General features: G+C 40.3%; 1 protein-coding gene across 5 annotated transcripts; it reads left to right on the top strand.

Moving 5' to 3' along the window:
• Positions 1 to 16,826: 16,826 nt before the first annotated feature.
• On the top strand, positions 16,827 to 109,800 carry slc12a7b (solute carrier family 12 member 7b). Of its 5 annotated transcripts, none has more exons than XM_072378816.1 (26): positions 16,827 to 17,105; positions 69,873 to 69,967; positions 70,532 to 70,663; positions 72,197 to 72,343; positions 75,303 to 75,357; positions 75,458 to 75,588; positions 75,873 to 76,114; positions 76,289 to 76,500; positions 85,072 to 85,239; positions 85,388 to 85,486; positions 85,795 to 85,852; positions 86,965 to 87,139; positions 87,233 to 87,351; positions 87,477 to 87,575; positions 87,880 to 87,999; positions 88,406 to 88,510; positions 89,958 to 90,126; positions 95,357 to 95,552; positions 96,112 to 96,281; positions 98,615 to 98,746; positions 99,090 to 99,197; positions 99,541 to 99,657; positions 103,983 to 104,158; positions 104,889 to 104,903; positions 105,700 to 105,833; positions 107,205 to 109,800. In XM_072378816.1, exons 1-26 carry the CDS (start codon positions 16,892 to 16,894, stop codon positions 107,294 to 107,296), a joined length of 3,480 nt encoding a protein of 1,159 aa, XP_072234917.1. In that variant the 5' UTR covers positions 16,827 to 16,891; the 3' UTR covers positions 107,297 to 109,800. The 5 variants fall into 5 exon arrangements, with proteins under 5 accessions (XP_072234917.1, XP_072234918.1, XP_072234921.1 ...); XM_072378818.1 differs by lacking the exon at positions 16,827 to 17,105 and adding an exon at positions 40,506 to 40,915; XM_072378817.1 differs by lacking the exon at positions 104,889 to 104,903.
• Positions 109,801 to 114,692: the final 4,892 nt, after the last annotated feature.

Genomic DNA, 114,692 nt, shown 5'->3' with positions numbered 1-114,692 from the left:
TGGATGAGTCAGGGGGGGTCATCGTGATAGAGTCTCTCACCTAACCCTAACCCTATCCCTAACCCATCTCTCCCCTCTCCCCTCTCCCCCCCCTCTCTCTCCATCTCCTCAAAAATAAGAATATTGGCTTTCAACATGGACCTCCCCAAACACAGAGGAGACCCAAAAACGCCAAACTTAAAGGAATACCTAACCTCGGGGCCAAAACACATCAGTGACGGTACCACACAAACGGCAGCAAGAAACAACCACGCCCACCACGAAACCCCACCCACTAGACTCCAATTCTGCTCACACCCAGGCAAATAGATGAAGGTAAGCTACAGGATTTGTAAGAACTCTACAAGAAAAACACCACTGGCGGCCTCACAACAACTCAGAAATACCGGGACAGAGACTGGGACACAAGAAAAAGGTACAACCAACAAGTGAACTTGACTAGGAACAGAAGATTTCGAACCCCAAAAGTAAATGAATACTAGTCCTCAGGAATGATTAACAGACACACCCACCATAAAGATGGAAGGACCAGCAGACACCCAAGAAAAGGAAAACTCAGAAACTAATAGGAAATACAGGGAAACAATAACACCCAAACAAACGGAACAGACCGGACAAACTCAAACGGACCAATCAGCAACATGACCACACCCACCCGAACAACCGCAAGGGATTGTGGGTAACATGCAAAAAAACGGCACCGTCCAGCAAACCAACAGTGAGAAACAGCACCACCCCCCGAAAAAAACGGAACACCGCAAGGGATTGTGGGTAACATGCAAAAAAAAAACGGCACCGTCCAGCAAACCAACAGTGAGAAACAGCACCACCCCCCCGAAAAAACGGAACACCCACATCATTCTGGACTCACCTCCTGAATGACCAGACGCTTGGAACAGCACGCCGCCTCCAATCAAGACCAGAACCCCTGAAAGACGGAACCAACTCTGCAAGACTACACAAGAACGTCAGAAGTAACCAACCACCAGGAAACCCTGGATCTGCAGGCTTCGCAAAGCAAAAAAGGCTCTTTTCAGAGCTACCCCCCTTGGGGTTTGGGACAGCCAAGGAGGAGCACACCTGCAAGACCAACCAACTCGGACAAGCTCCAGAAACATCAGGACGCTACTCAATAAAGATTGTACTATATGCTCTCTAAAATATAAATGCTGACAAAACCAACTAACCCTCACTGTATAAAACTCTTGCAGCCCCGGATAACCCCGGACTCCTAACACACGGCGGACTAACCTCCAGGAAAGGGCTACTGGACATACTGGGGTAACCTTACGGTGACAACAAACAGTATTGTTCATTCCAGTAACCCTGGTAAGTAAGCAGCCGCCCATGTTCCGACTATAGGACAGCACTGTGGGGCTGGTGACTCAGGGCATCAGTCTTAAATGTTGCCCAGTCTTCTATGAGCACTAGCCTCAAACCACAACAGAACACTTTGCACCACACACGTGGTTACTCCAGTAACCAGAGGCCAAATCAAACTTCCAATTGGATTACTTCAAATTGCCACCTTCACAGGTTTACATCCGTTGACTTACTTACAACGGGACCTAGACACCAGACCTCAAACCGACTTGTAATAAGCCTCGATCAGCTTTAGAACCTCACTCACCCAATTTTAAACAACAAGCAACCCTCGACCCGAGAAGGAAAGCTCAGGAGAACCCCGGGACTATCCCGCCGGCTTTGAACCAACCAACGGAGACCAATCCACCTCTTCAAACTACAAGCAACGCACCAAGGAGGACGGGACAAAGACAACCCTTTATCCTTGGATAACGGTCATTTTGCAACAAGGCCGCCATTTTGGATCCCATAGACGCACCAGTTCGGACACAAACTTTAACGAAGGCAACCCTTTGTTCACCATAAAACGGAAACCCCAACAGAGCAAAAACAGACTTCAGGGCGAGCTAGAAGATAAAACTTTTTTTTTATCACCTAATCACCAAAACATTGGACACTGGACTAAACCCTGGAATTGATCAACCAAGGGGCGCCCACAAGTGAGAACGTATGGTGATAAACAGCTGAAACGTTCGCTGATCTTGTGGTACACCACTGATGAATTAGTCCTGAAATTGTGTAAAGAAACTAGCTTAGCTACCTGATAGTGTGGAAATACATCTGGCATCTCCAGACTAATAGCGTTAGTAACCTTAAACCTAGGACTGCAATATAGATTACAAAGGTATGAAAAGGGAGATATCGCTTACTGAGCTATCGGTTTGGTATAAGTTCATAATGCTTTTAATGTTGTTTCTGCTCTATTCTACATTGGTTTATGGTACAGGAGGTTTCCAGGAGGACAGGGGGAACTTCAAAGCATGGCTTGCCTACAGTACAATGTGAATGAATACCTATTTGACTGAATAAAGAATGAATAAGTTGGAAATGCATGAATCAAGTTTAATAAAACCACTCTGCGACTGGGAACACTAGTGGCTCAACTGTGTCATTACAACATACACCGCCAACAATAGGAACAGTAACTCACACAGCTGGCTTATCATCTGACTCACCCTAAGTGGGTACCCTGTAGTTTTACACATCACTTCTGTCCTCCACTACTGTGGAGGTTTTGAAATCTTGTAGTGACAATAAGGAAACTGGAATCCTACAGCTAATTACACACTAACAGTCTTTCACAAGTTAGATAAAATCCTTAACCACCACCTTCACGAGTAACAGCTAAAAACAAACACATTTACAACATATTGACCTAATAGAACCACTATTCTTCCTTTTAGCAGCATTCTGTGGAACATCTCCAAACTTCACAGAGGTTAGCTTTTATCAGAATGGAAGGTTATCGTACGAAGTCACGGGTCGAGCACTAAGCTCTCACAACAATCTGCACAACTCTGCTAACATGTTGAAGGCGATCCACAACTACACTCCAGAGTAGTCTCAGTTCAGATATGTTATCACGAAGTCACGTAGTCTGGTGACCGTTCATGAGATAGTGTAGCCGTATTATCCTCTATTTGGCATGATTCTCTAATCTTCCTAGACGGAATGACCCTCCACTGTTGTCAGGATTCAAGCAGATTCATTTTGGGCCACTGGGCTAACTGTTGCTTAACAACCTGATTATCTCAGAGAATCCCAAGAGTACAATCCTGGATGTGTTTGGAGTACAGGACTCCTATCTGACATTGGATTAAGCCCGGTTTTGTTGATGAAGGCTATTTCTGAATATTGTCTGCAAAGTGTCTGTGAGTGCAGTTCTTCGTCCCCAACAGGAACACCATCCCCTCTTCCCTTATCCTTCACTTCCCTTAGTACCCACACTCCAGGTCACAGGACCATGGCCCTAACCATAAGTCCTTCCCCTGGCTCCACCACGGGAAAATTAATTTTCATAATTCTAACAATTTTGGATAAAACTAACTGTTTTCAGCCTTACCTGACCACCTGTTTCCTTTTTCTTAGGCCTTTCCCTGTCATTTATCCTTGCCCTAAGGTCACAGGATCATAGCCCTAACCATAAGTTCTTCCCCTGGCACCACCACGGGAAAATTAATTTTCATAATTTTCATAAATTTCCCCAAAAATAAACCTTTGGCCCTAAATTTGACCATTTGGCCACTTCTTATGCCCTCCCCTTCCATTTACCCTTACCCTAAGGTCACAGGACCACAGCCCTAACACCTAAGTCTCCCAGAATAATTTCTTTTACACTTCCTACCTCATTTCTGTCCATCCTCTCTCTCCTCCTCTAACCCCCCCACACTTCCTCCACATACACAAACCAGGGGTCTCGAGCCCACTGCATACAGCCCACACTCAAACACCTGCACCACTCACCTCAAGGGAAATTCAATTTCCTATCGCACCCGCAGCACACCACAACTCAAGAACATAACCCATCCCTTCTTCCCCCTCCTTCTCTTTCTTTTCCTCTCTCTCTCTCTCTCAACCACTCAAACGCCAGGGGAGGGCATAATCAGTGGCAGCCACGCGTACAACCACGTGGACAGCCACGCCGACAGCCACACCAACAGTTACACCAACAACCCACCAGGGACGGCCCCCTACCTCAGAGGGTTCTGTCTGAGGAATCCGGATTTCAGCCACAAGGTCCGCATCATCCACCGGCTGATTAAGGCTGCGCACCATCTAAAGAACGTCTCTGGTCCAGACGCACCCCCAATGATCGGTAAGACCACTCTGAACCTGGCTACCTTGATCAAACCTGCCTCTCCCTACAGCACCACCCAGCTGTTACTGGAGGGTAATGCAAAGAACTGGGTACACACTGCCCTTATCATTCTGCAACAGCACTATGAAAACTCCATGACTGCCAGTGCTCATGAACTGAACCAGTTCCCAAGCCGTGACTGGCACGGCCCTTTTGAGGTGGCCTCCACTTGGGCCAGCAAAAACCTGGGCCGCAGGCTGAGACCAGAGACCCTCCAGGGCGCGGAGGCATTTCTGACAGCCAACCTCAACGAGCAGCAGCAGCAGCCCTCACAGCCCAGAGCCACAACAGGGGCACAAAACAGCACTCTTCCCACTGAGGCCTGTCCCTCTCCTACTGAGACCCGCCCCACTGCCACCATCCAGGCACAGGTCCACACAGCCCCACCCATTCAGGCTGTGCCCGCACCACCTGAAACCAATGCCATGTCGGTCACCACCATGACTAACCAGAGAGGAGGGGACTGGTCCCCCCTCCTCTCGGAGCCAGATGAAGCAGGGGCCCCTCCCGCTCTCCCTTTTCCACCCCCCCTTTCACCCGCTCCTCCTCCACGCCCTCCTTTCTCTCCCTCTTCCCCACTTACCTCCTCTCCTCCTTCTCATGCTCCTCCATCCAGCTCTCCTTCTCTGCAGGCAGCAGCACCAGATCCCAGGCCTCAGAGGGACAGCAGCAGTGTGAGGCAGCCCTCCGCAGTGACCGTGGGGGAGCAGAGCACCATCTCCACTCTGGCCACATCGGAACAGGGCGTCTCACCAGCTCCTCTTCTTCCTTCACCTCCTCCCCCTCTTTATTTTTCCTCTCCTCCTCCTCCTCCAGGCAATCCGTGTGTGTGCCTCGAGGAATTAAACCTCATCGACCTGTCTGGGGATGAGAGCAGACCCAGCACACCGAGCGTGACCCCCAACCCACGGCGTAACACCTTCCGACTCGACCCATGGGGGTCAGGGCCTTACCTGATCGTATTCTCCATCCCACTGAGCCACGGGTCGAGGACCAGGCCACAACAACGCCACAGGCATCTGCCACACCGCTCCCTGCGGACCCTCCACGGCCTGCTACTCGGAGCCAGAGCAGCTTCCAACGGCTCTTCTCACGGTCTCCATCTGACACACTCACACGCAGACCTTTCAGACATCTTAACACTAGTAAAAAACTACAGGACTGGGGTCTGACTGTGAAAAGGACAAATCTGATGATAGGTGATTCCAACCTGTCCAGATTTCCTCCATTCCAGCATGATAACCTGCAGATTGACAGTTATCCAGAGGCGACCTTTCACCACGCTGAGGCCATCCTCCACAAGGCCCTCAGCAACGCTGCAGTGGAGACTGTGATCCTTGCTTTTGGGATCAACAGCAGGAGCCAGAAGGTCCGCAGCACAATCATCCGTCAGCTTCAGGGCGCTTTGAGGGTGGCGAAAAATAAATTTCAACAGGCCACCTTCTTGGTCCCTGTCCTGAACTTTTCCAGCTCTCTTCCCCTGAAAGAGAAATCAAACCTGAGGATCCTGAACGAGCACATCACCACAAACTGTGATCACATCGCTCCACTCCCTACTCAGGACTTTAAGACTGAGAGGGATGGAGTTCACTGGACCTGCAGCATGCTTATCCACTGGATGAAACAGGTAAACTGAGTGTCCCCGATAGCCTGTTTTATCAGGAGGGGTTTAAAAATGTAATGACTTTAGCCCAAAACAGTAAATTGACAATCCCCCAGCTGACTCTGCTTAACAGAGGCTCAAATGTTATTCCCACCAGGGGCAGTAATAAGAATATTGTACCACAAACTAGGCTAGACCTACAAAATTATCACAGGAGACTAAAAATCATTGATTATTATAAAGACAAAACAGACTCAGTAAAACAACCTTTCACTCCCGCATCCAATTGGACTCCTCCTGATGTTAATCTGCCCCAAAATCTCAAACAACTGATTCAATTAGACCTCGCCTACTTCCAAAATTCTTTCAAACCCCCTCAAATTAAGCCAGATTTATCCCCGAAGAAAACGCAGCCACATTTCATAGAACTGAAAAATAACAAAAATATCATTATTAAGCCGGCCGATAAGGGCAGCGTAGTGGTGGTGATGGACACGGAACAGTATTTGTGGGAAGGTTACAAACAACTAAGAAATGAGAAATACTATTCCAAATTAAAGAAACCCATATATTTAGATACATTAACCCAAATTGTCCCCATTTTCCAAACATTATACGAGAAAAAATTCATCAATGCTAAACAAAGAAACTATCTGATTTGAGATTCTGAGCCCAGACCCAGACAATTCTATTTACTTCCCAAAATTCACAAGGAGCCAGCCAATTGGAGCAAACCATTCCAAATTCCCCCCGGGCGGCCTATTGTGTCTGACTGCAGCAGTGAGACCTATAGGTCAGCCGAATTCATTGATTACTATTTGAACCCATTGGCCACCAAACATTCGAGCTATATTAAGGACACTTATGATTTTATTGATAAAGTTAAAAAGATAAAAGCCCCCACTAATTCGATCCTATTCACAATTGACGTTGACAGCCTATACACAAATATTGATATAAAAGAAGGAATCCAATAAATTAGAAACATATTTTTTAAATTTCATGATAAAAAAAGACCAGACAAAGAATTACTACAACTATTAGAGATTAATTTGACCAAAAATTACTTTGAATTAGATGGAAATTACTTCCTACAAATAAAAGGCACAGCCATGGGCAAAAAGTTTGCCCCTGCATATGCAGATATTTTTATGGCTGAATGGGAGACTGCTGCACTGGAGAAATGTCACAAAAAGCCCCTTTACTATTATAGATACTTGGACGACATTTGGGGCATTTGGACCTACTCACAGGAGGAATTTGACACATTTCTGAACATTTTAAACAACCACAACCCCTCTATTAAACTTAAATCCACAACAGACAATAATTCGATCAATTTTTTAGACACAACTACATTCAAAGGACCAAATTTTAATCACAACAACCAATTGGATATTAAAGTGTACTTTAAAGACACAGACACACATGCACTACTACACAAAACTAGCTTTCATCCAAAACACACATTTGCAGGACTCATCAAATCACAATTATTAAGATTTCATAGAATTTGTACACAAAAAGAGGATTTCAAACATGCCACTAGGGTGCTGTTTGGCGCTTTGTCCACAAGAGGGTAATCTAGGACCTTTCTTAGATCTTGCTTCAGGACATTTCTACAGTCTAATCCCATCCAGGTCTCAACTGCTCTCCCTTTCATCACCACCTACTCACCGTCCACTGTAACCCTGGTGGGAAAAATTAAACACAATTTCAAAACACTTATGATGGATAATCAACTTGAAAATGATTATAGGATAATTGCTGCTTTTAGAAAAAATAAAAACATTAAGGATTACCTGGTAAGAGCAAAGGTCAAGCCTCGGGAGGAATTCAAGCTGGCTTCCCGAGACAGCTACTTCAGCCAGCAAACCTGGTTTCAGAATCCCCAGACCAAGAGGATTTTTAAGGTTTCCCCACGGGGCAGTGTGAGTTCCAAGAACTGTGTTTATGTGATGGTTTGCAAAATGTGTGGTTTGAAATATATTGGTGAAACGGGAAGGACCATTCATTTGAGATTTCAGGGCCACAGACAGAACATATTAAAGAAACTCAACACTCACCGTCATGCGGTCCAGCACTTTGTCTCCCACGGTTGGGAGTCGGTCCGAGCCTCCGTCCTGGAGTGCAATCCGCACTAGTCTGAGGCCCAAAGGAGAAGAGCTGAGAGGGACTGGATCAACAAACCTGGCACAACCCATCCACAAGGTCTCAATGAGAGGATGTTCTTCCGCCCATCATCCGGTCCCTCCACTCTCCTACCTGTCAGGTAAATTAATAGAACAACTCTATTAATTCCTTTATTGTTATATTGAACTCCCTCTTTAACATAATAACTTTTAATCATTATAATTTGGAACTAGTGACAATTATTATTCATATGCCTAACCCTAATTTGATTATTAACCAGATGCCTAACCCTATTTAGGATATTTCCTCCTTTTATAACCTCTCCCATGTCCTTTCCTCTAACCCTAACCCAGTGACAACCCGGCCCTAACCTTAAAAAAACCCTAAATTCTTCTTCATTACCCCTCCCATGTCCTTTCCTCTAACCCTAACAAGACCCTAACCCTAAAAAAATTCTTATTAATAATATAACTCTAATTAAACTATAAACCCTGACTAAAGAGTGGTGATTCATCTAATTATAAATGAGAGTGTGTGTGTATATATAGATGTGTGTGTGGGTGTGTGTGTGGGGGGGGGGCGGTGCGGGCCTGGGTTTTGGTGGGGGCTGGATGGAGTGTGCATTGACCCCACCTCCGTCATGGATGGCGGGGTCCAAACATTTTATGTTCTAACCTCAGCTATTACCCGGCCCTAACCCTAAACCCTGTGTATAGATGTATAATTATGTGTATACATGTGTGTTATTGTATGGGGTGGGCACTTGGGGACAGGGGGTGGTAAGGGATGTATGGGGGAGGGTACTAATAAACACAAAAATCAAAATAGAATATCTAAATTTGGGCTGGGATACGTGTGATTGTGTAAGTGGATATGTAGGTTGAATATGTATATGTGTGTGTGTGTGTGTGTGGTGTGTGTGTGTGTGTGTGTGGGGGGGGGGGGGGGGCATGTGTTTTGGCCGGGGCTGGATGGAGTGTGCATGTCCAGGCATTTCAATGTTCTAACCATTTGGCCCCCTAAAAAGGTCCCTTTTGGGGGCGGCACAGGTCTTTTATGGAATTGGGGGAGGGAGAGGCCCAAAAATAGGAACAGTGATGGCCAGTGCATCAAACTCTGTCGCCTATGGTGGCAGGGTTTTACTTTCAATTTCCCCTAACTGCCCCCCACCCATGCCCTGATCCTAATTATAGTGGAAGTGAATGCAAAGTAAAGGGGGTGCCTAAACTAAATTAAGTTGGAAATGAAGAACAAGCCAAAGGAATAACAAACAGAAACTAGAAAAATGAGTAATAAAAGGGGAACACACTAAGCCTGATGAAGACAAAGTAAAGTCAAAACATTGCATGCAAAAGAAAGTGTGAAATATAAAGCAAAAAAACGAAACTAAGCTAAACAGATGCTAATTCGAAACCAATTATAGGAAAGTAAGGGAAAGTGAAGAGTATAATTATATCACCTATTTTAACCTAAATTATGTTTTTTTTTGTTTGTTTGTTTGTTTTTAAATTTATTCATATATTTATTTCATGTTAATGCTACTGTCTTTTATTTTTTATTTGCACTGTCTTCATTACCTTTTAAATTAACAGTTTATTTTGTTGACAGATGTTACTATTGATATTTGCATTACATATGCATTTACATAACATTTTAAAATATAAAAATAATTAATCTAATTATACAATTATCTACATTTTGTTATTTATGCTTCTTTATTTCTATATGTAGTGTGTAATGACACACCTTTCTAATATTTAACAGCAGGGAGCAAGAAACTGTTGAACTCTTGACAACTGAGGAGCTTTCCAAATCATGTGTGGGCATGGCAGGTGGGCCTCTACTTCTAATTGCACCTCGGCACACACATCCCTATAGGATACCCTAAGGGATCTGTTTTGATGTACTACTAATGACTCACCACCACTTTCTGTTATGCCACTGGGATAACAATCGCACAACAGTAGGAGACCCATGATAGGTTAAAGGCTTCTTTTCATGCAACACTGACCCACATACATTCCAGGTATGCATTGTTGGTTCCAGAAGAGCTCCGGTAAACAGCTGAGATTGGTGCCATGGAGGAAACTGTAAAGACTTGTTATGACACCTGCTTTAGATATGGCAATCCAAAGTAAAAAAATTAATTGGTCAAGGACATTTACAGAACTTTCAGCAACATTCGAAGTTTGTACAAGGCATTCATTTAGAAAAAAAAAAAAAATTAGTGATACTGCGTCAGTCACGGACTACACGAGAGCACAGACTAACAAAACGAGAGAAATACACACTAGTAGATGAGATATTTTTTCACATTCTGCATCACAAGGCAGGAGCATTCATTAGAACACATAACCATGTCAATATCTTTATATTTTACATCTTTCTGACAACAAACACATAAAAAGACCAATAATTATGCTGAGGCATCCTGACAACAAATTCATCTTGGCAGCAAGTTTGTTCAGTTACTTCGCATTTGACAATCTTTGTGACAACAGAGAGGGATGAGAGCATAATGTAAATTCTTGATCCATATTGATAGACTATTCAAGTCATCAGCTGCACTGACCTGCTCTCGACTGGCACTCTTGTCAGTCAGTCACAAATAAAATTAAAGCCTAAAATTATCCTAATTTTATCTACTAAAATTAAATATGTGCACTACAAAGACGATTTTCTTCCTGAAAAGACAGCACGGAGTCAAAAAACACATTGTTGGATCAGACCGTTGTTTACTTTGTCACTATTGCTTCACCTTGCTTCACCATCTTCATCACACATTGGAGTAAGTCATGGAGTTCCTCAGGGTTCTGTGCTTGGACCAATTCTTTTTACTTTGTACATGCTTCCATTAGGTAACATTATTAGAAAGCATGGCATAAATTTCTATTGTTATGCTGATGATACTCAGCTGTACTTATCTATGAAACCAGATGAAACCAATAGGTTGGTCAGACTACAAGCCTGTCTTAAAGACATAAAGACCTGGATGACTCAGAACTGTCTGTTTCTAAATTCAGACAAAACTGAAGTTGTTCTCTTTGGATCTGAGCGCTTCAGGGAGAGATTGTCTAGTTATATAGTTACTCTAGATGGTATTTCCTTGGCTTCTAGTTCTACAGTGAGGAACCTTGGAGTTATTTTTGACCAGAATTTATCGTTTGACGCACATATAAAACTGGTTTCTAGGACTGCCTTCTTTCACCTTCGTAATATTGCTAAAATCAGGAACATCTTGTCTCAGGGTGATGCAGAGAAACTAGTTCATGCATTTGTTACTTCAAGATTGGACTTATTATTGGGCTGTCCCACATATTCTCTGAAAAGCCTCCAGCTGATCCAAAATGCTGCAGCCAGAGTTCTGATGAGAACTAACAGGAGAGATCATGTTTCTCCAGTTTTAGCTTCTCTTCACTGGCTCCCTGTTAAATTCAGAATAGAATTGAAGATTCTTCTCCTCACATATAAAGCTCTTAATGACCGAGCTCCATCATGTCTTAAAGATCTCATTGTAAGATATTTTCCTAACAGAGCACTTTGCTCCCAAACTGCAGGTTTACTCGTTGTTCCCAGAGATTCTAAAAGTAGAATGGGAGGCAGAGCCTTCAGTTATCAGGCCCCTCTCTTGTGGAATAAGCTGCCGGTAAATGTCCGGGAAGCAGACACCCTTTCCACTTTCAAGATTAGGCTTAAAACTTTCCTTTTTGATAAAGCTTATAGTTAGGGATGGCTCAGGTGATCCTGAAACATCCCATAGTTAAGCTGCTATAGGCTTAGACTGCTGGGGGACTTCATCTGTCACACCTTTGCTCACTTTGCTCTCTTTTTCCTCCTGTTTAATTTCACAAATGATATTATGTACATGTGACATTATTGTGGTTATTAACTTGTGTTTCCCTGTTCCAACAGGTATCCATTGAATGGTGTTATGGTGTTTTTCTCCCCTCTTTTCTGTCTTCTCAAACCCCAGCTGGTCGAGGCGGATGGCCACCCTTCCTGAGTCTGGTTCTGCCAGAGGTTTCTTCCTGTTAAAAGGGAGTCGTTCCTTTCCACAGTCACCACAGGCACGCTCAGGATGGGAGATTGGACTGAAGACAAGTTTCGGTGCAATCTGTTGGTTTCCTTAGCTAGGATATTATTTTTTTTAATTGGCTCTATATGAATGAATTGGATTATGATTACAATGAATTGAATTCCAATTGGCTTGAACTGGACTATATTATTTAAGTGCCTTGAGATGACAATTGTTGTAATCTGGTAAATTCTGGTCAAAAATAACTCCAAGGTTCCTCACTGTAGAACTAGAAGCCAAGGAAATACCATCTAGAGTAACTATATAACTAGACAATTTCTCCCTAAAGCGCTCAGGTCCAAAGAGGACAACTTCAGTTTTGTCTGAATTTAAAAGCAGACAATTCTGAGTCATCCAGGTCTTTATGTCATTAAGACAGGCTTGTAGTCTGATCAACCTATTGGTTTCATCTGGTTTCATAGATAAGTACAGCTGAGTATCATCAGCATAACAATGGAAATGTATGCCATGCTGTCTAACAATGTTACCTAATGGAAGCATGTACAAAGTAAAAAGAATCGGTCCAAGCACAGAACCCTGAGGAACTCCATGACTTACTCCAATGTGTGAGGAAGATTCTTCATTTACAAGAACAAACTGGAATCTATCAGATAAATATGACTTAAACCAGCCTAATGCAGTTCCTTTAATCCCAATAACATGTTCAAGTCTCTGTCACAGAATGCCGTGATCGATTGTATCAAATGCAGCACTGAGATCCAACAGGACAAGTACAGAAACAAGTCCGCTATCAGAGGTTAAGAGGAGATCATTGGTAACTTTCACCAGTGCTGTTTCTGTGCTATGATGCACTCTGAATCCTGACTGAAACTCCTCAAACAGATTACTTCTACGTAAATGATCACAAAGTTTAACTGCAACTATTTTTTCAAGAACTTTAGACAAAAAAGGTTGATTGGATATAGGTCAACAATTAGCCAACACTTCTGAATCAAGAGTAGGTTTTTTAAGTAAAGGTTTAATTACAGCAACCTTAAAAGTCTGAGGTACATATCCTATCAACAAAGACCGATTGATCAAATCCAATATGGAAGTGTCAATTAAGGGGAAAACCTCCTTGAACAGTCTGGTTGGGATTGGGTCTAACATACAAGTTGATGGTTTAGAAGAGACTATTGCCGTTGTTAGCTCAGAAAGATCAACTGGGCAGAAGCCGTCTAAATACAAATCAGGTTCTAAAGATACTTCTAAAGCTGCTCTACTTGATGATACATCAGTGATAATAGTGGGAAGGATTCTATTAATCTTCTCTCTGATAGAAACAATTTTATTGATAAAGAATCTCATGAAATCATCACTGCTGAGAGTTAAATGAATACATGGCTCAACAGAGCTCGGACTCTTTGTCAGCCTGGCTACAGTGCTGAAAAGAAACCTGGGATTATTCTTATTCTCTTCAATCAATAATGACTAATAAGCAGTTCTAGCTTTACGAAGTGCTTTCTTATACGTTCATAAACTATCTTTCCAGACTAATTGAGACTCTTCTAAATTATAGGAACGCCACTGTCTCTCCAGATTTCTTGCAGTCTGCTTTAACGCACGCAGCTGTGAATTATACCAAGGAGACAACCTCTTCTGACTGATTACCTTCCTTTTCAGAGGGGCAACATTGTCCAGTGTTGTACGCATTGAAGCTGTAGTGCTGTCAACAAGAGAGTCAAGTTCTACTGGAGTAAAATTTAGGTAGCCGTCCTCTGTCATATTTGCACATGGCAGTGAAGAAAAGGATGATGAAATCAACTCTTTAAATCTGGTTACAGCATTCTCTGATAGACACCTTCTATATGTAAAATTATTCTCAGAAACCATATATTCAAGTAATGTAAATTCAAAAGTTATTAAAAAATGGTCAGACAAGACAGGGTTATGAGGGAACACTGTTAACTGTTCACTCTCAATGCCATAAGTCAGCACAAGGTCAAGGGTATGATTAAGGCAGTGAGTAGGTCTGTGAACACTTTGAGAAAACCCAATAGAGTCTAATATAGAATTAAAGAGTTGACATTGTTTTGGCCAAATTACACACCGATGCAACTTTAATTTTAGTGACCTCCGATTGGCGTAACCGGGTCTCATTACCGCCGACATGAATAACTATTTTACCGTATTTACGCTTATCCTTAGCCAGCAGTTTTAAATAGGATTCTATGTCGCCCGCTCTGGCCCCTGGAATGCATTTGACTGTGGTCGCTGGTGTCGCTAATGCCACATTTCTGACTATAGAGCTGCCAATTACCAGGGTTTTGTCCTCAGCGGGTGTGTCGCTGAGTGGGGAAAATCTATTTGAAGCGTGGACAGGTTGATGGTGAACCACAGGCTTGACTTTAGGACTATGACTCCTCTTCCTGACAGTCACCCAGCCGCTCTTAAGTCCCGGCTGCTCGGGATCTGCTAGATCCGATCACCTGTGACTTACAAGTCCATCCATTATCTTCCATTTATCCGATGTCAAGTAAGCAGGGGGAAACCAGGTCCAGGAGGGATACCTAGAATTACAGGTCTGCTGGTCTAATCTCTAACATCTAGTAGACAGCAGAAAAGAGTGATTTTTTTACATGCATTATTTTCATGTAATTATTTTAATAGGAAAAATAGGCTGTCAAACTTATCAATATACTATCATCTTTAAAACTACTTTAGCCCTTGGCATATTCATGCTATGTAAGAGCATGTGAACCTTAATCACTGCAGATCAAGTCTTGAATTCTCTATAAATATGACTTAATGTCACAGAATCTATCAGCATGTTTATGACAGAAGCATAGTTTCTGCAAAAGAGGGTGTCCAGTGTTTATTCTGCTAGTGGCAAAGTGGAAGGTGGCTTAAAAATGACATTTGACATTTTTTCACTTTGAATCCTTACTGCTGTGATTGTGCTGTGGAGGCTGCATCTGTTCTCGTTCCAGCTTATAAATGTAATCTGCACTTCATTCAGTCGGCCTACAAATCATTCTGTTCTGAGGTGATGGGTTTAGCTGCGGATGAGTGAAATAACACAGACTTGGAAGATTACAAATAAATATATCAGCCCCTTTCTATTGTCTCTCGCTCTGTGAGTGCTGCATCCATCTTGCCCTATCGACTTTACAAAATCACTTTCTGGTCATACATTCAAACATTTTATTTGCAAACTAAACTGACTAAAAACAACTTCTATAAAGTCAACACAACCACTTCCCATCTTACCACTCCACCCAAACTCAAATGACCACCTATTGCACATCCAACTGTTCTGCCAGCTGTCTATTTTAGTCCACATTTACAGCCTTTGAGCAATTACTGTATGAGTGATCTCTGGAGTTCATCCAGAATATTCTCTTCTGAAGAGTTTTGAATAACCAAGTAAATGACAGACTATCAGGTATGGTTTATGACTTCCTTTCATAAATAAAACCGTTTGGTTGTTTTAGGTCAAGTTCATATTACACATATGAATGGAATATTGAATGCATCTGTTGACCAATGGGTTGATTTTCCTATAGGAGATATTACCAGTCACTTTATATGGCAGTCGAGTGTCTCATGCCATTTCTGACATAATTGCAGAGCGTAACCTATCTTAAAGCTTAATAGGAAGCTTCTGCAACCTGCCAGCCTTTCATTGTGTCACCACATACTTTATTGAATAATCTACTTATTTATCTCACTCTTCAAAACATCTTGAGTTTTTCTCTCAAAAGAATTAAACCATTTAATTTTCCATTGTACCATATCTTAGGCTGTATTACAGTAATGACCAGAAATGTACGTGTTTCATAAACTGGTGAAGATATTATCTCTATGAAAAGTATATACAGCCATGTATAAAAACCTCCAAAGAATTTGGTGAACAGATGGATCCCCCCCCCAAAGTAAATTTGTGATGTGATGTAATTTAGGATAGTTTCTTTGCTTTTTTAAATCAGAGAGCTCTTTCAGCAGAGATAGGCCTCCAGACTTAGGTGGACATTGTAGTCTAAATAAAAGTATATTGTCATATGTGTTATTGTTTCTCATTTTGAATGTTTGCAAAAAAGCCCCCTACATTCAAGTGTGTAAGACATTTTGTCCCAGAGAATTTTTAGATATGTGCCTGGAGACTATGTGTTAAAACTGCCTGGAAATATGAGAGGTCATTCTATCCTGAGGCATTGGCAACTCATTTATTCTATGCAGGAACATACCAGAGTTATTAAGGTGGGGTGGGAGCAAATGACTAAAGCATAATAACTTTTAAAATTAGAATGATCTATTGAGTTTCTGTGACAGGCCTTTTGATTGCAGAGGATATACAGAGTCAGTGTTAATTAGCCTACACAACCATTTGAGAACATTAAGAAAAGTTGTAATGAGTTCAGTGTGACATGCCAGTACATGTGTTGCACCCAAAGATCTGTTCTATTTTAAGGAGTGATTTGTTCAGCTGCATAGTACTGCAACCTATGCTTTCCACAGTATTATAGAAAAACTTTGGATATTTAAATGTAAATATTGCTAGAACTATGATAGTGTTTAACATTTTTTTGTTTTGTGTTTTGAATATTACAGATTAATGTTTGCTTGTAATTAAACGAGATAAGTCAAATAGAAGTAAAATATAAAGTTCTAGCGAATATTTGAACTTGCTCATTTTTAATGAACAAATTTAAACAAGTCCGATTTGCTCGTGATGGCGATTGACAGCGCTCCTCAGCCCTTTCAACCAAGGAGCTAAAACGGTGGGCGGGCACGACTCTACTGTAATCAATCCTCTGATAAGCGCGTGAGCGTGTGTCTGCTACGCTGTCCTGTGCTTGTCCTTGGTCGTTCGGTTTGTTGGCCCTCGACTGTAAGTGCGAAAAGCAGGATAAGTGACATGGGTGAAAGATTTGTGGTTGTCCCGGTTGACGGAGGAGGAGGGGAGCGCTTGGACGCGGTCGAAGCTGACCCGGCACAGGACACCGGCGGCAGCAGCAGTAGCGCTGGTACAGGGGAGGAAAAAGAGGCGTTGGAGGACTCGGTATTCGAAGCACAGGACTCCGAAGCTGTGGTGCCTATCCTGGAGTACGACAGAGAGCCAAATAAGTACGGTAAGACAGCTGCCCCAGACAGACATCGTGTCCCACTTCTTATCTCTCCTGGGTCTCACCTCTCTATCACCTTCGAGCGGATTAGACGTCTCCTTTCTCTTGAGCTCTGGTCGTTGCTGTATTCAGGAGGGCTATAGTCGGGGCGACGGTACCCCAAAGTTGGAGCGGCGACAACTAGACAAGCTACAAGTGCCAAAACGCTCGGTTTTAAAACCTTTTTGTTTTGTTTTATTTTACAACTTTTAAAATAAGTTAGGACTTCGTTGGTGTGAAAGTAACTCGAGTTGTTACCAAACTGTTCCCTTGAGAACATTAGTACTTCCTTTTAACGACGTACAAAGCGTTTTGAGATGTTGCGAGTTCAAACCATTGATTTCGAAATATGAATGAGTATTGAATAAAAGGGTATCTCACCTGGTTGCGTAAAAATTACTGTGATCTTTGCTCAACATCCTGTACATTTCTTCTCCTCGGACAAAGTTGTCTTGTGTCTACATGAAAGTAGTGGTGTCCGCGTTTGTTTTGTACCAAAAATAATTAAACGGTACGATCAGATGTATGCATCTTTGATTCATGGAAAAATCCACAATTTCGACTGTCTGTCTTAAACAATAGAGAGGTCTAAATAATAAAAAGAAACGTCACTTAGGATAACCAATCTTACTTGACTATCCTGTATTAAAAGTTGTTTTTAAACGATAGTTCTGCAGTGAGGTGCTCCAGTGGTTTCTAATGGTTTCAGTCTTTCATATATAAGCCACAGTTTAATTTAAACATGACATTTAGACATGACATTTCTGTGGCTAGTTTTTCTGGTTTATCTTACACAGGGTCTTCAACTCTGAACTAAAATTTGCCTGTAGTGTTTATGTTCAGGCCTAGTTTGATGGCTTGCTGGCAAAGGAGGTGCTTCCATAGTAACCGGTTGGTAGATAGAAGGTGCACAAATAATTGCCAGGCACTCTGGCCATTCACGCATGCATGATGAATGCATGCAGATGACTTAATGTCTGTGTGGACAATCTGTCATGTGTGTTTATTGACTGGCGGTCAGTTTAGCACATAAAGGTTGGTCAACCCAACAACTTTGAAGTTGGATGCTCCTGAGCTATTTCGTAAGTAACAATATAGAAACAAGATTGTTAGGAAAACACCTTGCATGGATCCCATTGACTTTTGGATTTGCAAAAAGGGAAGTGGGGCTAATAAAAAGCATTGTAGTTATTGTAGGTGGTCATGAATCTTGGTGACAGAGCAGTGTTGCTACTCACATAGCATGTCAGTGTGTTATGTTTGCTCCCTCAAAAATTGTCCCTCTATCCAGGCCAGTTAGTTTGTGACCCCACTAAAGCCTCTGATGATTATATAAACTTCATAAAAATATTAGCATTTATGAAGATCACTGTGTCATATTTATTTGTTTTGTAGTCTCTGAGCAATGGTTACACAACATAGAGAGAAAGTTGAACAGCTTTCAATAGCTTGATGTTTTGAGTTCTTCTGACTGTGTTCAGGGGTGTGTTGATTTCTGACCTATGTGGTCGATGATTATAGATTTCAGGAAAAGGAGGATAACTCCCAAAAATGCATAGTCTTTACACATAAATGATATAATCTGGGTAAATTCTCGAGCATAGCTTGTTTCGGATTATAGAAATATATATTTTTAATCAGCATTGCTGTATTTTACACAGAATTACACTTAACTTTAATGGAGAAGTAGATCAATCAAGCAATATTTATTTCTAAAGCACGTGCTTTACATAGCCAATAAAATATGAATAAAAACAAACAAACAATGCCACTTTACCCATCTAGTTCTCCAAACCACAAGTCCCACAGACACACACACATGCACACAATACACAGAATGATGTTCTCTAAAGCGCCATCTTAACCCTCATTGACAGTACTGAGGAAACAAGAACACTGGCAGTTTGAATAAAAAAGAGTAAAAACGGATGAGATAAAAAAATAAAAAACACTATAAGAATGGAATGGAATAGGCTGTATAAAAGACATGGGTTAGATATTCAAACAAATTTATTATTTGTACAAAAATATAAATGTGCTAAATAAGTTATTAATAGATGAATTGGTAAAACACAAACAGAAAATGCTAAAACTAGTTTTAACATAAGAGACTAAGAAGGAATTGAATGGAAGTAAATACTAATGAAAGATATGTAGATAAAAGCTCTACTAAAAAGGTAGGTCTTAAGCTTTGATGTAGCTAACAAAGCCTCATGAACAGAGCAGCAGAACCATGCAAATGTTTTCCACATGATTTCCTCTTCTATAACTATTACAACAAGTCTGGACCTGTCCATTCCGTTTCAATGCTTAGGTTAAATTTCTTTCTAAATCATACTGAGCCGCTAGGAAGACGGCTGTACACACACATCTGCACTTGGAATGGCATGTGTGCTCAGTTCTCGGGTTTGTCGCACCATAAATTTCTCTCAGTTAGGCAGTGATAGGATATATTGGGTGTGGGCTTTCATCAGCAGACATTTGAATCTGAGTGTTTGTAATGATGCCTTCTCCTCTCGGGAAGTCGGCAGTTGAGCGATCAGAGAATGTGGTTGAAGGTCAGGTGATTACAGTTATGGCTCTTCTAACACATGTGTTTGTTTAGAGTTGAAATAGATATCCTTCCTATGAGGTCCCTCCAAGCTTTATGTCCTTCTCAGGGGACTTTACTACATTTATATATTTGTTAGCATAGTGCAGTTATCCTTTAATTTGATGGCATTTGAATTATTTTAACATGTTAAAGTGTTTGCTGAAAAGAGCAATATTCCCTGATATGGCAAATGTGGTGTTTAAATACTAGGGAGTTTGTTGTCACTTGCGAATGAAAATCGAACACCAGGAGTCATCCACAACTGCAGTATTGTATTATTGAATATTGCTTCTTGTTCTTCTAACTTGTCTAGATTTTACTTTCCTCATCAAACCCTCCTTTATCTATGAAATTCACTGCATGCAATAAGTATGCGATTCGTCGGAGAGGAAACCAGCTTGTTTTGCTGTATTCCATCAACATATCTGCAGATGCTTCAGTTAAATTAAATTCTTGGATGATGAACTTGATAACCGGACAAGATAATGAGTTTAGATAATGTTAGTGGGATGGATAAGCAGGTATTTTCCATTACAGAGAGACATTTTTAAAAAAAATTTTGTTAGAGAAAGTGTCTTGTACATACCATTGAACTCTTTGAAAAGGTTCCTCTTAAAGATTTTTACTGTTGCAGAGAATGTATAGACTTATTCGCAGATGGTTGTTCCAAGTTATCTAAAAACAATGGAAAACAAATTTGTTACTAAATTTCTCAGTGCATGGAGGACGAAATTATCTAAATGTTTTGGTCTTGGTGTTTTGATTGATGATTCGGTGAAAAAGCTGTTCTAATTGCTAACCTCCCCAAACTGTGTGAATTTCCTGTCATTTAATAAAGGGTGCTTTATTGGGCCTTTAGAACACTGTGTTACATGGTCAGAGACAACATTAGAATGTAATGAAGTAAATGCACTATGAAGGCCATGAGTGGCGGTCTTCATAATGCGGAGCTCAGTGCTGAACCAGGGGGTAGGGTGCGTGAAAAAGAAAGACCGGGATTTGACCAGGAGGTTCCCAACTCATTTTTTTCCCATCACTCTGTGATAACCTCCAACCAGTAAACTAATATTGGTAACGAGCGCAGTGTATGTTGCGTTCAGAAGATCAAAGTATGTAGACCTATTGTTGGACATCCTCTCAAATAACATTTTGAACTTCTAATGAATGAATGAACATGTATGTGCGATATAAAGTTTTAACACCAGTACCAGTAAAAGTACTTACAGTAGTTGAAGTTTAGTTCATCTTTAATTCATTGAATTAAATCAAAAGAACAGGAAACAAAAGGGAAAGTATGTTTGCCCCTGAAGTTAGTGCCTGTTCTTTGTAGGGAATCTGAAAATGTGATAAATCCTTCGTATCCTACATTTTTCTTGACCTGCAGTCAACAATTGTGTTTTTGGAGACTTTTAACTTACATTATCAGTCTCAGGGTTATTTGGTGTAAAGCTAAATTAGTCTATACCTGAGATGTCAAACTCATTTTAGGTAAAGGGCCACATACAACCCTTTTTGATCTCGAGGCCTGGACCGCTGTAATCATGGCATAATTACTCATGAGTAAAAACACCTGACAAATTATAACATGTTTATATTTATTGAACATTTATAGTATTGTGGAACTGAAAATCTCTGGTATTTTTACATCTAAATTAAAATTGAGTTATTGTGCCCAACAGTTACATTCCTGTGTATTAATGCTGGCATCACCACAAACCCTACACAACAGAAATTCAAATCCAATGTTTGACTTAGCAACAAGATTATAGTGTCATTTTAAAACAGAAGCTTCGTACATGTTCTTTAATGCTGAATATCTTCATTGGTAATCTTAAAATGGTTAACTTAAACAACAAATATTTTTGGATGATCAGAAGTGAGTGAGGACATTCTCCAAAGCAAAGTTTTTTAAACTAGGCCACTGACTGTTTGGCAAATCCAGCACTTCTTCTTAACAAGTGCATCAACATCAACATCAACACACAAAATCCTGGGCTGTTGCCAATTGCTCGTGAGTGAGCCTGGAGTGCAATTTTGTTTTGTTGATATTCATTTAACTCAACTCAGCTCACAAAAGTAAGTAGTTGCAAGCATGCACAAAACCTTTGCTGTCAGGGCTGCCAGTTTGGGATATCATCGTAAGAGAGACTGATGTGTACAGTCTCACAGAGGCAATTGGTTTGTTCAGATATTTCAAGTGGTCTGTAATATCCACCATAATGCAAGGTCCTGCAGCCATTCTGCATTGTTAAATTCTTTGTTAATTGTTTTTCCCATTTGTCTAATAGCGTGTTCAATTTCCTCCCACAAATGAAAGAAACACATCAGCACAGCTATCATTAATGAGGCTGTCAAACTGATGGTGATTCACTCCTCTGGCTCGGATCAAATTACCAGTCTTTAACTGAGTAGGTAACTATTCTCATGACGTCATCCGTCCATGATGACTTTCTTCACAATACTTCCTGATGCAATATACAATGACAAATCCGAAAACTATGCCCTCCATTTGCAGCTTGAACTTTTTCTTTATATTGGCTGCAACACCTGCCTTTTTCCCGATCAATGATGGTGCATCATCTGTAACCAAGCTGACAGCACAGGCCAAGTCGACCTCAACCCTGTCTTTGGTTGCGGTGGTGTTTGTCATAGGCACTTCAGAAACTCCTCGGTGACAGTGACATTTTTATCAACACCACAAATTAATTCAATTCAATTTTATTTATATAGCGCCAAATTACAACAACTATCATCTCAAGGCACTTAAATAATATAGTCCAATTCAAGCTAATTGGAATTCAATTCATTGTAATCATGATCCAATTAATTCATATAGAGTCAATTAAAAAATAATATCCTAGCTAAGGAAACCAACAGATTGCACCGAAGCTTGTCTTCAGTCCAATCTCCCGTCCTGAGCCTGAGGGACTGTGGAAAGGAACGACTCCCTTTAACAGGAAGAAACCTCTGGCAGAACCAGACTCAGGAAGAAACCTCTGGCAGAACCAGAACCAGGAGGAAACCTCTGGCAGAACCAGACTCAGGAAGAAACCTCTGGCAGAACCAGAACCAGGAAGAAACCTCTGGCAGAACCAGAACCAGGAAGAAACCTCTGGCAGAACCAGACTCAGGAAGAAACCTCTGGCAGAACCAGACTCAGGAAGGGTGGCCATCCGCCTCAACCAGCTGGGGTTTGAGAAGACAGAAAAGAGGGAAAAGAGGGGGGAAAAACACCATAACACCATTCAAATGATACCAGTTGGAACAGGGAAACACAAGTTAATAACCACAATAATGTCACATGTACATAAAATCATTTGAGAAATTAAACAGGGGGAAAAAGAGAGCAAAGTAAGGAAAGGTGTGACAGATGAGGTCCCCCAGCAGTCTAAGCCTATAGCAGCTTAACTATGGGATGTTTCAGGGTCACCTGAGCCATCCCTAACTATAAGCTTTATCAAAAAGGAAAGTTTTAAGCCTAATCTTGAAAGTGGAAAGGGTGTCTGCTTCCCGGACATTTACCGGCAGCTTATTCCACAAGAGAGGGGCCTGATAACTGATGGCTCTGCCTCCCATTCTACTTTTAGAAACTCTGGGAACAACAAGTAAACCTGCAGTTTGGGAACAAAGTGCTCTGTTAGGAAAATATCTTACAATGAGATCTTTAAGATATGATGGAGCTCGGTCATTAAGAGCTTTATATGTGAGGAGAAGAATCTTAAATTCTATTCTGAATTTAACAGGGAGCCAATGAAGAGAAGCTAAAACTGGAGAAACATGATCTCTCCTGTTAGATCTCATCAGAACGCTGCAGCATTTTGGATCAGCTGGAGGCTTTTCAGAGAATATGTGGGACAGCCCAATAATAAGGAATTACAGTAGTCCAATCCTGAAGTAACAGATGCATGAACTAGTTTCTCTGCATCACCCTGAGACAGGATGTTCCTGATTTTAGCAATATTACGAAGGTGAAAGAAGGCAGTCCTAGAAACCAGTTTTATATGTGCGTCAAATGATAATTTCTGGTCAAAAATAACTCCAAGATTCCTCACTGTAGAACTAGAAGCCAAGGAAATACCATCTAGAGTAACTATATAACTAAACAATTTCTCCCTGAAGCGCTCAGGTCCAAAGAGAACAACTTCAATTTTGTCTGAATTTAAAAGCAGACAGTTCTGAGTCATCCAGGTCTTTATGTCTTTAAGACAGGCTTGTAGTCTGATCAACCTATTGGGTTCATCTGGTTTCATAGATGACTACAGCTGAGTATCATCAGCATAGCAATGGAAATTTATGCCATGCTGTCTGATAATGTTACCTAATGGAAGCATGTACAAAGTAAAAAGAATTGGTCCAAGCACAGAACCCTGAGGAACTCCATGACTTACTCTGGTGTGTGAGGAAGATTCTTCATTTACAAGAACAAACTGGAATCTATCAGATAAATATGACTTAAACCAGCCTAATGCAGTTCTTTTAATCCCAATAACATGTTCAAGTCTCTGTAACAGAATGCTGTGATCGATTATATCAAATGAAGCACTGAGATCCAACAGGACAAGCACAGAAACAAGTCCGCTATCAGAGGTTAAGAGGAGATCATTGGTAACTTTCACCAGTGCTGTTTCTGTGCTATGATGCACTCTGAATCCTGACTGAAACTCTTCAAACAGATTATTTCTATGTAAATGATCACAAAGTTGAACTGCAACTATTTTTTCAAGAACTTTAGACAAAAAAGGGAGATTGGATATAGGTCGATAATTAGCCAACACTTCTGAATCAAGAGTAGGTTTTTTAAGTAAAGGTTTAATTACAGCAACCTTAAAAGTCTGAGGTACATATCCTGTCAACAAAGACCGATTGATCAAATCCAATATGGTAGTGTCAATTAAGGGGAAAATAATATGGCCTTAACATTGACACCCTTGGTCTATACAGATTCAGAAAACTTTATTTCTCCCAGAAGGGTAATTCATTTGGAGCTTACCCACAGACACAAATAAATGTTTTCTCGTTCATACAAGCTATGCAGTTTTTTTTTTTTCGTCTCACACATTTACACACCATTGGATGTATAGGAAGCAAAATTGAGTTCACTGTCACTTTCAGGACACTTTGAAATGCTTTCCACATAAGGCAAGGCAAGTTTATTTTATAGAACAATTCAACAACAAGGTGATTCAAAGTGCTTTACAGAGACATTAAAACAGAAGAAATAAAAAGCATGATTTAAAATTTAAACAAAAGAAGGAAATAAGAACAATAGATAAAATCAGAAAAATGATATATATGAAAGATAAAATCAATAGTTAAAACATGATTCCGTTTTGAAACTCAAGCTTATTCAAATGCAGCTGAAAATAGATGTCTTCAACCTGGACTTAAATACACTGAGTGTTTCAGCTGATCTGAGGCTTTCTGGGAGTTTGTTCCAGACATGTGGGGCATAGAAGCTGAATGCAGCTTCTCCATGTCTGGTTTTGACTCTGGGAACTGATAAAAAACCGGATCCAGATGACCTGAGGGGTCTGGAAGGTTCATAGTGGGTCAGGAGGTCACTGATGTATTTTGGTCCTTGACCATTCAGAGCTTTATAGACCAGCATCAGAACTTTAAAGTCTATCCTCTGATGGACAGGCAGCCAGTGTAAAGACTTCAGAGCTGGACTGATGTGCTCCACATTTTTGATCTTAGTGAGGACTCGAGCAGCTGAGTTCTGGATGAGCTGCAGTTGTCTAACTGACTTTTTAGGCAGACCTGTAAAGATGCTGTTACAATAATCAAGCCTACTAAAGATGAATGCATGGACTAGTTTTTCCAGGTCCTGCTGAGACATCAGATCTTTTAGCCTTGATATATTCTTAAGGTGATAGTAGGCTGACTTTGTTATTGCCTTCATGTGTTTGTCCAAATTTAGGTCTGAGTCCATCACTACACCCAGATTTCTGGCCTGGTTGGTAGTTTTTAGATTTATAGATTGAAGCTCTGTGGTGACTTTCAATCGTTTATCTTTGGCTCCAAAGACAATTACCTCAGTTTTGTTTTTGTTTAGCTGGAGGAAGTTGTGGCACATCCAGTCATTAATCTCCTCAATGCATTTTCCAAGGGCCTGTACAGGGCCTCAGTCTCCTGGTGACATTGTTATATACATCTGTGTGTCATCTGCATAGCTATGGTAGTTTATTTGGTTGTTTTTTATAATCTGTGCCAGTGGGAGCATGTAGATGTTAAACAGAAGAGGTCCCAGGATGGAACCTTGGGGAACTCCACATGTGATTCTTGTCTGCTCAGATGTAAAGTTACCTATTGACACAAAGTACTTCCTGTTCTCTAAGTATGTTTTAAACCAGATTAGTACAGTTCCGGAAAGACCAGCCCAGTTCTCCAGTTGTTTGAGTAAAATATTGTGGTCAACTGTATCAAAGGCAGCACTGAGATCCAGTAAAACTAAGACTGACACTTTTCCACTGTCTGTATTCAGACATATGTCATTAAACACATATTAAATATGTCAGAGCAGTCTCAGTGCTGTGGTGCTGTCTAAAGCCTGACTGGAAGGTATCATAGCAGTTATTTTGTGTTAAAAAGTAATTAAGCTGTTGAAAAACCGCTTTTTCAATGATCTTACTTAAAAATGGGAGATTTGAGATGGGCCTGTAGTTGTTCATTTGAGTCTTTGAGACCCCTTTGAAAAAACCTGTTGGTAGGATGTCTAAACAGCAAGAGGAGGACTTCAGGTGACGTAAGATGTCCTCCAGGTCTTTACTGTTAATGGGTTGAAATAGTGTCATGGTGTTTAAACCGGTTTTCGGTGGACACAGTACACAATTTATGATGCCATAAAGGTTATTTTACCCATAGAATTTACATTTGTTTTGAATGAAAAGGTGCCTTGTGTTGATAACTATTGGTTTATTGGCCATGTGCTTAACATTGCTCTTTGGTAGGGGCAACAGCCACTCTTGCCCATTGGTTATTTGAATCTGTTTGTTTTTCTTCTTTTGAAATGCCTTTTCTTTTTTTAATATTTACTGTTAAAAGGACACGCTTCCCTTCAGTCTGACCGCACTTTTCAAACTATGTTTCTTGAAAGTTGCCTAATTTTAGCTAAGTAAACCATTAAAGCATATACAAGTGCTACAGAATACCAGCTTTGTTTTGCTGTTCTCTTACTGTGTGTCAGTTTCATGTGTTGTTACACACTTTGATAACAGTCTGCTCGGCAAACAAAAGCTCTTTTACAGATAGAGTTACACAGCGAGCTGGTGGTTACGGCTGAATTTTTCTCTGCTCCAATGAGGGTGGATATTGATAGGTGCCCCAGTATCATGAGGATCACCATCCCCACAGGAAAATAACTACAGCCGAGAATATACTCACTTTTTAGTCACACATTCACATAAGCAAGTTGCTTCGTCGTGGGCATAATCGTTCACCTACTTGCCTGTGTACATAACCCTAACACCACTGTAACGTCTCCACACAATTTCTCTTAACATTTTCCTCTATGCTGGGATGTTTCCAAAATGGTACTGATATCTCACTAGCAACTTTCTCAAGCATATTTATCAATGTGCAGTTGAAATAAATGTGGGTAATTACTGACTTTCTATACAAGCTTGTGGTTAAATTTTCCATTTTTACCACTACCTTTCCTTTTACCACCATATGACTCTACTTGACCCTGCACTGCCCTTACTGTCCACTGTGTGCTGCACAGAAAACAATGCGGTCCTTAACCTGGTCCTCTTGATTGACTACAGGAGGGAAAAGAAAGACATTTGGGGAATGAGTTGGGACAGAGCAGCCATGGAGTTTTGTTTGTATCTGTGAAAGCTTCTCTCAAATTTATCCAGTTTTTAAACATTTATTTTAAGTGATGGGTTAAAATCCTTATTATTTAAACTTTTAATAATAGAGAGAAAGATTAGACTTTGTCAGACACTTGGACTGACAGTTTAAGTCTCTCCAGTGCGGAGAACCAGTATTAGCCACCAATCTACTGACCAGAGGATGACTGTCTGTTTTACCTCATCATTTTAACTGAAATATATGTATATCTTTAAACTTTATGAATTTCCATTACATTTATTAACAATACCAATCAGGCTTCCGGACCAATACAGTATTTATTGACCACATGGAAGGGGTCTCAAACCTGGACCACCAACACCAATGCACAGCAGAGACTGTGAATGGCCTCAGGCAGAATAAGGACAAAATAAACAAATCTTCCTTTCTGGCATTACTTGACTCAAGTGCTGCCCTTGACCTCTCTATTCTTCTTGAGAGACTTCACTTGTTGATTGGCATCTCAAATTGAGTTAAGTCTTTCCGTGGCTCTTAATGACCCAGGACCAATTGATGTCCTTTTAAACTGTGTTACCAGGTCTGTCTGGCAGCGCCACCAGGCAGGTACCTGGTCACCATCTTATGCTCGAACATCGTGTTTGTAATGGACAATCCATCGCAAGCAGAGAAGTCCAAAAGCAAGACACCACTCGGATTCCCGACTTGGTGCTGCTCAATTGAGATCTTTGAAGGCACATGAGACGTGAAAAGAAGTCTGCTAGAGTCCGACTGTTTTTCCACGAGCCAATGCAGATATTCTATTGGACGTGTTTATTAACTGCAGGATTGATAACTGTAAAGCTCTGCTTTCTGGTCTCCCAAAGAATATTTCACAACCACAAATATTTAAAACTCAGCAGTATGAATGTTGTCTTTGACCAGTAAGAGAGCTCACATTACACTGATCTTTAAGACTCTGACTTGGCACATCTCTGCGTCAGAATTGATTTTAAGGTTCTGGTTCAACTTTTAGTGTGATTTGAATTTACTTCTACTTGCTTAATCTAATTTGATTGTTTCACAAATCAGCATCTTTATTTTCATGCTGTTTACCTTTATGACTCACTTTTTCCTCTTTTTTTTTATCTGCCTCTAGCCTTTTCTCACTTAAATTTCTTGTGTTTTTTTTTAATTTTTTTTATTAAGTATCAAATTGTTTCATCAGGTCTCCAATCCTTATATTGAGTGTTGGTCAAAATACAATCCTTTAGTGCATTATAGCTAGGCTTGTATGTGTTGTTCTTAACACTTGGTTTTAAAGTTTTTACTGGATTTTCTCTCTGTGAAGCACTTTGTGCCACATGTATTTTTATATGAAAGTACTATAGAAATAAAGTCTGACTGAATTGATTTATTGACTGTATGGAGACAGTCTCAGACCTGGGGCACCAGCACCGACCCTGCTCTCATTAAGAAGGAACAGCAGAGACTGTATTTCCTAAGAGTACTCAGGAAGAACCATCTCACCCAAAAAAACTGCTTGTATCCTTTTAGCATTGCTTCATGCATGTATGAAATACAGTATGTTGACATACTGGTTCTATGTATGCTTTGCCAGCTGTACAGTTGCAGAGAGGAAGGCTCTCCAGAGGGTTGTCAGCACTGCACAGATGATACTTGGTTGCCCTCTCCCTCTCTAGTAGATCTATATGATGCCTGCTGCCCCAAAAGAGCCCATGAAATATTAAAAGATTCATCTCATTCTGGACTTTTCCTGTTTCAGCTGCTGCTCTCAGGCAAAAAAGAAAAAAAAAATTAAAAAAGACTTACAGATGTAAAAACTGCTTTTAACTCAAAAGAGTGCTTCAAATTGTGCAGTATTCTTCTAATAAATTATTTTAAAATCTTGGTGCTATTTACTTGAGAAGTTCTTGTGTTTTCATAATGTGCACTAAGAAGTTTGCATTTAACTTTGTTGTACAATGACAGTAAAGTTATTCAGTTCTATGTGTGCATTTGCATTCATGGTTAAAAAAAGACATGCGCCTTGGGTGTCATGTGCTGCCCTCAGCTTTTTTTGGAGCAAATTAGTCAGCACATGGACACCAACTGGGCCCTGCTCTCCACTATATCTTACTCCAGTGTCAGTCCTGTGGTACATTTTTGTTGCAGTTGTTCCTAGTTTACATGTAGTACTAGTTTACAGAGAACAGTTTTCACTGCAGTGTAACCCTGATATGGGTTGAAACAGGAAAAAGCAGCCACATAACATGAAAACAATTTCATCACGCCTGCTCACTCATTTTTTTTCACTGATTTTGTTTCACATCAGTTTTCACAATGTTCTCTTATTTACAGTAAATGTAGGTTTTATAATTAACCACCACTGTCTTTCATGTGTAATGGTTGTAGAAAGATCTTTCTAATGAGACTTTAGAAAGAGAGAGGAAAAAAAAGAATATTTAGAGATGGTTCTGATCAGCAGGTAGTTTAATGGACTTCTACAGGTCTATTTAAGAACACAATAAACCTCCCATGACACATTTTTCTTTTTCAAAGAAAATTGATCGGTCAAGATGTGATGCTTTTACGTTTTGATCTGTTATCTTGGACACTAACCTGCCCCGGTGCAGGTTAAGTTTCCAGCACCAGCTGCCATGGCGATACACCTTGTTAGAGATAGAATCAGTTTTGTGATACTGAAAATTCAGAGCTGAGTCTGAAGTGACCTTGCAAAGTCACTAATCCTACTTCATAGAACAGGTCCCAGTTTGGTAACAGATGTGATACGAGAGAAATAAATAAGGATATAAAGTGATTTGTCATGTTTCAGAACCCAGTGTCAAAGCATTAGTGCTGATAAAGACACAAAAAAAGAGTTGAACCTCCTAAATTCTAACACTTTTTTTTTTGGTTAATTTGTGCAGGTCTCATTTTGTTCAGGCTACTACACAAATGTAGATAAAAGTGTCCTGGACCATCTCTGAATATAGCATGAGTGATCAAATCTAAATGTTTCCTCAATCCATTTTGAGTATGTTCACACCTGAATTTGGCATGTGAACACATCACTAAAAAAGCGTGTCGATAATAAATGTGAATATTGCCAGTGTTTTAGAAAGGAATTAGCAAGTGTGCAACTTGCTAGTTTTTCAAATGCAACATAGTAACACAATAAGGCTGAGTTATAGGAAACAACAAAGTTACAATTAAACATGAGAAACTCAGCATATGCATACACCGATCAGCCATAGTATTATGATCACCCACCTAATACAGAGTGTGCTCTCCTCTTCCCGCCAAAAGAGCTCTGACCAATCAAGCTGTGGTCAAAGAACATCAGAAGATGTCCTGGAGCGTCTTGTACCAGGACCTTAGCAAAGGATCCTTTGGGCCCTGTGGGTCATGGGGAGGATCTTCGTGTATTGGTCTCGCTTCCCATGGATGCTATCAGATCCCATCAGATTGGTATCTGCCAAGTTTAGAGGTCAGGGGAACACCTCAGGCTCTCTGACATGCTTTTTAGCCCTTCCTGAGCTGTTTTTGCAAGGCTCATTGCTTTCCCTCTGCGGAAAGCTGCCTGTTAAGGTCGTGGTGCTGCTATCCTGTGTGGCTGTGGGGGGTGATTGGTCTGCAGAAATGTTTAGGTAGGTGTCAAAGTGAAATCCATGTGAGTCCCAGGATGTAGGTTTTCCAAGCAGAACATTTTACTGGATCAAGATGAGAAGTGTTGCTCACTTTACCTGGCAGTGATGGTTAATGCTATGGTTGATCGGTATATGTGTCATGGGTTCTGGATTATTGTGGACTTTGGTTTGGGTTTTCTTTTCTTAGTGTTTTCATGTTTTTTAAAAAGAATCTAGTTCTTGTCAGTTATTTAGTCATTTGTTTTTATTGGGATTGTTGCTGTTTTTCTCTAGTCGTGATTTGTTCATGGTTTCTCCTTGGTGGTTCTCTGGTATTCTTATTTATTGATTTGTTGTCAGGTTTCTTCAGTTTATAGTATCCTTTGGTTGCTGGTTTATAGTTACACTCTTATTTTGTCTTTTTAGTTTTTACTTTAATCACTTACCTCTTACCTCAGTTCCATTTTGTTCTTATTTCACACTCTCACCCATAGCTTCCTCAGTGTCCCTCCTATCTGGTTGTCAGCTCCACTGTGGTCACCAGTGTTCATCATCCTCATAATGTAGTAATTTAATAAGCACTCTTCCCACAGTATATAGTCCCCTCGAAGTTCATCAGTCATTGTCAGATCCTTGTCTTTGGTTTTCATTGCGCACCAGTCTGTTTCCAGTTTGTCTGTTCTTAGTGTTCTCTGTTTAGTTTTACATAACCTTCCACTTTTGCCGCAGTCTCTGTTTTACTTTTCATATAAATCAATACCTGTCTCTTTCAACCTCCGGTGTTTGGATTTTGGTCCTCCACATCATAACCACAACTGTGACAATATGTATTTATATGGAGGGAGTGGAGCCTGATGTTTGTCTTTATGCGTTGTTCATAAAGTGAATAAACATTTCCCATTTTGAGTTATGTTTGTTCTGTCTTGCACCTGATGCTGGAGGAGAACTGCTTGTGTCCTACCACTCAATATCAGAAATGATACCAGTCAGTGACTGAGCTAACTCTTCCTGAATAAATGGTGTATAAATGTCCTTGCTCTTGTATGGTGCTGGGCAGTCCAGTTGAAATAAGTAAACTCATCTTAAAGACGAATACTGTGCAAACTCAGTCAGTGTCCCGGAACAATGTTGAGTGGGTGGGTTCGATGTGACACAGATCATCGGTGATTGTCATAAGTTGTCCGCAAATTAAAGTGTAACCATCCAATCTCTTAATCAATAACTGGAATTGTCCATACTCAAATGAACCAATTATTCTTTTAATAGAGTTGTGGCAGGCTTCCCTTTACCTTGGGTCAGTACCATAGGGCAGGAGTTGGTGGTTTTAATATTGTCTTTGTTTCCCACTGATGATCTTCAATGTTTGTGTTGATAGTCGTGAGGTTTTTCCAGCTTTTATGTTTTAATAATCTACAAAGATGTTTAATGTGTGTCATGTCAATCTTGTTGTGTTAGATTGCAGTAATTGTTGTTGGAAAAAGTACAACCGAATGAGGCGTGAGAGCAAAATCTACTTTTGATTTTATATTAGGAACTGGCAAAAGAAAATTCTGTACACTCAGTCAAGCTTATATAGTAAAGGAAAGGACAGACAAATGATGGTACAAAAGATTTTGGCTTTTAGTATTGTACTTCAGCTGTAAATAATACTTGGTAGAAATTATTGAAATGGCATGCTCATTACTATAAAAGAAAAATGTCCATAAATCAACAAAGAGTTCCTCCACTGTCTCAACAAAAAGTTATGTTGATGTATTACACGTGGTGAAGTGTTCACACTGTTTTGTCGACCTCAGGGATGTGCAACCAGACAATAAAACTACATATACTTGGTGTGTTGGTGGTGGGTATTGGATATCAGAAATGCGTAGAGGCGTATTGGGTAGGTATCATATTCTGCCCTTCTCAGTATAAAGAGCCTGAAGAGAACATCCTTAACCCCGCCCATGTCACATGCAGCCTTAGTGACTACAGTCCTGTAGAGAAGCAAAGATGTAACTGACACAGTGGGGGCCTCAGTCATTTGCAGTCTGAGCTGTTTGGCCAAAAAGGAAGTGACTTACAAAACACTTGAGTCAACTTCTGTTTTCTAAACTTACTCATGTCTGATATTAATGTCCAGCTGCATAGAACATAGACTGAGAGAAAATCTTTAATAAGACAACAGATTATGCTTTTATTCTAGTTATATGATGTAAAGACCTACTAACTTTCATAATGTCACTTACTGTATGAAGGTAGTAATAATAGTTTGACAATCATATGTTTACATACAGGGAAAAGGCTCAAGAAGGCAGTGCAACACACTGACACCTCTAAAGCCAAGTTCACACCACATCAATTTCAGTGTCATCAGATTGTTATGTTGTTCACATTACACAACAAGTTTCTCTCATTCTTGAAACTTTTGAAGTCCCAGTGTGTTCACACTACAAAACTGAGCAGCAGCCGGGAGTCACACCCTACAATATATTTCTCCAGCCTGGACCCCTGACTGATCTGCATCCAGCAGTTCCAGCTGTCATTTAGACATGTCTATCCCTGGTAGGCCCTGGTCATGAATGTGACACTGTGATACAAGTAGCTGCTGATGGATCATTCTACTGAGCAGGTTGTTGAACAGAAACTGGCAGCCTTTTTGAGCAGCTTCTTGTTCATATCTCTGAAGTTCACAAAGTTTTTTTTTTTTTTCATTTTTATCCTGTTCTTTATCATGTTTTGTTATTTTCCTTTCCCCACGGGTGTCACTCTGTCATGTCCCATGATTTCATCAGCTTTTGTTGCTCACTCACCAACCCTTCCTTACGCAGTGCTTCAGAATATCAGACATGCTAAATAATGTATTTTTTGGTTGCTTGTAGACTGGAGTGTGTCCGCAAGCGTCACAAGTCTTTGAAACTCTTGCATAGTGATTGATGACCAGCAGAAGGAACTGCAGATTTTACTGATATTTAAGTCATGTGTTGGTGACGTCCAACATGTGTCTGTAAGGTTAAAACTGAGTTGAAATTTTTTCTATTTTGAGCCAGTGTTGTTGGCTGCACGGTGGTGTGGTGGTTAGCACCGACTGGATAGTGTAGTGGTATGATTGCCACCTTCCATGTGTTCAAATCCCCTGCATGAAAGGTACTACCTCCAGTAGGGGTCCTTAGGCAAGACCCCCTTACCCTACCTGCCTACCTGTAAGTCGCTTTGGATAAAAGCGTCTGCTAAATGCAGAAACAGAAACAGTAAACAGACACAGCACCGTCACCTCACAGCAAGAGGGTTCCAGTTTCAGTTTCCTGCCTGGGGCCTTTCTGTGGGGAGTCTGCATGTTCTCCCTGTGTCTGCGTGGGTTCTCTCTGGATACTCTGGCTTCCTCCCACCATCCAAAAACATGCATGTTAGGTTAATTGGCTACTCTAAATTTTCTCTAGGAGTGAGTGTGAGCGTTTGTCTCTGTGTGGCCCTGTGATGGACTGGTGACCTGTCCAGGGTGTACCCTGCCTCTCACCCAATGACAGCTGGGATAAGTTCCAGCGCCCACAGCGCCTACAGTTGGATTAAGCGTGTATAGAAAATGGATGGATGGGTCTTTGAATAACTGACTGTCACTAGCTTTTTCCATCATCACTTGAATTGAGTTCTGCCTCTCCCCCCTCTACAGTAAGCAAATAGGTCATGGAAATGTTCTATAACGGAAACTAAGTTGTCTGGTCACCATTTTAGAGTCAGACTTTAGGAAAGTGTGACTGAATATGGTGTCTGGCATTCATGACACTTGCTTGTGTAAAAATACTGATCAAGGACAATCAACTGTTCATACTGCCTGATGTGTACTTCCATATTTGATCAGTGGGGGGAAGCATTGTGTCATTATTCCGCTATATACTGAGAGTAAACCAGACAAAATGCAAAAATGCACCAGAAGGCAACAGGAATTACAACAATGCAGGATGATGTTTATTTCAAATGAACGAAAAAAGTGGAGTTTTTGTTTTACAGACACTTCATGGCTGTAACAGTGCATTTGCTGAAGAGCCAGACCAATAAATGCCAGTACCCATTGAAGGGGAGAGAGGGAAGAACAGCTTTTCAGTGAGGATCAGTGTCCTAAATGACACTCTGAAAGCCAGTAAAACACTATAGATATTGAAAGGAAATTGTTGGCTAACAGGCGAGGACATCAGCTTTTCATCTTCCTGATCCTGTCTTCTTTTGGCCCCTCTGCTCCTGTTTTGAAAACAGGGTCAGGAAGAAGAAATGGAGTGAGAGAAAATGACGTGACATGATCTGAACTCGTATGACATGATTAAAGCTTTTGTCTTTTTTGTCACTTTTTTGTCGACTCCCAGTTTGAATCCCGGAGTTTCCATGTTCTCCCCGTGTATTAGCGGGTTCTCTCTTGATACTTTGGCTTCCTGCCACCGCACAACAACATGCATGTTACGTTAACTTGACTGATGATTCTGAATCGTCCCTAGGAGTGAGTGTGAGCGTGCATCATTGTGTGTCTCGTTGTCTCTCTGTGTTACCCTGCGATGGACTGGATACCTGTCCAGGGTGTACCCTGCCTCTCACCAATTTCAATCAAAATCCTCATCAGCAATTGACATTTTTAACTTGGGGCCTCGTTATTTTGGACCTCTTTTGCTTCTGTGTTTGCTAGTGTTTAATGTTAATGTAGAACAACAACAAACCATAATGATTTTAGAGATTAAATAGATTTGAACATATTGTACTATGAGTTATTTCAATTAGTCAAACCTTTGTGTTTTCTTTTTTAATCTTTTGTTCTGCTTTTAGATGAACAAAGAATTTAATCAGGTGCTCTTTTTCCTGAAAAAGACACTTGTTTTTAGGGTTTCTTCACAAGGTATATCACAGGGCCACAAAAGATTACATTTAGCTTTTTTTGCTTATTGTGCCTTTTAGAGTGATTCAGGAGATAAATAAAGTTAAAAACCAGGGAGTTGCAAGGCTGAACCTCGAGGTGTTAGCTGCTTTTGATTGAAAGACAGATGTGTCTGTGATGAGAAAGTGTTAAGCTGATCTGTGTCCTTCACTGTACTTGGTGCAAGTGTTTCAAGGCCAATCTTATCTGATATTCGCCTCTACAAATAATCAATGCATCTGTTTTGAGAATAGAAATCTGAGCCTTCATGGAAAAAGTTCAGAGGACTTTACCTCTTGGCTAGAATTGTCCAGAACAATGAATGCACTAATGCATGTTATGATTATAACACTTCTAGTAAGCCTTTTATACTGAAATGACTAGCTGTTTTACCCCAGCTGAAATGGGTATGGCTTCAGTAGTGGCTAAACATGCATCTTCATATGAATAATAAGAAGAAGCTATGAATAATTAAATAAGAAAGTTATCACAAACTTTCTGCCCTTCTACTCTTAAAACAATCACATGTCTGAGTGATAAAGGCTAATATTTCTCATGTATTTCAGCCAGTTGCTACTGAATCAGTGAATTGAATGCAACATGTCCTGACTTGAAATGCTATGTTTTCAATAAACAAAAAAAGGGACAAAAACAACTATAATAATGATGATAACAGTAACCCTATTCTAAATATACAGTTTGTCAGTGAAACTGCTGGTGTAGATCTACTGCAGCAGATTGAGACTGTCCATTGCTAATCATTTTAAACGAATGCATTGAATAAATGTTGAAGGTCAGCAGTTTTGTGTAATGTAAGTTGTTACTCAATTTTCTGTATGTGGTTTCCATTTGTTGTAATGTGTGGGTGATATTAAATCTTAAATAAAATAAAAGTTATGATGTTCTTCAACACAAAAATGAAAACCCCTGAATCGTTTGTCTATTACCACTCTTCATGGTTTGGAGACTGAGTCTGTGTTTCAGTAGAGATACCCTTACAGCTGACCCTTTCTTTTACACCTACTTGTGAATAAAATAAAATAAATAAATAAAAAATAAATAAATAAAAATGGCATAGTAGCAACAAGGAAGAAGGAATATTTAATTTTTTCTCCCTAACAAAATAAAAAATGAATCCTTTATACATCAATTCAGTCCTTTAAAATAAAACAGCAGCTTGTTAAACTGCTTGCTCACTAGCAAAACATTTATCAGTGATTTATCAGCTTAAATGTAAGCTGCGTTTTTTGAATAATCATAGTTAAATATTTTGAATAGCAGCTCTTCCTTGTTGTTTCTACATCATGCTGTTGTTGCCTTCACAATTGTCTCAAATTTCAAAGTTGGGCTTAAGTCAGTAAACTAGTTATCCTCACATATGTTGGCCCACAGTAATAGAAGAACATGAAACGCACAATGCTCCTTCTTTCAGATCTTGGAAAGGAGATCTCTGCCTGGTTCCACTTCTTGTTGCTATAATTAACTCTGGACTGTGGTATCACAGGAGGCTCTGAATGCTTGTTTCTTTGAAAATTGAACCAAATCGAAGGATGCTGAGGAGCTGCTCAGTTTGAATGGTTTCTACTGTGTTGTTATTACTGTGCGACAGGCTGCTGTTAACTCTCCAGTCTCAGTCACTTAAGAGAACTGCACACACACAGATTCTTACTCCCTCCATATGTTTCATAGAATGAAACACAAGTATGGAAATAAATAATTCAAAATAGTCTTGGTGTGTTGCTGTAGAATACTGTCGCTCTGTCTTCAAAACTTCAATGTTTTCAAGCCACTAGCAGAATTAAAAACAAAGTTAAGTTAACTTTCTGCCGTGGACAGCAGCAGCTCTGGGCTGTGCTGATAGTGGGGGGAGGGTCTGTGTGTCTGTCTGCAGTTGCTGTAGAGGAAGTTGCCTGTTAGTGGAGTTGGTGAAGAAGTCAAAACTAATGCTGAAATTCTTGCAAATTAATCTTTAGATACTACATTTTAATATCAATTGATATCAATCCTTTTTCTTTTCTTTTTTTTTTTTTACAAGAATACAGGATTGTACTTTGTCTCCTCAATACCTGATGAAACACATAACAAACAAACCTCTTGAATTTTCAGTTGGGACAAACAATAACATGACCCTAACCCTATGCTGAGATGCTAAGAAAAACACAATGATAAAATAAATGTCAGCCATAGCCAAAGACTTTCTTAAAGAGTAAACTTTTAAGGAGGGATTTGAAGATAGCTACAGACTCTGTCTTTGTCTAAATTCAGAGAACAAAGAGTTCCATAAGAAAGGGGCACTAATGGAAAAGGCCTGATCTCCCTTTGTAGAAGCTGTGATCTGGCAACAGTTAGCAGGACAGTATCTGTGGATGCCAGTGGTCAGGATGGAACATATCAGACCATCAAGATGCATTATGGGCCATTTGAGGCTTTGAAAGTGAGCAGGAAGTAAGTAAATTTAAATCAATACTAAATCTAAAAAGGCAATCTACAGAGGCAAGCAAAGGGGTGATATAGTCATGCCTTTTGGACCCAGTAATGAGTCTAACTGCTACAGTTTGAGTCAGCTGGTGACAGCAGAGGAGCCCTGTATGATACCTTAGTAAAATGAATTATAGCAGTCATGGTAAGGAGAGACAAAAGCTGCAAATCGCTAGAGCAATAAGAGAGTGATGAGCTAAGAGCTGAATCCTTAATTTCATCCCAGGACTCTAAATGATCAAGGATGATGTTGGGATTGACAATATCACAGGAATGACTTCAATCTAAAATAAATAAAATCAAGCAGTCCTTAACAAAAGCTGTCTCTGTATGAGAGAATGCTCTGAAACCCAGACTGGATGCTGTTAAAAACACTGTTATCATTCATGAATTTTATCAACGGTGCAGAGAGGACTGTTTTTTTTTTTTTAGAACCTTAGATAAAAAAAGTGCAGCTTGGAAACTGGTCTGCAGTTACTTCAAGTTTAGTCGTCCAAATTAAGCTTCTTTAGCAAAGGCAGAATAACAGCTTGTTTAGAACTGTTTGCCACTCTCTGGCATGTATGAATTACCAAAGAAGAACAGAACAGCAGCAGGTTAACAAGAATATTTTTTTTTTTGCTAAAAAAGCCACTGCTAATATGCAAGAAGGGCAATTGACTGGGGTTATAAATGTGAATGTTTCCAAAATGGAAAAATCATATAAGTCATAAGTATTTGTAGGTGAAGAGTGATATATATACATATATATATATATATATATATATATATGTATGTGTGTATATATATGTATATGTATGTATATATATATATATATATATGTATATATATACACACATGTATATATATAAATGTACAGATATTTCACAGTTTCATGAAGATAACTGGGAGTTTAGGCTCAGATTTTGTGGGGGGGGGACATTCAAGAGTACTCTTGAATACTGCCAGAGGAGAATTTTCGCCCACTAATTTAGTCAAGGTTTGAGATTTGCATGAAGAGAAATGCTAAAAGTGGCTATGCTTCCTGTGGAGTGGCCATACTGCCTGGAAATCTGTTTCTTTGACTCTCTTACCTTCTATTCCACCTCCTCCCTTCCTGTTTCCTTGCAGTACCCACCCTTACTTTGACTGTATTGATCTGGCACATTGGCACGTTGGAGTAATAAATGTAGGGGTAGCTAACCTTTTCAGGGTGGGTCTCCCTGTGTTTGTAACTGTCAAGCTAAACTCTGGTTCTCCAAAAATTTTCCATGTGTTCATTTATTGAGCTTTTTTATTAAGCTGGATCTCTGAGTGGGTGGAGAAGTGTAGGTTGCTTGGTGTGAGAAGTAATCATGCTCATTGCTTTTAGTGCACTCTATACCATTAAGAAGTGCCTTGTTTGTTTTAAGTGAATGGGTCAGCTGATGGTGATGTAATGTTATCTTTATTGTTTCCTCTCTTTTGATGATTATGGCATTTAAAGAAATGAAGGGATGAGGTAGATCTATTTTTTTCTCTTCACCTGTCACATGCTCTCAATTTTCTAAAACTTAGAAAAGTGTTGAGCTATAGGAATGTAAATGGAATACATGTAAAGACTTTGAACATGTTTGTTACCATGTACAAGCAAGTGTGCTAACACTCTCTGTAGGAGTGTGTGTTCAGATTACAATCATGCAGGTCTTTAAAATCAGCACTCCCTTCCTCCGAACATACACACAGGATCAAATAATAGTGCAAAATGAAGTAGGGAGATCAGTTTTTTTTTACTTTGTGAAAATGTTCCTCAGTGGAGCAGCCCAGGACTTCCTCCTCTCTTTAAACAGAAACTGACATTTATACTTTTGTTATTTGTGAGACAGAGCAGCATTCCAGTACGGAGGATTCTCCCTGAAACAAAGATAACCATTTACATGCTCTCACACACTGATGAGCGCAAATACATGTCATGTTTTTCTGTGAGTGTGTTTGTGTGTACTTCCCCCCATTGGGCGGGGCAGTCCTTCTCTCCTTTATTTGGTTAGTTGGTCCGGGGGGGTTGGGGTCACATGGGTGGACAACAGAACTCTAGCGATTGGAACAAAAACTCAGAAATAAGACTCCTCGTCTGCTCAGCAGAGTTAAGTACACTGGGGCAGCAGGTCGGAAGTAAAAAGCATATAACTGAGAGCAAGAGCAAGAAAGAAGAGGGACGGTTATTGGACACAGAAGGAGAAAGAGAAGAAGCAGAACAGAGGGAGGGAGGAGAAACGAGTAACAGACAAGAGCGTGATAAACAAGAGACATTGAGAGGAAGCACATGGTGTAAAAATGCCAACTAACTTCACTGTGGTCCCAGTAAAGGACAATGCCAGAAAGGCAAAACAGGCGAATGGGGAGGAGAATGTGGACGACAATAATCTCCCGAAAGAGGAAGAAGACACCACAGGTGAGATCTAATGTTATTCCCTCTTGTTCCTGATAACGAAAAAATAAGTTTAGGAATGTCTATGCTTAAGTGAGGTTCAAACCCCTTTGCCATTTCAAAAGCTGGAAACCATCTTTACTTTTCTGTTGAAACCGTAGATAAGGAATTGCTTCTGGAAAGTTCCAGTCTTTGCTCACAGAATCCAGTGCAAGTTGATCCATTTGACTGTAATGCAAAGGTTACTGATGTTTTTATACTTCAAAAAAAGCCTGCATGGGTGTGGGTGAATAACGTAGTAGGAAAACTGGACTTGAGGGAAGGATTGTTCATTCTCTATCTGCTTTGCGAGATGAGTTTCCTTCACACGAATCTGACGCTCAGCAACGTTTGACATGTGCCTTTTTTATTGTTTCTTCTTTGGCCTCAGTCTCCTAGCCATTTCATCTTATCTCTACAAATGGCAGTTTGAAGGGGGGTGTATTGTTTGTTGACATGGTTTTGCCAGGCCTCTCTTGACAACCAATTTGTTTTTCTGTTATGCTTGCGTTTGCTAGCTGATGCCATGTTTCCTTATATTTGAAGTAATCATTTCAAAACCAGCACAGATACTCTAATAGAACGCCCATTACTTGGACATCTACCGACATCTACCTGTCTCTCTGTATTGATTACCGTTGACATGTAGACTTTACCATATTTCACTCTCTGAGGTGCTTGCAGTGAACTTGCAGATATTGTAAAAAAGCACTTTAATACAATGCCTTGGCACAAGCATGAAACACATTTTATTGTTTACCCTGCTAGACCAAGACAGAGTATCAACAAATAACAGATATGATCATCAGACATGATAGTCAGCAAATGTGTGTTTTTTACAAACTGTAACTGTAAAATGTAATGCCTCCAGTTATTTAGCTGATAGATGGAGAGAGACAAATATTGTTGACTTTAAAGCAGTTGGCTTAACTTTGACCTGCTAATCAGAAGACATGTTTTCTGATACCCAGACTCCACCTTGGAACTAGACAGATCAATGTAGCTGCAACAAAATGCTCCTCCTTCTCCCCGATTTAAATTTATCTCAAGACCAATTGAATAGCTAGTACAATTCCTCTCTTTTTTAGAACATTCTGTCTGTAGAGGTCATGGGGTGCATATTTAACAAACTCCTCTGTTAAAACACTCCATGTTTTTCCTAAGTTTTTAGTTAAGTTGCCACTTTTATAGCACTTTGCTCAACGCTGAGTGAATCAGTTTTCAGCTCATAATTTCTGCTGTGGAGCTGTAGCTATGGCTGCATGCTGGGTAGTATTTTACAGACTGTGGGAGAGAAATGGCATTTTATTATGATAGTTATACAGGATCTCATACTGCTTTGATTTCCTTCCTGCTAGTTGTGCACATGTAAACAATTAGTCACTTACAAAGGGTGTACTGACAGCAACAGTGGGCAAGGGATGTTATGTCACACAAGCTACACACTTAATCTGAAGTCGTAAATTTATCTGTTATAACTAATGTTGTAGAGCCAAAAGGATCACACAATTGTCCCGTCTGAGCTGATGCTGTTTTAAGGAAGACTTTTCAATTGTTAATTCAAATCAGGTCCTCCACTGGAGATGTAAGTTGTGTTAGTTGTAATATATGCAAACTGGATATTGGTGCATTTTTATCCAAGCCGTTTGATTTAGTGAGAGCTTTGGGACTACAGTGTGATCATGATAAAACAACAAACTGGAGGGTGAATCAGTTTAAAGGTGGTATTTTTTGTAGAATGTTAGAAAGGGCCATTGATAAGTTCAATGCTGTTGCCTTATGTGCATTTGTCGAGAGGACTGAGTCAACCAGGAGTCACTGTTATTGATTATACTGCTGGCTTGCTTCCTGTTTGCTGAGTGGGGGGAGAGACCCCACCCCTATCCTGTAATGTAATAGACTCCATTTTTTCCTCATTGACTCATGAATTTTCTCTTTGTCCTCTCCCTCGCTAATCATGTAGAAAAAAAAGAAGGTTTCTACATATTAGAACATGATTTAAAAAAAAACAAACTCTGGTCCTTACCGGGTCTTATCGTGAGGTAAATCTAACTTCATATTGACAAGAACACACGTGACACTATCATTAATTATTTCACAAAAACTGAGCCAAAACGTAAAATCAGTGGGTGAAAAATGAATCATGACCCTTTTTTTTTTTCCCTTGCCAAACAGATTTGCTTTGCCAAGGGAAGTTTTATAAATGTAAAGCTCCCCTTGATGCCCATTTATTTATTTTTGTTTACAATATATAACATGTAATAGAGCTGAACCGGCTCTATTACATGAAAGCTCTGAAGAGTAAAGAAGAGGAAACAGAACAAAAATAGAAACAAAAACCAGACAACCAGCTGCTACACCTGTAAAAAACAAAACAGACAACAATCCATGGCCTCTGAGGGGAATCCAGCCTTAGCGCCACCAGGAGCACCTGAAAGCAGACAAGCAGAGAAAAAACAAACACACAAACAAACAAAAACAAGCACAAGAAGCGGTAATCGCATACAACACAGCTGTGGATATAAAACCCTTCATGTGTGAGTGTGTGTACAGGAGCCAGAAGGGAGAGGGGTATGGGGATATACACTCTCCCCCGGAGAGGGCAGCCAGGGACTGGCTGCAATAGGCACCCCCGCTACCTGGGACCCAACACAGGGCAGGAGGGCCTGTTGTCCACCAGGCTCGGGGCCTGCAGCGACCATATTCCGGGAGCTACTGTACCCCCAGAAGGTACCCATCCCGCCCCGTGGGACCTCTACAAAAAACAAACAAACAACAACAAAAAACAAACAAACAAACCAACTGGTCACACCAGTCGCAGCAGCCCGGGCCTGAGACCCACCATCACCCAGGCCTCCTTGGAGGTCCCAGAGCAACGAGCCTGGCACCAGGACCTGCACCAACCCACCCATACTGTGGCATGTCCAGGGCAACCCAGACCCCCCCAGGCACAGGCACAGGCAGACACCCCCCCCCCCGCGGGCGCAAGGCAGCGCCCAGCCACCAGGGCTCAGGCCCAGCACCACTACCCACGCCAGAGCGGTCCGGCAACCCGGTACAGAGCCAGCAGCCACCACCCCAAGGCCCCTATGGGACCCCACCCCACACCGCAAGACAGCCCCACCAGCAAGCCCCCAAACTGCCCGACACACAGTCCCCCCCAGCAATGACCAACCCGGTCTCCACGACCCGAGAGACCACCAGACGCCCGAAGTCACACAGCCCCCCCAGCACATATAATCTAAAAGAACATTTCTAAACTGGTTAATACACAGATTGTTCTTCGCTTTCCAGTTCATGAGAATAGTTTTCTTTGCGATACATAACACTGTGAGAACCATGTGTGCTGAGTTAATTTCCATGTTGATGAATCATGACCCTTAATGCTTTCATAATAATTAAGTGTGTAGGTAGCAGTTGTTAACCAAATTAATTTGATTAATTGATCATCAGTGAGTATGAGCACCTCTACAAAAAGGAGACAGTTTGCTGGTCTGCACAGGAACCTCTTGAGCCTATCCCAGCTGTCATTGGGTGAGAAGCAGGGTACACCCTGAACAGGTCATCAGTCCATCACAGGACCACACAACCACATACTCACACTCACTCCTCGGGACAATTTAGAGTCACCACCTATCATGCATGCTTTTGGACAGTGGGAGGAAGCTGGAGTACCCAGAGAGAACCCACGCAGATACAGGGAGAACATGCAAACTCCACACAGAAAAGGCCCCAACTGGGAATTGAACCTGGAACCTCTCGTTGTGAGACGATAGTGCTAACCACCGTGCTGCCCTAAATCAGCAACAATATTATTAAAGAACACTTACAAGAGCGAATTTGCAACAACTTTTTTAAATCCAAATCACTTGGTGAACACAAGGCAATGTCAAGCAGCCACATTTTATTTTCCAATAAGTATGAGCAATAGTAATATGTGTGCCCTGCCTTTGGCATGGGGCACCCATAATAAGGCATACCACTCCTTCTATAATTACCTTCTGCCAGTTTTCGTACAGGGCGACGCAGAAAAACATTGCATGACATGCTTTTGTTTCTGGGGCTGGATGAAGTTGGTGCTGATACCTTTAGTTTCAACAGATTCTTAAAAAACTTGCAGCAAACTTCCACAGCAGACTAAACAAAACCACTTTCAGGTGACTTGATTACTTTTCTTTGTTTAGTTTTTTCCCTATATTTTTTTGTGTGTGCTTTGTCTGCAGTTGACCAGTGTTATCACATGCATAGACTTCATTCAGGCAAAGGCAACAAATTATGTTATGGTCAAGTCAATAGTGCTGGTGGAAGACTCAACACTAATCTTAATTTTTACAGTTTACTAAATTTTGTATTGTTCATAGACAAACACCTGAGTAAATAGAATATATTTGATATCACATGACCCTACATCAGACTCAGCTCAGGGAGAATGATATATTGTGATACGTCTAAGTGTCCTTTCAATCAATCTATTTGTTTATATTCATTTCTTCAAGCAGCCAGTTTACTTTTTCATGCACCCTTGTAAAAGGAGGTTGGGACAGAAGCTGCCTAGTTTGTTGCATTTTGGAACTTCACTGGTAGATATCTCCAAATCCTGCTCCTTTTAAGACAAATGTACAAACCTGGTTCCCTCACTCCTCCTAACTCCCAGCAGTGTATTTGTGTTGGTTACATTTATAACTTTGATGCCTCCATCAGAAGTTGTATCCTGTATTATGTCATCATATATTCAGAGCATAAAAAAATTATTACACTAGAGTCTAGACCCTCCTAAAATGATTAATGGTCGCTTATTGCAATTAATTAAAGTTGAAGGTCATCTCTCCAGATAAGATTATAGGGTTCTGCAGATAGTTCACCTCGAGAATCTATAAACATTTACCCACATTTCCCCCTCCAATTTATTTGTAGTGAATAGATGTTTAATCTGAGAGGACTTGGTGTTGTTGTCTCTTTTCTCTGTACTGTGATATACTGATGGATGTATATTGTCAAGGAGAAATGGATGCAGAAAGAGCAAATATTGTAAGTAAAGCAATGAGACGTAACAGGATATTGTTTGAAGTCCCGTAGATCATTTTGTTGATCAATACTAGCTCTGAAAAACTGACATTTGTAACTGATGCTTTTCTTCTTGTTGAGCCTCATTCAGTTGCTGGTAAATGAATAAGCTAAGATGCAAACTTCGCTATATGTTGAGGTCTGTACAACCAAATCTTGTAGTTCTGCTTTGTCCTCTTTGAGCACTCCTTTATATTTCCAGTTCAGTGATCTCATCCTCACCAGTTGCCTGCTCTAAATATGGGGCCTCTGATAAGCTGTTAAGCCATAAGCATGCATACATCTCAATGGCTATCTGTTTTACCATTATCTATTCTTTCACTGTCAGCAGCAGTTGTGAGGATCTGGGGATAAACATGCCTTTCGACTATGAGTTCAGAGACTATACAAACAATCTTCAGTTGTTTATCTTTTGACCATGGACACAAGATAACAGTTGACAGGTCTTTCATAGTCCAGCAAAGAAGAATCCTCTTTTGATATCCTTACACTGTGCTGAAGACCAATGTTAACAGCCTTTTTAGCCTCTTTTACTCACTGAGCACTTGAGCTTCAGGGATTGTTTACTGGGAATTTATCTTCATTCAGTTTGATTTAGGTCAGCAGACATGCTGTGACTTTTCTATTCCAGTCATAAACAGACCAGCAGTCATTAAATAGCTGGTTAGAACCAAGCTGGACTTTAATACCTTAAAAAATGTTTACACTCATGGATGTGGTCACTGACAATGACTATTAAGTATATAGATAATGGTCCAGTATTATTGATTGACTTATTGTCATATGTCTGGCACCCCATTTTAAGCATTTCACGTTGCCATTTCAAAATAATTTAGGTTTTGGACAATAAACACCTAGGAATGTCCAAATCTAATCTCAAATACTGGATGGGAGTCACGATTGTGGTATTCTTTGATTGATTGGTATTTTGTCACTAAGTAATCCTCATCTCCTGATTTTTTTTTGTTGTTATTTTAAGTCAGTCAACACCTTCATTCAGCGTAAGGTAGTAAACACGTGTATAACTAGCAAATCAAAACAGAAATGTATTACCAAAAATGATATACACACTTTTTTTTCCTCTCCCATTAATAAAACAGTTGCAACTCATCCATATAAAAAAATGCTTACTCGCTGCATAAGTAAGAATACAACACAGCCTCTTATTGTGTTTTGATGTTAAACGTCGATTTGGGAGGCCCAGTATAAGAGACAAAGGGTCCATCTCCAGTTTTAAACTAAATGTCTTCTCCATTTCAGATAATACTTTGGACCAATACATTTGCAGTTTTCATGATCAAAAACAATGAGTTAGGGTACCAGTTTCCAGCTTGCATTTAAGGCACATGGGTGAGAGAGTAGGATTGAAATAATGTCTGCGGTTGGGGGATATATGCTTTCTGTGAATAATCTTTTAACTGTATTGCTTGGGCACAATTGCAAACTGAAATTGATTAGCATGTCTCCAGACATCCTTCCATTCTTCATCATCAATTATAATGTTTAGCTCCTTCTCCCATGTGCCTTTAAGCTTCTGCAACCTAATCGGGGTCGTGAGAGACATAGCTTTATATAATAAACTTACGAATATCTCTTTATCTGTTAAAAATAATCATTTCTCAACCGGAGAGCTTTCAAATAATTCTCAAATAACATAGTACTGTACAAGACATAGTGCCTGACCTGAAAATGCCATAAGAAGTCATGTCTGGGGATAGAATATTTCTCTATAATTTGTTCAAATGTCATAACTACATTACCAGAGAGTAGGTCCTTCAATCTATGAATTCCATTAACGGTACAGGTAACCCATGCTGCGGTCCAGACCTCGGTTTTTGGGCCACGGTTTCAGTTCAGTTTCGGTACGTGTTTTGTGCATAAAGAGAATTTTTTTTCCTCCCAAAATTCTCTTTTTATTTTGCTTGTCAGCAAAAACTGTAAACGTACCTGTATCAGTTGTGTTCTGAATAAAATAACACTTTTCTTTCAAGTTAACCGTTACTAAACACAACTTTCAAATGGTAAAACTTAAATTCTGACTCGGAGCTCAGAAATTCCAACATTTGTGTACAATTTGAACGCACCATTAATCACAGCACACAAACGCTGCCCTCTCAATACGCGCTGCAATGTGAATTAGTCTAACTAACGGAACATTACTCCGCTCTTAGACTCTGTTAGCCCAGCCGTCCAGACCAAAGACCAGCCCCCACTAGACGGCCCATCGCCGAGGGGGCCAGTTCGGCAGCCAGGTCACTGGGAAATGTCCTGGTGCTCCCGATGGCTAATCCACCACTGCTCTCAAATCCTCCGCTAGTGCTGGCCATGCCTCTTTGTTTTCTTTTTTCTGCTTCTGTGTGCGAGCTGCACTTTGAACCCGCCTCCAGTTACAACAGTGTGACTGACAGGGGATGCGTGAGGCACAACAGTGATTGGACATTCGCGTCTCGCGGGGAGGGCTTTTCTTCCTGACTGGATAGGCACACACAGTGGCCTGTAAAGCATCAGCGCAAAGTGAATTGCAAAAGCGAAAACCCTCAGTCCATAAGGGTATATTGTCCCGTGCATAATAGACCAAACGGATCAATATTTTACAGAGTACCATTGCATCCCTAGTGAAAACAGATGTGAACTTCCTTCAAGTCGCCACACTAATCGCCAGGCCTTAACTGTATTAAGTATAACTGGATTATTGCAACTCAGTCTGATATTTTAAAATTTCTTAAAAAGCAGTAAGTCCCTTAGTGGATATTTTGAAAAGGAATCACCCAACCAAATAGAGTTTGAGTTTCAGTCGTGTATATATATATATATATATACCTCATGAGAGTACATAGCTGATATGTTCTGATATTTGGTAAATCTAGACCCCCAACAGAGCTCAGCAGCTGCCATGTAGCCACCTTGATTTTTGGTCTGCGCTTGCTCCATAGAAAAGAACTTAGCCAGCCATTCAGGTCTTTTATCAACCTTTTTGAAAATATTATCAGAATCACTTGGAGTGGATATAACAATCGAGGTAACACATTCATTTTAACCAAGGATATACGTCCTAGCCAGGAGACAGGCAAAGAGTTCCATCGCTCCACATCCTGCCTCACCTTCTCGAAAATTTGCTTAATAGATTTGTTTAAATTTAGAAGTTATGAATACACCTAAATATACAAAACCTGTAGGAGACAACTTAAAGGGAAAATAAAGTAAGGCAGCTGGTACCGAATTGGGGCTCCAAAGTGGCATGGCTTCAGAAGATTTGCTAAATGGATCAATAGTGTTAAGTAGAGCTGGTATTGATATCTCCGGATTGGATATAAATACCAAAACATCATCTGCATACAGACTTATCATGTGCTCATAATCAACCAGCAAACCCCGTATAGCAGGTGCCATCCTTATGGCCTCCACCAAGGGTTCAATGGTAATGGCAAACAAGAGGGGCGACAGGGGGCAGCCTTGCCTCGTTCCTCTGTACAAACGAAAATGGTCCGATTTAAGCCCATTAGTCAAAATAGCCGCCTGAGGACTATCATAAAGAATTTTGACCTTAATGAAATTATCCCAGAGACCAAATTTGTTTAAAGCATAAAATAAATAAGCCCATTCTACCCGGTCAATGGCTTTCTCAGCATCTACAGAAAGCACTAGACCATCAATATCCTAGAAAGTCTGAATTATACTGAGAAGGCACCTGACATTGTTTGGGGAGTTCCGACCTTTTATAAAACCTGTTTGATCTTCTTTTATAATTTTAGGCAGGAGGTCTTCAAGCCGAGTAGCTAGGATTTTTGAAAGTATCTTCCGGTCCACATTAAGAAGAACAATTGGTCTATAAAAGGAGCAGGACTCTGCATATTTCCTCTTTTTCAGTATGAGAGAAATATTTGCTTCTCTTAGAGTATGAGATAATGTATTATGCAAACAAGAATGATTAAACATATCAAGTAATGGGTCTACTAATAAATCACAAAATTCTTTGTAGAATTCACTACCAAAACCATCCCACCCAGCTTTTCCTTTTTGTAAGGTTTTCATAGGATTCAATACTAGGTACGCTAAATACTTTCCAGGTTTATTCCCATGTTCATAAAATCTTTATCTAGTAAATTTAAGTTTGGTCTCTTCATCTTGCGTAAGGACGTTATCTAAGGTTGATCTTACTGCAGATATTTCTTGCCACTAAGCATGAGTTTGAGAGTTAGGTTCTTTCTTTTGTTTTAAGTTCAGTCACTAACAAATTTTGCTTCCTCAGTTTTTCCTGCCGTTTGCTGGCTGAAAATTAAATAATAACCCCTCTACTATATGCCTTAACAGTTTCCCACAGAAGGGCAGGGCTATCTGTTGACTGAGAGTTAATAGACAGAAAGTATCTAAACTCAGTATTAAAATAGGATACAAAGGTATGGTCCTTTAAAATAGTTGTATTCAGTCTCCAGTATTTTACTCTGTTTCCTATAACCTTAAGAGAGAGATCCAGCACTACATTGGCATGGTCTGAGATGACAATACTGCCTGTTACACAAGGTAAAACTGAGTGTAAAAAAAAAAAAAAAGAGAATCGATCCCAGTATAACATTTATGGGGTGCAGAAAAAAAGTGTTCTTTTTATCCAGAGGATGAATTGTCCTTCATACATCAACAAAGCCTTTTCAGCATCGAGAGAGACTATCAATGCTGAATTTTTATAAGTGTTAAAGTACTGAACAACATTAAGTGCATGGTGTACATTGTCTGCACCATACCTTGATTTCACAAATCCTGCCTGGTCTGGGTTTATGATCTTTGGGAGAATTCTTTCTAGTCTCTGAGCCAGTACCTTTGCAACAATTTTGTCATCAACATTAAAGAGACTAAAAGGCCTGAAGGACGAACAGTCTAAAGGGTTTTTGTCCTTTTTCAAGGGTAAACTGATGGAAGCATGTCTCCAGGAGGGTACTAGACTGGAATGATCCTCCTCTGCAATGGTTGGTAAAGAAATGTTCTTTAAGAAGTAAGCACCTGGGATGTCGTTCATCTCCGTGTTGTACAGAGATTTATAAAACACCTGGAATGTGTCATTAATAGCCACTGGATCACAAGTGACATCGCATTCTGCGTTCCTATCTTATTAATAGAGCGATCATTCATTTGATTCTTCAACTGATGAGCGAGTAAGCAACTAGATTTATCACCAAATACATAATAGTTCTGTTTGGCATAAAGTAATAGCTTCTGAACGACGACTGTGATCCATATTACGTTTTAGTCTTTTTTTCTGATGGTAACTATAGGAAATGAGGTGGCCATATATAGTGGCTTTAGCTGCATCCCAGATCATAGCAGGGGACACGGGAGAATTCTTATTGTCGAGCCAAAATTGTGATAGGTTGCTCCGTAAAAAGATGCAAAAAGAGTCCCTGTTCAAGAAAGATGTTTTGAACCTCCAGGTAGAAATTTTAGGAACACTAAATGTTGGGTCAATATGCAGATGAACTGGGGCGTGGTCCGATAAAACAATAGTCTATAGAACAGGACTGAACAGAATGTAAAAAGTTTTTAGGAATAAAGAAATGGTCTAGTTGAAAGTATGAATTGTGAAGATGTGAATAAAATGTGTAGTCTCTTACTCCAGGATTCAACTGTCGCCATATATCTATCAATCTGGTGTCTATACATATCTTATTGAGGATAGAAGATGATTTGGGATTAGATATGTTTGTAGAGGAGGATTTATCTAGTGAAGCATCCATTATGCAGTTAAAACCGGCTGTAGCTCAGGAGGAAGAGCAGTCGCCCACCAATCGACTCTGGCTTCCCCAGGATACATGCGAAGCGTCCTTGGGCAAGACACTGAACCCCATGTTGCCCCCCCAGTGTATCATTGGGGGTATGAATGTGTGTGAATGATTAGAAAGCACGTAGTTATGTGTATCTTAAGACGTGCTGTATGAGTGTGTGTGAGTGGGGTGAATGTGGCATATAGTGAAGCGCTTTGAGTGGTCAGTTAGACTAGAAAAGCGCTATACAAGTACAAGTACATTTAAAACCACCAGCTAAAAAACCCAGGCCATTGCAGTAGTGGTTAAACATCAAAATTATTCTGGACTTTAAATCTGGTGATTCATGGTTCAGAGCATAGATATTGAGAATGGTTATATGTTGTCCAAATATCGAGCCCTTAATTAGAGTAAATCTCCCTTCTGAATCCTTTTCTTCGTGTTCCAAAATGAAAGGAAGGGTTTTATGTATGAGAATAGCTGTGCCTCTCTTGTTCTGTGAGTAAGAGGAAAAGTAAACTTTAGCTACCCAGTCAATCTTAAGCTTCAGGTGTTTATGTTTATGTTTATGTTTATGTATTTAGCAGACACTTTTATCCAAAGCGACTTACAAATCAAGATATAACAAGCTATACAAAAAGCTAACAATAAACTACATAGAAGAAACCCACGAGTCTGACTCTGTCAGAGGTGACAGAGTAGAGATAGGGTGCAGGCATAGAAGGAAGTGCAGAAAGATAAAGTGCAGAGATAGAGGGGGTAGGGAAGTACAAGGTAAGTGCTGGGATAGGAGATGCTCTCTGAAGAGCTGGGTTTTCAAGAGTTTCTTGAAGATAGACAGGGACGCCCCTGTTCTGGTAGCGCTCGGTAGGTCATTCCACCATCGTTTCCAAATATGTCAAAATTTTCTTCCTTTTAATGACATGTCCCAGCCCCTGGACATTCAATGTAGTGAGCGTAAGTGATCCAGTCATGGGAGCCGCAAAGCTGGAAAATATGTGAATAGAATGCCATACATACAGGAGAGTATGTCGGAGTGCAAGGAAATATAGACTCCAACTAGACTCCAGTCAATAAACAGAAAGAAAATAAAACATGAAAACAATAACTGACAGTGCTTAGCATCCCCAATCATGTTCCCAAATGACAGGAAAGAAATACCCCAAAATAAGTCGCAGGGTATTCTGAGCCTAAGCCAAATCCACATTTAGCAATTAAATCACAATAACAACTCAGGCACCAGAGGCAGTATCCAAACTTCAGGCTGAATATTGAACATTACTGAGTCACCCCGTAACTAGAACTCCGGAACTGTACTTGAACCTAAACAGTTGTGCAAAATTAGCCTAAAATATAGACTGACAGAATAAAAAAAGATAAAAAAAAAGGTTCACAGTTGTCGTCGGGGGCTCAGTGTACAAGGGAACTGTCTTTCTCCAGTATAACTTGTAATATTAGAGATAGGGGTTTTACCTCATTTCAGAGTTTCCAGAAACACAGCCGTGGACTCCAGTGTGTCAAAAAGGAACATCTTCCCTTCATGCAGACACCAGAGGCGTACTGGATAGGCGAATCCTTAGTATTTATTATGACGTGCTAGCACTTTCCCGACTGTATCAAACTCCCGTTGCCTCCGCAAAACCTTCGCAGGACCTCTGCAGGACCTCTGCAGACAGATCAGGGTAGAACCGTAGTTGAGAGCTGCCATGGTGGAAGACACGTTTCTTCAGGGCTGCCCTGAGAACAACCTCCCTTTGAGAATATCAAAGGAACCGCACCAAGGCACTTCTAGGAGGCCTTTCTGGATCCGGAGCGGGAGCCAGGACTTGATGAGCGCATTCAATCTCCAACAAAGGGAAGTCAGCGGGCAGACCAACTAGTGATGGCAGAGTTGTCTGAAGAAATTCATCAAGAAGGATGTTACCCTCCAATTTCTCTAGGAGGTTGACAATTTTCAGGTTTTTGCATTGCCCACGGTTTTCTAAATCTTCAGCCTTTCGCTGCGCGCCAGTGTGTGCGCCGTGGCTGTCCTTAGGCGCAGACCCTGTCTTCAGCCTCCTCCACGCGCTTTTCAAGGTCCATCACTCGGTTAGAGAGCATGGATAAGGAGCTCTCCACCGAAGAGACAGGTACTTTTGTCACTCAAAGCACCATCGATAACATCCAGGCGTGTGCCAACTGATCCATTCATGTCATTCACACGAGAGGCCAGAGATTTAATTTCAGAAAAAATAGAAAAGTCTTTGTCACTCTGGGATTTAGGCATCTCTAGGTTGCGATTTAACTAGTTAAACTGATGTTAGATGGAGAAAGAAGTAAACAATTAAAAGCATGGAGCGGAGCAAAATATCAAGCATCCATCTTGATCCAGATCACGTGACCTCCCTGAGTTGTCATGTTTTTGGATGTCTAATAAATTCATCCATATTTCTAGAAATGAGAGCTGCCCCTTCCAAAGTGGGGTTGATGCCGTCTCTCCTAATCAGATCAGGTTTTCTCTAGAAAGATTTACTATGTAGCCCACGTTGTTTTCTGGACACCATCTAGACAACCAGTGGTTGAAAGAGGACAACTTAGAGGGTTAGGTAACCCTAAACATGTCATCACTGGTCAGATTTGGCAGGGGTCCAGAGAAAACTACAGTGTCCGACATTGTTTTGGCAAAATTACACACCGATGCAACATTAATTTTAGTGACCTCGGACTGGTGTAACCGGGTGTCATTAACGCGGACATGAATAACTATGTTAGGCACCCCTATATTTACCTTTATCCTTAGCCAGTAGTTTCAAATAGTATTCTATGTCTCCTGCTCTGGCCCCTGGAATGCATTTGACTATGGTCACCGGTGTCACTGACTACAGAGCTGCCAATTACCAGGGTTTTGTCCTCAGTGGGTGTGCCGCTGAGTGGGGAAAATCTGTTTGAAACATGGACAGGTTGATGGTGAACCACGGGCTTGACTTTAGGGCTATGTCTCCTCTTTCTGACCGCCACCCAGCCAGCCTGGGGTCCCGGCTGCTCAGGTATAGTTAAGGGTCGTTTAATGGTGTCAGCTACACTAGCTATGCTAGGTGGCTCCCCACTGACTAAAGGGACCTGGCTAGCTATCAGGTGGCTTTCAACGGTAGAGAACCAGACACACTGCTTAAAAGTGAAACACCAAATATCTGTAGGAGTGAGTGTTAGAATAGAACAAGTATGCAATAGAGTTAACTATGCAAAAATGTCTTACTTATAAGGAGAAATTGAGGAATTTTTAATATTCCAAGAGGAACAAGAAATTCCACAGAAAACACAATCAAGGTAACCCGAAGTGATGCAATACGTCTTACCGCAAAGCATCAGCCTCTCTGCCTGTGACCCTCATCATAGTTGCTTCAAAGAGATGGTCATTATTTACTGCTTCTTTTTCTTCTGTTCTCCAGTGTTGTGTTAGGATGAAGGGAAACATTGTTGGGGTGTAATACCACTTGCTATGAGTGAGTATCAACCAGGAAGTAACTGTCATAAGATTAGTTATGATATTGCTATATGCCTGTTATCAGCACGATATTGAAAGTTCTTTGTTTTCTTTTTCTTTTCTTATTATGGTTATGGCCAATACTGGTAATTTGCAATACCCCTAATGTGCCTGTAGCTTCTTATCTTAAATGCAATGCAGTGAGACCGGATGGTGACTGGTGGAGTTTGTTGCTGATTCTCGTGAGCCACTATCTGAATGAAGTCATTGTTTTACTTGCTACTAATATATTCATGAAAATAGTTAGCCTATCAACATTATATCCCACAATTTCATTGTTCCCACGTCCTATTGTCCAGAGCTCGAGCAGCTTCTTTCTTGAATAAACAAGGTTTTTGCTGTTGTTTTGTAATTTAAAGTACTCCATATCCATGGGATATATATTAACAGGCAACTCACAAGAGTTGAAAAACGACAAAAAAACGTAAAGTGTTGTTAAAACACTAAAAACATTCAGTCACAGATGGAGCTACTGAATTGGCCACTGCTCCTGTCGCTAGTACAGAAATAGCACTGGTCAAACTTGTCAATGATATTAGAAGCAATCAAGATGAGAACAAACTCTCGGTCCTTGTGCTGCTCGACCTAAGTGCTTCCTTTGATACTGTGGACCACACAAAACTTTTAAGTGGACTTAAGTCAACTGAGCTGGCCTCTTTGGTACTGTTTTAAATTACTTCAGGTCCTATCTTGCTGATACGGAATTTTTTTATAGGCTTCAAATTAATCAATATTTATAAGATACACTATACTATAAAAGTATTCACTCGCCAATTCAAATAAGTTCAGACATTCCAATCATTTCCATGGCCACAGGTGTATAAATTCAAGCACCTAGGCATGCAGACTGCTTCTACAAACATTTGTGAAAGAACGGGTCGCTCTCAGGAGCTCAGTGAATTCCAGCGTGGTGACGTGATAGTATAAAAATAAGAATACTGAAATGAACTAATTTTTCATTTTATTTACTGGATTTGATTGGATTAGGATCAGAATGAATTGGGCTCCAATTGGCTTGGATTGGACTGTATCATTGAAGTGCCTTGAGATGACATTTGTTGTGATTTGGTGCTATATAAATAAACTGAATTGAAGTTGAGGTGGCTCGGGCATCTGGTTAGGATGCCCCCTGGACGCCTCCCTGGTGAGGTGTTCCGGGCCCGTCCCACTGGGAGGAGACCCCAGGGAGGACCCAGGACATGTTGGAGAGACTATGTCTCTCGGCTGGCCTGGGAACGCCTCGGGGTCCCCCCAGAAGAGCTGGAGGAAGTGGCCGGGGACAGGGACGTCTGGGTTTCTCTGCTCAAGCTGCTGCCCCCACGACCCGACCCTCGGATAAGCGGTAGATGATGGATGGATGGATGGATGGATGGATGAATTGAATTGAATAAAAAAATCAAATAAAATATTTGTAAGAAAATATTGTATAAAAGATGTAGTCAGTTATCAACACTGGAATGTGGATGGCGAGTGAAAGTGTAACAGAGCTGTTGTACAGTGTTATGGCAAATGGCAAGAATGATTTCCTAAACCGTTCTTTGTGACAGCAGAGCTGGAAGAGTCTGTTAGAGAAGGAACTCTCCTATCTCTGTATTGTGTTGTGGAGAGGATGGAATGGATTGTCCATGATGCTGAGCAGTTTGCTGACCTACAAGAATAATACTGGTGAACTCTTGTGGTAGATAATATAGACATAAACTTACAGCCAGCAGTTCAATGTCCCGGGTACAGATCCTCCTCTTCACAGTGACATGTCCATGATGACACAACGTGTTGTATATTCTTGAAGCAAGAATAATCAGAATCAAAGCTTTTTTCACAAATAGTTGGATTGACTTTTTAGTAAAGATATAACATTTTTTGAAAGAAATGTCACAGCACGTGCTTTCTTTTAGCTTTACATACCCAAACTAAGTTTTATATTTGGTTTAGGTAGGTTCACATCCACTAATTGTTGATAAGACCAAGTATAGTCAGTGAAAGATATGCTCGACCAAATGATAGAGCAGTATGTTAAAGGGTTAAAGCTGGGTAGAGAGGTGTTGGAGTCCATTATATGCTCCTGCAGCCATGTCTCACTTGAGATCACAAAACTTAATTTTTGGTATTCTTTATATGTCCTCTTGAGCACTCCAAACTCATCCATTTTGTTTGCTCATAATCTGGCATTGCCATTAGTATCGAGGGAAGACCTGGTATAAAGTTCCTCCACTTGTTCCGTCTTCTTGCTCCTGCATGGTGTTTCAAACTTTCAAACAGTTGAGTCTGTTTTTTTGGCTCCCTTTAGCTGACATTTTGTATTGGCATGGCAACTCATCATAACAGATGTTTAAAAGTGTCAAAAACAAGAGGAGAATAACCTCAAGCAGCACAGCTTTGAAACCAGCACAGAAAATATTCAAAAATCACTTAGAAATAGCAAAGTGTAAATCACATTTTGTTTTGCCATTGAAAAATAATTTTGTTTTTACCTTACTAAAACATTTGTAGACTCTTGCTCCATTCGCCACAGCAAAGTTCTGTCTTCCTGCGTACACAAATATCGTATGTCGGAGTCAGCAGTTGGAGGTTGCCTTTTCCTCGACATTGCTAGCATGACAAAACACAATAGGATCATTTTCTTGGCGCCTGCTTGATATACAAAAGGTTTATAGTTTTGAAACAGCCTTGACGTTTAGCTTCAGTCTCATTTTTGCTACTGTGTTGCTAGCCAAGAAAATCAATTGCTATCCTCTGATCGAAGATTGCTGGGTCTTTTGGGACCCTAATAAGACACATTTTCATGAAGACATCTCGGAAGCAAAAACAAAGTTCTGTGCGCTGAGCACATTTGTTGGTTCATGGGCTTCTTGCAGCATGAAAAACATCCACTTTTAAAGTGTTCACAGTGGATGTGGATGACTCCCTAGAGAACCTATAAACAGTTTCTTCTGGATGAAAATAGTAATTAATGTACACATTTATACCTTTCTCTTTCTGTAGGTTAGGGTGACATTGAAGATTAAAACACATCTTAACACTGCAGATAAGCATTACATGGAATGATATAGTTGTGAAAATGACTGGTAAATTCAACTACTGCACTCAAAAACACAGGTGGTTTATTTGTTAAGTATTCAGTAATGACGGCAATGACGTTTTAAAAGTCAGACAAATTAACCGTTTTTTTTTGTTTGTTTGTTTTATCCCTGTCAGCCCTCCAATGTGTGTTGCCAGTAAGGATTCAGATATCGGTGTTACTAAGTAACATTGATCTCAACACTCTTGGCTGACCTCCATACTCTCCCTCTTTCACTCTGTTATCTGTGACACACTCCCTGACTTTGAAAGCCATGTCTAGACCTAGTATATTCATGAACAGTTTACCATAATCTTCTTTGAATATAAAAAGTGGCAGTTTCTATCTTGAAAAATTAATCTGCTCTACACACCATTTGTAAAGGCAACTAACAATTCAGAAATTGTACTTTGACCAATATTTTCAGTTATTGTTTCTTTATATTTAAATGAAAAACACATGTAGGATTGTTAGCTTATGTAGCATAACTGAGACAGTGGAAAATAAATTAAAAGCTGAGCAACAGATTTTTGTATTTCTCTCTTGATGCGTACTGTACATTAACTACAGATAAATACATGGTATGTACACTAAAGCATCTTTCTCTGCATTAATAAAAGTGTTTTCTATCAGGGCATCGTGGAAAGTATTCTTCTTTCCAAATAGTGCTCAGTTGGAAATCTAACATTGTGGTGGATGACAAGAACAGGATCTATAAGTTGATGATGAAGGCTGTCTATGTGATTGGCCTCCCTCTTGATTCACTTGAGACCGTCATCAAAAAGAGAAGGGCTAAACTAAAGATTGTTCTGTATCCTGAAGGCCACCTTCTTCATGGTGTTTTTGATGGACTTAGTAGCTCTTTACGTGACAGACTTCTGATACTTCAGTGCTTTGTGGCAGCTGTTGTAGCAGCAGTAAACTTTTATAAGGAACAATTTTAGATACTGGATTTTTTTAGACTCATCATGACTGGAGTTGTAGCTTAATGTTATGTTACTATATTTATTTGCTGTAATGCTTGTTTTCTTTGTTCTCTATATACGTTTGTGCTGATTGTCTTCTCTGGACTGGTGGCAAATGTATTTGCGTGTGCGCTCTGCACAAAGATCTGTTCCTCACACACAGGCTCTTACAGAAGGATCTTTCATCTGCATTGTAAATGGGAAAATGCATTGTAGACTGATGTTAGAAACAGAATTACATTTACACTGCCTTAATAAACAGGAAGTCAAGTATTTTCTTACAACCACGTCTTACACCAAAAGGAATTATGGAATCACTACTTTTTTTGTAGAAGAAAAAAAATCACAGAGGATTCACTTTTATTAAGAATTGGAGGCATATGAATAAAACTTAGAATTGAATCATTATTATTATTTTTTTTATATATGCACTTAATCCAATTCAGGATCACGTGGAGCTGGAGCCTATTCCAGCTACCATTAGGTAGAGAGCGAGAGAGGCAGGGTACACCTGGACATGTCCCCAGTCCATCACAGTTGCATGGAAATAGATATGACACCAAACAATTTTACAAACATTCTAGATTTTGAAAAAAAACATACCTAAAAATGTGATAAATTACTTTTTTAATTTCAGAAAAAAGATGATGGTATCATGAATGGAAAAAGTTCTTAGTTTAATCTCCTCTGTCTTTTTGACAATTTGAATTCTTTGAGGACTTGTGGAACTGGTGACAAAAAATGTTCATCAGACGGGTTCCATCTTCCTTGTACAGCAGCTGACAGCAGCTGTCATGAAGCATTTATTTCAGTTTCCAAAATGACTCTGATCTCTGATTGAGATCTGGAGTGTTTCCAGGCCATGTCATTGAGCTGATATGTCTTTAACCCTATTTAGTCTGTGAAAAATGAGCTCAGCATCACCAAAGCTCCTTTTGATTGATGGAATGATAAAAGAGTCCAACATTTCCACCTGTACATCTCCTCCAGAGGTAATTCTGCCATCTCCCCTGGTCCTTTACCTGACATCAACCCCATATCATCAATGATGGTGGAAATGTGCTTCTTTCCTTCAGCCAGTCCTCTTTCTATGTTTAACTGGACCAAACTAAAGTTCCAGCATCATCTCCTTGTCCAAAGCAGATTGGTGATTCACATCTGAATCTCACCATCCACAGTCCATGACAGCTTCTCTTCAGCCCACTGGAACCTTCTTTTCTTCTCTTTAGGTGTTACTGATGATGTCTGTGTGACTTCCTCCTTGATTGACCTGTATGTTTCATTTTACAACCTTCCCATTTAGTTTTTACTTGCTCCACATTTTGGACACAGTAGACTGGGAGCAGCCAACATTCTTTGCCACAATTACCTTCTTGAAGAGTTTTATAATCCTTTCCATTGTTTCCACTGACTTCATTTGCATATTTATGCAGACATTTGTTGTAAAATGCAAATTACAAATTTAATTTATAATCTTTCCTGTGCAGGTTCAAACAAACAGGTTTTATTGACCTGTTTATGCTTTATAAAGCCATAATGTTCAGGTGTTTGATAAGCTAGTTTTGTTTCATATCTGTGATTTATATATATATTTTTTAAACATTTTTTTTACAACTTAAAACAGCTGAATGAATGTCCTCAAAGAGTGCTGACTTAATTATTTTTGCCAGCTGTTGTAATTGTTCCTGCACCATTCATTTTGCATTTCATAATTTTTCCTTTCCACCAGTCTTAGAAAATAGTCTTGGGGTCTGTTTATTTCTGGGTTTCAGTATGATTGATCCTGATCCATTCTTGCCCTTATACACACAGCCCATGTTTCCTCTGTAATTACCTCCATTAACACCTAAGAGGGGTATCAGCAGCAGATCAAATTCAACCTGTGTGCCATCTCTGTACTTGGAGCCAATGCACAACACAAATGCATCAGTCCCTGCTCAACGGTGATCTGTGAAGAGGCCTGATGTGAAAACAATTAAGTCTTCACTATTGCAGCTGGTGATAACTATCACAGCCTCCATCTGACATTAAGCCAAGAGGAACTTGATACGACTAAATCCTTCTTATAGTGTGATTTCACACAGTGGGGTAACATGGCACTGTAAAGAGATTAATTGCTAGATTACAATAAGACTGACTTATTAAGTTCATGTATACACCTTAGTCTGACAAAAAATTGGACCGGATCGGGTTCCTCGCAGTCGGATGAAGACCCCAAGATAACTCGGTTGATAGTCGCACTAAACGCGCTGGTAGACGGCAGAAGCACGTGGTGAATTGGACTTTGCGTTCTGCGCATGCTCGAGATTTTTTCCCAGGATCGTGACCAAAAAGTCGAAGGAGACGATATTACTGTTGTTGTCGCCACCGTCGGAAAGAAACAAGCAAAGCGATGGAGAAGGCGTTGCTGTGCATCGCATTTATGCAATAACCATGCTCATCACAAACTAAATGTAGAGGGACGTAGTTTCATCTTGCTGAGTTTGTTGTTGTTGGTGGTGGTAAAGAGGTTACCCAGAAGTGGCTCTATTAGCGATAGTTGAAATGGGTACAGCGCCACCTATTGCACCATGGTATGACATGCTTTGTGCCAATGATTCAATTTATTCACCGCCATATATACTTGGATAATTGCCCTTGCTCAAATAAGGAGCATAGTCCAACGAAAGCTATAATCAAATTAATCTCACCATGTAGACCCACTGACAGACCCTCTTTAAACTCTGATTTGATACATCTGTCAGTTTAGTGATACTGGCAGCAGATGTTCAGTTTTGTCCTCACACGAGCTGATAAAACCTGGATGGAAACTGCTTGAGACATGTTTTTGGATTGGAGTCATGTGCTTTTCTCCTAGAATTATTCTTCATAACTATCTCCTTTGGAAAAAAATACAAGTCACAGTTTGATTTTTCCTTATAGGTATATGTTTCAGGTTGATGAGTCTACATGTTTTTCCTTTAATGACCAACATGTCTTAGGCTTGTAAAATGTATTCTTCCCACAAACCAAAAGTCAGGAACTGAGCTTCACTTTGTGTGCTGACTTTAAAGTCATATCTTCTTCAACTCCTGAGCCTTGGTGTTGCATCATGTTTTATAAAAAGTTCAGGATTAGCCTAATCTGATTAAGTGATTAGTGCCCACTTCGCATGCTCTTCGACAAACAGATTAAATGGCTGCCAAAAAGGAAGACAGCAGAGTGTAAGGTAATGGTAATGACCGGGGCAGAGCTTTACCATCCATTGTCTATCCAGGATGTAGGACTGTGTAAAGCTTTATCATCATTAGTAACAGTGGAAAATTGCTGTTCTTCTCTTTCATATCAGATGAAAATGGGTATCATAACTGAAAATTTCCCTAACAATACAGTTATCAATTTGGGACTCATCTACCAGAATAGAATATTAATTTCTTAGCTTTTGTCAAAGTTAACAGCTGTGTTGTTCTGTATTGTCTTTGTGGTGTGCTGAATGATAGATTGTTTCTTCTTATGACACCTGGAAGGTCAGATAGGAAGGGGAACTGCTTGTTCAGCAGCTCCTGCACTTAAAACCAGGAAACTCTCAATGGTTCTAAACTACATACTACATAACTTTTACTTGAAATGCTGTCACTGCTCTTTAAGCAGCTCTACTGTGACAAGAAGGATTTTTAGCATCTCTTCTGTTTGTATGTGGACATTCACTAATCCATCCCTCTCCCTGCAGTTGCACTCACCTGAATATTTTTTACTGTTTTCTGCTTCCTTTGATGTCTTTGCTCCTCCCCTTTGTGTCTGTTAACTCTTGCATGTGGAAGTGTGGCAGTGATTTGGATCTCAAGGAGGCTGGGGGAGAGGAGCTATATATATATGTGTGTGTGCGTGTGTGTGTGCAGGTCTGCGGGTGAGAGGGTAGGGCACCTTGTGATGTATGGCTGATGTCGCCGGTATCAGCGTCACAGGCCACTTTTCTCTCTCACAGACTCACACATACCAACACACACACACACACAGTCACAGAAATAGCTTATCCTCATATTATCCACACAGCACAGGCAGCATTCCTGACTTTAGCACGTCACTAGCAGTATCTCTGTGCTTTGGACCTCCGTTACTGGAGTTCCCCCGGGACCACTGTTAGGACCCCCTCCCCTCCACCCCCATTTTCACCTGAAGTCCTCAGAATGGAGCACAGGGGAGGCTCTCGCCAGAAGGGTAAGCGTTCCTCAGTTGCAGTACTTCTTGAGTTGCCCTTTGCCAGCACTATGATATTCTATTAATAAACTGTGACTACATTGGAGACATTTAGTGTAGTTCCTATATTCTTAGCTTTCAATTTAAATATTTTTCTTTTTAATATGTTAAACTTACAAGGATAGTTTTTGGTTTTGTTTTGAGTGTTCTAGAAAAATAGTCCACCAAAGACAAATTAAACCTTAAAGGCATTTTATTATCCAGCTTCGGATTTCATGTGAATCATGACAGTGGTTAGAAGCAGAGGTCTTAGCTGTGCTTCTGTTCTTTGGGACTCAGAAAATCAAAAGTCATGACGTGTGAATGAATAAATAAGTGACTCGTGCAGCACTCTACTCTAGCTCTGCCAAACAGAGATTTGAAATTTAACTATTGCTAATTGCATGTGTCAGGTGGAGAATTTGTGATTTGTACACTTGTAATATTTCCTGTCCCTGTTTTTTCACATCAATTTTATTTCATCTTACAATGAGCCATGGGCTAACATCGGCAGCGTTAGGCAGCTTACTGTGTCGTCACAGTGTGCGGCTTAACTGTTATAAATAGTATGCGTGGTCATTTATTGCCACAGTGACAGAGCGGATGAGCCTGGCCATTAGCACAACCTTAATGTACCTGGTAGTACATTTGTCTCTAAGTAAAGCACTGATGAAGTCTGATTTAAATCTTGCTTCTGAATAGCATCTGTCACCAGGGAAATGTTGTTATCATAAATGCTCTGTCATTGCAGATAATTATGACCATAAAAGTAAATGCTAATTGTTTAGTCACATCATGAACCAGAATTAACTGTAACAGTCAGTAGATGGGACTCTATATAATTTTTGTGTTTTGTAAAAGTGTTATATACCCTGTAGGACATTCCGTTAAAGCTTAAACAAGATGAGTGTGCTCCTTAAAGGTCTGTCATGTATTGAAAGCAAGCATCATGCTGTTGAACACTTGAGTTCACAATAGGATTTTTCTTTTATCATTTTAAGTAATTAGAAATGTAACTGGAAATGCAAACTTCACACAGAGAGGACCCAGCTGGGAATTGAACCTGGAACCCTCTCGCTGTGAGGCAACAGTGCTAACCACCGTACCTACATTGCCTACATGCCATATGCCCATAGCCAGTCTCCAAGAGGACATGTTCGCTGCCACACATCTGTAGTGCATCACGAGCCATGGCGTATTGTTGAGGGATTGTTTTTGTATGTCTTGTTTTGTTTATGTCCTGTCTTTTGGTAAACGCTGCCCATTGTGCTCTACTACTGTTGTGTTTCCTCTTTGTTAAATATTAATGATAATGTGGATTTCAAACAGTCAAGGTTACATTATGATGTAGATGCAGAATGTGTTTACTCTGGAAAATCTTACAGAGATATACAGCCTAATTGGACTTCATTGTTTGCATGTTAAACGTTGTTGGCTTTGCTTGATTGTTGCAGCATTTACAAAGTCCAACATTTATATAATTGAAAAATAATAAGATAAGAGTTATGAAGGGTGATTGAAGGAGAGAATAAGACTGTGTAACCATGTGTGTCTAAAGGGTTTCATCTTCATCTGTCGTTTGAGTCATTCGATAATACTGAACCAGTTTTTTCTGTTGAAATAAGAAGTCTGATGGAAAGGTCACTGCAGCTGAACAACCTGCTGTTAAAGAGCAGACTGCTATCTTTGCAGTAGGCACCTGGTCAGTGCACTCACTATAGACTATGCCTCCTAAATAAATTTAGGCTTCATCAGAGGGTTAGCTCATTGTTATGGTGATCCGGCCCAGATGGTCTCTCTCACTCAGGTATTTGATGGCGATGTTATGATATTGCATAAAACTGGACTGAAACTGGACAAAAGCAAACAGTTTCAAGATACAAAATGTTTTAGTCAAAGATGCAGGCAAAGTGCATGCATCATGTGAACAGATGTCAACATCTTTTAACTTAGGAAGTGTCTTATCACTGCCACTGTATACAAAATTAGTCCATATCCATTAGGGCTGTCTGCTACAGTACATTAAAGCACACTCACACCCAATGTTGACATCTCCATTCCAACACCACAGTTTACATGTAAAACAGTCACAGACATAGATCATACCCATCTTCCACTGGATTTCCCTCTATTTATTCTCCTTTATGCAGCTCAATGAACACATGATATTCTGCATCAATCACTGCAGTAACTGCAGTGTTTTACATCCACACTGGCAGATTGGTCTTTTTCCTTGTTTTGAATGGTGATGTGCAAGTGTAATTTAAGGTCACTGGAGTATGTGATGACATAGGGTGGGACAAATTTGTTGCAACTTGTAAACCACTTTGAAATATTTTTAGCTTACTGGACCTAAGATCACCACTTTCATCATCTATAGTTTTTCATAGGATTTTCACAGGGCGATAAAGAGCCTGAGAATGATATAATGCTAGATTATCTTCTAGATGTCATTTATAAAATTAGAGGTCTCGATTTGATGCTGTTTTTGCAACAAAGAAACTGCTGATGTTGTCTATGTCTCATAGTGATCCCCCGACAAAAACCTTTCTTGGTTGACCAGCAGTCACAATTGTCAGCAAACAGTCAACTATTTGTTACACTTCTGTAAAACATTTATTCAGGATTTTCCACTCAAATGTTTTTAGCCTCCCAACCATTTTTATGTCACTCACACTGTTACAGCCCCATCTTTCTGAGAAATTAATAATACATAAACATACACGAAGGAATGCTTGTTAGATCACACTGTCACCAAATAGATTCACAGACTTTGAGACATCACTTTCAATGAACATTCTCTGCTTCAAACATAGAGGGGGACTTTGCATTGGTACGTTACATAATGTTCATACAGGCAGTTGCTGTTGATTCAATTAATAAAAAGCCATATGACAACTGACACCCCTTGTCACCCTTATGAATGTAAGTGAGAGAAAAGGAAATTAAGGTATTCTGTTGCTTTAATTAAAAATAAAACTCACAATATAATTGCAATAAGTTCATGACAAAGTAACGACCAGCCCACAATTTACAGACCATGAAAAATTTGATGGGTAAGATTTCTACTGTTAGCTAAAGCTTAGCCAACATGTAGAGGCAGGCCTGATTATTTGATGATGATACTTTATTTCTAGATTAACCTCGTTGGTTTTTTCATCACAGCAGCTCTATTTGTAACAAAAAGACAATCAATATTTGGTAGAAATAGATAAAAGAAAGAGTATGTTTTTCATGTTTTACTTTTTTTTTTTCATTGACAACACAGAAGTCTGTAGGGTATACCACAAAACATTTTTCATGCTTTTCATTATGGACCTTAAACAAAGTTTGACAAAAGGTTTTTACCTCAGTGCGCTTATATTTGAACTTAGTCTGTATGCATGTAAAGATTATAAAGTGCTGCTGAAAGCTCTGTGTCACTTGTGTTACCAGAGGCCTTAATGACTTGAGAGATAGGTGAGTGATACTCACCTCATCACTTCCTGATTGACTTCTAAACCACCTTTCATGTGGACAGGCTCTAAAAAGAGAAACCATATCTGATTTGGAGACAGTCTGAAAGAGGATTTAGTCAGTGACATTTGAGAAAATGATTACCTGTGGTGTATGTCATGTAACTGAGCCAAGCGATGACTGTCAGGCTGATTCACCATTAGCAGCATTCCTTCTACCCAGTGGATATCATTTTAAAGTCCTATCCTTTATCCATGCTTATTGAAAACTGTGTCTTCACCTAATATGGTCTTCTATCCCGCTCAGGCTGTGTTTAAAGAGCTCCACAGTACAAGGACATAATGACTTTCTCTGTGATTACCAGCAGCCTAAGCCATGCTGCAAGCCTCTTATTCCCCCAGCAGCTGGATCAAGCAGTAAAAGTTACTCATGAAATCCCTCTGCAGCCAGAGTTCACCACAGGCAGCTCCACTGACGAATCACGAGGCCCAGCACAGATTGAACAAGTCATCAGTGCATGAGGGTAGATGGTGAACAAAAAGGTTCTGGATTATACATTTTAAAATTACAATGACATTGTTGTGAGAAACATTTATTAAGACTACATGAAATATTGTTTCAACATCAATGCTGTGATGTGTGCACCAGTAGCAATAAAGCAAATGCAATACCGTTTTATTTTCTATGACCAACTACAAGTTTGATATCCTCTTGACGGGATATATTTTTCTCAGTCTTTTTATGTATCTTGCATCCTCTTAGATTTAAATATATATATACATATTTTAAATGAATACAGATTATATAACATGGAGCCTGCACAGTGAAATTAAAGATGCTTAGGGAAGAGGCGCGAGTAATTATTTCAACACTGCCCACTCTAGGTTCATCAACATCATTTGCCCAAAAGTTTAGGTGAGCAAACTACCCCAAAATACTGAAAGACCAGGTTTTTCATCCATGATGGCACAGTCATATTCCAAGAAGATATGTCAGGATGGATTAGGCTCTAACTGTGTAAGAGTGGTTCAGGGAACAGGAGACATCATTTTCATACATGGACCGACCACCGCAGGGTTCAGACTTTAACCCCACTGCGAACTTTAGGATGTATTGGAGAAGTGTGTGCGGCCTGGGACTGAGCTACATATCCAGCTGCTGGATGTTATTTTTTGTCACTGTCCGAGAAACCAAGATTAACATTTGAGATTCTCATTTGAAAAGAGAGACATATCTGTTCAATTTATAGACTATTTCAATTACAAGTGAAAAGCTAAAAATTTGGGACCACAACAATAGGAACCTTTTGGCTCATTGTTACTTGCCTTTATTTTTTGTTTAGGGCTGGGCAAATATTAGATTATTTAATGGCATTAATTGCATGATTTCCTCTGGTTAATCACGATTAATCAATAATGAATTCATTATGAGGGCGGCTGTAGCTCAGGCGGCTGTAGCTCAGGAGGAAGAGCAGTCGCCCACCAATCGGAAGGTCGGTGGTTCGACTCTGGCTTCCCTGGGCTACATGTCGAAGCGTCCTTGGGCAAGACACTGAACCCCACGTTGCCTCCTAGTGTATCATTGGGGAATTTTGTGTACAAATGATTAAAAAAAATCCTGTGAGTGGGGTGAATGAGTGGTCTTTTAGAAAAGCGCTATACAAGACCATTTACCAAAAGTAGCATATAACGGAATTGAAGTACTCTGGTGATAAGACAATTCAACGTTACAGAGCTTACAAAACTTTGGCTCTGTCGACTGGACCGTCTGGAAGAACTTTGAAATGAAAATGGCCATGTAAAAGTTCCGTAATCTTCTCCTTGTTTGTTTAGCCCGCTTCATCTGTTATTCTTTTCTTTTCTGTGAGCGCCGCAGCAGTAAGCAACATACAAGGCTCGCTCAGATTGACTTTTTCAAAATAAAAGTCGATGATCAACAGACGTTTACAATAAAAATAATTAATAGTAAAAACAGCGTTAATAGGAAACAAATAATTGTTGGCGATAATGAATTCATTAGTTAATGCAAAAATAACACGTTAATGTGTCCAGCCCTACTTTTGTTATTTCCAACATGCTTCGTAATCTTTGAAATCTTTACATTATAGTAAATAGTACATTTAGACTATTGTTTTTAGGTCTTGTCATTTCAACCTCTGGCTTTTTGTTAGAAGTATTAATTGTGTGAACTGACCCACAAGATTTGGACAGGATATGGCCCAGACATTTTGGATCTTTAGTTGTTTTTTTTATTAGTGATTATACAGTACATACCATTATGGAATAACCAATTAAAAACAGCAATGGATTATTTTTAACATTTTTTTTTTTATGTACTGTTGTCTCGTGATAACGATTTTTTATTTCAAAGTTGTGAGGAAAAAACAACAACAAAAAAAAGACACTGTTTCGTTATCTCGATATATAACAAAGATTGTTTCCTCGTGATAATTGATTTCAGCCTACAAGAGCTGCCACAAATGACCGTACATCTGCTAACCCCCTAAACAAACCTAGTCAAGTAAACAAACTAACGTAAAGTGTAACTTAGTGGTAGGGCTACAGCCAGTGGCTACGGAAGCCGTTCGTGGCAGCTCTTATAGGTTGAAATCAGGACGATCACATTGACTAGAAAATTATCCCACTAATTATCTTTGTTATATCGAGATAACGAAATAATCATTATTTAAGTCTTTTTTTGTGTGTTTTTTTTCACAACTTTGAAATAATAAGTCGTTATCACGAGATAATAGTGCATTAAAAAAAATCCATGGCTGTTCTCGGCTTAAGTACTTAATAACTTCAGTTGTTTATACTATGTACTTAAAAATGTTTTACCAACGAGTTAGTTACCAACCAAAACACACTTTGATCATATGACACGTTAACCCTTGTGGGGTTTTTCACAGGTGATGGCGTCCCAAAGGAAAACAGTCCCTTCATCAACAACACAGACCATGACAAAGGCAACAGCTATGATGGCACCAACATGGCGCTTTTTGAGGTAATTATGGCACTATCCTTTTTTTTACATGAACATTACCTTGTTGTAGTCAGTGTACACAGAGCAATGTCACAGTGTTACACAGAGGTTAAAGTACCAGTCGTCTCTCAGCTCAACAGTGTGTCAGCCAAAGAGCAATAGAAACTGCTCTTTTGCCTCAAGTTCATTCAGCTGAACTTTTTCCATGTGCATTCCTCTGCTATTTGGCAGACTTGCTCTTCTGTGGTCACTGGTCCTTGTATAGAATCAGCTAGACACTATGGGATTAGTTTTCTCCACACTGTATGAAGTTGATCCAGCGGTACCATTCCAACATGGTTTGAACAGTTACAGAACAAACTACATTTTCCTTCCAAGAGAGTTCATCGCTCTACCATCAAATGGTAACCATAAAACCAAAAAAGAAACAACACCCAGTACCGCTCTAAAGTTTTATCTTGAATGGGAAGGTGTGTTTGTTGTTTGTTTAACTTCCTCCGTAAATACATAGTTTTGTTAATAAGGAAGAAAAAGAACAAATCATACTGCTGTAAAGCTTGTTAACAAATATTTTCTCAATTGCAGGAGGAAATGGACAGCAACCCCATGGTGTCATCACTTCTCAATAAACTGGCCAACTATACTAATTTGACCCAGGGAGCCCAGGAGCATGAGGATGCTGATGAAGATGAGGGGCCAAAAAAAAAAGCTGTTAAGGTAAAGCAGAAGGCCTCGTGTAAAACAGTGTCCATACCAGTGCCGTCTGGTAGTGTTTACATATGTCACATATAGGGTGGTGTACAGTTGCATATTAACAGCCATTCTTTGACCCATGAATCCCTGCTGTTTGTTTTATCCTCAAGTCTTTCACTGGTTATGAACCTCATTGTAATCTCGACAGCCCTCTCTGCTGTTGTTCACCTTTTACATTTATGAAAACTTGGTGCTACTTTCTAATGGGAAATAAGGAAATTTGTAAAGACCAAGTGACTGTAGACTTGTTAAAATTCTGTCATGTATATGTAAAGGCTTTTAAAGTGTCTGTTTAGTCACCTGGTTAATGTCACAGAGAGATATATTCAGTTTGTGAGGCAATGATAAGAAATCAAGTCAGTTAGTTTGGAAGATGAAAAAGGAAAAGAAAATTGACTTTATTTTTTTAGCACAAGCCCTTTTTTATGTTTTAGCCCTTGTCCCACAGTTCATCTCTGTAAGGATCCTTCAATGCTCATGTTTTAGCTTTTCTTTGAAAGGAAACATTTCCAAAGTCTTGCCATGCAGTACATGAATGTTTTTCTAACCGCAGCTCCAGTCCCATGTCAGTTGCCCCATTCTGTCCCCTGCATGGAAATAGGCCTTGGGCACCTCCCACTGGCTTGCAGGAACATCTTGAAATGAGTGGATGAAGTAGATGAGCAGATGAAGCAAACACAATTGTTGTTCCTTATTGTCTGGAATAGAAGGACCTGAGCTGTACATTTGGAGATAGCTGATGAAAATCATAGCTGGTCATTAATTTGAGGTGAATTCTACACAATCTTATGGTTTTGTGCTTTGGCCTTTCTGCATGTTGTTGCTAAACTAGTTTTTAATAGAGACTACTGTTCAGTTTAAATTGAAGCATTTAAGGATTATAGATGTTGGGTTGCTAGTATCTAAAAACTACATAGTTGAGTATGTACATGTTGCTTTTGTCATATGAGATACCATTCTGTTTGGTAGAGTAATATAACCCATCTTCAGAAGCCCATTCTTCACATTACTATCAGAGGCAGCTTTTGCCATGCACACGGCGGATCTTCCCTGTTTGCGCCGTTGCCACAATAAAGAGATTATTAGAGCACTTCTTTTAACAACTGATAAGTCTCCAACTGATTTGTCTGAACTTAACTATCAGAAAACTAATTGCACATAATTACTGCACGTATTCATGGTTTGACGCAGTATTTGACTGCTTGTAATGTTTTTATTCACAGTCTGAGTTGACAAATGAAATATTTTACAAGGGAGGCAGTTTTTTGTTTCTCTTTCATTTCCACTATTTTCCAGATCATCTTCTCCCTGGCCCTCGTCCGAATTTGTTCTCTTCATTCTTGTTTATAATTGCCATCCCTGTAGTGATTTTCATCTCATAGTTCTTTCTTTCCTCTCTTCTTCCCGCTTCTCTGTTCAACATAAACAGATTTTTAATCTTTTTTCTCTCCCATATCCCCCCCACCCCCCACCCCACCCTCTCTACCCTGTCTACAGAGCCCTCAGATGGGGACCTTCATGGGCGTCTACCTCCCATGCCTTCAGAACATTCTGGGGGTCATATTGTTTCTGCGCCTTACCTGGATTGTTGGCACTTCTGGCATCTTGGAGTCCCTGGCCATTGTTGGCTTGTGCTGCTCATGTGTAAGTATTCCATTACTGTGATTGATGTGAGTCTGGTTTGACTCTTGACATATGCATAATTTATTCTTTATCAAGGGATTAAGTACAGACGTCATTAGTGCAATAATGTTTAAAGTGATGGAAAAATAAACTCCGTGTATATGCTCTGCTTTTTAATGCTTAATGAATATGATAAGAGCATAAGTTTCCATTTCTCAGATGTGTACTCTGTTTCTAATGGTATCGGCTTGACATGTAATCCGTCCATCTGTAAAATGTCAAAAACATAGCAACATGCACACCCACATACTGGCTAAACTTGCCAGATGATGGATTATTTCAGATTAATCATGGAGAGTACAAAACTGAAGCTTGGAGTATAATCTTAGTGGAGTGCTTTTAAACTCATAATGAAAAATTGGCAAAACGATCAATGATTAGAAGTTGAGAAGTCCCACTGAAACTATTCATAAAGAAGCAAATCTGGCAAATATTTATACTCCCTTGTGAATAATGCCTAATGGCTTTTATTGCTTTCTAGATTCAGAACAATTCCAATGTAATCTATTACATCTGTAATTCTGTGAATTTATGTCAGATTTCATAATAATGGGAACTCCATTTTCCTAATTAAAACCTATTCTGAGTGTGTGAGTGGGGTTAACCCTCCCTTGCATCTCTGCTGTTACATAAGAGAGACGAGCTTGCTCAGACGGATTAATGTTCATTTTCACTGCTTAGAGCATGTCTGACCTCAGATTGATGGTTCCATATCAGCCACCTGCTTATAGATCACATCTGGGGACATTATTACACAAGAAGTGTTCTTTAGATCTCGCTAGATCCAACATCATACATTTCCAGAAGTGATCTTTTTACACTGTTTGACATAACTTGTATTCTCTTTTGATTCTTCACTGAGCGAATCCTTTTCTTCTTTTAAAAAATTACAAAACGACAACTGTTGCTGAGGGATCCTTTGTGTTGCAGCAGAGACAAATGAAAAAATACTTCTGCCCCAGATACAGATATAAGGCTTCACACAGAGTTCAATATTTTTCCCCGCTGGTTGAGACAGATGGTCACCCTTCCTGGTTCTGGTTCTGATGGAGGTTTCTGCCTGTTAAAAAGGAGTCGTTTCTCTCCACAGTCGCACACTCAGGACGGGGGATTGGATTGAAGACAAGTTTCGGTGCAATCTGTTGGTTTCCTTAGCTAAGCTGCTTTTTTATTTGGCTTTGTATGAATGAATTGGACTAATTTGGAATTTAATTAAATGGATTTGATTGTATTATGATTGTATTATAATGAATTGGATTCTAATTGGGTTGAATTTGATTCCATCTTTGAAGTGCCTTGAAATGACATTTGTTGTAATTTGGCACTATATAAATAAGACTGAATTGAATTGAACGTTTTCCATAATCCCATCTCTGTCCTCTCGTCTGCACCTGGTTTAATTGCATTAACAAAGAAGAGACATTGCATTTTTAGGTCACTGCAGGCATTTCTGAAACACTTCCTAATCACCACCATTAACTGTATAGAAATTAGTAATGATATGGTTTGTTTTGGGATTCTTGAACATGAATGAACTCAGATTAGACCCTTAATTAGTATTGCCTGCTTTTTTCTAGGCAAGAACTTGATTATTGTTCATTGTGTTGTTTTCCCCAGATTTGCATTGTAAGCATTCCAACTGCTATCTTTTAATTCTGCTCTAACCCTAACCCATTCTTGTTTTCTGCCATGTTCATTTACTTTTAAGATCATGGTTCTATGTAAAATTAAAAAAGATTATACGTAAGATCTTAGTGAAGGGGAGATTAGTCTTGAAGGCCACATTATTTTTGAATGATAGATTTTTTTGGATAACAAAAGTTTGGACACCTACACATTAAATTGAATGTCTGCAAACTTCAAACTAGTTGTAAGCAACAATGTAAAATGCCCAGATTTTCACTTGGTATTTAGAGTTTCAACCATTTAGATTTTTGTCAGTTTTCCTTCCGGTCCATGAAAGAGGTTATTTGTTTTTTGGTTAAAACTTAGATTGTCTGTGAAACATTTAACCTTGAAGTTTAGAAAGTTCAACATTTGTCTTTCGATGCTCAAAAAGCTATGTACCACCACTGACACACATTGCTACGCAGTAGGAAATGTTTTGTGAAGAGAATTGTAAGGTTGCTTTATGGTTGCAATGGTGAGGACGTGGATTCCAGGTCTGAAAGTTGCTAGGAGTTCTGTCATTTATTTGTGGTCAAATCCAAGCTGCTGTGTAGCTGCTTAGGATTTCAATGGAAAGAGTGAGCTAATTGGTTTTACTCCAACTTGCCTTTAAAGCAGACATCCAGTAAAGAGCAAGGTTTATCTTTGTCATGTTCTTGTCTTTTCTCACTCTCCTCCTCTTGTCTATCCTCTCTTTCCTCTGTTCTATACCCTTGATGCTTCCAACCCTACTTCCTGTCAGCCTCAGAAGGATTCACTTGAACATCTTCTTTTCTCTTTTTTTCTTTGTACCCGTTTTATTGTCTCACTCTGCCCTTCTCTTTGTCCTGATCTTCCTGTAATTCGGACTGCACAGTTGGGTAATAGACTGATATAGATATCCTCAACAACATTTACTGATTTTACAGAAAAGCTTGTATCCATAACCAATCCAAAAGATTTAGAACATAAGCTCCTAAGAAGCTTGAATGCTTCCTAAGAAGCATTCAAAAGACTAAATGCTAGATTAACTCACCAAGGATCCCATTGTTGGGAAAAATTTGTTGTTTGAAAAAAGTTGTTTAGATATTAAAAAACTGGTGTGCAAGAATGTTTGCATTATTGGTCATTGGTTTCGATATAACATTGAAAATGTTTTTCACGGTACATACTGGCTGTTTAATAACTTTTTATGGACAACAGAGATATGAAAGCTGCCTTCTTCAAGAGTTTTATACTGAAGCTTTTGTTCCATCCTCTCATTTCTCCACAGACCATGCTGACAGCCATATCCATGAGCGCAATTGCTACTAATGGTGTTGTGCCTGGTAGGGTGCATTGGTTCTTCATCAGTATAGAATGGATAAGAAAACAAAGCTGTATGATGTTAATTAAGAAAGAGTCATTCCTGCTGTCTTTGCTCTCCAGCTGGAGGTTCGTACTATATGATTTCCAGGTCTCTGGGTCCAGAGTTTGGTGGAGCAGTGGGCCTGTGTTTCTACTTGGGAACAACCTTCGCTGGCTCTATGTACATCCTGGGTACCATTGAGATTTTACTGGTGAATGCCTCTTTGCACTTATTTTACCTCCATTAAGTATTTATCTATCCCCACCCTTGTTCATGTTGTTTTATATATCATGAGTTTTATTTTTATTTTTCAATACTAAATAAGCTCCAAAATGCTGCTAAATTTTCTAGTTTTCTATATTCAATGCCACTATTTTTGCTTTAGATGCTGGGATAAAACTTTACTACACATTAAGATAATAAAAAAAATAACTTGTATTATTACTAAAGGTGACTTGTTTATTTTGTTGTATTTGATTGATCCTGCCCACTTAGACTTACATCGTGCCTAAAGCAGCCATCTTTGTGGCAGAGAGAAAGGAGGATGAGGTTAATGCCCTGCTCAACAACATGCGTGTCTACGGGACATGCTGTCTTGCACTGATGGCAGTAGTTGTCTTTGTTGGGGTCAAATATGTCAACAAGCTAGCACTGGTCTTCCTGGCATGTGTAATTCTCTCGATCCTTGCTATCTACGCTGGGGTAATCAAGACCATCTTTGAGCCACCGGATTTTCCGTGAGTACAGTTTGAATAAACAACCAATTTTAGTATACTGCAATGCTGTATTGATCTATATAGTACAAAACTAACATCAAACTAGATTTATCATGCATTTAAATTTTTGTGCTGTAGTATGTATGATCACTTTAAATGATACATCTTCTACTTATCCTCTCTTCCACCACCCAGTGTTTGCATGTTGGGGAATCGCACTCTGAAGAACAACAATTTCGACAAGTGTTTGAAGACTGATCTTATAGGTAATCTGACAGTCACTACCAAACTGTGGAGGCTGTTCTGTGATGGGTCTGAGCTCAATGCCACCTGCAACGAATATTTTCTGAACAACAACGTGACTGAAGTGCAAGGCATCCCTGGACTGACCAGCGGAGTCATTTCAGGTAGGACCAGCATGTGGCAGAATTGAAAACAGAGTCTTTGACCTATTCTCAACACAATATCAGGATTACTCAAAACTTTTACCTGACATAATTATTTTTATTCAGCCTGAAATTAACCTAAACAAAAAACTGTATCGTATTGTACTAGCCAAAAGCTGATTTCATCCTTAATCACATGGGACTGCAGAGACAAAAAGTTATATTTTAGTAGCATTAGTGGCACTCAAAAGAGAAGACCACTGATGAAAATTCAGGTTATTATAGTTTCATAAGTAAGATTTCCTTGTTCTGATAAGTGTGCTGGTGGCCCTCCTGCAAATATTTCCACAATATCTAGGTTTCTGATATAACACTACGAACTCCTGTTCAAATACAGTGCCTTGTGTTACTATGTAAGTAAAACTGTTTTATTTATAAAACAGTGTCCTGATATAGTAGACCATTTGAACATAAATATGAATATGAAAATATGGAGCCAGCCCAGGGCACACTTTGGTTTGCACTGTTCTTTGATATTGGCACCACTGATTAAAAATTGTATCTTTAAAGCTTGAAATGTGCACCAGTCATTCTGAATTCATGAATTCAATTCTGAGTAATTCGGCACAATAATGGCATCATCGGTGTGAAATATATACGCATGTAGAGACGCTGGCATATACAAGTCTGTCCCAAGTCTTTTGTCAGAAAAACTGCAGCCCTCCAGGAGTTTTGATAACGGTCTTTAATAATGTCCCACATGAGTACAAGAAAACATACAATGTATACCAAGGTTTTATGTCCAGGTATCAGGGATCCAGCAAGAAAATGTGAACAGCTACCCCCAAATTCACTAAGTGAAAAGTGAGAGATAACCATAGGGACATTACTTTGTTATGTTGAAGTCCCCGCTGGTGAGGAGTGTTCTCATCTGTTTATTAGATGTCTGGCCTGTTCCTGAGACGGCAGTAATTCTGCACAGTTATCTACATAAAATGCTTGCAGCAGAGACTTCGCTTCTTACTCCTTCATTACCCTGTCATGATCAGGTTGGTCTGAAAAGAGTCGAAGACTCGGGAAAGAAAGTTTAGAAGTAATTTATTCAGTCCAAGGGTCAAAACTACTAAATCCAAGTTACAGAGGTCCCAAAAACACTAGCCAAAAATCGTGATCAGAAATGCAAGCGGGAATCATACATTAGGAACACTCATGAGAGAAAGACACTGGAACGCTGACAGGAACTGAAAAGACAGTCTGGCACAGAAGGGAAGGGGAACACAGCTTAAATACATGAGAAGATCTAGTCAGTGAGACACAGGTGAAGGAAATTAGTGCAGAGAGGTAATCACACAGAAGGGAACCTAAACAGGACGTGGAGATGGACACAGATATTTAAAAATAAAAGGAAAAACTAAACTAAAAAAGGGACTGTAAAGCTTCTGGATCCCAACAGTCTCCCTCCCAAACAGGGATTTAGTGGCAGGGACAAATGGGCTTTCCTACACATATTTGACGCAGCTGACGTGGAAGGTGGGGTGGATGCAGGATGATCTAGGGTTCTTGAGTCTGACATCAAGACAGTTAATAACTTTGGACACAAAGAAAAGGACCAAAGAATCGAGGAGACAACTTAGGGGATTCCACTGAGGTAAGTTCTTCTCTCCCGAGCATAGATAGGTGCAGGGTGATGATGGCAGTCAGCAGACTTTTTGTAAGCATTCAAAGAACACAGAAGGTTCTTTGTAGGACAGACCCACATCCCTTGACACCAGCAAACCATGGCAGCAGCAGAGGGTACACTCACCTCTGGTACCTGAAAACTACCTGGAAGGGAGTTAATCTAGTGGAGGCCGACGGGAGGGTGTTGTGAGCATACCCCACCCAGTGGAGCATCTTGGACCAGGTAGAAAGGTTTACAGGCTGTGATGTACCTGAGGCCCATCTCCAGTTCCTGGTTAAGCCCCTTGGTGTGCCCATCACTCTCTGGGTGCTACCTGGATGTGAGGCTCACTTTAGCCCCTACCAGCTGGCAGAGGGCCTATCAGAACTAGGCCACAAACTGTTGCCCCCAGTCAGACAGAGTATTTCTCGGAAGCCCAAACATCTGAATTTGATGGCGGGACCTCAGCCGTTCCCTTAGGAACTTAGGAAAGACAATGAATTTCACAATTGTAGAAAATCGACCACATCTATCAGCATGACTGTGTTACCTTCTGAATGTAATAATCCCTTAACAAAATCAACAGAGACATCGGACTAGGGGCGGTGTGGGACAGGTAGTGGTCAGAGTAAACCAGCTGGGGCATTTTAAGTTTTCTGTTGGGCACAGACTTAACAGGCCACAACATAATCAGAAACTTTCATTTTAATTACAGGTCACCAAAACCTTTTCTGGATTATTTGCACCTCAGGATGCCAGAAAGCCATGGAAGCATGAGTGTAAATTATAGAAGACTGGTAGATTTTGTCCTTCTTTTCAAGGAAGAAGAATCCCGCCTCCACAGGAGACGAGGAAGGCTGGTTTATGCCAGCCATAAGAGCATTGTTTATGTATTGTTTATAGCACAGTTGAAGGGGTGGAAGAGAGGTTGCCCTGGATTTACTAAATACCTCCTTCAGCTCCAGGTACCTTACAGATACACCCAAGAGACCAGGAAGCCCAGCATCCAAGCCCAATCCTAAAGTTTATTCAGCTGATCTGTGGGTTGGCAACGGAAAGCAGTTTTGTTGGGTTGTGTGCCTACCAGACATTTGTCTATCTTGGAGGCAAGATCCAACTCTGAAGGTAATTCTAATGGAGTCAAGTGATTTTTTTTTTTTAGTGCCTAGTGTTAGTTAACTGAAAAATGCATCTGATGGTGCTAGCTGGTTCCATCTGCTGTCAGCATCTAGAGTGCAAAACTTGATAGCTTAGATATGGATGGACTTTCTGCCCTGTTCAAATGCTACCAAAGCTGCCTCTCTACCTGGAATAGCCAACTGAGTTTAAAAGCCTCTGTAAACAATGGCAGCGAGTAAAAAACTGTGAATTGTTGGCTCCATTCAGCTGTTGTCCATGGAGGTGCTCCCACGGCTTCCGTTGCCTCGGTGCAGTTGCAGTTGCAGTCTGCTCAAGTCCTTGAAGTCGAGTGATGATATAATTTAAATGAGAAGACAGGATGGCACACAATACCTGTACATCAAAAGCTCAATTCCCTGGTCTACTAAGGAATCTTACCAATTCATTTCCTATAAGACAGAAACCTTGTCGGGTCTCCCCACCTAAACTGAAGGCAATGACAGAATTCATTGAGGGCATGCTGGAAGAGGATTTGATTGTGCTCTCCTGTTCTCCTTGGCCCTTTCTGTTGTTCTGATTTCCAAAAGGAGTGGCAAACCAAGGTTCTGTGGGGACAAAAGCACAATATACCTGCCCCAATCCCACAATTCAGGATATACTGTTTTCTGGGGCTGCTGTCTTCTCGTCACTGGACCTAAATAGTGGCTACTGGCAAGATGAAATGGATCTATCTTGAAGGACACCTTTTCACAGTGATGACAGATGCCCCTCTCCTCTGAATGTTTAAGACCACCAAACTTAGAACCTGAGTCATCAAGTGGCCTCTCGGGCTTCTAGAATTCACTTTCACTGTAGAGTAAGGCAAGGCACGGTAAGTTTATTTATAGATAACAATTCATACACAAGGAAATTTCAAAGTGCAGAAAAAGAATATATAAGAATATATAACACTGGGCCATACTCGCACCCCAGCTGAGCAGCCCTCATTACCATTTTGTGCCATCATCATTTCTTCCATAACATCTACAGAGCTCCCCATCACCAGTGAAGTGAAATGGAAGGCACAGCAGGAAGATCCACAATGTCAAACCTTGTATAAAAAAAATCTGGAAAATGAAGAAGTCCTCATCAATCAACATCAAGGAGTATCTCATCTGCCATGTTGTCACTTTTTTCCGTCACTAAAACCAACCAGGGGGAGATGATTAGTGAGGTTCCAAATAGGGAATTTGTCCAGACAATGGTTTGTTTGTCCTCACTTGATCCAGGAGGGAATCCAAAGTGAAGAGGAGGGTTCTGGCTGTGGTGCAGAGATTCTGAGTCAGTGGAGGGGCGAGCAGGCAGGTATGTGGAACAGGCTGGTGGGAGGAGTGTAACAATAAATGCCAGTTCAGGCATAGAAATCCAAGGCTAACCGCTAACCGGCGGGTCCAGACACTCTGGGCACGCTGAAGGTGGTGTTGAACAGAGTGAACCTCCAAATCCCTCTCCTCCTCAGGCAACTGCAGTGGTTGGTAGCCCAATGAGGCCTCAAAAGGAAATATATCGTGGCAGAGGATATAAGGGTGTTGTGGGCATACTCTATCAAGGGCAGGTGTCGGATCCAGGAAGGAGGATTATTAGTGGTAACACAGCAGAGAGCAGCCTTGAGCTCCTGATTTAGCCACACAGTCTGTCTGTTGGACAAGGGGTGGTAACCAGAACTTAATGAAACCTTAGCACCCAGAGCTGCACAAAAGGTTCGCCATACCTGTTGGATGAACTGGGGCCCCTGGTCGGACACCACTTCAGAGGAAATGCCGCGGAGACGGAAAACATGATTCAACGGGAGGTCTGCAGTCTCAGAAGATGAGGGTAGTTTGTCCAGGGGGACGAAATGAGCGGCCTTAGAAAAATGGTCAATGATGGTAAGAATGGTGGTTTTACCTTGTGCGGGAGATAGTACAATAACAAAATCCAGGGAGATGTGAGACAAGGCCAACCAGGAACCTCCAGAGGTTGCAGTAGTCCAGACTGTGGGAGGTTGGTACTTTTACTCCTGGCAAAAATAGTGCAAATAGTCATGTACTCTCTGGTGTCAGTCTCGAGGGACAGCCACCAAAAATAGTGCTTGAGAAGAGTGACAGTGCAGTGTATTCCAGGGTGACATGCAAACTTGGCGGTATGGGCCCTGTGGATAACAGCAGAACGGGCTGGAGCAGGAACAAAACGGTGGTCCGGGGGGCCAGTGCCCGGGTCCAAGGCCAACCCTTGACGAATCTGGTTGTCGACCTGCCAAGAAATGTCTCGCACCAGGCAGTTCAAGGGAAGAATCTGGGCTGGTTCTGTAGTTTCTTCTTCAGGAGAAAACTGTCTGGATAGGGCGTTAGGCTTAATGTTGCGTGTACCTGGACGATAAGAGATTAAAAAGTTGAATCGGTCAAAAAATTAAGACCAACGGGCTTGGCGGGAGTTAAGCCTCTTTGCACATTGGATGTAGGAGAGGTCTTTATGATTAGTCCAAACTATGAACGGTTGCTTTTACGCCCACCAACCAATGCCTGCATTTTTATAAGACTGATTTGATGGAGCTCCCAATTGCTCCCAATTGCTCACTTCATAATTCTGCTCAGTAGCTGACAGCCGTCAGGAGAAAAAGGCTCAAGGGTGAAGTTTCCCCTCATTCAGACCCCTGGGACAGAATGGCACCCTCCCCTGAGTCAGAAGCATCCACCTCCAGAATGAATTACAGTTTGGTGTTAGGCTGAGTGAGGATGGGTGATGAGGTGAACCTGTCCTTGAGCCATTGGAAAGCCAGATCAGCAGTAATTACGAATCAAACGACGATAGACCTTTGCAAAACCCAGAAATCTTTTAAGTTACTTATGGTTTGTGGGAGAAGGCCACTCTGGCACAGCCTTGATCTTCTCCGGATCCATGTTCACCTGCCCGCTCTGGAAGATGTAGCTGAGAAAGGAGACACATGTTCATCAAACTCGCATTTTTCAGCCTTGACAAAGACGCGGTTCTCCAAAAGCCTTTGAAGAACCCAACGGACATGTTGTTTGTGCTCTGCAGGAGACTTAGAGAAAGTCAAAATATCATCAGGATAAACAAACACAAACTGATTTGAATAGTCTCTCAAGAGATAATTTATAAGGGCTTAAAACATTGCGGAAGCAGTAGTGAGGCCCGAAGGATATGACTAGGTATTGAAAGTGGCCTAAGGGTGTATTAAGGCAGTTTTCCACGCATCCCCTTCACGAATCCCGACCAGATGATAAGCGTTGCTAAGATCAAGTTTGGAGAAGATGGTTGCACCCTGAATGGGTTCAAAGGCAGAGGAAATAAGATCCAAGGGATATTTATTCCGAACATTAATCTGATTTAACCCCAAAAATCGATGCAAGGTTGCAGGGTCTTATCCTAAGGGTGATAGGTGTGGTTTTGTGTGTGATGTACACCTCCATCTAGCACTGATACTTATTTCTCTGAGGTTAAATAAGTTCTCATCACCATTCAGTTTTTTAAAAAACTAGTCAGCCAGTCAGTGGCTGAATTCATTATGGAATTCCGCATCTTGTCAGCCGATACGGGGTGGCTAGCTAACCCTCTCTAGGGAGTTCTTCTGAATACACTCAATGAACAGATAAAGAACCAGTTAGCCTCGTGAGAGGAGGCGTCCTTTTTCGAGGACTTAGTCACTCTAGCTATTCGAATCGACAACTGGCTAGCCGAGCGCAGGCTCGTATACTTGGCTGTGTATACCTGGCATATATCCAGAAGATACTTAGCCAGTTCAAAACAGTCTACTCTAATAGACTTTGGACTCCTGTAGGCCAGGAGGATGAAAGCCCTGTCATGGAGACATACAGCCCTTCAATAAAAAATCTTCAACAAAAATATGGTGAAAATTAAAGTGAAATGGCATCTTGCATTGTGATGGAAAAACTGACTTATATAACTAGAAGACAGGCAGAGGAATTTGAAGAAATGTGGAAACCTCTGGTTGGCTTTCTTATGTGTCAGTCAGAACAGGGACTTTTTTGTTTTTACTTTTCTTTTAAATATTTTACTTCATTTTACATGTTTCATACATGTATTTCTGTATTTTTGATTATTATTTGACAAAAGTTAATGCAAATATTGTTGAAAAAAACAAAAACAAACTTCTCTTCGACCCAATCCCCCGTCCTGAGCGTGCACAAGGTGATAGTGGAAAGAAAAAACTCCCTTTTAACAGGAAGAAACCTCCATCAGAACCAGAACCAGGAAGGGCGGCCATCTGCCTCGACCAGCTGGGGGTTGAGAGGACAGGAAAGAGGGGACAACAAGCACCGTAACACCAGGCTAGGGATAGGGATACCTGCTGAGAGAGAGAAACACAAGTTAATGACAGCAATGATGTCATATGTACATGGAGAGTAAAGAGAGCAGAGGGAGGAGAGGTGCATCATGGGAGGTCCCCCAGCAGTCTAGGCCTATAGCAGCAAGGGATGTGTCAGGGTCACCTGAGCTATCCTTAAGTATAAGCTTGATCAAAAAAGGAAAGTTTCAGCCTGATCTTAAAGGTAGAGAAGGTTTCTGCTTCCTGAACCCAAACTGGCAGCTGGTTCCACAGAGAGGGGCCTGATAACTGAAGGCTCTGCCTCCCATTCTACTTTTAGAAACTCTGGGAACCACAAGTAAACCTGTCTGAGAGCAAAATGCTCTGTTAGGAAAATATCCAACTATGAGATCTTTAAGATATGATAGATACAGAGCAAATTCTAAGCAAAGCTAATATTATGTAAAGGCTGTCCATTAAATCAGATTTACTGCTAACTCTCAGCAAAAAATATTACTATTTCTGCTTATGTTATCCTTCCTGATCTCCTTAAAGGTATTCTTTCCCTGTGGATTCAAATTTATTTGAAGAAAGTATTTACTAGACTGGGGATTGGACAAACTCTTTGTGGTCTTCCCCACCCAGCTGACAGATCCCTTTTGTTCCGGTATTATGGGAACATAATTGATGTATTGTGACTTGCATTATCTTTTATTTCAACCACTCATATGTTTAACATTTTTTAGTTGTAGGGTACTTTTTTACAGTTTTGTTCAGTTTGTTCAGCCAGTGAGTCAATGGAACCATTTGGTAGAACTGTATCTAAGGCTCAAAATTATTTTTACCACCAACTGTGGGTGTTTCAAAACACTGTATTTTTTTTGCTATGGAACAAAGTAATACATGCGTATATGTGTGTCATTTTGTCTTTTTTTTTCAATTAATTCCACAAATAAAATACATTCATTAACTGCCAGACAGGCACAAGTCTATTTTATCTTCATCGCTTTGATCTCACTCTATAAATTACTCTCACAAATATTCAACAGTGTTATGGATATGTTTTCTTATCTGTCTTCCTCTCAAAAGTGACATATTTAAATGTTTGGTTGGGCAAATAAGACAATGTGTTCAAGCTTTCTACAATACCAGAAACCAGGTACAAAAAACTGTGTTTTCTGACTAGGACTGTGTACACACACAAGGGCAGAAATGTGCAATCGCACTCTTTACACCAGATTTGTAAAGCTGTGTGTACTTTCTAAATCATAATCATCATTCAACTACACACAACCTAACCTTAGCCATGAAAGCATGTAGACACATTATTATTAATTTTCTATTAAAAACATGGGTCGCACCCCTACTTAATAGACTAAGTAATACAAACAGTAAAGAAAAGAGAAATTTAGACACTCATCAGTGAAGCATGGTTTGTGTTTGTATGCACTGTTTATGTATCTGGATTTGGTGTTGTCTCGAGTACTGATTTCTGTCTCTCCTGTAGAAAACATGTGGTCAGAGTATGGTCCCCTTGGCAAGTTGGTAGAAGACAAGAAGCTTACAGGCATTGGGGGAAGTGACCCTACCAAGGACATTTACTTGCCCTATGTCATCAATGATATCACCACTTTCTTCACATTGCTCGTCGGCATCTACTTCCCCTCTGTCACTGGTGAAACACTGATTAAACAATGCACTCAAAAACACACACACAAACAAACACAATGTATTTGCCTTGTTGTTTGTGTTAACATGCAGTAGTTTTTAATGTGCAGTCTGGTCTGATTTGATGGTTGATTTTCTGTTGTGATGACTTTCAGGTATCATGGCTGGTTCTAACCGGTCCGGTGACTTGAGGGATGCCCAGAAGTCCATTCCCATTGGGACCATCCTGGCTATTGCTACCACCTCTGTCATCTGTATCCTTACACTGTAACACAGATACATTAAAAAGGGCACAGATGGAAAGAGTGTTTATACAGAGTAACAAAATAGTTCTTTCAAAGTGGTTAGATTAGAGCTTGTAGTTATTGTGCTGATGTTGTTTTCTTTTGCTACCAGAGTTGTATGTTATAGGGTTAGATTATAGGTTAGGAATACTTAGGTTGTTGGACAGGAATTAAGCCATGGTAAAAGACAACCACCAGTTACCACATGTGTCATCCCTGTAATCTATCTGAAGCTTTGAATGTAGATTAATTTTATTACCTTTAGCAGTTCTTCTCAGATATCACCTGTGTGGTTCTGTTTGGTGCATGTATTGAGGGAGTCCTGCTTCGAGACAAGTAAGAGTTAAACATAAATACAAATGTCTTATTGTGATTGGCTCATTCTTCTCCTGCTACACTATCAACATCAGCAAGTTGCACAGCTATAGCACTCCAATTGGAGGCTTATCATAACTATCAGTACACAAATATATGTGAGCACGAATGTTCAATGACACATCAGCCCCCAGTGTAGAATATATAGATCACCTTTGACATTCTCTTAATTAGTCCACGAAGCATTTCATTTGTGCATTTGCTGGTTCTCTATGACCTGATCGAAGCATCTCAGGTCATCAGGCCTCATTATTTTTCCACAGTCAGGGTGAGATTCAGTCAAAATCACTCTCACAATATTAGTATTGTGGCAAGCCAGTGTGTGCGTGTGTGTCTGGGTGTGTCTATGTATGTGTGTGTGTGTGTGTGTGTGTGCGTATGTACACAATAACTTCTTGCACAGTTTGCTGTGTTTTGTTTTATGATTACCGTATTTCCGGGCTATAAGTTGCATCAATCAAAAAATGCGTCATGTCGAGAAAAAAAAATGTATCTGCCACACTTTGGCCGATGGGGATGTTATGATCTGGTGACATGTAGTCAAAGTCAAAATCAAATTTATTTGTATTTTTATGTACAAAACAATTTAAAGTGCTTTACATGTTTAGATGCATGTGAATGCTAGCATGCATTGTTCCTTGCAGAACACTGTAATACATCCAGAGGAGCAAATGGAAGTTCAATTCAGTTCAACGGTTTTCAACATTCTTGGTACAGACATGTGTCTTCACATGTGAATGATTACACCATCTGTCGTTAACAAGCACTGTAATTCCTCTTCCTTTACTGTTACCTTTCTGTCTGCAATCTCAGTCTGTCTGTGTAATATTTCATCTGTCAGTGATCTCACATTTGCATTGGCGAATCGATAACAGAATCCCTTAAATTTAAATCTCCTTTCTTTCCAATTTGTTCCAGCTCGGCAACAGGAGTAAAATTGTATAGTTCTGGGCCATATACCTTCCCAAGAAACACGTTTTGTGCTATAGAAAAGAGCAAAGGTTTTCAACATAAGCATGTAATATCCTGAGTTATTATTTATAGTCTGCCTAATGCTTATTTTTGTGTTGCAGATATGGTGACTCAGTGAAAGGGAATCTTGTTATAGGCACGCTATCCTGGCCCTCACCCTGGGTTATTGTGATTGGCTCATTTTTCTCCTGCTGTGGGGCAGGTCTGCAGAGTTTGACCGGAGCCCCTCGACTGTTGCAGGCTATCGCACGAGATGGCATTGTTCCTTTCTTACAGGTTAGACAGGAACATTCAACACATTGTAGTCAGGGAAGACTTCATCTTGATGTGCTTCAGCTTTGCCACTTGACTGTGTGTATTCACTCAAAGGTGTTTGGTCATGGAAAAGCTAACGGAGAACCTACCTGGGCTCTGCTGTTGACTGCTGGGATCTGTGAGATTGGCATCCTCATTGCCTCCCTGGACGCTGTAGCTCCTATCCTCTCTATGTCAGTAACTACATGAACAGTAATATTACACATAATTTTTCCATGAAAGCAGACCATCAGATGAAGTCTGTGATCCTTCAATTTAGATGATAAGAGAGTAGTGTTTTGCCCCCCCCCCCCAACAGGTTTTTCCTCATGTGCTACCTGTTTGTCAACCTGGCCTGCGCTGTTCAGACTCTGCTGCGAACGCCTAACTGGAGACCACGCTTCAAGTACTATCACTGGTGGGTGTGGGACTACATGTCATTACAGAAAGGCATTAAAAAAAATGTGGTTTGTGTGATGATGGCTCTAATTGAAATACACGCCATAGCACAGGCTGAGAACAAAGGTTCAAAGACCACCATTTTTAGTTATGGGTTTTAATAATTTCCACTTAGTCCCTAAGCTTCTCAGCTTTTCATTCTGAATGACTTTAATTTAATTGATATACCTCAGTAAAGGTGCTGACAATGTTAATCCTTTGTATGAATGGGTGAACATTAAATTAATTAAAGTTTAAAGTTTAATCTTTTTTTTCTCCATCAGGGCTCTGTCCTTCTTGGGAATGAGCTTGTGTCTTGCCCTCATGTTCATCTCCTCGTGGTATTATGCTATAGTTGCCATGGCCATTGCTGGTTGCATCTACAAATACATTGAATATCGAGGGTAAGGCTGACTTTTTTTGCAAATATTTCTTTGGTTTAAAAGATATCTCAGGTATGTGCAGTAGATCCTTGATATGGAACTGTTCCTATTTGTTGGAAGAAAAACTGAGTTGACACAATGAGAACTGAACCGGAGGAGTAAAGGACAACACATAAATGGATTATACGGATGTGTGGACCAGTACATTTTTTACATCCACTGTTACATCGCCACAGTGTTACTCATGCTCACTCATGTTGCTTCACATAAATTGGTTCTGTATCTACCCAAAACTGAACTGAACTATAGCAAAGATAGCTAAGATATAGCTAATCTTTATGCCATTCTCTGTTATTGTTTTTTATCATTGATATATTTTTACATTTTTCGATGATGCTGTATTATATTCAATTGTTTTCCTCAATAGGGCAGAGAAGGAGTGGGGCGATGGCATCTGCGGGCTCTCCCTTAATGCAGCCCGCTACGCCCTCATTCGCCTTGAGGATGCTGCACCACACACCAAGAACTGGAGGTAAAGGATATTTTGTGTGTGACTGTGTTCCCCATGGATGTAGTTGGAGTTAACGTAGTACCACTCGTCACTGCTTGGGTACACAATTAGGAAACAGAAATAGACACAAGGTGCATTTTGAAAATCTCTTGGTTCTCAACATAATCTTCCACAGTCTGTGATAAGCTCTCATATTGCACAGAGGCCCACACAGGCTGACATTGTGAGCTGACTCTTGAAAGGCCAAACCAGTTTCAATAACTTTCTTGGCTTGTTAAGTGTGCATACACTATTTAGCTGTTTGCTCTTTTCAGTCATAAAGGCGATAAGGAGAGCTTCTATTTTAGCAGCTCCTACACCACGCCTAAGACAATCCAAACTCTGTTCATGTGTCGTCCCACGATGGTGGAATGACCTACCGAGCGCTACCAGAACAGGGGCGTCCCTGTCTATCTTCAAGAAGCTCCTGAAAACCCAGCTCTTCAGAGAGCATCTCCTATCCCAGCACTTACCTTGTACTTCCCTACCCCCTCTATCTCTGCACTTTATCTTTCTGCACTTCCTTCTATGCCTGCACCCTATCTCTACTCTGTCACCTCTGACATAGTCAGACTGGTGGTTTCCTTCTATGTAGTTTAGTGTTTGCTGTTTATATAGCTGTTATATCTTCATTTGTAAGTTGCTTTGGATAAAAAAAAAGCATCTGCTAAATGCATAAACATATTTTTTTTTTTTTTTACCCTGTTCGTGTTAACCTTGTGCATAATATCTCCACAAAGATTCCTGTATCGTTGAGTGAAAACCAATGAAAGTGTAAAATTGTTCCGACAGGCACTCTTCAGAAATAATCTGCTTTACAAAGAGCTGTTCATTTACTTGGCTAGTATATCAAATACTGGATACATTAATTTTGTTTGTTACACCTGATAATCATGCTGTTCTGTAGCATCCATCCATCCATTTTCTATACTCACTTAATCTGCTGTTTGGGGCATGGGGGGGCTGGAGCCTATCCCAGTGGTCATTGGGTGAGAGTCAGGGTGCACTGTGGACAGGTCTCCAGCCCATCACAGGGCCACACAGAGACAAACAGTCACACACATGCTTACATTCACTCCTAAGGACAATTTAGAGCCATTAACTTAACAGGCATGTTTTTGGATGGTGGGAGGAAGCCAGAGTACCCAGAGAGAACCCACGCATACACGGGGAGAACATGCAAACTCCACACAGCTCCAGCTGGGAGTTGAACCTGGAACCTTCTTGCTGTGAGGCAATGGTGCTAACTACACCACCGTGCAGCTCCTGTTTTGTGGCACAATTATATATTTGTTGCTTTCTAACCCTAACCCCTAACGTATTTGATAAGATATAGGAATAAAATAATCATTTGTGCGCATCCTCCACCTGTAAAAAGAATGACGTCTGATGTTGTCTCCATTGTCTGTTTTGCTCTTTCTATACCCAGGCCTCAGTTGTTGGTGCTTCTGAACCTGGACTCTGACCATGGAGTCAAACACCCTCGTCTGCTCTCCTTCACTACTCAGCTGAAGGCAGGAAAAGGCCTGACGATAGTGGGCAACGTTTTAGAGGGAACCTACCTCATTAAAGAGACAGAGGCAAAGAAGGCTGAGCAGGTATGGTAGACATGTGCAGACAGGTGGGAAAGAAACAAACCAAAAGTATCAGTCAAAAGTTTGGACACACATGCTCATTCAAAATCAATTGTTGTGCTGGCACTATTTAGTATTTCAATTTGTTTTAGCCTCATACAGAACCCTGTTTTCCCAAAAGTGAGATGTGTTTTATACCACCTGCTTCAATATCCATTTATTGGTGCCTATGTATGGTGTGAAAATTTATTATTGAGGAGTATTACAAAGTCACCTCAAGATCCAACAGCAAATCTCCCTTGTCAGTCAGGATTTACAGATTAAGATCAGGCCTTACGTGTAAACACTGACATCTGTTGGCCAAACTATGCAAGTAATATGGCTCTTCCAACCAGATTTGACTTGTGTCCTCATAGGTCATTTGAATTTGTGGACAATTTCTTTCTGTAAAAGTAAGCTTGTACACATCTCAGATTGTACAGACTTCTAACTGCTGAATTAATTAGTATGAATGGTCTGTCAGGATACCAGGGAGACACCAGTGCTTGAACTATTTGAGCAATGATGGTATCTTTTCCAGTAATCTATATTCTTTGTAGCCAAATTATATATGGCCGGCACACGGGGCACCAACAATATATATTTATAGCGGACACACGTAGCGTGATGTGATAAGATATAAGGATTTATCCGAAAGTTCTCACGATCTGACTAAGCCTTATTTTAGCTTGTTTAGGGCACCACCTTCAATCGAAGGAAAAAGACAGAATCTTACAATTCTGGTATGTTAAATTAATCATCAATGATTAATAAATTCCAGTCTCCTATAGTCGCTACTCGTGAATTCTCATTTTGTTGGACTCACACGTACGTAAAGAACACCGGTTGATTTTATATATGTATATATATGAACCATTTATTAAAATGATATGACCAAAGACATGAACCTTAAGACAACAGGAGAAATGCTTTGAATATGGATGATTATATAAGAAACACTTAGTGAATTGAAAAGAACTAAGGGGAGGGGATGGATGGATACCGGAATCATTCAAATAGTCTAGGTTTGTTACTATCTGAATTTAAAGGCTAACAGCTTGGATTAATTTATCATTTTAACAGCGAATTCTCTCGACACCCACCGCATACCGTCTGAAATGTAAGAACAGGGCGGATCTTACAGTTAGGTCAGCTCCGAACCACAGATAATCGGCAGCAGGTCCCACTGGGTCTCTCTTGGTTCCGCGTCTCACGGCCTTCGTTGTGGTTGACTTTCGGGGACTGGACCGGTCGCTTTCCTGGGTTCCTTCTGGTAGCTTGAAGACAAACGGGGTGGTGTGTCGGAATTCAACGCAAATAATGATAAAACTGTCCAAGGGTCGAGTTGGTTTTGGTTGCTGACCAACTCTGATGAGGTGAACTTAAATTCACCAAAGATTGACAAAAAGGTGGACAAGCTTAATGCTGGCTCCTTTTGGTGATCAAAAATAGGTGAGGAAGCTGCAGCAGCAGAGTTTAAAATGCTCTATAGAGAGGAGACAGGATGACGGACGAACAAAAACGTAAAACTTTCTACTACATTCTTCTCTTTCTGTCTTTGTTCGGACCTTCTTCTTCCATCTCATCTTCCTCTCCTGCCATTTTTAAAGACTCCACAAGACTCTCATTCCATCGATCTTAAAACGCTCTGCTCTTTATCTTCTCTACTGATCTGAACTGCTGAACTTTCAATATCCTGACTTTTTCTCGTGGTTTCCGGAGTTTGATTCGCGGAGGCGGGGCATAATGTAGGCCTACGCTACACTTTCAGCCAATGGTATGCCTGAAACTGTTGTGACGTCTGCCTGGGCGTATTTTGTAAGGCTTCAAAGCAACTTGACTCCTCCATTCCTCCGTCTCATAAACATTTGTTCAGAGGATTCTAAAAACACCATAACTTGTTAAGATATAAAGGGTAAAGATATAGCATAAACGTAGGATATAAAGACGGCAAAACAACATAACAAAACATAACATAACATGATGGTTATGAGTCTCAAAATTCAGATGGATATCTGTAAAGTTATGACATATGAATAACGAACCAAACAATGTTATATTCCTGTGTTAAACATGAAATGCAACAAGAAACAGCAGGAAAACATTGGTTAACAGTTGCATTATTTCATATAAATATCACATATCACAAGTTGTTGACTTCATTTTGGGTTTAACTATTCAGTACTACGAACCAATAGCTGGCAGTGTGGCTCCATAAGCTGATTGGTAATTTTCCAAAAATGATAATATCTTCTGTATCGTTCCACGTACGATCGTGAAAAAGGTATTAAAATGCAGTACTTGTACAAAGATATAAAGCACATTTAATACAGTTTCAAGATTCAGCTGAAAGTGAATCTGGGTGAGGTTATTTCAAAGGTTCCATGAGGCATCTGCTTCTGGTTTGCATCAGAGTCAGGGCAAATGTCACCTTTCATTTATTTTTACCCAGATAGGGTCAGAAGTGTCCTGTTCTGTTTTTCCCAATACTCTCCTGAGAGGGTCCGTTTGCTCAGCTTAGTTAGCGCTAAGCTATTAATGGATTTACCTAAATTTATGGCACATGTCTGTGGAAAGAGGGGCTGAGAAACTCCCCCCAAAATGCTTTCATGGGCAAAGGTTAGTGTAAATCTGAGGATCTCTGGTCCTTATACACGAACATCTCCACACCAGCACGTGGGAGACTTCCAAAGTTTGAATTAAATTCCACACTTGAGTTCGCTACACTATCAACATCAGCAAGTTGCACAGCTATAGCACTCCAATTGGAGGCTTATCATAACTATCAGTACACAAATATATGTGAGCACGAATGTTCAATGACACATCAGCCCCCAGTGTAGAATATATAGATCACCTTTGACATTCTCTTAATTAGTCCACGAAGCATTTCATTTGTGCATTTGCTGGTTCTCTATGACCTGATCGAAGCATCTCAGGTCATCAGGCCTCATTATTTTTCCACAGTCAGGTGAGATTCAGTCAAAATCACTCTCACAATATTAGTATTGTGGCAAGCCAGTGTGTGCGTGTGTGTCTGGGTGTGTCTATGTATGTGTGTGTGTGTGTGTGTGTGTGTGTGTGTGCGTATGTACACAATAACTTCTTGCACAGTTTGCTGTGTTTTGTTTTATGATTACCGTATTTCCGGGCTATAAGTTGCATCAATCAAAAAATGCGTCATGTCGAGAAAAAAAAATGTATCTGCCACACTTTGGCCGATGGGGATGTCATGATCTGGTGACATGTAGTCAAAGTCAAAATCAAATTTATTTGTATTTTTATGTACAAAACAATTTAAAGTGCTTTACATAAAATAAAAACATTGCAGCAGGGAGCGGAACAAGCATTAAGAATATGTAAAAGAATATAAATAGAAAGAAATGAAATAATTAAAATGAATTAAAACAAGCAACAGTCTTGATAAGTTAAACGATACCGTGCAGATTTCATGCATAGACACATGAGAAAAGAAATGTTTTTAACCTGGATTTAAAAAATGTCTACATTTGGTGACAGTTTAATCTCCTCTGGCAGTTTGTTCCACTTGTATCCTTGGATACAAGTCCTTCGATCTAAGAGCTCTGCTGGGTTTATATTCTCTGAACATATCACAGATGTATTTTGGGCCTAAAATGTTCTGGGATTTGTAAACCATCAGTAGGCTTTTAAAATCTATTCTGTGACTAATTGGAAGCCAGTGTAAAGATTTTAAAACTGGTGTGATGTGTTCAGATCTCTTAGCCCTGGTTAAAACTCTTGCAGCAGCGTTCTGGATGAGCTGCAGATGTTTGATGCTCTTTTTGGGAAGTCCAGTTAAAAGACCATTACAGTAATGGAGTCTACTGGAGAAGAATGCATGGATGAGTTTCTCCTGGTCTTTTTGGAAGAGAAAACCTTTAATTCTGTTCATGTTTTTGAGTTGGTAAAAAGCTGCCTTGGTGACAGCTTTGATGTGGCTGCTGAAAGTCAGATCTGAGTCTATCAACACTCCAAGGTTACGAACTTGGTCAGTGATTGTAACGGCCCGAGTCTCAAGATATTTACCAATGCTGACCCTCTTCTCTTTGCTACCAAACAGAACGATCCCAGTTTTGTCTTCATTGAATTGTAGAAAATTCTCTCTCATCCAGGAGTTTATTTCCTCCAGACACGGACACAGTACATCTGCTGGGCTGCAGTCGTCTGGTGACAGAGACACATAAAGTTGTGTATCATCTGCATAACTGTGATAATTGATGTTAAAGTTCTGTAATATCTTACCCAAAGGGAGCATGTACAAGTTAAACAGAAGAGGTCCAAGAATGTGTCTGTGTTGTGTTCAGTTACCTGCTTTTCAATGAACTCACGGAAACTGTCGACCTTGGTTTGGAAGTCTGCTGGCAGTTTCTGACACACTGTCGTCCGAGCTCTGATAGAGAAGCGGTTGCGTTGCATGAAGCGGTAACACCAAGAAGGCCCACCTGCAGTGTTATTTATATTCATGTCCTTGGCAAGTACCAGGGCGTGGAGACGTAACTGCACCGTTGACGAGCCTCTCCCGGCAGTACGTTGTTGAAGCACCCCCCCTGTGGACTCATCGCTCCTGCTCTGGCCATCTCGCTGTCAGACCGCAATTAGCTCTCTTTGTTTTTTCATTGCAGTAAGATTAAGCTCTGCTTTTCGCCACTCCCTCACAAGTTTCTCACTCACTCCAAACTTTCTTTCTGCTGCTCAATTGCCCTTTTCGGCTGCATATTGTAATCTTCAGAATAGAAAAAACATTTATTTCTCAGTTGTCTTTAAGTTAATGTTTCAGTGGTACAGGAGCAGCATATAGTTATCACAAGCATAGAGTGTCCTCTCGTGGCTGTAGATAGCAATGTTTACTTCTTGGTTCATGTCAGTCAGTATGAATTAACATTTAAAAACATGTTAAATTATATATATTTTGATTTATAAGTCGCACCTGACTGTGAGTCACAGGACCAGCCAAACTATGGAAAAAAACTACGACTTATAGTCCGGAAAATATGGTATGTTGATTTGTTGGGATTTACATAAAGATTTGTGATTGATTGAGATTAATTTTCTTTAGTCTATTTATTATCATTATTGGGTTGTTTTTCTTTTTGTCATCCACTACGCTATCAGTCCTGTATTAAGATATATGTTTTCCTTCATAACTCCTCCAAATGGTCTGTCTTCTGCTGGTTTTCCATCTTTTTTCCTTTAGAACATCAAGTCTTCCATGTCTGCCGAGCGCACCAAAGGTTTCTGTCATGTTGTGGTGTCTTCAAACCTCAGAGATGGAATCTCCCACCTCATCCAGTCTGCAGGTTTAGGGGGTATGAAGCACAACACAGTCCTAATGGCCTGGCCTGGAACCTGGAAACAATCCAATGACCCGCAGTCATGGAGAAGCTTCATAGGTAAAGTGTAGGATGAGTATGTGTGGATGAGTGCATTTCATTTGCCAGTTTATTAGGTACATTTTGGTAAAGTATTTTTCTATTCTAATCTATTTCTATTGTTGGTCTGAGTTACTGTTGTATGCTGCTTTAGTTTTGTCCAGGTGGACATGCTGCATTGATTTAACAAGTGCACTCACAGAAGTACAAAATCATAGCGTATTGTTATAAAATAAGCTATGACCCAGTTCAAAAGGAGGTACAAATAATGGTTTTCACAGGGTACAGGGAGGATGAAGGGCTTTGACCATCACCAGGTGTTTTCACAGATCATTTATTCACCTATTTATTTACATTTATTTTCTTTTGTTTGTAAATAAATACATACGTAAATATGTACATATTGATGATAACTGATGATTGTTAATTTTTGAGAAAGGAGACGGGGTAGGATTAAATAAGCATATGCTTCTTCCTAGTCCCTTTCGGACATGTTATGTTAACAATTATTTATTTATTCAGCTCAGTGGTTTTCCAGAGCCCTGTTTCTTATATATACTCTGTTCTTCTGTCCATCCAGAGACAGTTCGTGAGACAACCGCAGCCCATCAGGCCTTACTTGTGGCTAAGAATATAGACAGTTTCCCCACCAACCAGGACCGCCTTGGGGAGGGAACTATTGATGTGTGGTGGGTGGTTCACGATGGAGGCATGTTGATGCTGCTGCCTTTCCTGCTGCGACAGCACAAGGTTGGTTGTTGTATTTGGATCAATCTCTGAAACCTTTTTAAGCTCTTGCATGACAGCATTCATGGTTGAATTGAAGGAAGGAGGAACAGGAACCCAAAGGCAGGACTACCAGGATTACGAGGCGAAGACAGGCAGACAAAATGAACAAAGGATTTTTTACCTAACTAAAAGCGCTGCTGGAGCAGGATAAGCAAAACTATAAACTGAAGGTTACAAGAACTAAAGAAAAGAGAAAAAACAAACTGACTGAAAGACTAACAGGTTGACTTAAAGGGGAACTCCAGTATTTTTAAACCTAGACCTTATTTCTGGCATGAAATACGTTTATCTACTCACCGAGAACAGTTTGGTGAAAGTCAGCGTCCATCAGAAGCTATTTAGAAAACTCGCCGTATATCCATATAATGGAGTGAACAGGGCAGGGACGATGCAGCCTCTAAATAAGGCATTATCTGTCTTTATTTCACCAATACTTTAAGAAGAATGAATGAATGAAGGTGTACTATAGCTCTGTTAGCTCATAGCTGCTGTTATGTGGCTACTTGTGGCTATAGGAGCGCTAACGGAGGGATTTCTAAAGGCACTCTACTGGGACCACTTCATCCACATGCCCCCCCTGGAGCACAGTTTATTTACTCCTTTCTCTGTGACAGTCGGCTAACTTCACACAGAGTTTGCTACTGCTAGTTTTGTTCAACATGGCAGGATATTTATCAAATTTTGACAATGTGAACGATGACTTTGAGTAAGAACTCCAGTTCTTACTGGAGTTAATGGGCTGTGATGCAGCCATGCGTGTCAATGAAGTGGTCCCAGTAGAGGTGTGTGTAGAAATCCCTCCATTAGCTAATTATTAATTAGCTATTAACCCTAACCCCCTTAAGAATGCATAGGATTTGTGTTGCCACGGTAACAAGCCTCATGTTAACGGTTGGGCAAATTTTAACGTTAAATTTCTCAAAAAACGTAATAGCCAGCATAATGAGACTGAAATATGTTGTAGTACAACGCGTCCCGGGTTGGGGAACATTTTAATGATTTTTCTACAATGACCTGTTGCCTAGCAACAAGCGTCCAAAATCAAATTTACACTTTTTTTTTTATTTAAACTTTGCTAGCGCAAAAACCGGAACACCTAGCGTAATGAGGCTTAATGACCATTTACTACGAAGCGACCCAAGTGTTTGAACGCACGAATGATGTCTCTACGATAAAGTTCGGCCAGGCAATAAGCGTCCAAATTTCTTCGCTTCCTGGCTTCTACCGTTACCATGGTAACGCTTTTGATTGAGACAAGTAAGGCCCATCGAGGCACGATGGAGACGCACGTAATGACGTATGCATTACGTGGGTTGCGAGTTTCGGTTCGGGCCGAATTAACAGATTAATCTTTTTCGTTTTCGTGGTAACAAAATGTTCAGAATCCTCATAGAAATGAATTGGGATGACTCGACAAAAAAAAAAAATTTAATCACAGCTTGGAATATATTAATGTCTCTACGACAACCTGTTGCCTAGCAACAAGCGGCCAAAGTCAAAATGACTAAGAACGCAGTTCTAAGAACTGTCCACCTCGAATTTAGTTATAGGAACTGCCCTTCCTAAGGAGAGAAGAAAACAACACCACCAAGAAGCTAACATGGAGAGCGAGGAGCCCACCATGTTCATGGTCTGCATGACGGTAATATTAATCATGGACGATCACATCAGGCGTCTAAGATGGAGGCTGGAAGAGCACGTAGCAAGAGTCAGGAGACGAAGAATCGAGCAACAGGCGATACTTCTTCGTTTCATGAAGGAAAGAAGCAGAGGAGACAACGTCTAAGTTTAACTCATTAAACATGCACTGGATGTGTCCGTGTCGTATGAGTAAACATTTCAGACAAGGGGCGGAGCTACCATCCACCAAACACCTACGTCATATGTGTCCCTATGTAACCCAGAAAACACCCTGCCTCGAAGAAGGAGCTAAAAGGGTTATAGGAACTGAGGGCCGCGGTCCTAGTCCGAATGCACGAAAAAAACGGCCCTATTCCTGAAAAGGTTATAGGACCTGCAAAAGGTTCCTACTGTGGGAATGCACTTAATATAGACTAAATCAAGGCATGAAGAAGCTCCAAACCAGAGCATAGAAGAACTAAGGTAAAAAACTACAGAAAAACCAAAACACAAAATCCCACAAATTATGGCAGTGCTGTTTGATTACCTTTGCTTTACTTTATTCACATACAAGCTCAGAATCATTTTAAATCCTTGTTTTTTGCTTTAACTCACTCATCCATCCATCCATATGTTTAATTCACAATGACCAGGTCCTTTCTTGCTTCCTGCAGGTGTGGAGGAAATGTAAGATGCGTATCTTCACTGTTGCCCAGATGGATGACAACAGCATCCAAATGAAAAAAGATCTCCAGATGTTCCTTTATCATCTGCGACTGGATGCTGAGGTGGAAGTAGTGGAGATGGTGAGATTTTGATTGATAGATTTAGCACCACATTGCAACATGTACATGTCACAATATAATCATCTCAGAACTCGCTGCATACATCCTGACGATGTCTGTCGTGAGTCACAGAAGGCAGGCAGATAAATAGCTTGTGCTGTCACCTCTGTATTTTTGGCAAATTATCTTTGTGCAGTAAGAGCTGAATTAAATCTTAAAGAGCGAGGAGCTCAGTGGTTACTTATTGATGATTATGGGAAGCAGAAAACCAACAAATGTTTGTGAAAGCTTTAACTTTTTACTGGTAGGAAGTTGGTTTTGTCAAATCTTGTAAGTTACAGTTTGTGTTTCCTCTTCTTTGTAGCATGATAATGACATCTCAGCCTTCACCTATGAGAAGACGCTGGTTATGGAGCAGAGGTCCCAAATGCTGAAACAGATGCAACTTTCCAGGACTGAGAGGGAGAGAGAGGTAAAACACTCTGTGACTGTGAGACTACTCTCTGATACTCCTCTTAATGACGCCATACAAACACCAAGATGGTTTAAAAGGCACTGTATGCATTTTAATATCTTGATAGTGCCATTATGCATGCAGACTGGGTACTGGTAGGCATATCACCACCATACATTTCACATCAGGTTTTATGACATACATGTATGTTTAAGGGAAATAAAAGTATGGGTGATAAATTAATAATTAACAGCTGACATAGTTTTATGACAATGTCATTTAAAAATTTTGAGGCCATATACTGAGCTATATGACAACTGGCCCCTTTCCCTGTTCATCCACCACATGCCACACTGCTCAGATTCAGAGTATCACTGATGAATCGCGTAGCTCAATCCGGAGGAAGAACCAGGGCACTACAGAGAGCTCGAACCTCAGCCGGCAGTCCTCACCGATGGAGGACACTCAGGAGGACGAGGTAGCTGGTTTTGTCAACCCACTGTCCCTCACTATTAGAGTCTCAGGGCCGTCTTCACAAAGCTCCATCTTTGGCTACAGTTGTCAAGTTCTTTATCAACCTCATGGTTTTGAATCTGTAATAGGAAAAATTTTACTTACTTCTTTATTTACCAAATGCCAAAAATATATGCAAGTGGACAGTGATCAATTATCCTTAAATATGGACAGGTTACGATGCTTTCGCTATATATTAAAAAAAAAACACAGATTGGGAAAGGGCGTTGTAGGAATGACTATACTGGTGTGTACTATAATTAGAAATATTTTAGGTTGTCATGGAGTTATAGAGACATCGATCTTTGTAATGAAATAAACTTTAAATGCTGCTGTGATATGATCAACAGAATCAGAGGGTAACTGTGCTGATCAAGTGTCTGTTGCTCTATGAAAATGTTGGAAAAGGCTTTGTTGTTGTTTGCTATTAGTTTAAAAGTTCTCCATAGATGTCTCAAGAAATGGTTGAAAGGTTTTTTTTATTTGCTGAAGACCCGATGTTGCAAAAATGTTTATAATTTAGCACTCCTTATGATGCCTTTGTTAAAACAGAAGTCCAAATTATGTTTCTGGTGTCACATCAAGGGTCACACCTCCTGTAAAACAATGACATGGATAGTCCATTGAGCTCTTTAACCTGCTTAGTGTTGGTTTATCCATGTCCATGTGATGTACTAGCTCTATCCAAAGGTACTAAGATAATGTGTTACCATGTTTCACCACAGCCTTTGCTGCTCCTGTGCAGCTCTATCTATCTATCTATCTATCTCAACCAGGTGTTCAACCATAGAGTACACCAGTATGAAGCCTTAGTTAGCCCAGAACTACAAACCAGTTACGGGCTGCAAGCCAGTTAACATTGTGAAGTCTAAAAAGTGCCCAGGGAATTAACTGTATGAATATCCCTGAATGAGTAGCTGGTGCATCAGTCCAGATGGCATCCATCTTGAACATCTGACAGAAAAACCACAAGTCCAGATTGGCCAAACAGTAGTGCTACTTACTGTATGGTCATTGACAGCTGCTTTGTGAACACCAGCCCGTTGCACCCTGAAACTGCAGCCCAGTCTCCCATGACCTCCATCACCCCCATCCCCCCACTACCTTAAAATTGTGAGAGGAGAGAGTAGACAGTATTGTCACAGAACCCTGACAAAAGTGCTGGTACCTTTATGGTATTTCCTGGCCTGTCAGAAATCTGCAGCTGTAGGTCAATGTAAGTAGGTAAAAAAAAAAATGGGCAAACTCCTTTCTGAGTAATTTTTGCCAAGATTTTTGCTTCATTCTATTACTTGTGTCAGGAAGATACTGTCTTCTCTCTGTTTTTGTTTACCCCTGCCATAATCATTGCCCTGTCGCTCATACCGCTGAGCTGAAACCATTCTGTTCATTCACACTTTTTATCGTTAACGTTAACAGTTCTTCAGAACAACTTCTTGTTTATGGCATAGACTCACATCCATACGTTAGATCACAAGACACTTTAGATGGAATATCAATAATATCAATAAATTTCCTGTCCCAGTATCTCAGTGGTTGGACTGCGGCTGCCCTGGGCTACATGTCGAAGCGTCCTTGGGCAAGACACTGAACCCCACTTTGCCTACTGATGTATCCATCGGTGTATGAATGTGTGTATGAATGGTTAGAAAGCACGTAGTTATGTATAGATGTTTAGACTTAAGACGTGCTGTATGAGTGTGTGTGAATGGGCGTATGTGGCATGTAGTGTTAGAAGCAGCAAGACTAGAAAAGCGCTATACAAGTACAGTCCATTTACCATTCAAAAACAATATCCTAGCTAAGGAAACCAACAGATTGCACCAAAACTTCTCCTCAGTCCAATCTTCCATCCTGAGCGTGGTGGCCATCCGCCTCGACCAGCTGGGGTTTGAGAAGACAGAAAAGAGGGGACAACAAACACCGTAGCACTATTCAAAGGATATCTGTTGGAACAGGGAAACACAAGTTAATAACCACAATAATGTCACATGTACATAATATCAACACATGAAGCTACCAGGAGCCCATTATCCTCCAGTGCTGTCATATTCCAGATCTGCAACCTACCTGGAGTACCCAGAAGTACAAGATGTTCAGTGCTCAGAGACATTGCCAAGATGACCATGATTTTTATGCAGGACGATTCTTTGTTGCATACATAAAAGTACTCCACTGCGTGGCAAGCCAGTAAAGGCCTTAAAGATTGAAGAATAATGACATGGCCCCCTTTCTCACCAGACCTAAACCCTATTGAGAACTTGTAGGCCCTTCTTAAAGTGGAGATTTACAATGAAGGAAAGCAGTACAACTCTCTGAACAGTGTCTGGGAGGCTGCAAACTAGCATAGTTTGTAATTCTGTTTTACATCCATTGTCTCCAGCCAATTAGTTTCTATTTATAGCTTGTATGCACATCTATTTTTGATTGCTCGCTCTTCTGGTTCCTTCCTGAGTATGTCTTTCATTATCCACTGACTACCACTGGAAATTATTATCATAAATTATACCACTGAAAAAATCCCACAATCTTCTGAATTCCTCAGCATCTCTGCTTCTTTTTCACTATTTACACACATGATTTCTGAACAGTGCCAGGAGAATTAAATCAAGACATTGTTCAGGAATCCCCTCTCACACATGGCAAAAAACACAAGATTTGGTATGTGAGATGTGTTTTCCCCACTTAAAATGCAGGTTGAGACATAAAGCTAAAAGTATATTGAGGTTCTATATCCTCAATCATTCCTTGAATCTAACGTTTCCAGCATCTGCTCTTACATCAGCTTCACACCAGGAGCGTGGCAAATGTCTGTTGACAGATTAGACATAGTCTTTACATCGATGTGTTAACATAATAGTAAAGAATTGGGCAGTTTTTTTGCTCTTGGGTTTTGTCCATAGTTTGGGATGTAACACCATTCCAGAAGACACCAAATATGTGAAGAGACATTTTACTCTAATGTTGCAGGATCTAACAAGACCTCATTTACAGATACTATCATTAATTTAATGAACAGACATGTTCACAAAAAGACACATTTAAAATGTTCTACTTTTGAATTTTTTTTTTTTAAATTTCCCCAATGGGGGATGAACAAAGTATTTTTCTGTTCTATTAATCTTTAACACAATTAGCTTTTTCTGATATACATTTTTGAACAATCCGAATGTAGCTTCATCTGTGAGTCAGAGACGATAACGATAAGGTTAGAACTTGTTTTTCAGTCTGTGATAAATAACATAACAGGGATGAACACTAAAGTAAATGTCTGCAGTATATAAACACGTTTCATTAGTTTTATTACAGGAATCAAGCACAGCTTCAGTCTCCTGATTTACAGTCGACACGGAGCAGATGGAGAAATGATCATTATCGTATTCAACAACTTCATCAACAGAACCGAGCAAAGCAAACGGGACAGAACCAGAGAGCTGATCAGTTGCTACTGACTGATAGCAACAATGAAGCTAACTCTGCATCTGTCTGTCATCCTGTTGTTTGTCCGAACTCTCTCCAGCAGTAAAATCTAATCTGATCTCTATTCTTGGCCTTCCTCGTACACTTTATCATTTCCCCACTTCCTCCTGTAGCATTGTCTGGTCTTTTATACATCTGCCTTAAAGATTTTCTTTTCTTCTTGCAACTTTATTAATTATAGCAAGTGTGTTTTTTCTATTTGCTGGTGCGTTATGTGGTACCATATTGGAAAATAGTATTTTGGCAGACAGGAAACCAAAGTTCTGAAGTGCAGTATCTCTGACCCCGGACACTCCAGGCTAGTTTCAGGCGCACACACTTTTGTCAGTTCTCAAATGAGACATTTAGATTGACATCTTTCTGATATGTGAGTTTTCTTCTTAAACACTTCAGTCACTTGATAAAAGCATCATCGGCATGCACTTCACATATCTGTAAATTCTCTGGACCGCCGACATTACCAGCACTGTCTAACTGATGCACATTTGACAATGAGATGAACTGCCACCCCTTTAGCTGTCAATTCAGCAATCTTTTTGAGCGGTGAGAGTGGGGATCGAACAACCTTCAGGTTATTGGACGACCCACTCTCACCACTGAGCCACGAACGCCCCACATACATCACATCAGGGTGCTGCAGTGTGTGTGTGTGTGAGAACTGCTTTTCTCCCTATTCATGTTCTTTTGTCTTTCATCTTCCAGGTTTTTATTTTAGTTACATCTCTCCTTCCCCCTGAACCATCTCAAGGTAATATTCATATCCATATATCCCTTCTTGTGTTCTTCATCTTTTCTCTGCCTTTTTTCCAGGCCCAGCTCATCCATGACAGGAACACAGCTTCTCATGCCACAATAAATGACAAGGCTGACACTGGGCCTGAGCGGGAGCACATGACCTGGACCAAGGACAAGCTTTTCACAGAGCGAAACCGAAACCGCGAGTGCAACACCAATGTGGCTGTACGTGACCTGTTTAACATGAAACCGTAAGTATGTATGTATGTATGTATGTTCCGGCCAACGGAATACGTCTGTACATGTAATACAGAATTTGTTACTTAAAGTGTGAATTTTATGTAACAATATATCATGCAGTCATGTGACATGGTGTTGCTTTATGTGAGAAACATTAGCACCATTCTGAATTGACAAGCGTTAAAGCGTGTGCACAGTTGTGAGGTCCCTTCAGGATGGTGCCAAAGCCTCAGCACAGGAGGACAGCATGTTTAGCTGTGCTGGTTCTGAGCCTGACAGGATGCAATCTATGTGCATGACGTGTTAATCAGCCTGTATTTAACGTGTGCGCACTTTCAGCCATTTCCAGTATAGTGCATGGCCAGATCAAGTACACACTTTGTACACTAACACCCACTCATTCAATACTGTCCATAATATCATTGTGTGGACCTTGTCACATGTGAGGAAGTCCCACACCCACACCTGTCCCATTATGGTCACACTGACTTATAAAGTTTGTGAATTCAATATAATCTGTGTGAAGTCTCTCAGGACCAGGAAACAGAGAAGGCCACATTTCTAAAAACCTCACCATTCACATCAAACAGCTCCATGTCACTTTCTGTGGTAAACTTGAGGCACTTTGAGGTGTCTCAGTGAGTCTTGGGGACAGTTTGAAGCATGCAGTGTGGTGGACAGAGCTAATGTAGAAGCATCTAAGCCTGTTTCTGTTGTTCTGTCCCATTTTCTTCCTTCTAGAGAGTGGGAGAGTCTGTAAGTTGCATTATCTTTGCTCTGAGCCCTCCATGTGTTCTGCTGCTGTGGTGACTAGCTTTTTTCAGTATCCTGCAGCTCATGTGCTCATACCTCTGTGTTTTCTGTGGTGTCTTTGTTTGCATGGACTGCATCATCCAGCTTCTAACAGCATGTTGGCCAGAAAAACCTGATAAAAATTGCATGAACAAGATATAACATTGTTGATTAACTTTGTACGGCCTTAAACCATACATGATTTTGTATTCAGTGGGAATGGAAAACAGAATTTTGTGACATTGCTTTGTTTTGTTATCTTACTGTGATTTGGCTTTTGACAGTTACTGCCATGTGCTTTATTGCCTTGTGGGCTGTCATTATGATGATAATGAGCAACATTTAAGGAGGCAGGACATGTTTTTTTAACACTGCTACCTATGAGGGAACCCTTGAAAGACGATATTTTCACTATAGAAAAAACTGTCCTTAGATAAAGAGGTGACATCAGGTTTGCAGTGTTGAATGTCTTTTCAATGTTGCCTCTTGATTTGAAATTCAAAATGCTGCAGTCATCTTCCTGAACCTGTTTCTTCTCTTCTGTGTTTAAAGCTAACAGACAACACTCTTGAACTAAACCGATGTTTTCCTCAACAAAATAATCCTAAATTTATGTAACTGAGTGTGATGGTGTTTGCTCTAAAAGTATGCTGTTGTGTTAGTTGTGATTTGAAAATTTGTTCAATCAGAATTTAAATTTTGTGATGATGAAAGCTTTCTCCACTGCTAGTTTTTCACTGTGAACATCTTGTCAAACTAGGAACCAGTCAAATGTTCGGCGCATGCACACAGCTGTGAAGCTGAATGAGGTGGTAGTCAACAAGTCCCAAGGAGCTCACCTGGTTCTGCTCAACATGCCCGGACCACCAAGCAACAGAGGAGGAGATGAAAACTGTATCCTTAAACCTGCTAAAATTCCAGTTGAATAGATTTTATACAACAGTGGACCTGTCTGAAGGCAGAGTGACCATGTGAAAGGGGCTCCACATTAGAAATATCAGCTGAATCTGTAGTTCCACTCAGCTTCACGTAGGTTTTAGTGTGGGTTTCAGTTTGGACTTTAGCTGATCAACTGCAGCCTTATTGCTCTGGTTCACTCTCACAGCTCACATATCAGAATTTATGGCTGTATTAAGCAGCTGTAAAAACCCATTGTTAAGCACCTGCTGAGCAGCAAACAAAGAACATGCAGCTAGTGCCACAGTTTTCATCACAGTCATATGGAGTTAAAACTGGCTTACATTCAGCACATTGTCAGAAGGACCACCCTAATTAAATGATAATGTTGTTTAGAAACTGCTGGATGTGTGAATTATGGCATTGCTATCAGGTGTACCATAGCTGTGAAAAAGAATGTCATTGTTTCTATTGCCCTCAAGTTCAAGTCAATTAAATTCAGTTTTATTTATATAGCGCCAAATTACAACAATTGTCATCTCAAGGCACTTAAATAATATAGTCCAATTCAAGCCAATTAGAATTCAATTCATTGTAATCATAATCCAATTAATTCATATGGAGCCAATTCAATAAACAATATCCTAGCTAAGGAAACCAACAGATTGCACCAAAACTTGTCTTCAGTCCAATCTCCCGTCCTGAGCCTGAGGGACTGTGGAAAGGAACGACTCCCTTTAACAGGAAGAAACCTCTGGCAGAACCAGAACCAGGAAGAAACCTCTGGCAGAACCAGAACCAGGAAGAAACCTCTGGCAGAACCAGGACCAGGAAGAAACCTCTGGCAGAACCAGAACCAGGAAGAAACCTCTGGCAGAACCAGACTCAGGAAGGGTGGCCATCCGCCTCGACCAGCTGGGGTTTGAGAAGACAGAAAAGAGGGAAAAGAGGGGGAAAAACACCATAACACCATTCAAAGGATACCTGTTGGAACAGGGAAACACAAGTTAATAATCACAATAATGTCACATGTACATAAAATCATTTGAGAAATTAAACAGGGGGAAAAAGAGAGCAAAGTGAGGAAAGGTGAGACAGATGAGGTCCCCCAGCAGTCTAAGCCTATAGCAGCTTAACTATGGGAAATTCCACAGCAGGAAGTGATGCAATACTTCTTACAGCAAAGCAAAGCTGCAAGTTCGAAATTCAAGTGCTGAGGGACAGCCACTGCAGAAATATTGGGTTGCAGTGTGCTCTGTGATGGGGAGCAGATGGATTCTGCAGCCTGTATGAGGGTTTGGGTGGAAAGCTGGGACGTGTACTTCTATAAGACTGTGTATGTTCACACCTTGACTGCTGACAACTCAGACATGGAGTTCCTGGAGGTCCTCTTGGAGGGTCTCAACCGTGTCCTCCTTGTGAGAGGTGGTGGTCGGGAAGTCATTACCATCTATTCCTAAAACACAAACCTTGCATGCCCCACACTGCACACATGGCCATGTTTCCATGGATACTGGTCACTGGGCATTTTTGAGGGAAGACAGGGCCACTTGTGACTGACAGGTGGTCTGAAAGACGTCGGATGAAGGAATCGGTTGACACTTAATCAGTCACTGGCTGAATGTGTGAGCACAGTGTGTCCAGCCTCCGGCACTGGGATGATAGAGCATAGAGACACTTTATATCTTTATTTAACCTGAAAATCCTGTTCTGTTCTCTTCTGTCTTCATATTATTTCCTTCGTGTGTTGATGTTGTCAAGTTACTGGCTCTCACTGTGTAAAGATGAGCAAAGAAGAAGCGAATGTGTGTTGTTGCTATGAACCTCATAGTGTGTCATGTTGATATCTGCATTTGAGATCTGGACCTAAGGAAACACATACACAGAGATAAATGCTAGAGAATGGATTGAAGAAAAATCACAGAACAGCATGTTGTGTAGTAGAAAATCATCTTTAGGCTGGATTTCAAAACTCAACAGCAGAAAGGTCATAACACATGAGTTTCTAATATTAGTTCTGCTTTGGTGACATGAACAAATTTGTTTTCATGTTGCACAACTAGTTTAGAATGTAAAGGAAGATGGTGTGTACATGTAGTGTACTGTGGTTGTCATCATTTCTTTGAATTAGTAAAGGACCAGCCAGGAGGATGCTGAATATGTACCGTTCACATTTCCACTAGAGCCATTTGATTTGTATTCCTTAAAAACACAGATTTGACAGGACTAATAGCCATAAGTTTAAATTTCAATTAACATATGTTTGTGGTGTCTGCTGGACTGCTTTGGGAGGAATAAGTAGTCATTTCTCTCTTTTTAATGTTTTATCCTGTGTCTGTTTGACAGAACACATCAGCATAGTGAATGAATACATTGGCTGGAAGGTTTGCACATAAAACCAGTTTTCCCCTTAGAATTTTTGACATTTAACAAAGTATACTATAGTAATATCCAAAATCAACTTCAGACGTATGAATTGGTGTAATTCTACTCATACGGTTGTGGTTACAACACCGTTGACTTTGCACAACCAATCTTTCAGCACTTAATTCCATGTGGACATAAATTTGGTTCTTGGCCCAACAGGGACTCTTGCTGTTGGCCAGGACCACAATATTCTACTCAGTATTGTTTTTGTATGATACTCAACAAATATCCTAGGCTTTAGTCCCAGACTCTGTCAGGGAATTCTTAAGTAGGAGAAAAAGTGCCAAAATTACCATAAAAGAAACCATGGAAGTATTATCAATGCAGCTTAGTTTAGGGGAAAAAATAAAAAAATAAAAAGAATGGTTTTTACAGTGACAACCTTTAACCTTTAGAAACTTTGATTTTACTTGAGTAAAACATTTTTAATGATAAAGCTTGCAATATTTGTCAGAATTCTTTTTAAAAATCTTTGAGTGAAGAAAGGCAACTTTAATTTGTGTGCTGCAAAGACAGTCGCTTGTTTAGAAGAAAACACACACACACACACCCCTCATGTGCACCTCCACAGTTTTTTCAGTTTCTTTTTACAGTTAGCCGTGCAGTATTTGTGAAACAGAGAGTCGCATTTTCGTGCAGTTCTGAACAAGGAAATGTGAACTTCTGACTGTCAGTTACTGTTGAATTGGTATGTTATTGTTGATGTATGCCTCTGTAACTATAGTTAGTCTCTGCAGTGTTTGTTACATTACAGTGAGTTTCTGTTACTTTCAGTGTTAATTTTCAGCATGAATTTTACAGAAAGAGGACGAGGGTCCATGTGAAGACGGCAGTTTGTCAAACAATTTTTTATTTGTTTGTGTTTGTTCCAACCCACTAAAAACACAACATGCACACAGAGGCATCTTGGACTGAAAGTGTTTGAAATATGGGTGAAAATGAATGGGTGGATTCTGTAACTAATAACATGAAGTAAATTGTTACTGTTTCCTATTTTAGCTACCAAAGATAAAACACAAGAGCAAAAAAGAGAACTTTAATTGTTTTTTAATCAAAGTTTAAAAGTTGTAAAATTGTTAAAATTGTTATTAAAGTCATTGAGCTGAGTAGCAGTAGCTGTGTATCAAATACAAAACTTAAAAGCAAGATTGTAACGCAAAAACATTTGTGGAGGTAAATTGAAAGGTTGACAGTGTGTCCCACAACTCAAATGTCTGAGGTGATTGGAGAATGATATCTACCTCAAGCCATCACTGAGACTCAGCTGAAGCGAGCAGAACTTCTTCATTCACATCATTCCATCAGAAACATAAGTGTGGAGTCATGACAGGAACTGTTAGTTGAGAGGACCAGCAGAATGTTGTGCATGTGTCTGTGAGTGTGTGTTCCTGGTTTGTCCCTGTGTAAACCATGATTCTGCAGTTGTTCGGCTCAGCTGGTAGGTCTCATGGGCTAGAGCAAGAGGTCACTTGTGGGTGCATGTATAGGAAAGTGTAATTGTGCCTCTCTTAGTACATATTAAAAGTGCTGAAACAAACCCTAACTTATGTGTATTTATTCTTGTCATACAGCAGTTGGCTGAGATTATTGGTTGTCTCAATAATCAAATTTTTTTTTTTCTTCATGACTTTTATATATTTTATATTTATATATTTTGAATTTTCTTTTTTTTTTGTGTCAAGGGAAGGCTGCCAGGAGCTGCACATACATGTGACCCAAGGAAAGCAGCAGGGAAAATGCCAAATTGTATTCTTGCTGTTTTGCAGGGTTAAATTGCTGTCAAAATCATAAATAGAATGAAGTTGGTATTGACAACAAATGCATAAGTCCATAGTGTTGTACTCTCCTTGCAGTAGCCCTAATTCTCCACTAGAGGGTATCCTTCCATCTCCCTCAGCCTCCTGCTGCAGTTTGAGGGCAGATAAGGTTGTATCTCAGATAAAACAAGCATGGCTACATTTTTCTTTAGTGGGACTCCCAGATAACGCAGTCAATCTTTCTCTCTGCCAGTGTCATCTAAATGAGCCTCTGCACCTCCCCTCAATCTGAATGGACAGAGCTGTCCATCATGAACATGCCTGACACCGAGTGGTAACAAACTGCTCCAACATTCATTCAATTTGAGCATGACCAAAACTGAGAGGAAGAAGAGCATACCATATATCTGAGTCTTTCCCACCGAAGTTACAGCATGTCCGTTTATTGTCCTTATCTTGACCACTTAAATACGAGACACAGCAGTTCCCATCATCGCTTTCATGAATATATGGTTAGATGCAAAAATTGTGATTTGTCATTACCACTGTAGACAAAAATAATAGTAAAGCATTGTACCCTATACACTGGAATATTCTATGATTGTGCCTGTTGTGATTCAAGCAATAACATTTAGTTTTCCCTTCCACTGAAAGGTGAGCAATTCCTCCCATCAGAAATCCAGCTGGGTCATTCAGACGTATTCCTTCAAAAACAGAAAAGATGGATGTATGGTTTATATTTATGGTTTAACTCTGGAAAAATACAAGCAAATGAGAAAATTAAGAAAACTGGATAACAGTGCTGCAACACTAAGATAATGCCAAAGTGCCAGCAGCCCTGTCAAGGTGCACAGTGTAAAGTGGAGCTAAATGCTAACGTCAGCATGCTCACGGTGACATTGATGTTGCAGCATTTATGTTCCACTGAAAACTTTCTTGTACCTGTAGGATGGTAGCTGGGACATGTTCCAGCAAGTCCCCCTCCTCCTGTGACCCTAAATAGGTTAAAGAAAGCATGGGGAGAAAAAAAAAAAAAAAAAAAAGTATAAATGAAAAGCCTCTTGATGCCAGCCACTGTGATAGCTCTGCTCTGCTAGAGTTACGACAAGTGCAATCAATTCCAAATGTTAGTTGGAAACTTCCAATTACTGGCCGCTTTTCTCATGTTAATTATTTGCTAATAAGCACCAAATGCTACCATGGAGGCAGGTGTTGACTAGTTTTCAGGTATTTGTTCTGGAACAAACTGAAATTTTAAAATCAGGTTGTGGGGCCAAATGAAAAGTCTGGGAATGATTATTATTTGAACCCATTCCAAAAAAGCCACTAACACCCTCTAACATTTAATTCTGGCTCTTAACAATGGGACCCAACACCCAGGTGCTAATGCTAGCTTTTTTTTTTTTTACTGCACTTAAGGCTGCGAGAGTGCAACAGCTTACAGGTTATCTTTACAGAAACACATTAACCCACAGAAACGTTTCTCAAACGGAGGCTCTGAAACTGACAACTCTGACACAAAGAGAGGACTAATGGATTTTGTGGTATATAAGACAACTGGCTGCTCACTCTCAGTCCTGCTGTGTGGGCCGATGGTCCTTCTGAAAATAATAAAGCCGTCCAATTATTTCAGAGTCTTGATCGTCATAAACCGTGACCCAACATAACCTGTAGGATGCAGCATAATGCCATTGCTTCAAGTAGTAGTTCCAAGCTTAAGGAGTATAATAGGATTAATCTTGCAGGGACTGAACTAGAAAAATATTTTCAAAGGTTGCAGTAGACTTATTTGTGTTGTTAAGTCCTAGCACAACTAATGACAAAATGTTTGCTACTTCCAATTGTACAAAATTCAAAGGGGAAAAAATTGACAACTCATGTTATTTATGATAGTAAAGCAAGATATCAGGGTAAATGGATATTGTCAGGGACCTCAGGACTCAGATGCAGGGTCGGTTCAGATGCAAAGAGATGTTTATGAAATAAACAGAACAGCAAGACAAGGCAGGATGAGGATCTCCTCACACAGCAAAAGCAAAGGCTGAAAATCCTTGAGCGCTCTCCACAATAACTATGGCTGGGGAGATCGCTATGAAAGTTGAACATAAACCGCTCCACTCTGGGAGGAAAACAAAGACACGCTCTCCTAATGAGGCGGATCTAACAAAGGTCGCTCTCTTAAAACCGAAGCACTTTGAAATTTTAACTATAAACTTAAAGCACTCCTTTAACGGAGGTGTGACAGATCTAACAAGAACAAAAACAGAGGAACAAAACAAGGCTGTGAAACTTACCGTGAATGAATAAATACATAAACTATGACGAGGAATAAATTACAGAGAAATACACTCTGCAGGAGAGTCGCTCGAGGAAACCATGGCTGTGAATCTATGGAACACGAGGCGAGTCATGAAGCTCAAACGGAGACAACATACTGGCACAAGATAAGGGAAACACAGACTATTTGAACACATGAGGGACAAAGGGGAACAGGTGGAAACACTTTGGAATCAGGGAAGACAATGAGACGCTTGACACGGGAGGAAGAGCAAGATACCTGGAACGAGAGGGAAGTTAATATTTCAAAATAAAACAGGAAATGACGAAACAAGACATGAAACAGATATGATATAGCTGAAGCAGCTGGTGTGATTGAGTGCGGTCATTACATCTTCACCAAAGGCAACAGGGTTATTCATAAGTTTGCATTAAAACAAGTTCTATTCCGGATCATAAAGTTTTTGTTGTTGCCAAAAGTCATAAAGAGCTCTTTACATTCATATACACAGATTTAAACATTCAAAGAAAAATGCTGTGGCAAAATGGAAGTAAGGCGATGTAAGTGTGAGATGTCTGAGGTATGAGAAGAGGCAAAGTAGAGTGTGAATGCAGCCGCTATCAGATTTCGATATTGTTTTATTTCAAAGGTTGCTGATCCCAGCTGAGGAAAGCAAAGTAGCTTAATACCATCACATCGGAAAGCAGCTGAATAATATGTTTGGGGCTGACAGCCACTGGGCCACTGCACATATATATGCGTATGAAGCATAAATGGTGATATATACTCTGGATGTACCACGGAGCATGGTGAAGAATACTGAAGGGAATCTTAATGAATGAACGAATGAATGCTCTTTATTGTCATTATACAATGTACAATGAAATTGTAGAACTTCTCATGTGCTCAGTGCAAAACAATTAAGTAAAAACAACAAGTAAATAAAAAGTGCAGATTTGCAAAATAGCAATATAAAAATAAAAAATATAGACATATTTAAAAACTATTGCACACAGTGTTCGATGAGAACAATAGCAGCAGTTTGTATGTAACCGTACGTATTATTTAATTGTGTGAGTTCAGGGTGTTGCTGGCTTTTGGAAAGAAACTGTTTTTCAGTCTGTTTGTCCTAGCTCATAAGCATCTGTAGCGCATACCAGACTGCAACAGCTCAGACAGCTGAGAACTGGGATGTGACCTGTCCCTGGTGATGTTGCAAGCTCTGCTGAGGCACCGGGTGGAGTAGATGTCCATCAGGGAGGGGAGAGGACAGCCAACGATCCTCTGTGCTGCTTTGACTGTCCTCAGAAGCCTCACTCTGTCTGCCTCAGTGCAGCTCCTGTACCAGGTGGACACACAGTATGTCAGCAGGCTCTCAATGGTTGGGCGGTAGAAGGCGAGCAGCAGCTTACTGTCCATATTGTTCCTCTTGAAGACTCTCAGGAAGCCTTTTTTTGTGACAGCTGTGGTGTTGTCTGTCCAGGAGAGGTCATCAGAGATCTGGACTCCCAGGAACCTGAACATGTGGACTCTCTCCACAGACTCGCTGTTGATGTAGAGGGGAAGCGGCTCGGTTCTGTTCCTCCTGAAGTCCATGATGGTCTTCTTTGTTTTTGCTGTGTTCAGTGTCAGGTTGTTGTCTGAACACCAAGTTGAGAGCCTCTGCACCTCCTCTCTATAGGCTGACTCGTCTCCCCTCGAAATCAGTCCACCCATGGTGGTGTCGTCAGCCAATTTGACGATGATGTTGTTTTTGTGGCTTGGGTGTAGAGACAGTACCGTAGGGGGCTCAGCACGCATCCCAGTGGTGACCCGGTGCTCAGTGTGAGGGTGGAGGTGAGGTGGGGGCTGAGTCTCACAGTCTGGAGTACTAAGGAATAAGTAATAAGGAGTACCTTATAATTTCTTCTAAACCATGCAGTTATTTCCTTGACAGAATCATGGCTGTCTTTCATGCAGCGCTGCCTCAAGGCCTGAGGATCACAGATATCCGGGACTGATTTTCATTTTTTTTCAGGAGAAATTGCTCCACAATTTGTAGACACATTGCTAAAAACTGTTTGATTGCTAAAAAAAACTTCTGTCCATCTTTATTTCTGAGAGACTCTGCCTCTCTAAGGTGCTCTTTTTATACCATGTGATGTATCAACTCAGCAGGAAGGGAGAGTTGTCTGTGGGGACCGCAGTCTCCCTCGCCGGATCGGGCTATCAGGAGAGGAGAGAGGACGGCATCAAGTTTTTCATATAGATTTTTCAGGTAACTTTTACAGGTAAGTTTAATTTTAGGTAATTCTAGATTTTACAGGTAAAATGTATTTGAAGTTTAGGGGTTATGAGTTGATTAATTAATTAATTTTTTCGAGGGATGTCTCGGAAACCTTGACGAGGACAATG

This window comes from Leuresthes tenuis, unplaced genomic scaffold, assembly GCF_036924035.1.
Source record: "Leuresthes tenuis unplaced genomic scaffold, fLeuTen1.0.hap1 SCAF_24, whole genome shotgun sequence".
Lineage (NCBI taxonomy): Eukaryota > Metazoa > Chordata > Actinopteri > Atheriniformes > Atherinopsidae > Leuresthes > Leuresthes tenuis.
Note: the sequence above shows the minus strand (reverse complement) of the source record. Positions and strands in the feature narration are given on the sequence as shown.

Coding starts and splice junctions, on each gene's coding strand:
- slc12a7b (XM_072378816.1), top strand. CDS start 16,892: ATGGGTGAAAGATTTGTGGTTGTCCCGGTTGACGGAGGAGGAGGGGAG. Junction 17,106..69,872: donor CAGAGAGCCAAATAAGTACG/GTAAGACAGCTG, acceptor GGTTTTTCACAG/GTGATGGCGTCCCAAAGGAA. Junction 87,576..87,879: donor CGCTTCAAGTACTATCACTG/GTGGGTGTGGGA, acceptor TTTCTCCATCAG/GGCTCTGTCCTTCTTGGGAA.